This window comes from Atractosteus spatula, chromosome 3 (genome assembly GCF_055471065.1).
Source record: "Atractosteus spatula isolate fAtrSpa1 chromosome 3, fAtrSpa1.hap1, whole genome shotgun sequence".
Classification (NCBI taxonomy): domain Eukaryota; kingdom Metazoa; phylum Chordata; class Actinopteri; order Semionotiformes; family Lepisosteidae; genus Atractosteus; species Atractosteus spatula.
In genome coordinates this window covers 57,536,797-57,680,975 of record NC_142708.1, presented here as the reverse complement: position 1 = coordinate 57,680,975, position 144,179 = coordinate 57,536,797, and the positions used below count along the sequence as shown (strand labels likewise).

The 144,179-nt window shown below is 34.3% G+C and overlaps 1 protein-coding gene across 1 annotated transcript; it reads right to left on the bottom strand.

Annotated features, from left to right (window-relative positions):
- Window positions 1–46,241: 46,241 nt before the first annotated feature.
- hcn1 (hyperpolarization activated cyclic nucleotide-gated potassium channel 1) lies at window positions 46,242–137,585 on the bottom strand. Its single transcript, XM_088910734.1, has 8 exons — window positions 137,230–137,585; window positions 125,493–125,916; window positions 96,360–96,521; window positions 81,564–81,782; window positions 71,772–71,918; window positions 66,433–66,673; window positions 61,386–61,550; window positions 46,242–47,835 (listed from the first exon to the last, which is right to left on the bottom strand). The coding sequence occupies exons 1-8, from the start codon at window positions 137,583–137,585 to the stop codon at window positions 46,880–46,882; spliced, it is 2,670 nt and encodes an 889-aa protein (XP_088766860.1). The 3' UTR covers window positions 46,242–46,879.
- Between the last annotated feature and the right edge of the window lie 6,594 nt (window positions 137,586–144,179).

The following is a 144,179-nucleotide window of genomic DNA, read 5'->3' as shown; positions in this document are numbered from 1 at the left end:
GCTCCTTTTTAAACATTTCACATTCATTGTCTGTGAGGCCAATATTGCAAGAGAAAAAAAGCATAGAGAATGTTGTTTCTACAGTATGTGTGTTATTAATGAGTACTAATATCACTATGACTAGAAGCTTCAGGTACACATTTAAGGTATCAATGAAGCAGTCAAGATGGTAAGGCTATTTATAAGGATAAAATATATCATCTGTCCACCTGTAACCCATGCCTCATTTTCTGCCCTATTTACATTCCTTAACATCAAAATATTAAAGATATTTTTCTGTGAGCTTTGCAACTGACAAACAAGGGGAGACATCCTTAGACTTCCTTCTGGTGATATGTTACAATGGAAAACTGGAGGAGGCTCCTAAGATGTACAGTATCAGATGCTTAAGAAAGGGCCACATAACTTTCATTACCCTGCATCTGTCAGATATGTACTGTGTGGTAACAATGAAGAGTGTACCTGGAATGACAACAGACTCTTACTGGAGGCTGGATGTCTTTTCAGACTAGAAGACAACCGAAGACAAAAATGTCAGTCCCTTCTACCAGATCTGTCCCCACTCCACCTCCTTTTTCATGTCTTAAACAAAGAACAAGGAATGACAGTGAGGGTCTTTACTCAAGAGGAACATCATTAACCAAACTACTTTAACAGACTTAATTAAAAAGTTAAACAGTTTAAGGCACTCATTTTGAAGCATTTGACTATTTTGACATTTTACTGTGTCTACAGTAGTTTCTTGTTGTTTTTGTTGCTTTTCATAAACAGAAAATAATAGAAAGTGATTAATATTATGCTGTTTTATCTATGATATGAAGTATAAAATAATTTAAAAAATTGACATTTACAGCTTGCAATTAGTTCTTGTGCAAAGTGGTGTAATCAATATTTCCCACTCTTCACTGCTTCTGTTTCAACCCAAAGAACACTAGCTCTTAATAATTAATTATAAAGACTGAACCAGAAAATTGAAACAGGAAAGATTTATGTCTGAAAGCTTTATTTACTTCATTAGCTGTGGTACTGTAGGTACATGGAAGAATAAGGAAAAATAATTAAATAAAATCGAATTAGGTTAACATTAAATTTTATTTGCATACCAAAAACTGTTGATACTATTTATCTAATTATATTACTGACCAATACTCATATTTTATAATATAATATTGCAAAATCAGATCTTGGTACTGTACATACATTAAAGGGATTATACAGTAAATTTAAATTCTAATCCTCATGGATTAAAATGTCTTTTGGTTAAAATTCTGACATTTTTTTAATTACTGAGCTTAATCAAACTCTTTAATGAATATATATTTGTATAAATATAATTTTCTATAATATTTAATATATTTTAAAAAGACATGTTTCGGTCATTTCCATTTTGACATAGTAAATTTACCATAAGGGTTTTAAATTTTTAAATTCAATACTGTGGAAACTATTGAAGATAATATTTATTGTAGACAATTGCAGGGTTTTGCATGAAAGTAGCAAAAACTGAAACTATAAATACAAAATGGAAAGCAGTTTAATGGAAGAGACTATGTTCTATATTTAAGAAAATATATTGTCATTTTGGAATTAGTACAATGAAGATCAGGCTACATTGAAGTGCATTTAAAACCGAGAACTTTATCCACGCGACACAACCATGTTGTTGAAGGGTTCCCAAGGTTTTTGCTAAGGTTTACTACACTGACCATAGGGAATACCATTATGTAGTATAGTAAACGTTCTTTAGATATACAGTATTTACAGTATGATGGTGTTCCCACAACAAGATTTACTTGTTTTGTAACTAAAACATTGTGGAATCAAATTTTGGGAGGAGTACTGCTGATGTACCCTGGAGGAATTTAAACATGTTGTACAAATCAATTAAATTTACAAATAACAACAATAACATTCCTGTTTTTTACAGGAACAGGAGAGCAACAATTTATTTAACAAGTTGGCTATAGTTCTGTTTACTAAATTTGTTGTCAGCAGTATCAATGTAGCAAGGTATTTCTAAAACTAAGACTGAGTGAAGAATACTTAAGAATAGTAAAAAAAAGGCTGAATCAATTATTATGAATTCTATAAGCCTCGGTAATTAAGAGCTCAGCTGAAATGGAAACCAACAGATCCAATGGATCCAAGGATGAGGACTGAGAAAGACTGCCCTAATTCCTAACCCTAAGACAAATGCAATTCTTATGTGAATTGCACGTGCCGTGATGTATACATTCTCAAAGACATTGAACTGTAACAAATTTCACTTGTTTCCTTGAATGGGTGCATCAAAGATTGAATAATAACTCCAATGTACTACAGCTGGAGCATATACAGTAGATCATCAACTGAGGATGAAACATTCATTGCCCACCTGTGAGGACTCACGTGGAGAAATCTAGCTCACACATTTAATTAAAAAATTAATTTAATGCATGTGTAATTAGATGAAGTTGCTGAGTGCTGATCATGAGTTTATACTGTGTTTGTTTCCTTTTCAAAGTCTAAGATTTTTTTCACTTCAAAGTCTTAGGCTTTATCAGCGACTGTGAATATTTATTGTGTGGTGTGTGCATCTGAGTTTCAGGGATTATGCTTATTAGTTGAACATTCTTAAAACATCAGTGGCTGTTTGGTTAATGATTCACATAAGTAATCATGGAATGATCACATAAGCATGGAATAAACCTTTATCTGTTCCTTTGCAGCCTATGCATGCTGATGCAGCTACTGTACCTACTCAAACTAATATTTATGCAATATATTTGTAGTTCAGGGATGGGCACCTGCAGTCCATCACAATTACAAGTTCACTGATTTTATTTTCACCTGTGATCACATTTACTTAAATTCATGTTTGTGAGTCTTAGTTAACATGGACTAATTGAAAAATATACAAAGAAAGCTGGAGTCCTGCCCTTGAGGGGTGGCAATACCCATAATTGCTATAGGATTACTAAAACATATTGATAGAATGTGATGTGCTTGTCTGAGCTCTAAATCTGCTTTCTGTATTGGATATTTCAGACTGACATTATTTAAGGGCACCCTCTTAATGGAAAACAAGTCAGAAAATATGATTGTTTGCTGGATTTTAAGGACCAGAGTGACTGGTACAGTACCTTGTTGAGGGATGCAGTATTCACACATAGAACAGAATAGAACATAGAACATAACCTTCTGGCAACCTTCTGGAAATGGGTCCAGAAGTCTTGACTGCAGCCAATTGAAAGACTGACAAATAATGTAAAATGCAGTCCAGCTCTGGTCCTGGAGGGCTCATGTGTCTGAAGGTTTTCTGCGCCTTTTGAAGTGGCAGCATCTGAGCTGAAGAGGTGGAAGATGCTAGTAAAGTGCTCCAGCTGGTTCAGTAACAAGCTGATTAATGTCAATTCACTGAGATCTGGAATTGTAAACCTCCAGGAAAACAAGAGCTCCAAAGTCAGAGTTGGACCACCAAGGAATAGTGGAAAATCCTAGTGAAAATGAGACCCTGACCGAAAAAAAAAAAAAAACATTCATAGTCACATTTCCATGGTTTATTATGCCATGCATGTAATGTTGTAGTATCTCTATGAACTTGTCCATGCACTTCCTTGCCTTTTTTTTGCTGTAATTGCCTTTTATTGTAATTGTTTTTGTGTTACTGTTAAAAGGAATCAAAATGGGTTGACTGTTGCAGAACCGTGCCTTGGCTTTCTTTTTGTTCCAAAGTGCATAACCAAAGAAGAAAGGCTGAAAAAATGGAGATTTGAAAACATGCTTTTGGTTCCTTTCCTGCTTACAAACATTAACCAGTTTTTGCAGTCCTGTTTAGCCCACCTGAGCCCAGAGAGCCTCAAGTGCTCTTTCACAATTGTTTTTGGAAACAATACTGACTCTACTCAAACTGCTGTGGCATGATAAGATAAAAAGGATCCTGAGACAGGAGGTTAACAATCACAGACAGAGCCCTTAGTAAAACAGAATCCATATTTTGTTGCGATGATGACAAATTTCATCAAGCAAGATTACAGGATTCACAGCATGAATTAGTTACCGTACACTTCAAAATACAGATACTGTACATTAACTACAGTGTATTTACACTGTAATTACCCTGTAATAATGTGTTTCTTACACTTGTACATATTTCACAAATACATGTATTTACATATAAATTATATGACCTATATTGTAACTGCATTGTATGATTATTAACACTGTTTAGATGTATAGATTTGGAATTATTGCTTGTTACAATTTTCAATACATTTATCATGCATAACAATCCCATCCTATTGCAGTAATTGCAATATAACTACTTCTTCACAGCATGGCATTCGATATTGGTAAGTCATATATCTTGAGTAAAAATTACATAATTGCAATATCAATTACTATATGATTTATATTGAAATATATGTATTTTTAAAAGAATAAATGCCAGAAAATTGCAATCAAATTACAGTGTAAGTACACCTGGAATGTGTAAATGTACTGAATTTTGAAGTGTATCAAATAAATTGTCCATTCAATTATTTATAAAGCCTTTCTTTTCTAGGTTCATTATGAAGTCTTGAGACATTGTAAATACAACATATAAAGTATTAAAATATGATATTTATTATGCTAATGAGATCATTAAATTGTTGCATGATTCCAAAAACATATAAATAATAACTGCAATCCTAGAATGTTCGTGTATTTGTTATCTTTCAGTTTTAAAATCTGTAAGCCCATGTACTATAGAGTATGTCTTGCAGTTTTGTGATATGACACTTGAAAACTGGAATCTTTGATGAAAGAGAGTGAAGAAATGTTTAGCAGAGAAAGATGCATACAGGTTCTGCTTTCTAAGAATAAATATGAAACTGTGTATACAGATATAAACTTACTCTTGAAAGTTAAAACAGATGACTCTGAAAACTCAAAATTAGTGACTCAGTAAAATCACATTTTCTTTGAAGGTTTAAAGTAGTTTAAAGTCAATAGTGCATTTAAAGTAGATTTATAATCAAAACCTTTAAAACTCACCTTCATAACTGATCATTATAACAGTTTCATCCAAGTTTAATCCAAGTACACACTTGGATTAAAGTGTTAACAACGTGTTAAGAGAAAATAAGTTGTATTTAAAAGTAAGTTGCTGTGTTAAATTATATTAATTCGCTATACTCTATGCTTAGTGTGTAAGGTCAAAAACTGGTCATTTAGAAAATCATAAATACAGTACTAATGATTTCCACCGTAGACTAAATTATCATAAAAAAATAAATTATTATATTAACTTTCTCTATGGTGGAAATCATTAGTATCCAAGACAAAAAGATATTTTCAAACAAAATTTAAATTTAGTTTTCTCATCTAGTCTTTGAGATGTAGAACTCATAAATTAAACACACACATACAGTATAACATTTAGAAATCTCCATTAATGAGATGATTCAGAGAATTGGCCTTTTCTTGTATCGTACTGACAAAGTGAATAACATTTGTTAAACGTCTGTCCAGACGGACATCATCACAACAGTTTAAATCACAACAGTACAATTAAATTAACACTGTAAACAGGCAATATCTAATTCTGAGGCACAATATCTTTATTGTTCCAGGCCCTTGACATGTTATTTCTGAAAGCCATGGTTCTGGAATTTCTGCCTTCCTAATCGGGCAACATTCAAAGACACAGACATAGACGTTGTGAAATAGGTCATTAATAACCTGTTATTTACAAACACTCCTCAGCAATGACAGCTCTATTTACTCACTCTTACATAAGATGTGCAGTACTTGTTGCAGTTAGTACAACATAAATAACTTCAGTTTTTGTACCATTTAATGGATTAACCTGTCTAAATCAAAGTTGTCAATGAAACTTATTGAAGTGCAGACTATTTTTCACATTGCTGATTTTAAGCATGGAAGGACTGAAACATCCGTTCTCTTCAGAGCAGGATCTTTCCAGAGGAAATAAAGGAATTATTCTGCAATTGTGACATCAAAACACTGCAAATGAGTGCTTGATTAATTGATATGCTGACAGTATTGTCAGTATAACCACAAATCTTTCTCATTAAATGACTTTCAGTTTCACCTGCAATCTCTACTTTCTTCCGTCATTTTATTAGAAAAAACATTACCAAAGATGAAAAGCTTTCCCCTTCCAGAGTTAATTGGTAGCTCATTAACTGCAAAATTAATGATGTGTTAGGTATTTTACAGAACAAGAGAAAATGTGTTTAATTTTGTGCACAACAGAAGTACTTCTTGGCTTTCTTAATTCTATCATGACACACAGAGTTCTGTATAATATTATTACACAAGAAATTGTACTTAACAAAATACTGTAATATTTATTATTAAAATAGGACAATTTGTTATATCACTGCAACACATTACTTGAACAGAACTACAGTATTTACTATATTCTGTTTAGGTTTTAAAGCAAGTTTATTTGGAAAAATAAAACAATTATTAAAACAACAAGCACTCATGGACTAAGGTTTTATAATACCTTTCAATCAAGATCAAAATAAAATTACTCAATTTAGTTATCCATTTTCAATAATCCAGTACAGGGTTACTGTGAGTCAGAGCCTATCAATGGCTGTAAATGAAAATGTAAATGTCCATCACACATGCATATGAAGAACGACTCCTATTAACCTTTGACAGCATGTCTTTGGACTGGGAGGATACCAGAGCACCTGATGTTATTAATAATGCCAACACATTCATCCTGAAAGCTGCTAATAATTTAACTTTTAACAGTAGGGACTGAGCCCTGTTTTTCAATAGAAAAATAGATTGACAAAATCCACATCTTTGGCATTGAAATTCTAGTTGCTTGTAGAGGGAGTTATCAATTAGTTTAATCTTTAAATGGTTACTTACTTGTTTGTATTCTATCAAAGCCAGTTTTTGGTGTAATTCATTTTATACTTTGCAAGCAAACACTGGGTTTATTAAAAGATGGAAAATACTTCTCATTGTGTTTCATTCAATCATTTTAGGTTCATTTAATGATCAGAGTTTATTTAAGGGTGAGGCCATTACTGCTGACATGACCAAAAGTTTCAGTTTCAGTGGGCTTACAGATCATTCACAAATACTTAAAGGATCTTGCCTGTAACAATATTCCCTGTTCCATTTTTATTTTGTTCGATTCTGGACTTTATGCCCTCTATGAGGTGTTTGTTCTCCCTATGTTCATGTAGATTTTTCCTGGGTGCTCCAGGTTCTCCCTGCCTTCCAAAAATGATGCTGGCTTTGTTAATTGATTTCAACTCTTTTCAGGATTAAGAGGCTGAGCTATAATCTTTTAAACAGATCTTTTAAATAGGAAGTTTTGCATTTGATGCATTTACACACATTTGATATACTGTATCATAAATTAAAAGAATACTCTGCAATTAAAATATACTGATGGAAAAAAGAAATGCAACGCCTCCTCCTCCACACTCTGGCCCTCCCGTCTGCGTGGAACAGGCTGAAGAGTGACTCATCTGTGAAGAGGACCTGATGCCACTGTTGACGAGTCCATCACAGCCTCTGTCTGCCCCAAACCAGTCGGGTGTGATGTCTAGGAGATGTGAGCAGAGGGCCTCTGACAGATGTCTTGTTAAGAACAGGTTTTAAGCAAATAATGGAAATAAAGAGTTCATGGCTGAATTGAATTTATGTTTTCAAGTACATATCCTAGATATACAACCTACTCAATGATAACTAAAAGGGTTATGAAAAGAGTTGTTATGCAGCAATGGGGCTAAAGCAGTGAAATAAATACTGCCTGGGTATGCCTCATTCACACAACATAAATTCAATGTACAATGGAATCATTACAGGGGATGTCTGACACTATGAAGACCACAGTTCAAGATACAGCTACAGTAACTCTGACTCATTAAAGATCATTTAATCTGAGCAAATAAGTGTAACAATCTGAGCCATGTGGTATAAAATGGGCCATTAGCTATTATCCTATGCTTTAAATCAGCACCACAGCACAAAGAACAGAGTGAATGGCTGCTTGCTGTGTTTCCATAAACCTCATATTCTGTAACATAAAAAACTAAATAGTTTGATTTTTTATGTTATAGTCATACTGCATAAGAAGATGCTCTTTGGATCTGTTTTAATGCTATTGCTTTATGCTCTAAGATAGCTAGATCTTGTCATATACAGTATGTAGACCTAGTGTTTATTCCAGCCACATAGACGATCTCTCCAATTGCTGAAAGTAAGTGATAGTTACAGGTGCCTGAATACTTGAAGAATAAAATACTTTGGGTAGAAGCAAGTCCTTGTCTTTTATGCAGTTTTTCTGCTTTCTTAAGTGAAAACAATTAAGGACACAATTGAAAAAAAAACATACTTTCACCATTTTCTCTTCTGATAAGAAAAATAAATAACTTAAAAATAACACAAAGAAAAGACAGGTGTAGCCACTAAACAAACAGAAGAAAGTTGATGAATGTTTTGAATTTCTCCAGGACAGATTATAGTCATTTCATCTATTGGTATACAGTGATACTTTCAACAAGACCACAAGAATCTACTCATGTTGTAATTACTGTTGTCAAGCCACAGGAGAGGAAACATTTACAGTTTGTATAGGGAAGCTGTCTTGTCTCCAGTTCAACTGAGTTTAAATCCAAGTCAGACTGAAATTGATATAAACTTTCTGCAAGCTGCAAGAAAAAGAATGTAGTGTTAATACAGCAGGAAAAAATAAAGACCTGATATTCACAACTTCAGTTACTGTATTTACCAAAAGAGGTTTCCTTTCTTGAAGCACATGATAACGTATTTTCTAAAACTGCTTGGGGCAATTCAGAAACAGTCCTTCTTTGAAAAGCCTCATATTATTATTCCTATAGAATAGTAAGTCACATCATCTGTGACTCTGCCTTGCAGCACAATGATATTTAAGGTTGATTTCATCTTTGTAATAATAAAGATAAACCATCTCATTCATCCTTGAAATACACACCTTTTTAAAAGTCTTACACTTGTCATTAAGTTGCACATACTGTAAATGAATTGGTTGTTTCCTGGTATACCTGTATATAAATGCTAAAGGAAGAGAAGAGAAATAGAGGTTATAGGTTCTGTGCTGAATTCAGATCATCGTTCATGCAAGGAAGCTCATTCCTGTCTTGCCATATCTTGACATACAGTACAGTACATGACAGGGCATTAATCATCTGCCATGTTTTTTAAAGTGTTTCAAGGTCCATAAACTATACAGAGCTACCCTCTTAACAGCAGCATACCCACACATTATTTCGGTGCATACTGTATGTTAGCCTATGGTGTCCTATTCAGGTACAGTACATCTCTCTTCACTTCTCTTTAAGGATATAACAACATAAGAAAAATAAGGTTACAAATCAGGAAAGGCCATATGGATTTCTAACTCATTTGGTACCTGTCAGTTTACGTTTTGCCCCTTTGTGGGTCTTTCCACTAAATCTGATGGTCTAAAGCCAAGGTTTACTTTGCTGTTCCTCTCTTTGTTCTAACGTTTACTATTCAAGGATATTTAGTGCTTTGTAAAGAAATCAATCCAAAACCATGTCTCTGAGGTGGCAGACTGTTTAATTAGCACTAAATTGATAAAGACAGGAATACAATGGCACACAACATATGGTATGCAAAGTTGAAACTAAGTATAACTCATAAATTAGAGTAGGCAGAAACATATTGAACTTTGTAGAAGCACACCTCTGTATTTAACTTTATGTACAGTAAATGTTTTTTTCTGGGGTAATCAATTGTGAGTTTGTGCAGCTCCATTGATTTCCTAAATTGCTTCTGAGGCACTGATAGGATATCTGAATTTATGAATCTCTGGATTAATAGTTGGAAAAGACAAATAATTATAACAAATAAATATTTAGATCTGTCTGCATTATCACCCTTTGCTTGTATCATTCTTGACACCTGACACAGGATCTCAAGAGGTTCTGCATAAGGGAGCGCTCTCTCATTACAAAATACCTGCAGCAGTTATCTACCAGGAACATAATAAACCTAATATCAATACAGCTGTCATTTTTCAAAATAGAAAGGCTTGCCACAAGGTAAGTAGATGACAGATTCAAGATTGGGCTTTTTCAGGAAAGGAAAATATACAGTATACTGTAGACCAATATAGGCTGAATAAAAGGACACTAGATAAGAGAATAAAAAAACATCATTTTAATATACATTTAGAAAATTAATATTATTAACAAAAACATTTCATTGCCATTTTTAAAGAAAGAACTATATGGGGCTAAATTTAAGTGAGCATCCACCACTTTCTACCCTTAAACAATTCTCAATGTATTATTTTCTTTCTGAGTTTGTCATTTAAATGTATGATGCTAACAATATATCTTAAAACAGACAGGTTTACCAAGATGTAGTAGCTGCTAACACAATTTGCTGCTGTTTCAACTAGTTTCATGATGAAATGTCTGGCTTCATCACTGTTCGATTTATTTAAAGAGGTCTGAAGCTGGTGAACTTTGTAATGAAGTTTAAGTGAAGTTTTTCAGCATCAAACAAATCTAGAAAATCTCAAATAATACTTTCTAATGTACTGTATATGAATAATAGGAAAGTGTCAAGTAAACTGCATTTAACACTAAGCCCTCTGCTACAGCAATGCCTGTTGCATAAGTAATGTATGGTAGTTCCATTTCAAGGACATATTCCAGGACAGTCATTACCAATGGGAAAGTGTCTGACCTTTGCTGATTAAGTATGTAATTTTAGTCCAATTAGAACTTGCCATATCAACGTCGCCTTTCCCTCTTTATTTGAAGCTGGGATGACGTTTTAATTTGCAAAACTTTGAATTGCACCAAAGAAATGACAACCTGGTCACAGAGCTGGGCTCGCTTTTTGTCAGATTACTTCTGCTTTTAGATTTAACTTTGCTAAACCCTGCCCTAAATGTGAGAACTAGATTCTTCCCCTTTCTGTGTTTGCAATTCATCTACCTTTTAAGTAAAGTCCTATCCCACTGAGGATTCTTTTTCACCCTTGCACTAGAGCTCCGATGTCTCTCAGGCCCAACTTGACAATGGAAGCTTCAGGATTTTAGCTACTTTCGCTGGTTTTGACAACTCTTGGTAGTGACAACTCTCAGTAGTCCTCAACACCCTCAACCTCAGTGGATTTAAGAGTATTTCACCACATCACCACTGCTGTGTGAGACCTTCCTAGAGTGCTCTTGCTTAGTCTCTAAGGCTTGTTTCATCCTTAGTGGTTCCTAGGTTTCGGTAGCCTTGATTAACCTTGACAAGATTTTGGTACCCAAGTCCTTTACTCAAGAAGAGCAGCTTGAGCCCTCCTTTCCGCATATGGAGCATCAGATGGAACATTTCCATTTGAGAGTTTCCTAGGCTGCTGCTTTTATTGTGAGCCTCTTGCTTGTTAATTTTTAAAAATGGGGGATGTTTGCTTTTGTTGTAAGCATCTCACACTCAAAGAGGCTTCACTGGCTGCCACTTTTTTGTGATCAATTTGTGTTTGTAAACACAAACAATACAAAATAAACTACATGACACAATGGTTTAGAAAACCAAAATCCATTAACTCCTATGCCCCCTACCCTCAAAACACTTCTTAGGTGGTAACCCATTCCACCTCACTTCCTCACCTCTAGCCTGATTGGTCCTGAGGGAACATTTTAAGTGAACTGTTAAACCCTGGTGCTAATTGATGCCTTTAATTGACATGCGTACACATTTATGCACATCAATTAAATGTCGTGCATCAACATTTAGGCTTCTGTTTAGATATTACCTGCATATAGACACATTCATGTTAATAATGCACTATTTTTACCAAGGAAAATACTTTAGTTAAACAGACAGTACCATAAGATTAATAAGATGTTTTTTACCAATCCTGTACAAACACTCTAAATAAGATGTCTTCAAAGGAATACTGAATAGCATTCATTCATATCACTTCTGTTTGCTGTACAATATTGCTTTCAAAACCAGAGGTCAAATGCAGTATCCTGGAATGCTCCTGGCTATAATGAGTGTGTGCTGTACTGATATTTAATACAGATCAGTTCCTGGTTTCTTGGTGTCCATCCATCCATTATCAGTAAGCTGTTTATCCTGGCTTTATTTTTAATATGGACCTCTGCCTGTTGTTTTCTTTTTGGTAGCGTTTATCTGTTTTTTTTAGCTCTATTTCCAAAGTAATTCAAAATGACATGCAATTTAAATAAAGTCATGAAATAAATGCATTTTTGAAAGATCACAGAGAATTAGATTTCTCGAAAATGTCTAAATTATTCTCAGTTGGCAAAGCTGCACATCATGGCCACTAAAATGTAACCAGAACACTTCCTGTATTAAACAATCCCCATTTGAATAAATAAAACTATCAAAAAGCTAAAGCTGACACCATGTGTTGATAATGTAAATACTGTGTATATAATGGTAATGTAATTATTCTCAGTTAAAATCTAAACAATGTTGTACAGTACACCTTAAGCATCTTGACTGGTTGAACACCACACAGTGCCCATGAAGGCAGAACAAAATATTGTCTCATCTTTTTTCTCTTGAATGTTTTTCTGCAGTTAAAGTGTCTGCCCCTAATTTCTCATTTGGGGGAATATCCATTTTTGCTGGCAGTATACAGTGGCTTTAAATTATGTAACTGTTGACATTAAATGGCAGACAAAACCAACAAACCACAACACAATATTACTCTGTTCAGTATGTTCTCTTAGAAATTCTTTATCATGGAAAGTAATTACTGCTACATTGTTGTGCAAAGATATTCCAACATTGCTGCTATAAAATGAATGCATACTAATACATACAGACTCACGACTCTTGGAATTGTGATTTTATCATGCTAGGATGATCCATGTTTCTTTATAATTGCTACTGCTCTTACTGAATGAACTTTGACACAAGCAATCCACTTTGAAGAAATAACTTCTATATACTGTACATCTCCATTGATTTTTATACTTAATAAAACTAGGCATAGAATGCCTCTCTTGCATATAAAAGACATGGAGTCTGGAAGAATTACTTGGTTAGATGATGTATTGGCCATTTGACCACTTTCTAAGTTTCTAAGTTTGAAAGATGAATTGGGGATCTGATTTTCTAAGACACTCCTTCTGGGTATATTAAACCCACTGTTTAGAAAAGAAAGAATGCTTATTATAGTTGGCAGATGTATACATTGGTAGCAGCACATACAGTATATTGAAAAGAAAAAGAATGATCCAATGTGATGGGATGGCAGGTTTAGACAAGATGGCTGCTCTTGTCTGAACTACAATCTCCAGAAAGCTGTGGCAGTTGACCTGCTGCCCTCTGTCTCCTGACCAATTTGTGAAAGACAATTGTAAAATTGTAGTTAAAATGGTCCTAATTTGTAAATGAGGGAAAATAAGTAAACAATGTCCAATCAGCATTGTGTGATGAACATGTTATTAAAAAAGCTATTGATTTTAAAATTTGCATTCATGCCTGAAGAAATTATGAACGGAATTAAAGCTAACATTTCAATAGTCATTGAGTGCTGTGTGTGAAGTTTAATGCAAAAATATTCCTTACTGTAACTCATCGTGGCATGTGAGATTTGTGCCGTTTCCATGAGCTTGACAGTTCACAAAAAAGACACAGAAAACATCCTCTGAAGTTTTTTTGATGGACTGGCAATTTGCAGAAGTACTAATTTCAAATTTGAAAAACTGAAAAATGTGTAATTGCATTGGAACGTAAATTAAAACTTCTTCTGAGCTAGATTAAAAGTTTTTTTTCTTTTCTTTGTATACTAAATAGACATTACTAAAAATATGTTCTACAGAATCATAATTTATAACTAATAAGGAAGAACTTTATAATTATCTCCCAGTAGAAGGTATAATTACCTTATTATAATCTTATAATTCTGATTAACATAAGCAACATACATTTTTAAAGTATACTGATGCTTAGTGTGAAATATTCATTTTAAAAGAAGAAGCACAAACAAAATGTAGATTTCAAACTGTCCAAAAAACTAAAACTTAATTCCAAAAGAGTATTAAAGCAACTTTTTTTTTACAGATTGGGAAGAAATTTCTGAAATACTTATGGAGTTCAAATATTTGGGTTATGGTCACTTCAAATAGGTCAAAAGGTGTCTGGTTTCTCTCGTTTTATTCCTAAAGTGTTTTTAAAGTACTCAATTATATTTGTCTCCTATATAAACAGTGTATATGTACCTGTTATGAAGCATTTTTCAGGACCCTATGCAGATGGCAGAATCCGGACGGAAGTGAAACAGACACGGGGAGGAGACGAGGAACTGGGCTGGTAGACAAACAGGGGGGTGAGACGACGGTGCACTGGTGCTCGAGGGGGCGTGGTCCAGGCGAACAAGTCCAAGGCAGTCCAAAGAGAAATCCAGAGAGAATAACAAAAGTCCAGAGCCAGGTGATCCATCCAGGACAAAACAAGACAAAGTTAAAAACTGAAATGGGATCCGGTGCACAGAGAGGAAATAAAAATGGGAATAACGGGACCAGGCGCTCTGAGCCCCTGACTCAGCTGGGTCAGGACACCAATAGGAGGCCTATGCCCTCAAGCCGCGGGCGTAGGGCGACTTGGTGGTAGGCGGGCTTCCGGGTGTCCGTCTTCCAAGGCAGAGCCTGGAATAGAGTGAGCGTCTGGCTTTTAAGGAGGGGCTGAATTGGAGGCAGGTGCACATGATCAACTAAAATGTGAAAGAGCCGGAGCGCCCTTAAAAGGAGAGATTACAATCGTGACATCTCCTTGGTTTTTTCATGTTATGTGCAATTGATATCCCAATTATTGTTCCTGAATGTACATTAGACCACAGGTGTTTGTTTAGTTTGCTCTAGTTAAACATGAAGCAGAATCTACAATAAATAAATGGACACATACAGTATGTAACATTTTTCCTCTTTAGGATCTATCAATATATGAATCAAAAAGTCATTTCTTTCCTGTTACAAACTGTTACAAGACTAAGATTAATTGGAATATTGTGTAGCAATGATGGGCATATCTTCCATCACCATCTTTTCATTTTAATTATCTGTGCTGTTGGTCTGAATTAGGAGGTCAAAGATGATCTCTAGGAATGTATTGAATTTTACAGCAGTGTGCTAATGGTTTTGCCTTGTCTTTGTCTCATTCTTCATGAACAAAAGGGCGAAGGTATAATTGATGTCTTTCAACTCAAAAACTACATCATTATTAATGGCATAAAGAACATGTTGATTTGAAAGGCACTAGATCATGCTGATAAAAGCATGAGAAAACTGGAGACTTATGAGGTGAATTCAAGAAGAAAAGAATAGTGTGTCTTTACAAATTATAAGCAATCATCAATATTTAGCTTGTTTTAATGACAAATGAAGTTGCATGCCTCAGACTCAAGTATATGCTTTGTTTCTTGTCCAAAGAGCAACATCCATTTCAAACATTGTTCTTTATCCTATTTAAACAGATGTGTTGATTTTATTTTTTTTTTACTTTTCTTAAAATTTATGGTTGTTGAAGATTTCTACTGAGGATTTTCAACTTTCTTTTTAAAACCAATCTTCTGTTTAAGATTGCTGAAGCCAATCAAAGCAATCAATCAATAAACATTCTTCTAGTAAATTAGAAAGCATTTAGACAGCTGAAGAAGGAGTGTTAGAGCTTTCAGCCTTGATAGGTGTCTGAAAAAAATCTGATTAACTGTGCAATGCAGAAATTGACTACAAAGGCAGTGTAGGCAATGTTCAGCCTGGAAAGTGCAATAACTGTATGTATCTAGGCAAGAAATGAGCAGGAATTGACCTTCTTGCCAGTGTAAGTCACTCAAATTCTCTCACTCTCCAGAGGTTAAATGATTTTAGAAATGTGACTGCTGGAGGGTGGATATTGTTGTTGAGAAGGCCTCTGCAAGACAGAGAAAGACAACATAAGAAGATGATCACTTGTCAGGAGGAATGTTACTGGAAAGTGTTTTTATTTGTATGCTACACGTTGACTATAACTTTACAACCATTCGTTTCTCAATGTCATTGTGAATTACAGGTACAGTATGTGTATATTATTTCACAATGAACAGAAACAAAACCATCTAAAGAGATTTCTAATTTTGCTTTGTATATAAAGTCAGAGTTAGCACAAAGACATCTATCTCTTATTAGGACTCATCAGTGTTTTGAAATGACCAGGTTTAATTAATGTTCGCAGTCAAATAATTGAAGTGATTTGCTTGCTCTTAGAATTTGCCGTACAATAGGTTGTTTCTCATAAGATGCATGTGTAAGCCAGTTTCACAGTTGAAAGTATAATGATGTCATGTTGATGAGTCCTAAAATGAGTAGCTGTCTTACTTTCTTAATAAAGGAAGAGAAATTAAACATTTGCGTACACAGTTGCGCTTCTTAATGTTGCTTAAAACTCCAAAGCTCATTAAAGTTAGCATAACTCCACCTTAGAAATGTATCTGTGTGACTCCTTGCATTTACAGTTCTCGACACTCCTGGGGAGTTTTAAATGAGGTTAAACTCAAGTCTTGAACACTTCTGCTTGCCTACAGTACATGTAAAAACTGTATTACAATTCTAGTTTACCCACTTTTCGAATCCCTCTACCTGCCCAATCTTCTCTCTTGCAGCAGTTCTGTGGCTTATCCCCTCATAACTAATGAGAGGGAGGGACTTTTAGAGTTCTATGTACTCTAGGTGAGTTAGTCCTATTAAAAAAACTAATTCAAATCATACATGTACTCCATCCACCTTAACTAAAGTTTAACTAAACCTTCAAGTAAAGACTAATTACAGAAAACATGTTGTGCCTTTCTTAGGTTTATGTACAGAATATTGTGTATTTTGTGTGAATGAAATGACGCAGTGTTAGTGTTGCTGCTGTGCACTACTGAGGCCCTGGGCTCAATTCCAGACCTGGAATCTGGATCTGCATAGTGTCTGTACTGTATGTTCTCCCTATTTTTGTGTGGGTTGCCTTCTGGTGCTCCGGTTTTCTCCCACATACTGGTAGATCAATTTTCTTCTGGGAAAATTGACCCTGGAGGGAATGTTTGCATGTCTGTGTCCGTGTCTCTGTGTGTCCTGATATGGACTGGCACCCTCTCTAGGGATGAGGTGGTTAGAAATTGGATGGATGGAGATGTATTTTAATAATGCCATGAATTGTCTTATGCAAAGAGCCCAGCTCCCTGCAATGGTGATATGATGTGTGTTGTTCTTCTTTGTTCGGTGATGCAAAGTGATTTGTGTTGTTCTTCTTCAGCTGGAGAGACAATGATTAATTTATGACCAGATGTTTTGTTTGCATCTTCCTAAATGAAACATAAATTGTGTAAATAAATAGTGCAATATATGCTACATACTTTTAACAGATGCGCTTCTCACAACATGTGCTTTTTATTTAAAAAAGGAAAAGTCAATATACAATATTCAATATTTGTTAATATACAAATGGTTATCTTCTTAGGAATTTTGGTCCAAATGAAATTGCACGGATTTCATGAATAGTTCAACCACTAATGGTAAACTATTTTTCAAAAGCTTTCCTTGACAATTGATCCTTATTCTTTAGATCCGGATTCTTTTGAAAGCAGCAATATTACACACAGAAGAATAATATTTTGATTTTGGAAATGTATGTAGGTCAGTAGGTTAATAATTCTGTGTATAAGTATCCATTGTTACAGACATTGGTACCTATTCATAATCCAATCATGTGTGCTCCTGCTGTATTAAATGTAGGAGTGTTTACCATTAACATTCTTCCTCCAGCTTCTCTCAAAACAGAATTAATTTGGCTTATTAGTAATTAGGTCATGTGACCTTTTCTCTCAAAATACAAGGGAAATAACACCACTGTACTGTATGTCTATTTTCTGATGGTTTTGTACATACTGTACAGTACACATTCATAAAGACACAAGAAAAGACGTAAGTGTGGCTACCTTCTCTTTCAATACTGGAAACAAGAATGAATGCCTGTGGGGAAGCCCATTTCTCCAAACAGAATGCGTTGTTATTGTCCAGGGAGATTTTCACCTCAGCTGGAGTAACCTAGTTTTCTAGACGACACGACTCCTTTTGTAACTCTTCTTTGACTTCTTGTTTTCAGGCCTCCTTTCTATTCAACACATTTCAGTATGACCCCATTTCAAACAGAAACATAGCACCTATGGGGCTTTGTGTGAGAACCCATGAACCCATTCTGTTGACACCTCATTTATGATTCCCTGCCTGCTTATTTGTCGGAACCCAATGTGCTTTAAAGGGTATATTATACCATTGCTATTCAGTCTGTTCCTTTACACTACAGAGAGCTGCATTTTACTGGTTTAATCTTTATTTGACTCCATGAACTATTTTTATTTTATTTTAATAACACGCTATGCTCACTTTCATGTTTTATAGCTTTATGAAGTTATTACAATAACATAACATGCTCATACCATAAATCAAATGCATCTGGGAAGCACTAGGAAGCATTGACATTGTACACTGAATTTCAATTAAGGCCTATGTACAGGTATATTTGAACCTCTCTGGGCATCAGATTTGAACATGTTCCCCAAACCAAAAAATATAAATGGGAAAAAATCAAAACCATTGATCAAAGCTCTTGCAAGTGAATGAGAATCAATAATGCTTGCTTAGAAATTTTGATCCGACTTAATCAGTTTGGGGATACAATTACTAGGTGCTGCATCGCGCCATCCAGGCCCCAGAGAGTTTCCAGAAAAAAAATTCAGATAGGAGCAAAAAATCACTTGTCCTAAGCCTGACGGGCCCCAAAATCCATTGCTGAGCTTAAAAACTGTCTAAGTAGTGTGTGAATGCTAACCCTAACCCTACCTGGGCTGTAAACTGAGCATTTCCAAGATCTATATCTGAACCTCTCTGGGCATTGGTTTAGTTATGTTCCCTATACCTAAAAGTATGAATGGGAAACAATCAAACCATTGCTAAAACCTTTTGGAAATATATTAGTTTCAATAATGTTTGGTTTTATCTTTTGATCCGAGTGACTCAGTTTTAGGATACAATTACCATGCGGTACACCATGCCATCCAGGCCCCAGAGAGTTTCTGAAAAAAAAAACTCAGCAGAAAAAATCTCTCGTCTTAAATCTGACTTGGGCCCCAAAATCCAGCGCTAACCTTAAAAATTGCCTAAGTATTCTGTGAATGCTAACCCTAACCCTAGCTGGGGTGGCAACTGAGCATTTCCACGATCTATATCTGAACCTCTCTGGGCATTGGATTTTGACATGTTCCCTAAACCAACAAGTATGAGGGGGAAACAATCAAAACATTAGAACCATTGATCAAAGCTCTTGCAAGTGAATGAGATTTAATAATGCTTGGTTTCGACTTTTGATCCAGCCGACTCAGTTTTGGGATACAATTACTAGGAGCTGCACTGCGCCATCCAGGCCCCAGAGTTTCAAAAAAAAATTCAGATAGGAGCATAAAATCACTCGTCCTTAACCTGACTTGGGCCCCAAAATCCAGCGCTGACCTTAAAACTTGTGAAGTAGTTTGTCTATGTATTGCTTGAATGTTAACCCTAACCCTGTCTGTGGTGTCCACTGAGTTTTTCCACGATCTACAGTATATACAGCTTTACTGTGGTACTATAATAAAAACAGAGTTTAGTGCAGTAAAGTACTGTACTCATGGCAAAATATGGATAAGCTTCTAAGCATCCATCCATCCATTTTCTAACCGCTTTATCCAATACAGGGTAGCAGGGAATCCTTAGCCTATCCCAACAAACAAGTGGCGCAAGGCAGGATACACCTTGGACCAGATGCCAGTCCATCTGACATCATGCAAAGTGCAGGGAAATCTAATGTTAAGAAAAGTAATTTCCATAACACTGAGAATTGTTATTGGGATTCTTCAGTGTATACTGTACAGTATATTATACTCAACAGCATTTGCAGTCACAAGGCAAAACAAGAACGAAGTATCCTTCTTGGACTTTTAGGTGTGTCCTTCTAAAACAGAAGATTCTGAAAGAGAACAGATGTTTAGGGTGCAAAGTTAACAAGGTGACAGTGACAACTGACAAAGGCAACTTTCCACAGAGTATTACACTCTATGGCCAGAGATCAGTGTTACCTGCTGGCAGGTCCTCCAAAACAGAAGAGTTTTTCATCTCCTAAAGGATTTAATTACTTTTTTAAGAGAAGCCGCTAAGGATTGAGGAACCAAAGACAGATTTTGAAGGAAGCAAGTAGTGGTGAATCAATGAATTTATGAGGGGAACTACACACAAGAATGTTATTGTGTGGCCAATGCATAAATAAATCAAATTAATTTATTAAAGTAACATATAAAAATCAGGTTTTTGATTATTTGAAATATTATATATTACTCTTCCTGCCAATCAAGACATGTCCTAAGGTTATTGAAATAAAAAGAGGTGTGAGTAAACCATTTGGCTAGCTAGCTACAGTACATACAGTACAATACTTGTGAAAGTCTTAGTTATAAGCTTGTCTTATACTGTATAGACCACGCAATACATTACAGCATCTACAGAAATCTAGTTGTTTGTGTATCATTGGATAAAAAATATTATATGTTCTCCAGCACTTTTTAGAAAATATCAGACATACTAATGTTTTTCTTCCTATCTGTATGCAAAGACCAGCATTGAAAAATGTTTATGTAGTATGGCTCAAATCCCATATTTCAGGTAGAAAGACACTGTTGACCTTGAAAAAATGATTACAGTTTGGCTTGAAAATTATAGCTTTTGAGACAACATAAATTCTTAAAATCAACCTCTGTGGATGTCAGACTCCCAGATTTTTCACCACTCCCATTCCTTATGATGTAATGAAAACATCCTCTATAACAGATGCCTCACGCGTAGCATAACCTTGGTGAGTCACACGTCCAGAAAGGTCAAGCCTGAGTGGGTAATGCTATTTTCTTCTTATTTCAAGGAAGATAATACCCTTAATCTAGCAGTAGTAAAGCATGCACTAGTACAGCCAGGCTAAGTCAAACAATCTATCACGAAGGGGAGATGGTTTTCTGCTGCAGAGGGGGCAGGCAGTCAAGTGACCGCATGTGTCACACATGCAGGAGCTAGAGAGTGCATTTATGTAACTGTGAATGTAGTTACCTGCAGGTACTGTATCACAAGCCCACGAACAGTGACTGCTGAGTAGGAAAATCAATTTTTGAGGACAACAAGGCATAGCAAAGCTGATTTAAGACTTGGGGGTGTTAAGTGAAGATGATTGATGATGCTTGTCTCCTCACTCCCACGCTGGCATTAGATTGGTTTCCCCATGGTCTTTTACCCCTCCTACTGGAATTATGAGCTGGTTTCAATCCAGTTCCATCCTGCCTGGGACAAACATGATATTTGAACGTTGCCCCTCAATCAGGACTGAAACTGACAATAACAGGCAAAAGTTTAATATACAATATACAGTACTGTATGTCTGTAATGACAAATGCATTTGCAATTTACATCAGAAGCATCAAAAGCATCAGAAACAAAATTACTACATAGAAAACAAAGAAAAATAAACCTTGCACCTTTCTCCCGAAACAATTCCATTTCTATATTCCCATTTCTTATATTTATCCAACATTGTGTTCACTATTCTATTCCATACTGTAAACCTAATGAATCACCTTGCATAAATACATAAGACAGACAGATGCTATACACTATCTTACAAGGAATACCATCTAGGTCCAGGGTGGTTGCAGTCGCTATGGATTATGGGTTATAAATATCAACTAGTTCAACGAGACTTACGTAATGTGAAAAATTACTTCAGTGTATATACTGTGTATAATTCTGTGACATATTCAAAACATCTAGTCATTCTTAAGTAAGACTACTGTATTTTATCTGAGGAGTTATAGACAGAAGCAGCAAATAAACTTCAGTTTATGCAAGATGTCTTGCTGAATGTGGAACACAAAATTTTTTGCAAGTGTGCATATTGCAGATAAAACAAAATGACCAGCTTCTCTTCTATGATCTACTGTATGTCTATCTGTTATTATTTATGTCTATCTGTTAAGAATAAATGTATTTGGAGAGTTTGCACCCTTTTAAAATTACTAAGACCAGAGCAAGGAGCAGGGAAAAAACAGCGCACATTTTTGTCATCTGATTAGCATTTTTAATATTTAGGAGCCTTTAATACATATAATTTGTTTATGATGATTCTATTTAGTTTTGTTGCAAAGTAACTCAAATTCCACAGTTTTTCTCAAATGCTATTACACCTGACAATTGTAAATAAACTGCAGCTTGAATGAAACCAAGTGATTTGAATGCTCAGTCTGACACAACAGTAACTTCATTTGTAAGCATTTGCTTTCAAACTGAACTACTTTGTCCTCCTGGGGTTTGACAGTCTTGGGGATGCTTAAGAGCTAATTTTTCATGCATGCTCATGATTGATCAGACAGCATACCTGGGCAAATTTAGCTTAGGAATAAACACTCCTAGATATGCACAATCTGGGATTTCAACATGGTGGATGTCTAGGTTAAGCTAATCAAGCAAAAATCAAATTCATGCTTCCCTCATGAAATGAAGTGCATCATATTTTCACATTATGTTCCTAGAATGTAATTGTATGTACTGAAGCTAAGTTTATTTTCAAGATCTCAAAATATGCCAGTATTCCTTTTTATAATCTTATGTTAATTTCTCTTTCCCTTTTCCTCTTTGGAATAATATACAGTAGGCTTTCACACTCTAGCACCTAGTTCTAATTAGGATAATCTTCTCGTGTACCAGGGCTTGCAATCTTAAGATGACCTACTGTACCTGATTCTTCTGTTTTCCTTACATCTTCAATTTGCAATGCGAGGTTGTCTACATACTTTTTCCTTACAAGATCTGCAAGAGTTTTTTTAGTGTGATCACTATGCAGTTAATGTTACTGATACATTACCTATACAGTATACTGTATAATGCAGTGAACAACAAGAGAAATACTGTTTTAAGTATTGTTACACAGTACATCAGCATTACTGTTATTGTTAATCACATTCTGTACAAATGTACAAATTCTGTCTATAGCTCTGACAGATCAGCTATAGACCAGTACCTTTCATTTTGTTGAAAGATTAAAAAACACAGAATGAATGAAGATAAGCAAAGGTTCCACAATATAAACATTGCTGGAGAAAGCTACCTCACACTGGGTATTCCTCTCTACATCCTGTTCTGCTCTGAAAAGAAACAGCAGGGGAAACAGTTTTCACAGCGAGATGAACAATGTCAAAATGAGCTACAGAGGCAATTGAAAGGATAACCAAAGCCTACAGCAAGTATTCATATTCAAGAAGGGTAATTTTATTTTCTCTCATATGCAATTACTCCTCATTATCTTCACAAAACTAATTTAAATAATATTTATTTGTTCTCATTGCTGCAGCAGCACTTTGGGCGTGTACTCATTCTCACATTATCTCTGAAGGTTTGCAGAGAAAATTACATAAACCTGTTCAGAGAGTGCATGTATTTGCACTACAGTAAAACATTTTATAATATAGACCTATTACTAATACCCTTCTACAAATATGAGGAAAAGATGTAGTGAGGAAACCTTATTACATTTATAAGCACCTGTGCCTCTGTTTGTAAAGAATTGTAAAGAATTGTCGTAACAAAGCATAGACCAGGATCCTCTGCAGACGGCAGAATCCGGAAGGGAGTGAAACGGATATGGGGAAGAGATGACATTGAACTGGGCAGGTTGACGAACAGGGGGGCATGACGACAGTGCACTGTTGCTTGGGGGGGGACATGGTCCAGGCGAACAAGTCCAAGGGAGTCCAAAGAGAAATCCAGGATATAGTCCAAAAGTCCAAAGCCAGGTCATCCAAACAAGACAAGACAAGGGTTAAAAACTGGAACAGGAATAAAAACGGGATCATGAGGCCAGGTGCTCTGAGCCCCAGACTCAGCATGGTCGGGACAAGGATAGGAGGCCTATGCCCTCAAGCCGCGGGCGTAGGGTCACTTGGTGGTAGGCGGGACTCCGGGCGTCAGTCTTCCAATGCAGAGCCGGGAGTAGTGAGAGCGCCTGCCTTAAATAAGGCGGGGCAGGATTGGAGGCAGGTGCACATAATCAACTAAAATGTGAAAGAGCCGGACCGCCCTTAAGAGGAGGGATTAGAATCGTGACAATTTTGCCACATAATGATACAATGTCATCATTCTTAGTTGCAAAAGCTAAATTTGAAGGTATGTTATAGATTTGGTTTGAATTTAATTTGCCTGTTTATTCTTTATTTGTCAATGTCATGCTGTCCATAAGTCATACTATGGGTACATTGTCCTCAATCAGAGATGAGAATGTTACATTTAGATTGTTATGTTTCATCTACACACTTGACATGTTTTTTTAAAAAAAGCCTTTTAATACAATTATTATTTAAAGTACACTGATGTACAACAGTTTTAGAAATGTTAGAAACAGTTATGATATACCATAGTTAAAATAAGATTATAATACACTGTAGCTACAGTATGCTATCTGCATTAGCATTTTCTGGTACTAAAGCAATTTTGTTATTAGACAGCTGAGGTTGGGTGAGAACAAACACAGTTTTCCCTTTAGCACTTTTTAATTTTTATTGATCAGAATCTTCAATAAATCATTTGTATTTACAACAACCCAAAAGTAAATTTTGCATGAACATACCGTACAAATAATTGTGGTAGGTAATCAATAACATTTACCAATCAAATCTACTGTAATTGACTCCTTGTCAAGTATTCCTTACTATTAACACAATTTTCTCCCCTCTCCCCAGCCATAAAGCTAAAAGGCTATTTCTGAACAAAAAATTGAAGATCTATGCAATCAAGGCCTATTAGTCTAAAACAAAATGGCTAAAATATCTGTAATAGATCACTATAACTTTGTGTTTCTGTAAGAAAAAATGAAAAGTAAACCACGATCCAAAAAGCAAAGAATATACATGTATTTAAATATGCATTCTGTTTTTTTATTACTTCACTGAAACATGGTTGGTTACAAAATGTACCCAGTACAGTAAATGTTCTTTAACCTCTATATTTTTTCTTTTTCATTATTCATCGATTATTTTGTTTAATTGCAAATTAAATGTGTTTTTTTTAATAAATACATTTATTTAAATAAATAATAAATTTAATTAATCAAGTATAGAATCATGGAGGAACACTTAAGTTGTTTCACATTAAATATGTTTCAATTTTTCAATATGGAAGAAACTAAAAAAGGAATAATCTAATTAAGAAGGGTTTCTCCATTAAAGTAAGATATCTGTAATCAGACTGAAGTTCAACCACCAAGTGTGTCTCAAATTATTACAGTAGCTAAAAGGAAAATTTGTTTTCATGGAAACAAGTGTATTTATAATGCAAACATCCTAAGTGTTACATCAGGCAACATTCATGCTCTCCTGAACTGTACGGCATATAATAAGTGACTTTAATATTTTCTCAGTGTTTTTTTCCTTTTTAAAATACTCAAAGTACTAAAATGCATATTGGAATACTGTTTTATATCAAGTCATTATTCTTCTTTTAAAATGTAATGTCCTGCATTAGCAATGTTTTAGAGGAACTAAAGAATTGTTTGAATTAAATGCTACATTAATTCATTCATCATAGAAATTAAACCATAGTTTTGCATACTTATAAGTGTATACTGTAAGTTGGTGGATCAAACCAGAAAGCTTCTTTTTTAGGATGTAAATAATAACCTAAAATGCTATCCAGGAACTCTGTCGTTCATTTTTATTTTGGCAGATTGTGGCTGCATTTGAAAGCATGGCTTAATATATAGAAGACAAAATGAGAATTTTCATTGTAATACATTACTTAAACTTAACAAGCTTTTCAACCATGGATGAAAAAGATGTTTATAAAATGAATGTAGAACAGTACATAGTCCAAAAGGAACTTCAGTGATTAATATATCAGAGTTATATATTATTATTTGCTCCAGTTAAGATGATTTCCTACATCATTTACAAAATATACATGACAAAGGTTTTCATTTTTCTCCTAATATTTTTGTACAAGCTATGGTTTAATGTAAAGAAAAAAACTGTTTATTTAGCATAAGTAAATATAAATGTACATAATGTTCTGACTTGTAAATTGTCCTGTAAATTGTAAAGTGAATTCTCACATAGGATTTAATGAACAGAAGGATAATAGTAGAGGTTGAGGTAGAGGTAGACGAAGTAGAGGACTAAAGAAGGAAAGAAGGATTTTTATTTTTGCCTGCAAACTCTGTAGGAGAAGTAAACAAAATAGAAGAAATGTGATTCATAAAAAAAAACCCGGTCTTAGCTACTTTTGAGCTTGAACATACAATTTTGCATCAGCTCAGTGCTTTAATATTTGCTCATACATTCTAGAAAATTGTGGCTTTTAATGTTTCTGCTTTTATGCAAATTATTAATAAAAGTGACCAAACGTGTCATTGGACAAACAATTTTACTGCTCAAGCACTTAAACTGAATTTTAAATGCAGCAGAGGTTACTAATAATTTGCAGCTGCTGCATTAACTATGACAGAAAAAGAATGGCTCTCTACTATCAAACATGACTGGTCTGTCTTAAATAACTAACATCCAGCAAGGTCACCACATGAGATGATGGGGTGGTTGATGGATTATTATATAAAAAGGCTTTCCCTCAGCTGGTGCTTCATTCATATTGCTGAAGCACACTCTTCTATTGTAAATGAGCTGACAAGACAGCAGATAATTCTAGTACTCTGAAATGTTTCCAAATCAAGACGAGTGCTTCCTGTGATATGTCAGATCTCTGGCAAAACACATTACAATCCCATTTTTGATGCAGGAAGTTGCTATATATATTTTTTTGCAATTATTCACTTCATGGTATACATCTTCAGGATATTTTGCTACTTTTTTATACAGATGTTTTTCCTGCAGCCTACAGGAATCCATTGTGGAGTTTTGTCTTTAGAAGTAATCTACAGTGTATGTTGGCTTTGGCAGACTATAGTTTAAATGTGTAGGACATGTACAGTATAACACAGTAAACATTTTGTAAACATAAAGCATAAGTGTTATGCTTAACAGTAAAAGACTTGTTTCAGGAGTCATTAAGGGAAAAAAGCTATCACCAAGCTTAGAAGTAATTCTAAGTTTACACTGCTGTTGTTTTAATTACATTTGACGTACCCTGTGTAAGTTTGTTCTCCAATGTCAACATACTGTAGGGCACACAGCAATGATGTATATGATATACTGAAGGGCTCGGGCACTCCCCTACAAGAGGTTTACATTGGGGCATTTCCTTGTACCTATGTTGTGGTCACAAATCCATCACATTTACCCTTGAAAATAATAATAAAATAAACCCTGTGTTTGTATGGTTTCAGTTTCATGATCCAAAATGTACTTACTGTACATATCAGGATTCAGTCTAACTTGCACACACCTCACCACTTTTGTAAAGGTTCACATTATGGAACACAATTTGAGGTGAATTATACAGACACACAAAGCTTTGATTACAAATGCTACACTTCACTGGATCACTGACCTTGGCCTCCAGCTGACTCACACGAGAATCACGTTTTTTAAACAAAGCTGCCTCTACCTTGAAATATAATCACAAGGATTTAATGTGTTCTGGATATGCTCTATCTTTCTGTGAGGTGACTGTGTCATTAAACGTACAGTATGCTGACTTCCATTGAGCGATGCTAAAAAATGGACAAGGAAGAAAAAAGTATTCCCACTGCAGTTAACTTACAGTACTGTAGATGTTTGCAGTGCACTGCTCTATTGCTGCAGGTTTTTTTTATATTTTGAGAATTCATATTGATTTCAGGGCTTTCTTTTAGAAATTTGGTTCATGTACGAGTCAATACTGATGCCCAATAATCCAATTATGAAACTAAGCAGTTAAATTCTAGATGGCCATACTGTATATTCAAAACTATGGCACAGAATGATTTTGTGGACAGTTCAAATTGTGCACATACACAATAATTTTTTTTAGGCTGAAGTTTAAAAAAAGACATTCTGAAATTTAAATAATACTTTTTTTATTCACGGAAAAGAGCATTAAATAGTATATGAACATGAAAATGCAATGTAATCTATTATTCAATCAAAGAAAACTGTAGTCCACAAACCATACATCAATTTCCATACACAAAACAAACCGTAATGCCTCTTTTAATTTCTTGTCTACACATACAATTATTTAAATAAATGTAAAAAGAATAAGTGAGCATAGATTTTGTAATTTATCTTGATAAATAAACACTGACTTTTCAAAATAACCTAATCATAGAATTTTGCTGTCATACAAGGCTGTCATTGGGCCACAAAATACTTTGTTTATGGATGACTATTATCCTATTTCATTTCACTTCATAGTTTATGAGGTACCCTAGTTAGATCAGGGGGTACTCTGAGTTGTTCATAGGGAGTAATGTTACAACCTTGAAATCAGGTTGAAGCTCTGACCCAGGCAATGACATTCACAGTACTTCAGACAGGGGCAATATTTGCAAACAACCTGGACTAATACAGGCCAGAAGCTTTGTTTTTCAACTCAGTAATCATATGGATTAGTGTGCAGTTCACATATCCCTACTGTTCAAATTCGCATGCATAACATTATAAGCAGACAAACCATCAGGCGAAGCACTCTTAGAAAAATATGATCCCAAAGTCCTTATTAAAATTAAATTCAATATGGAATTGGAAATGCCCCTGGCATTATATTCCCCAATGTCAGCATCACCAGTGGCATTAGATTCCACCTGTTTTACCATGAGTGTAAACACAGACTGCTTTGAAACATACTGTACCTGTACATACAGTAAGCACTTAAAATAATTATTTTATGGAATGTTTGCCTTTGTGTGACAATATTTCAGTATGTGCTATTGCAAGGTTTGCTTTTTATTAATAGTACTTTTATGTTAATTTTTATGCTTTTAATTAAATGGACTGTTTTAAGATTAGATTACATTAACTGCAATTACTGTGTCAGCTTAATTCTTTTTTGACATCATTTACAACTTGTCAAAAGAGATCCATTGGTTACATTTACATATACACATTTTCATATAAACAAAAAATGCTTCCTGATTTTAAATATTATTAATGGGTGTAAACTGGTCTTCACTTGCATTACTGACATGCAAAGACACTTATTATCCCTTAAATGAATAGTAGTAGTACTTAAACAATACTCTTATATAAGAATTGAAATTGCTTCTTGCTTCAAAAGGAGATAGATATTACTTTTTCACAAATTTATACTGTATGATTACTGCTTATTAAGGAAAATTGTGGCTACTTGCTTACTGAGGGAGTGGGAAATTGTTTATTTACTTTCTCTCTTTGTAGCTGCTAATATTGTTACGTAGATTCTTTAAGGGCATGACCAGGTACAATTAATTAATTACAATTTGATTAAATTAATTTGTAAAATTAACTACATTTGTTTAAAACTAACCAGCCCTTGCTAAACAAGAGTTAAAAATGCAACACACTGGAAATCAGACGACACGTCTGAGTCTCATATTCCACATTAAATTTATTACACAGTTTTTCAGTGCGTTTAGAGCACAGCAGCTTGCACATTTATGAGAACGTGACACCACTTCTAGTTTTGATTTGTTATTCATGTTAAATTAAATTTGTGACTGTAAATTCTGGAAAATTGTCAGGGAAAATGTAATTTTGTTTAATTTATTACCTTGGTAGGTCATCCACAAATAATACAAAGTTGCCTGACAAAGTCAATCAGATTTTTTCAAGTTTGGTCTTGGTTTTCTACACAATAATTAGGCAATTTGTATTTGTTTTCAGCAATATTACTGTAGCATTTTAGTCTATTATTATATTCCACCTTGGAAGACACTTATGTGGAATATTATATTCCAAAACTGATTAACGGTTTTAATTTTGAACATCTGTAGTGTTCCCTCTTACAAAGTGCTTTGGGATCCTTTAAAAAATGCTGTAGAAATATTAGGACAAAGTTAAAATTTACAAGTTAAATATCAATAATCACACTTTGATGCTTGATACTAATTATTCATGAAATCCTGAAGGCTTACATCTGGTACTTTCAAGACTCACAAGTCAAATCCCAGCAGATTTCAAATGTGGGAATTCTCTAGTCAGACATTTCATCACCAGCTAAGGGATTTCAAATGCATTTTCTCCAATCCCAACTAAAGCCTACTCTTTTCTTTAATTCTCTTATTTCCAGTCTGTCTGTTTTGAACGATGAATCAATATTTAATTAAAGCCAGTGATGAAAACAAAACAACTGCGTGTCTGGTTCCATTCACAGAACCTGAAGCTAACATTAATTGCTCTAGGCGCTTATGTTCCTGCATCGCTGTCAATACGTAAATTATTTCTGCCATTGTATTTTCAGAATGTTGCTTATCAAGAGATCAGCTTTGATATGTTAAATCTCAGCCCTTCATAAAAAAAAAGATATTCTGAGTGGCCACAGTTTTAAAATAAAAAGTGGGTTTTTCAGAGGATCAAGTACAGTAGATATATTTAACAACTTTGATAAAGTTTGCACTGCAGAATACAACTACACATTAATCATGACAACAGGGACACATTGATCCTGTTTTAAACTTAAATTTAAATGTTTTAGTGCCTTTCTAATGAACAAAACAAGTATCAATGAATCCTGTTACATACAGTAGGGCATAATGAAAGTTCAGTAGGATTTAGCAGACCATTGGCTTGCCAGAGCTTATTTAATTCAGTTTATGCATCGTTGAACTAGAAAAGACACATCCTTGACAAGACACTAATCTTGCATGGGTTAACCCCCCAGGAATGCTGGTTTCTAGAACTGGTTAAAACAGGAAAACTGAAATGTCTAGATGTAATTGTGAAGCAGGGGCTTGATCCATTAGTCACAAGCACCAGACTGAGTGCCCCTCCATATCAGCCCTATTAAATACATTATAAATGTATGATAAGGTAGTTTAAGTGGGAATCTGCGTCACCAAGTACCAGCTGCAAAGGAACAGGTAAAGGTTAATTCGACTCTGAACATTACTAAAGATTTCCTCAGTGCGAAACAACCTTGTCTAGAGAGAAAGGTTGAAAGTGTGATCACTCTATCTCACATGTCCATCTACTGTATGTGCTTTTAAACTGTACTGATAGACCAAGATTCAGAAGGTCATATACTTGCTAGAACCTAAAATAAATTTAGCTCTGCTTTCTCATAATCACTGAGCTCCTAAGACTAATTGGTAATAGTAGGCCTTCTGAGAACAATTAAAATTCCCTGCATATTAAGTACCATTTTATGGAACACAGACACCTGAGAAGAAAAAAACAGGAATTGTAATCAAACACCCTAATGCAGAATAAGAGTCATATTTTAAAGGTGGGTATTAAGAGATACTGTAACTCAATATCCATGATACAGGTATGTGTTTTTATGCCTTTTGTGTATGTATGTGACCCTATGAAAAGGGTCAAAAGAATCCCATTTTTCTGCTGTCTCTCTATACTGTACAATATAGAACAATGTAGCATGAAAAAAATCTAGATGCAGACTGGATGAAAAATCCAATCTAAAACTATATTAATGGGGGTCAGGAGCAAGGAGGCACACAGGATTAAAAAACAGTATTTTATGCTATCTAATTACTCCAGTTGTTGACAATAATTAATTTTTAACTTCTTTATCAGGCACTATCTTTTGTGCCCTCTATAATAAGAAAGATTGCGGTGCCAAGGACAACATTACAGGTAACTTAACTGGGTAATCTCACCAATATATAATGAAAAATTAATACAATGTGTATAGTTTACAGTTTCCACATTTAATGTAATAGACATGTCTTGCTGCTCCATTATCAATAAAGAAACAGAGTTCTTGTATCTCTTACCCCCCATGGACATTTTGTACTAATCTTTCAATTTCAAAGACCTACAACAGACACTATGGAATATTATCATTTACTTGACAATATTTTTTTAAGATACAGAAAGTTATAAAACCTTTATAATATATGATGTATTCAGAGGACAGAAATTGGATCAAAACATATTTTTCATGTATTTTTTATGATTATGTTTAATTCAAATTTGGATGGGAGAACAGTTCATGACAGAAGGAGTAAAGAGGGGATTTGGTTTGGTAAGGTGTTATTTCCTGCATAAGAAAGGATTTTTTTCACTGAAACTAAACTCACTGAAACTAAGCAAGTATGAGCCTGGATAGGATATTTGGATAGGAGACCTCCTGGGAAAAACTAAGGTTGCTGCTGGAGGAGGTGTTAGTGGGGCCAGTAAGTCTGTGTACTGTAGGTCCTAACGCCTCACTATAATAGTGATGGGGACACTATACTGAAAAAATGGTGCTGTCCTTTGATTGAGAAGTAAAAGATTGAGAAGTAAAACAAAGGTCCTGACTCTCTGTGATCATTAAAATTTCTCAAAAAGAGCAGCAGTGTTAACCTGACATCCTGACCAAATTTCCCATTGGCCTTTACCAATTGTGTCCTTCTAATAATCTCCATCTATTAATTGGCTTTGTGGGTGTTTTCCTCCTCTGATAGCTGATGTGGAGTAAACGTTCTGATGCACTATGTCCGTCGCCACATCATCCAGGTGGTATTTGGTGATGGTAGAGGGGAGTTCCCATTTCCTGTAAATTGCTTTGAGTGTAGTGTCCAGAAAAACAATATACTGTAAATGCTAAATGTAAAAAGTATTATTATTATTAATAATAATAATTGATTCAGTATATGGAATTTGCATTGTTGTATTTTTGTTTTGCTATCCATCTTGTGCATGATGAATCTTGCAAGGATAATATCTGCAATTCAGAATTGCTGACTGAGTTTCATAGAGCATGTGTGATGGTAATGTTTGAACTACATAAGGACACTAATGTTTTGCTTTACTACATGAAACATCGAGAATTAAACAAGGATATAATATCTAAATCTAATTATTTTCTTTATACAGTGTTTGTCTTGCCTTTAAATGTTTATTTATTATTTAAGTTTATAGTTTATCAATTGGATTCAACTAGTGAGACCCAAACATTCTTTGCGCAAAATTTCTAATGTTGTTATTATTGTCAATTTGCTCTCGAATTTGTTCTGAATCCCTACTTCCTTAGTGTAGATGTTTACTTTCAAGCCTTTCCAGGTGATCTGAAGAAAACGTTTTAAAAATGTTTTTATTTTTGCTTAAATCTGAAGTATTTTGTTGTGTTGCTGCCCTGCGATGACCTGCCAACCGGTCCAAGGGAGTAATCCCTTCTTGCGCCCTCTGGTGGCAAGAACAGCTCTAGTTTCCCTCTAAACCCTTAACAGGAGTAAGATGTTTTCTAATTAAAAGGATGACTGCATTGTTTAAATAAAAAAAAAATCTTAATCACACAAAAATGAAAGATGAAAGGCATGATATCCACTTTTTAATATCTGTAAACAAGTACTCTCTGACATTTGATTATTTACAAAAAAAAACATTATCAGAGACCAATTTAGATTGCTAGGTTTTTGTGCATGTTCATATGACAGTGATAGTGTATTGAACACGGCTTCTCATTTTGTCTGTTAGCCTTTTCGCAACCAAAATTGCAGAATGTACCTTTTTCTTTCATATGACAAATAATATTCATTATCCCCTTTAGCCCTGGTGGCAACCTGTCAGACTTGCAATATTAAACAGCACCAGGCACCTGTAAAGGAGAAGAGGCCATGGGCCAACAGAAGTAATGGACTCCTTGTAATTTGGCTTCAGCCCTGAATTAATAATTTAATTTATTCAATCACCCGTAAGTATCTCCTTCTGAATTATTTTGTGGAAACAGATATTGTTTCTGTTATTGCTTTAGCCGTATTAAAGAATATTTCTTTACCTTCCAGTAAGATATTGCACAAAACAGTAATTTATGTTTTGTTCCAGAGATCCTGTATTAACCAGGTACAATAAGACCTCTAATTAAAAAAGTTCACTTCTAAAAATTTGTGAAATTGAAATTGAATTGATGAGGCGATAGAGGTGATAGCTGGATTTTGAAGTGATGAACGGAAATACACATTTGTCATGATATGCACCTGAGAAATACATCCAGCTCAGAAGTGTTAAATACAAGTTATATTAAAACAACAATTAAATAAATTAAGGTGGATTTCTATATAGTGTATATGAAAAAATGCTCCATATGGTGATCAAATATTAATTGCATTTTTGAGGAAAATACCCTTGAGAGATGTAAACTGGGAGATGTGTCATGTTTTCAGCTTTATATTTGCTTTAATTAGATTTTTAGAAAGTTCACAGTCTAGTGTTAAAAGTAAACTGCTTTGTTTAGTGTAGAAATACTGTACACTAAGTGTACAGAATGTTTTGGAAGACAGAGCTTTTGTAAATTATTGTATTAAATATTACTGGCTACTCACTGTAGCAGATCATTTTGTGAGGCCAACACATGCAACAAATATGCTTAATTTTTCTATTGAAGGACAGCATTAAAACTGATTCTCCCTATTGAATGGTCCAGATAAAGAACCAGTGGCTTTGTGAGGGTAGTAGTATTAGTGTACATTATGTCTTTTCTCTTCCCTGCACTGACATTTATGTCATTTATTTTGAGTTTATGTGACATGTCTCAGAGTAATTGAAGTAGTACTATATATGTGATCTGATTTAGTGTCTGTGAAACCTCTTTGAGAGTCAGTGCACAAGCACCTAAATAACTCGATTTACAGATCCTCTAACTTAATTGAGAGTACATGCACTAGAAATGTGATGCTTATTTGTGCGTTTTCACTAGAAATAGCACCTTGAATTTTAACTTTTCTATGCTACTGTAGTATGAAAATTCATAAAATTGTAAAGGAATGTTTTAAACCACATTTTATTGAAAAAAGTGCCAAAATTATGTGTACTTTACAATCATCACATGAGATATTTTTCTGATTTTGTGTCTGTATTTTTTTACATTGTGCAATACAAACTTAACCCAAGTGTAAATGTTTCAGTAAATATGGTTAATATTTTGTTTGATGGAATTCCCCACTGTACAATAGTGTTCTATATTTCGCCTGTAGCCCTTGTTTTTCCCTTTTTTTGTAAAAATTAATCATAATCAATTCTCCTAAATGTCTCTTTCTCTACATTTTCATATCTTCTATTTTTACCATTCCTTTAATTTTCATTTCATCTTCCCATCTGTCCAGTTGCCTCTGCTGGATTAATCATTTCTCTTGGTATCCTGTATAGAACTTTCCTTGTTTCCTTGTGCATTTAAAACAATGATTATTTCCACTATACATACTGTACCTGTACTGTATAGTAGGATACCCCTTCCTGTACCACAAACAATAAGTGCCGCAGCCACCTGGTTTATGCACTGTAGCAGTGGCTCTGCACAGCAGATCAAGGGAGAAGGGAGAAACTCCTTTGCAAATTGAATTAAAGGAGACCAGATTGTGCAAGCCTGGAGTGGAGTTTAGACCAGGACCTCAGTTAAACATCTCATCTAACAGATACAGTAGGACCTACAGTACAGTACATCAGCAGTTTTGCCAAAAGGCATTGATTTGGAAATTTTGATCTAAAGGGCAGTGTGTCACTTACAAACTGTACCAACATCCACTGACAGCAGCAGCCTGCTTTCCTTAGAGGTCACTAATACCAGTACTGACCAGGCCAGGTCTTGCTTAGCTGCTGAGATGCTGAGACAAGAGGGCTGCATCTGTCTGATGGTGATAAAGCTACTGATCCATTCTTTTTATCCTGTATTCATTACCTTTTTCACTTCTTTATTTTTCCTGTAATGTCCCACATTTCTCTTTTATCTTTGAAGTCTTCATTGCTGTACCATCATAATACTGTACAGTATGCAGTATATAAATATAGCACAAATTACATTCAGTTTAGAAAAAAGACAGAGTTTGCAACTTTGCCTGAAGTACTTTCTAATTTTAAGCATTGTTCTATCATCAGTGTTTCATTAACTCAAGTTATGAAAGGACATATCATGTCAATCCTAATATTCCTTTAACTTGTCTCTTTGCTGATACTGTACGTACAGTTATCAGTTACAGTTACAGTTACAGAGTAAAAATCCAATAGAGAGTACTCTTGCCAAGTATCACCCTCTCCTTTATATAATGGAATTACGTCACAGATAAATATCATTATCAGTATAGACGCATGTCTGGGCTGAATTAGGAGCTGTCAGTATCCTGTGTTAAAAATAACCACAGGAAGAATCCCCTTTAACTACATTCAGTGTTCTTGTCCAGTGTGCTGCTCAAACGAAAAGGTCTCTGAATGGATGTAATCTACAGCAATGCAACTTGGAAAGACAATAGGAAATGAAAACTTTGGTGCAGTGAAGGCAAAACTGACTTTGCAATTTAAATAAACTGCATTTTGTTATAAACTCACAAATTATGGCTTTAGCTGGCTTCTTGCACATATTTACATTCATTTCATTTCTAAAGGAGGCTCTGAGGAATAACAAATCATGTCAGTTACAAACAATCCTTTAAATGAATTACACTGCAATAATTCGGCATGTCCTGCAGCTCCCAAGGCAGATGAGGGGATTAAAGAATTAATATAAATTAGAGGGTGCATGACTTGGTTTTCTTGAATGGCTCAATGAAATGTATTCATTTGATGATTAGACTTCATGCAGCCTGAAAATGAAGAATAAATCTGTTTAATTATATGGTATTGAAAAGTTACCATCACTTAAAGACAAAGAGTTTCAACAGTTATGGAAAGCTCCCGGTAAATTCCCAGTAAACATCTGTATTTCTTACTTTGCACCAACTGATAGCTGCTGTGAGTAAATATTATTTACTTTGTTTTGTGTTATTATTAATACTGATAACAGTACAATTATTATACAGTTGCAATTCAAAAAGAAGGGCATCACTGGAAATAGCCTAACGAATAATGAATGTTGTTTGATGTAAAAATCTATTTAAAAGGGTCATCCACAGACTTACTTCACTACAATATCACTTGACTACAATATCAGTATAGAATTTTTTCCTTGATGTGGGCCATACCATGAAGATAATTTAAATTTATAATTGTTCATTTTTCCCACTGTTGCTCTGCACTGTTTGTTAACAGAAGTAAAATCCTATGTGTTTGAAGAAGGTAAACTTTTGGAGAGCTGAATAGTTCATTTTTAGTTCTGTTCTGTTTCAGCTCCTTTTACAGTTTTGACAATGATTATTTTAGTTTCAAACTTCTTTGTTATTAGACTTTTCTTCTGCATACCTGTGTAACTTCACTTGGATGAGTACTGTGGAGCTATTTTTAGAGAAAATAAAACCAGACACTGTGATCAAGCTCAAGAAACTCTTAAATGGTATCACTGGCATTCCTTAGGTATGAAGCTTTGTCATTTACTTCAATTATGTACAGTGTCTGCTAAATATAGCCCACTAATGCACAGTAAATCACTTTAACTTAGACAGTTAAATGGAACATAATTTACAGTATGCAAGGTGGTCTGTTTTAAAGTTTAATGTTTTAATAACAGTAATCACAGCTACTGGGTGGCACAGTCATCCAGACTTAAATTCCAGACTTTGTGCACCTTCTGTGCAGAGCTGGCACATTTTCCTGACATTCATGTGAGAGCTTCCTCTGGGTGCACTACTTTCCTCCGGGCTTCCAGTCACATACTGGCTAGGTTAATCAACATCTTTAACTTGTCCGTGTATGTGTGTGACCTGCAATAAAATTGATGTCCTGTCAGGGGTGATCTTCTGCCTTGTGCTGTATGTTTCCCGGATTGGCTCAGTATTACCATGATCCCTGCCAGGAATAAGTGCCATTTTCTCATAAAGGATGAATGGATTATACAGTAGGTACAGTACCATTTCTTCTGTTGCTAACATTTTTACATTACAGATTACCTTCCCTTCTAAGGCCAAGTATAACATATTTCAAGGATGTTTTTATACTGTAAGTGAATGCACATTTTATCCAGATACTAAATTAGTCAAGATATGTTACATTAAAATTGAACTGTACCCCACTAAGACCTCACCTACAGTAAAATATGGTGCATACGTTTGGTCACCACGCTACAAAAATATATTGCTGCTTTGAAATTTATTTCCAAACATACTGTAGGAAGAGCAGCTACATTCTTCTTGTTTGTAACCTTTCGTATTGTCTCATGTATTTGAGGTTTAATTTTGTTTCAGTGCCAAGGCGATGGGATGTGCAATATTGTTATTTAAAACTATTGGGAAAACTATATTTGTAATTATTCATCAATAAAAAAGAAATCAGTACAGCAGTGCTGGTTTCACTAAAAGCTGTGTCTCCGGTGCTGTCAGTTGACCATATTTGAATGCATTCTTTGTGATGTATTCAGAGTCAGTTCACCTGAAAGGGGCACATAAACAAATCCTTCTTATACTTAAATGGTTCTGAATCTGCATAATAAAATTTGGATTCAAAGTACACATAACAACCTACAGGTTTCCCTCAAGGCCAATAACATACACATGTACAGTAAATGGTCAAAGGTAGAAAGAAAGTGGAAATTAAATGAAAATGCCTTTAAAATACAGTATATTTAGAAAATAGAGAAATGCATGATTACTGTGCAGTTCATCTAAACTTCCATTTTAAGATTCATATTCAGTAGATTTGAATATCTATAAGTGACTGATCTGAGGGGGCTTAAAGACCTGTACCAGTACATGTGCAAATGATAACTATCATTTCAGCAAAGAACTGACCAGATATACTGTAAATCCTCTGGATAACAGTTTTAACAACATTGTAACCTGATCTCTTGCTGGATCTCAGAAGTTAGTGTAAATAGTATGTTTGACCAGTACTGTAGGTGGTTTCCAAACCAACATCCCAGAGACACTGTGCTATAGCTGGTGCCACACCTTGAATGAGACATCAAAGATTAAATATAATTAAAGACAGATATTTAAAGGCATTGCAATGTTTATTAGAGTAGGGGTGTTAACAGTGCCCTGGATAATTTTCACTTCTGGCTTGCTCAGTCTGGCCTTCCATAACCTCCCCCTTCACTCCTTTGTTCAACTCACTTCTCATTTCTCCACCTGGAAAGCATAAAGTGCTTTAGGGATCCTCTGGGCTGAAATGAGCTATACAGATGCAAGAAATTAAGTGTTATTGTTTGTAAAGATTAAGCTGGTTTAACAAAGATCTAGTTTCATGTCATGTGGTCATCTACCTTGTTCCCAAAAGTTTGTTGCTCCAGGGTTTCAAAATCCTGGTCCTGGGAATCCACACACCTGCTGGTTGTAGTTCTTTCTGAGCTCTCAAATAATCAAACCCTTAACAGACCGACAGTAATAGTAGCTTCTGTTTGGACTCCTTAATTATGTTCACTTACTAAACATGCTGGAGGTTTTTTTTTTTAATAACCACAGTTATTTAAATCAATCTCCAACATTTAAGTACAAAAAAATAATCTAACCAAGCAACTTGTTGGTACAATAAAGGATGAATTTAAGAGAAGAGCTTAGCTGCAAGGAAAATCAGCAGGTACTGTACATGGGTCCTCAGGGCCAGAATTGAGAATCCTTGCATCACACCCAGACAAAGGTGTACATACAGTATACACACGGGTGTAAAGCATTCACTAGACTCAAGGACAAATCAGGTGCCGTCAATCAATTATCTAACTCATGTAAGAGGAACTAGCTTGCAGAAACAGAAAATGAAGCAGTGAAAAGCAAAGTTAAAATCAATACATAAGAAATGTGCAAGGCAAAATAAAGAAGTGAATGAATTTCAGACTGAATTTTAATCTTTACATATTTAATTTCAGAGTTAGTATATAAATATGAAAATATTTAACAAACAGTAGTCAAATTCAGCAATATAGCAAAGAAAAACTCCCCACTCTTTAAATCAGAGCTATTCCGTCACTCCACTGCAGGATTTCAGAGCAACAAGAGCTTTTAGTGTTATAATGAACCTGCTAATTATATGTTTTTAGACAAAATATTTATTTCAAACTGGAGTTTACATGCAGGATTCCAAACGATTTACATACAGTATACTGTATGACTGACACTGAAAGTGGTTTCAAATGAGAAGTGGCTGTGATTGAATGGGAGCTGCTGTAACTTATTCTGTATGCAGGAAAGTGTACAATACAGAGAAAAAGAATGGTTCATCTTACCTAAAATAAACACCCTGGTCTAATTACTTTTTGGAGATTTAAGACAAAAAAATCAAACATGCCTGATGTTTCAAAAATCACAGAGAGAACTATACTGTACAGTATGTACCAATGACAATATATTGGAAAACAACAATATACTGTAACTGAGTATTCATTATATTTAAGAAAAGAAAATAGCAGCAACAGTAACAATAAGCTGGTGTACCAGTATCCACATCATTTGCTTTCCACATGGCTGACTTGCCTGCTGTGATACCTTCATTAAACTAAAATAGAACAATAGTTCAAGAGGAGGGCATGAACTTGGCAGGTGACCATTCTGACTCTCTAGTCACAGTGGAGCTTCTCCAAGGTACTGTATGGAAAGACTCAAACATATACGGCATTAGTGTTAGCCCTAGTGTATCTATCAAGTTGAAGGACTTCTTCAGGAGTCATATCTGCCACTATAATTTGAAATGCCTTTACTTGTGTGTCAGGATTCTCAAATGATTTAATATGATCCCAAAATTTTGAAAACATTTTGAAAAAACATTCTGAGGGACAATTATGAATGACTAATAAACATTCCCTTGTTATTTTAAAGTTGAAACACGCTTTATTTGCTCAAGTAACCAAACCATGTCAGGATGTGACCTTGACATGATTGTTGTTTCAGCAGTTTGAGCAAACATTGAAGAATTCAGAAATCACTTTATTACAGAACCACCACTTACAATATGTACACAGATCAATACTCTATTGTTGGTGTTTATTTATTGAAAATGTTCATTTTACTTAATGACTGTATCATTAGAATGGCTAAATTTGTGCCAGGAGTCACAAGGTCATATAACACGATATAGTTTGATCATTTTAAAAATGTATTTTTAGAAATGACATTTTAATTGGTTGAAATTGGTCCTTCAGAGTGTACATTTTTGGGGAAGTGTCTAATCATGAGATCCTAACAAGTCAAAAATATTGTAACACATACCACCAACATTATAGGTTTTGCGAGCCGGCTTGCCAGCGTGGTGACGTCACTGCCCTTCCATGTGAATAGCAGGTACCTCAGCCGCCAGGCTGGGGGCAATCTCCCTTTAGCTCAGCTGGCTGGTTCCCTGTTGAGTGATGCTGGAGACCCAGGTTCAAGTCCCTAGTGGTGGGGGGCCGACCTGAGGCGGCAGAGACGAGGGCACATACCCACGTGAACCTGAAAGCGCTACAATATATAACAAACAGAACAACAAACAAAATATCTATATGTTTGACTAATTCAGTGCCTATTTACTGTATGATCTGACACATACAGTATATTTATCAACAACCCAAACAACATTGAATTAGCCTCTTGAAACATTTATTGTGCAAATATGATTTTTAATGCAATACTGAATGAGATACTAATGAAAAAGAAGAAATCATAAAATATTGAGCAAATTAATCTTAAATATTTTGAAATAAGTTGGAGAATTTTGTTAAAACAAAATTAAACTGCAATCTAGTTTCTAAATATTTAAGATGACTTCTTAATTTTAAGAAATGCCAGTACTTCACAATGCTTTCTTTACTTTGAGATGTCTCTAGTTTACTTCCATTTTTATTTGATGAGGCATCAAAATTACTAATGCATATTAATCTAAATGAATTGGATGCCGTTTAGAGATACTTTAGAGAGTCTTACACGTATTTCACAAGGAGTGATGACAGCCAAGACTTAGTTGCATTTGTGGAGGTATATTGAGGATTCAAGTACAGTGAGATTGACTTAACTCTGAAGCTAGAGGCTGGGGCCCTCATGCAGAGTGAGAAGTTAACCAATAGGGAGCTGCAAAGGTAGACATGAGATGAAATAGGGTTGCATGAGATGAAAAGAGAAGAATTTGCATATGATACTGTATAACCTTTGTAATATGACATTGGGAATGATTATTATTTAGAACAAATGGGGCAAAAGTGACCTACAGTAGTTGTCATCACTCCCAAACTTCAGTTAAGAACTCCATTTGAAGTAGCTGCTTGGAGAAGCATTTAGGGCTCTTGAGTGGAAGATCATAGGTTCAAGCCCAATGTACAGTAGATTGCTGTTTTTGTACACTTGAGCAAGGTACTTAATTCAGATTGTTCCAGCAAATGTCCTGTTATATAAATGGGTCTCCAGGTCACCATTGTACATGAGAATTTCTTCTGAATTGCCCTACCTGATAAAGTAATATAAATTAATAAAGAGTTCTGGAAATGAACAGAACGTCCATCACAACAACATTTACTTTAAGGACAGTAAGGTACTTTACATTTCAAAGTTAAAAGTACCAATTTAGTACATTATCTTACTTACTTACAAACTTGCTCTTCCAGTCCTCTATTATTTTGTCTTTTGTCAAAAGTTTTGTGGTGCAAGATACTGTGGAATCATGATCTTGTATAGCAGATTACTACACTTTTACATTCATGATGTCATCTTTATCACAGATGACAGTATTATCACCTTATGGTGTCATATTTAATAACACTAGTTGTGCTTCCATAATTTCAAACAACTTCCCATCTCTTTTAAAATTCATGAAAGAAATGTGCTCCTAAATTCATACAGTATATCTTTAAAAAAAACACCCTTCGGTAGTAGTTGACAATATTTCTTTTATTTTTTTCTAGATTTTTAAAGATTTATTATTTAGAAACCAAAAAAAGAAAAAAAAGAGACAAACACTGTTTGTCAGCATGTAGTTTAAGAAAGAATACATGTATCTTTCCTTCTGTTGTACCAGGTATCCAACTACCAATTCATTAACCAAACCTTGTTTTACAAGAACGATCGTAAGTATAATATGACAGTGGAATTAATAAGCATATGTAGCTTTAAAATGACTGTGTCCTTTCCAATACATACATATTACTAAACATTAATTATTTTTATTTTCTGGTAATTTGTAGCTGTATTGTAAAAGTCTTAAACCAAAGTTTTGCTTTGTTGTCTAAGCATTGCCTTTGTTCTTTCTATATACATTTGAAAATTAAAAAAATATATAAATACAATGTGCTGGTTTATTGAATGTTTTCATACTATTCCTTTCCCTCAATTATATTCACTTAATGCCCATATCAGAATGCTTGTTATGTGGTCATAATAGTGAGAAAAACAAAGCAGTGGGAAACTTTCTTCTGAAAAGGCAAATATCAAAAAGAGCATATGGATGTCACTGCCATATGGATATACAGTAGGTTGCACAGTACAGTATACTGTTTCTAATACACTACAACATAAAATCAGAAAGAGCTTTCTGTTGCACATTTGATCCACGTAGGGTCAGAAACATTTTATACTATAAGATACAGCGTTCTTAATAGCATTACAACCTTGAAAATCCAGATAATAGATCTGCTTCATATCAGAAAGTGCAATTTTAAATAAATAAAATTATTCTGAATAGTTTGCTTTGGCCAGTTTCATTCCACACAACATTATATTCAATCAAACATAAGTGGCTAATTTTATTTAGAAAAGGTGCTCTAAATTACTAAGATGTCTCATCTTCCTGATAATATCACCATTCTAAGGAAATCTTCTTACACTGCCTAATAATTTCCAATGCAATATCAGAAGTAAGAAAGTCTTTTACAGATAGAGCCACACTCTGCATCCAAAGATTCAACCATAGAAATCAGTTTTAACATCATGGTTCATTTGGCTTTCTTCAACACAGTCATGATCTTCTCTTCCAAACATTGAACAAAACTTACATCCATATTATATATGCATATATATATGCATACATACATATACATATAGCAACAAAGAATGAAACATGGCTATAGTTTAGGCACAAATACTTAAGAATGTCCTTTATGAAAATTAGATGCTGCAGACACACATACGTAAAGTCTAGGCAGACAATGAACAAAATGTAATCTCACAATACACTTAATATTAATAGTATTTTAAATAGTATTTTCATTTAAGTATTTAAAACAAATAACATTTACGGGCTGCTTGTGACAATGCATGCTTTAGGTAGGACTGTCTGACAGAATATGCAGATGAAATCTGAAGTTTCAATAATAGATAACCAGAAAAAAGAGACAGAAACCTTAATGCAAACCAGCTTAATTTGTTCCTGAGACTATGATTTGAGTAGCAGTTTCAGTTAGTGTGCATAATGCATTTTTTTAAAAAAAGAGCGACAGTATTGCTAGGCATCTGAAATATACAGATAGATCTATAATTCCCAATTGGTCCTTTTCTTTCATTCTCCAGATGTCAAAATTTAGCATTTCAACTTTTGTACATCCAAACCGTGGAATACAATTTTGGTGCATCATGTTTTGACATCCCAGTTTAGAAGGCTTTTGTAAATGCTTTCAAACAACAAAAATATAGCATACAAGATAAACTGTTACATGCATTATTGAAAACATAACTTCTATTGGTATTGTTTTTACAACTGCTAACAGCAATATTATTAACAGTAAATGCTGAATCGATATAGTGAACTGAATTAATGCCCTTTAAATGCCTGAATATTCAGGATGACAAATATTGAGCAGAACACATTGTGCTATAACTGATAAACCAAAAACCAACCTAAAGAAAAAAAAAACTTGTATCTTATTATCTCGCATAATGTATGATTTCTTGACAGTGGTAGAGACACAATTACTTTCTCTTACTGTTTTTGTTATTGTTGTTTTCCATAGAATTGTCTTAGTCTTTCAGATAACATTATCATACTACCTTTCTGAAGCTGAGTGAAAATAAATATGAACTTGAAATATAATCTCTTGTGTTTGTCTTCCAAGAAAAGTATCCATTACAAAGCACTTTACATTAAAAGCTGTCATACATAATTTTATTTCAAATGAAATAATATCTTTTAACAGTGTATTAAATACCATACCTGTATAACAAGAAAACAGCTTAAAAATGTTAATACTGGTTCAAAATATCTAGGCTGCACTACATCAAAGAAAACCATGCCAGGACATCCATGTGTTTGTGTATCTCTGAATACTGCAAGACACATGATCAATATGCATGGCTTTTTGGCAGCCTGAGGGCACAGAAGGCAACATTTGTACTGGCTCAATAAGTGGCTAATTCCACTTCACATTCCTTTTTATTGTAGAGCTCCTATTTATTGCAGACTTTTCTTTGTAGTATATGCATTTATTGTAGTTGCAATGCAATTTATTTTGTTTTATTTTAAACTAAGGGACACAGATGTCCAGTTCTATGGACGCAACAGAACTTTAAAGACAGTAATTCTGATGGAAGTACTGTATGAATGAATGTTTCTGGTGTTTTAGCCTCCCTTAATGTTGCCTTGTAATATTATCTGTTTCCGTTTGTATGCAGCCTCTTTTTCCAATGGGACAATAGTAACCTACTGCTCTCACAACAATTTAAACAAGATAAAAACACATAAAGTGCTCTATACTTTAAACTAATGTTCTTGAGCCTTTACTTGCTGGGAAATTGATTTTTCCTTTGAACTATTATGTATCACCCATTGCCAGATACCAAAAATAGAAGTAGCCAGATTTTCTCAGTATAATTCTTTTTTTCTTGACCTGTGTCGTCTCTTTCAGGATGCCAACAATTGCATTAAGGTTTACTAATCCCTGATTATGTCTGAGTGTTTTGGTGTTAATCCTCTACCCATATTTTTAATATCCTATTTATTTAAAACTTTACATATATACATATATGTGTCTTTTATAGATGATACCATGTTCTTGATTAAAATAAGACATTGCCATGACTGAGAATGCACCACACAGTATCAGGAAATACTAGACCTACAAAATTATTTACAACACACATATAGTTCATTTTTATATCACAGTCTATTGCATAATGGTGATATTTTTCAGTTTATAAATATTATAAATGTACACATATTTATTAAGCAACATTAATGTCCATCTTTTTCTGAAATTCATATTGGAAAAAGAGTATCATCCATCTTACTCTCAGACGAACGTCATCCTTTTCTAGAAAAAAGCAGCAAATATATCCTTTATTCCCTTTGGACCCATAACACTGCCATGGTCTTAATTAACCAGTATTCAAGGACTGTACTTCTATAGAAGTATTGCAGAAAGTCATTGAACGTCTAACAATTTAATCTACTTTAATAGTTTCAACAAAAGTTTTCAGATTTGAAAAGTAAGCTTTAGTAGGTATACACAGTTTTCATTTTCATTTTTTTTTATTTTCCACAGTGATGGCATTGATGCTGCACTTGAGGAATTGTCTTTTTTTGTTTTCTGATCCATGAAAAAGAAAGATAATTTCCAGTCAAGGGCTAGGGTTCATGATGCATTCCAGTTATAAAACAAAAGACAACCAAAACAGAAAATATTCTTCATATACTTCAGAAAACATAATAAAGGAAGACTAGTGTTTACAATGAAGTTTTTAATAGTAGTCGGCTCCAAGTATTTTAGCTGGATGTACCTATATGTACTGTAGTTGTATCATATACATTCTTGAGTTGAAGGAGAACGTGACTAAAATATAATACAAGGGCAGTCTGTACAGGTGATCTATCAGTTGTTTTTTTCAAATAACTTTGAGAAAACAAAAATACTCTCCATTTTTTTCTTTTACTTAAAGTGTCCTGTCTCAATAAAAATAAATTAAAGTTTTAAAAAAAAAGTCAGAGGGAATCATAAATTTGATGCAAAACGTAACTTGTCTTGGTCTGTCTCTGTACTACTTAAGACTGTTGATTCTCTTCTGGAGCCCAGAGAATCCCTGTGCTGGGATGCAGGGGGGGCACGGACAGGAGGCAAAGCCCCCGAAGACATCTGTCGAAAGAGAGTCACTCTCTGTGGGACAGTGGTTCGGATGCCACTCTGCAGGCCTGTCCCTTGCACTGCTGACACTGGCGGGGGGATGGAGGCCAAGGACTCTCCTGAAGTCGGGTGCGGTTTGGAGAGCAGGGAGGTCTCATGGGGCAGTGAAGGCTGGGAGGCAGAGAGAGGCCTCACTTCTCGGCTCAGGCTGCCGGAGTGCAGCGCCTGGGTGCTCTTGTGTATGTCGCTTCTCTGCGGTGAAGGTACTTGTTGTTGCTGCTGCTGCTGCGTTGGAGGCGGAGGCAGCGACTGCTGGATAAGAGACAGCTGCGACGCTGTCGGGGAACCATATTGGAAAGTTCGGCCTGCCAGAGGACTTTGAACTGGTGGGCTGCATACGGCAGTAGTGAAGGAGCAAGGTGACATGATGGCACCTTGCTGCTGCTGCAGGGGTGTTTGGGGGCTGGGTGAAGAAGAATTCAGGTTGCCATGTGACATACTTGGCACAGCATAGGCAGGTTGTGGAGGACCCGACAGGACCCTTGGTACCATTGTGGAAGGTGTACTGTAGGTTAATGGTGCAGACTGCTGGAATTGGGAGTTGCTGAGGGCAGCGGTGTATGGGAGCTGACCGGGAGAGTTAATGATGGAGTTTCCAGAGATCGGGGTGGAATTCATCCCTGTGACCGATGGCTTGCGATCCACCATCATCACCATCTCCCTGTCCTGCCTGATAATCTGCTTCAGGATCTCGTTCTCCTGTGTGTTGAAGACGCCAGCATTCAGGTCTTTCTGGAACTTCTGAAGCAGAAGGGAGTTCTTCTTCCCTGTTGAAAATTAAAACAGGAAAAGACTGTTTTAGGTGAAAGCTACCAGAGAGAAAATCAGTCAAGTGATTTGAAAAGGGAATACAAAGGGGAAAGGATGGGAATACCCATGTAAAAACTAGAAACAGTAATGATCAAAGCCTTAGATACTGTATATACATATGTACAGTATATGCATATACAGTATTTGGAAATATACCTACCATTGGAAGCATCTAAAATGTATTAAATAGTATCCTGAAAACGAATAAGCAACAATCAAATGTATTTTCAATTGCAGAAATAAAATCTCTGTTTCTATAATGATACATATGCACATAGAAATACACAGTCTTAAGATTCCTTAACATTTTAAAATGGAGAAGGCTTTAAGTGGTCCCCTAATAACTTTGAGACAGGATAGAGTTTTAAACAATGCCTTATAATTGAATGAACTGAATGAATACAATACTTTAAATCCTTGCTAATTTGTCTAAACAGGATGATAACACAATGCACTAATCTTCTATGACATGCCAAACTTTAAATGCATCTTGAGTATCTTTTAATTAATATAATTAGTGCCACTATAATTTGCACTTATACAGGCTAAACCAGGGGTGGGCAGAAGTTTTTTTACTTATACTTTCCAAGTCCCAACTCAGTGATACCTACAAAATAACAGCAGTCAAACTCCTTATAATTGAATCTAGAGGACTTGCAGCCCACAAAAAAGAGATGGCAATATACAGTAACTATACCGTGTTAATCCTCCAAAAATCAGAAAAGACACAACAAGTCATCCATAGGACAAAAAAGCCTTACAGTATATAGCTACAGTTAATTATTTTTTCTCTATTGTGTCACCTGCAGCAGTTGAAAGGATAAACATCTGCTGCCTTAGCCAATGTAAAAACACTTGATCTGCTGGTGTTACTGTATGTCACAGTAGACAGAAGATGAAAGTAACATGAAGTCACTCAGCCTATAAAGAGGGCTTTAATCCTAGCCTCCTAATAGTCTTTTTAGGATTAGTTTTAAGGAGTATCACCATTACCAGGGATATGCACAGCAGGTCCTAATAAAAAAGTGAGTCAGCATAAACCCTAGTCCTTTTTTATAGAAAGACAGTAATGTTTGTTATGCAGCAGTTTGAAGTAGTGGTTAGAAAAAGCAGTGTAAAAGTATCTTTCTACAGTAGGCACATTAATCATTTCTATAAATCAAACTGCAAATATGGATGTGATGGTTAATTTAAGAGTCGAAAACTGTAAACAGCATACACAAAGGGTGTTGAAGTAACATTAAATTTTCGGACCCTCCTACTTTCATGTTGAATACATGGGTGTTTAATATGGATCCCACATCATTTAACTGCAAACAAGAAAATATCTTTATGTTACTACTCTGATCTGTTAGGCAAAGTTGGGTAATTTAATTGTTAGCTTAGCACCTTTCTAAGAAGGAATTAGATGTTCTGAGAACACAACAGCTGTCATTGTGCCAGGGATAATCTATTGAAATTCAATCCACAAACAGGAAACTACAGTACAAAAATTCAAGTTAGGAAAATGCTGGAGTAAAAACCAATTACTATGGCAAAATGGCAACAGGCAAGTGGGCAAAATGTACTGTATGACATCTTATGTCCTCCTAAGAAGACTAGATTCATAGTTTAATCTGTGTTATTGCCAACACTGTCCTGAAGTATGCTTACATTAAACATGTAAATCTGATATAGCTTGGTTTAGCCCTTTTTCTAATGAGTTTGAGTCTGGATTTATGTACAATAAAGGAAAACAAGTTAGCCCAAATTGCATCTTATCTAACTACGCCATGTTATGTCACATTTTTAGGACTGACCTATTTTACTAACTTGACCTTTTTAACTAACAGTACATTGCAGGGTTATAGCTGTACTGTATATGTTACTTAAGTGACTGATTTTGTACATGGGAAATATTTCTAGCAGACCTCTTAATACAATTAGACAAACATACTACATAAAGGAAAATCCTTGGGATAATGACTGTTAAAAATGCTTTTGCCTTTGCCTGTTTCAATGAGGAATCTTGCAGTTTTCTAGGTCTTCTCCTGCAGTGTCCTGCAATACTACATGCAGACATGACAGATGGCTAATTCAAAATCTTGCAACTGTTATGCTCCATGTCACAGGGATTGAAGAACAGCAATGTAATAAAAATAAATAAAAATGAGGTCTTAATAATATGCAGCATGATAACACCTTAACAGAGGCAATGTTTAGTGGTATAATGGTACTGTACAGCAACATTTTCATGACTGTTGTTCCAAAAGAAAGAACAGATACATACTGTACAGTACATTTTCATAATGATACATATAATTTGTAACAGACAAATTCATAGCATGTCTTTGTGTAATATTTGGGCTAGGGCCATCATAAATACTTTATATACCTGTTATGTCTTCTGGTAAAGTGGTAATAAAGTATAACAAATGCTATTAAGACTATTATGTAGTTTTTATAAATTGGTTATATGATTACTTAAGACTGCTTATAAATTAAGTGGTATAAATATGCATACATGTATACGCATTGGTGATTTGATTGGTTCTAATTATGTGGCAAACTTCATTATAGTTTTAATTGTTATTATTGTGAAACATTAAAATTTTGGTTCAATAATGATTGAATGTCCTTCCATAGCAACAACACAGAGCATTACAAGGGACCCAAATTTTTTTTTTCTTTACTCACAAACTGAGTGAGACTTGGGGTTTAGCTGGATAGTACTAAACAGCTGCGGCGACTTGCAACATTCATTTGAGTTATTCAGCTTTCATCTTACAAGTGATGCTTGTTAAGAACATTACAAAAGAAAATAATTTTACACTTAACCGCTTTGTTGTCACCCTACACCTATGTAATGGAAATTCAGTTTAAGGCCTACAGTACATATACAGTAGCATTTGGTTAATCAGAAAATCACTTGTCCATACAATGCAAATCATGATGTAATTATGTGCTTATTCATAATTATTTTATTTATTAATATAATTCTGATCCTTTTATGATCCTTTTGCATTAAATGCAGTTTAAACTTGCATAGGGATTAGAATTGTCAAGCAAAAGTATCAAGCAAATTAGAAAATAAAATTGCCATTGATGTGGGCACTTTCATGTTTAAGCATTTTTTTTAATATAATGTGCATTGCAGAATTTTGAGTTCTTTGAACTTTTTCGTACATCTGTTACACATTACAGTGGTCTAGAGGTAGATGACACTTTCTTATTAAAGGAGACTTGTTAGCTGATTGAGTGTGCGAATGCAACAACCTACTGCATGCAGTGAAGTCCTATAGTACTTGCAGTATAGTTTACTGAAGGATATGACACATAGCAGACAAAATTGAAAATAAACTTTGAAAACACAGGAGCTATGAAGCACATTACTTTTACCTTGATCTTATTGTTAATGTGATTTGTCACAGCAAGGTACTGCAATCCAACACATTTCAGCATGAAGCATGCAATTTCTCACAGAGCATCTTTATTCCCCCCTGAGCTGACTCTCATGCTGCAAGACTCTTATGGTGCCATATAATGGTACCAGGTGGGAAGAATAATTGACTCCAGGCTCTTTGAAGTTTTAATCCTATAATCTCTCAAAAACAATTTAGTTTACTAACCTTTAGTTTCTAACTTAATCAGAGTAAAATAAAATCTAATTTCGCCAAAACACAGTTTCATAAAACAAATACTCTTCCTGTAATACTGTTTTACAGTATTTTTATTTCATAACATACAGTATGTGACATACAGTATTAAACACTGATGTGAAGGGGCAACAGATGATATATTGTGATATACAAGGTATTGCTGTCCCACAAAATCAAGAAAAGTCTGGGGACTTATTTCTTATTGTTTGTTCAGTTCCAGCCAATGATCTTGAGCTACAGTGCCCTCTATACTGTATGTATTGGGACAGTGAAGTCAAAATAGAAATTGTTGCTGAATATTCAAGCAATTTGGATTTGAGATGACAAGATGAATGAGGCAAAAGTACAGAACGTCACCTTTTATTTCTGGGTATTTCTGTGCATATGCTTTAATGTTTTAGAAAAATACTATTTTTGTGTTCTAGCCCCCCATTTTAGGAGAGAGTAATTATTGGGACACATTAAAGTAAATTAAAGTAGTTTAAAACTTACTAATTGGTTGCAAATGCTTTGTACCCAATAACTGCATTAAGTCTGCAACCCATTCACTTCACCAAACACTTGATTTGTTCTTTAGAAATACTTTGCCAAGCCTTTACTGCAGCCATTTTCAGTTGTTTGTTTTGGAAGGGTTTCTGACTTAATTCTCCTTTTCTGCAAATGCAATACATACTCAGTTGGATATATGTCCAAGCTTTGTCTTGCTGCATGATAAAGTGACAGAACATGAGTCTGCAGACATTTTCTTGTATATACTGTAGGCAGACAAGATGTTTCAGAACACTTCAGAAATCATTCTGCTGCTACAATAATTAGTTACATCATTAATAAAGATGAGTGAGGCAGTTTCAGTGCCCAAGCCATGACACTACAGTTCCTCCACCATGTTTCACAGATATGGTACGCCTTGGATCACCTGCAGTTCACTCCCTCCTACACACTTTCACCTTGCCATCACTTTGTTAGAGGTTTATATTTTATCTCATCTGTCCATAACACTTTGTTCTAGAACCCTACTGGCTCATCTCTGTACTTTTTAGAAAAGTGTCATCTGGCCTTTCTATTTTTGGTGCCAATTAGAGGTTTACATCTCACAGTGTCGCCTTTATATTTCTACTGTCAAAAGCTTTGGAGAACAGTAGATTGTGATACCTTCACCTGGCTCTGATCATTTTTCTGTCATCAACTACAGATGTTGTCCTCAACCTAACCGGTTGTTGCCGTTGCTCATTTCTGTTTTATGGTTCTGTTTGAATTCTTTTCTTTCAGAATCCGAATTGCTTGCTTCTCTATCATAGATGGTTCTCTAGTCATCAGGTTGGTTTAGGCCTACTGACTCCAAAGGTAGACACCAAAGGGAAGAGCAAAGGCTAAATCCACACTACTCTTTTATGTCTGCATAATCAATGCAACAGGAAACTCCTGACTAATAAGAAACATCTGGCAGCCAATTGTCCTATTACTTATGCTCACCTGAAATGAGGAGATTGAACACAAAAGTGCTATTATTCTACAATGGTACATCATGTAAGCACAGAGATACTCAAAAATAAAAGGTAACATCCTGTAATTTTGTCTCTTATTCATCTTTTCATCTCAAATCTAATTTGCTTGTGTATACAACCAAAATAGTATTTTTGACTTCACTGTCCGAATACTTACTGTATGGAGAACACTATATGCTGTTGTAGTGTGGCACTGAGTAATGTGCATTTTGAAGTGTACTGGGCAGCCCCTAGTATTTTGTCTTGTGTTAAAGAGACTTGCAATTAAAAGATCAGTCTGTAAGGAGTCACGAGTGAAAGTACATTGACACCCAGACCACAAAAATCAAGCCATTAAAATAACACAGCGCTTTTACAGCAATTTTAACGATATCTCCATAAAGTTCAACTTTTAATCTTGCTTTTAAAACAACTCAGTGCCCACTAGAAGAGCTGTTAAAAAGCTGAAGGGCACCTTGCAATGCAAATTTAATTCCCCACTGCTCACTCAGTCTTTGCCCCATTCTCTTGATCATATATCCTTGCTTACCTTTGTACTTTGAAAAAAGCTTGTTGTGCTATATGTCAGGCTATGACTTATTAATGAATATTTGTCTTAGCTGCCTCTTGTTGCTCACTCAGCAAACAGAACACTGACTTATTTCATAACATCCCCACCTTGAAACCAACAAGTGAACAGCATCCTACAGCAGTGCTTACTGTATTTGTTCTGTCACAGGTCATATTTATTATTTTGAAAAAATGACATTTTTTAAAATCATATTTGAACTGAGTCACAATCCCTGCTTTGTGTTGACCAGCAGTTTTTTTTTTCTTACATTTCAAACTGTATTTCCTTACTTATATAAAAACATTTTCTGTTCAGCATAAGTACCACATTGCTAATCTAGTAAAAGGCTTATTACCTAACAGTTTATTTCTAATCACTACCAACATAAAAAGGTGAAAACATGAAAAATAATAAAGTATTCTGTCAGAGACAGTGAAATACAAAAACGTATAATCTATTTCCATGTCAATATACTGTACCACACTCTACCACTGTACCACTGTACCACACTGAAATTTTCAATATATATTTAACTACTGAGTTAAATGCAGACAAACAGTATTTCTCATAAAAGTAGAAACAAAAAAATGTAGAAAGACTTTTAATGTACTTATTCTCCTTACTTCCTATAAATCTGGAGTACGAAGCTCAAGAAATTTGTGGATGCATTTATTTGCATTTTCTGGGATCTCAGGCACCTACAGGTATATGGTCTACAAGTGAACAATTTGGATTGGTCCTAAAGTAGCTAAATGAATAAAAAAGTGTTAATTCGTGGAAAATTAATGTGATGTTTTTATTAGACACTTACAATTACATTTTTACCTTTCAAAGGTAATACAAATATTGGTGTATACAGTTGTAATGCTGTGTTTTTTTCTACATGGAATAAAATTAGCAAACGCACAACATAGCTGTTTTTTATTTTCAGTTGTAATATACTATAATGTAATAACACTTGCAAGCTCTAATTTAAATTCCAAAATTCTAATTCAATTTCAGACAAGGCGTTCGCTTACTGTTTGAGCTCCTAGCCAAGGTTTCACTAAAAAGTCAACATTTTCCATCAAGTGTATGTCCAACCCTTGCAGCAATGACCAAGTTGCACACACCTCCAGTTTAAGCTTAAGCTCTTCTAGGTTTTGAGTTGTTGTGTAGAGCAAGACCCCAATGATGAATAACAGCAGTGTTACTAATTTTTAGTTTGATCTTGTCAGATTTCAGAAACTACTGTCCATAAAGGCTGGGTGGCACTGGTCAGTAGTGGGTTGGGACACCAAGTTGCTGCTGTACAGTAAGTAATGGTTCTGCACCTGTAGTGGCACTCTTCCCTCTGTGCTAATAATTTTACACTAATGTCCCAGTAAGGTGAAAGATGACACGGTGCTGTAGGAGATACTGTCCTTTGAATGCAAGGTTCTGACTACTTGGCCATTAAAGTTCCTATGGCACTGTTTGTAATAGTGGGGATAGAACCCCAATGGCCTGCTTAAGTTCTGCTCTAGCCTTGTATATTTCAGCCTATATTAATTTCGCCATTAGTTCAATTAACAAAGCAGTTTCTAATTTCTTCACCTGACCTGCTGTGTAGTGGTGTTGTTGACGAATAATGGCTGCTACTGTACATATCAAATGTCATCTGCGTGGGAGCTGTACCTCAGTAGTTGATGAAGTCTGTCCCATCACATACCTAGGATTGCAGTCCTTTAGGAAGAAAACTTCTATATAAATACAATTATTATTTTTCTAAGGTTGGATTTTGTGATTTACAGTATACCAGTGGAGACAACAGTTTTCTGAGATATTGATGTTTTAATTACTGAATAAAGTTCATAACCTAATGGCTCTTTAAACTTGATTATTATTACAGTATGATTCAGAGCCACAATTAAAAGATACCACAATTTGTTGCTCATTTGTACTCAGTGCTGGCACTAATCCTAAAAAAGGGATTTTTCTTGTAATACACTGAAATCTTCAAAACATAATGCAAAGATGTGTCATCCTGATTAAATCACACACTTTGTGGAAGTCATACATGATTGAGGTTGCTTGCCGGCTTCTTGTAAGATTCTGAAATATCTTGCAAAAGCCCGTCTATCAAAGTCTAGGACTTGATCCCAATTCAATCTTTGATTTCAGTTCCCGGTAATTGTAGCATAGGAAAGATAGCTTTTCACATTTAACACCTTATACATCTCTAATCACAGTGCAAAAGTTAGCTTCAAGGTTATTAGGAACATCAGCTGAATGAACAGCTTGCAAATCCATTAAATTAAGTGATTTATGATCTCTGAAAGTGCTCTACCCAGTTCCTCACAGGTGTTTTAGCTCATTAATTAACATATAATGTTTAGTTCAGCAAAAGTGTGTTAAAAACATGTTATTTTAGCTGTATGGTGTCTTTTACTAAAAGGTAAGGGAAGAGAAACAGAGGCAGACTATGTTTGAGTAACAAAACAGTAAAAGGCCTTAACCTCTTGCCTCCATTGAAGTAAAATAAGTCTAAATCTGAAAGTTTCTTTTTAAATTGTAGATATTTATTCATCAAAAGTGGAGGAAGTACACAGTAGACTGAGTGTGTTTTTCTGAAACATATTATATTTTTTTTTCATTATATCCATAAATATGAATAAAATACGACTGAGAGATTAAAACCTGCAATTGACTTTCTAGGCTTCACTTTTCCATCTGTTTAAACAAGTATGATGTACACCTGAGGTTAAGGTGACTTTTGATCCAATGAGAAAGCAAGATTTTTTTTTAGACAGTTCTACTTTGTATTAATGTGTGAACACTTCATCTAAAATGCTTGTGATGATTTTTAAAATATTAAACTAATTTAAAAACCTCATTGCTCAACACGGCAAAAAACAAACAAGATGGAAGTGACATTTGCCAGTTCTTGCAAACAGATGTACAGGTAAGTGTTAAATCTCCCATCCTGGAGTAAGAAATGTGGAATTTAAATTTAGATGTCTAACAAGTAAAAGATTCGCAGCGGATTATGTAGACAGTTCTACTTTGTATTAATGTGTGAACACTTCATCTAAAATGCTTGTGATGATTTTTAAAATATTAAACTAATTTAAAAACCTCATTGCTCAACACGGCAAAAAACAAACAAGATGGAAGTGACATTTGCCAGTTCTTGCAAACAGATGTACAGGTAAGTGTTAAATCTCCCATCCTGGAGTAAGAAATGTGGAATTTAAATTTAGATGTCTAACAAGTAAAAGATTCGCAGCGGATTATGTAAAAAATAATTTTCTTTTCTTCCTAATCTAGGTTTAGTCAGAAATTAAGATAAAACTACAAAAAGCAGTAAATATAAAAACTTCCTTTCTAAAGTAAACACAAATAAGTTTAAAATCATCAATGACTCATTGTATTCAGAAAAGAAGTTACTGGGGGGAGCCAATGTTAAAGTTGTATCCACTTCTCAACCTACATTGCCATTCACTAAGTTTTGCCTTCCAGATGTTCCCCATTAAAGGGCATTGCTATTGGTGATTATCCTGATGGTTGGTATCTCTCCCACTAATAGGTATAAACTGTGACTATGATCAATAAAAAGGAGGGCAGGAGAACGTTAAAAGCTTTTAATAATATATGAGTCTGTGCCTTTGATTTCTTATTCATCACTTCCTTCTAAAGGTGACACTTCATTGCTATCATATCATATGGTCACATCAGATCACTTAAAACAAGACTTCTCCAATCAATGCTTTTGTGACTTTCTGAATGAGCAAAACTGTATGGTCATGCACCATTTTATTAGCACAATTGCTATCAAATCTTGCATTTCAGAATCCCCTGTCAGAGAAAACACATACAGTACTTGGAATAATATCATGGAGCATTTCTGATGGCATAAGCTACTTTCAGGATCATTTTTCATATCTTTTTCAATATTATTATTTAATATCACATGGTTATTTTGCTTTTGCTTAACTGTTGCAAGAAAATTTGGTAAATTGAGAGAAAAATGATGGGGGCATTTAAAGCGTTTATCCTCATTGACATGCTTCTTTCACGTGGCAATCATTCATAAATACAGTATAGGCAAATGCAGTATGCAAGAGATGGGGTGACTCTACTTCAGAGAGCTGGTCAACATTCAACAAATGATGTGTTGATAGTTTAAGAAATTGCTTAAGTTAAAGCAGTTGTTTTTTGGGGGAAGAATCACGTCTCAAAATGTTTTAGACATTATGCTCCTCTGTGAATATTGTAATTTGAATAAGATGTTTACCTGCTGCCTACTGTCCTCCCAGGACACCCTTGAAAACGAGATGTGCTCATCTCAAGAGGCATTCCTGGTCAAATAATTTTTAAATAGAGATAAATAAATTGTGCAACATATTATTTGTATCAATACAGTGTACGTTCTTCACATTTTTAACCAGACAAGCACTAAACCAAATGCAGTCAATATACAGTACAACTGGCACTGACCATGGCATATATTTATTTCTCCCTTGTATGAGACAAACCAAACCCCTTTATTTATTTTTTTCCATTCATGAAGAAAATGAATTAATTTATCCATAACACTTTTTTGAAAAGTGTTATTTCCAAGTTATTTTCTGTTAAAATGATCATATGTGGAATATCGTAATAGCAACAGGTATGTGTAAATGAGTATGTCAATTTCTAAAAAGGGCAAATGTAAACCATGAACTTGCTTGTCAAAGGGCATAGGTGATGGAACCTTATTCTACTACGCCATAGTTGTATCTTCCTGGAGATTTACAAGGCATGTGACAAAAAATGATATGTCCTACTCACAGAACTGACTTTTTAAAAAATTTAATAGTTGCATATCTCGTACATGTCCGTGAACACATTTGACTGTGCTGCTTTGTTTTCTTATATTTGTACTTTTAAACTGCATCATATTCTTGCCTGTCCATGCAGAACTGAGATTGTTGGCTGAATATCATAGTTGCAATAGAGAAAAATCGATTAGATACCACCATTTTCCTAAAATAAAAACGAAGACTATCACGAAGAAAAAACAAACCTCATATTAACAAAATTGCAGCAACAAATAAAAATACTTTTCAAGTTTAGAGTTGCACTGTTCACTGCAGGAAGAACGTCGTTCATAATGTTCCAAAGCCACATCCTTCTCAGGTTCTTACCTAGCTAAAGATAAAAGAGGCTTACCTAACGACTGCTGAATCATTTGAAGTATCATGTGCTTTCCAAGGCAGCAGGTGACAGAAAGTGTGGTGATCACTCTTCAGATCAAACAGGGAAAGCTAAGGGATTCTACTGTATGGGTTCATAGGCTGAAGCAAAGTTTGAGAAACAAGAGCCTTCTCTTCAGTGTAAAGAAATAAGCCTTTGTTTCTAAAAGTAGGAAAATATAACTGCTGATGTCAGAGTGCTGTAATGAATACTACTGCTCATGTTACTACATATACTTCCTCAAAAAAAGGACTCAATCCTGAAACATCACACAATTTTATGACTACAAAATTAAGGAGCCCATATCTGGTGTGATTCCAATGTTCCATCCATTTACTGTAATCTAAAAAAAACAATTTTAGTATGATGACTATATTGTTATTTTAGTCCTTTGTTTGGAGTGAAGTGAGGCTAATAAAATAGATACTGTCGTGCTGTATTAAAGAATTATGCCTTTCTATATCTAGGAAACTACAAGCATAAAGAATATTACAAGCATTTTACACTAGGTGTTGCCACCTGTGGCCTTGTTATTCCAGGGTGCATTGAAAAAGGACAGCTTTTAAAAGTTGCTCCTAATGTAACTGAAAGGTAAATCAAGTATTTAATCTTTGTTAAACTGATATTGTTGCAATAAATTTGAGAATGCATATCATCACAGAGTCTTTACTTAAAATTCAATAACAACCTTATACTGTATTTAATGTCTATAGATCTTTACTGCACTTTTTTCATTAACCCACATTTTTACTATTCATCTTATTTTATTAAAAATGTTAATAGTTAAAAACTCTCATTAATTAAGCAATAAAAATCACTAATCCAAATCAGAAAGAGTTACCAAATCAAATAATTAGTATTATCTGTCTGATCAAAGTTGTTATGTCTAAATATGAGGTGGGTTCCAACTGTCTGAACAAGAGACTTTTTGTGCCAAATCTTTATGCTTTTGAGTCCTTTGCCTATCAACTGTGAAGGTGGTGTCATTGAGTGAATTGTTTTTTGTTTTTTGTAGCTGATGCCAAACTTTCTGAGTGTTATTTTTCATGGTGGCAGAAACAATTAACTTTACTTGTGAAAAGCAAGGAACTCTCAAAGAACTTGAGGAAATTGTAATATAGATTTTGACAGAAAATAGTACTGAAACCTTGGTTCATCTTCAATATTCAGCAGGCCTAGCCTAGCCTGTTCAACAGGCTCAGAAATTCACTTTTTTCACCTCAAGAGTGAAAGTAAATTTCAAATTTAGAAGTGCAATTTACAGTACCACTGGCTTAAATGTACTGTACATGTAAAAATTAGTTTGCTCAATGTTATAATGACAAGATAAAACATTTACTCCTATGTCTCGAATGGGATGACATTTATGTTGAAAAGTAAAACACAGGGCAATGCTGTCCTACATACAATGCTTCTCCATTCATACTAAAACAGTCTAGACTTCGGGGGCAAAATATGCACGTTTATTTTTAAGTGCAACAGGAAATGTAAATTCGGGGTAAGTACAGAAAAGTAAATTAAATCAACACTTAAAATGCTAAAGTATTTGCCTGTGTCTAATATACTGTCATGACTGTTAGTGATGGTGTAGAAACATTTCAGCCAGGGTTTAAAAATCAATTCACATATCCATGACTTCCAGTTTAGGAGAAACTTTGAAAACAGTTTCTTGGAATTACAGTATATGGCCAGGTGGAAACCCTATAGCACATCTTAGAGCTACTGTATATGCCATTACAGAGAAATTTCACAGCAGGTAATCAGTCTTCTTGTTAAACTGATGTTGTGTTAATTCAGACATACTAAGATTAGCTTCAGTTCTATGCAGCTGGTGGACAAAACAGAATTAACATTTAAAACCGAAAATAACTGTGTAGTTAAATCTCGACAGCTACACCCTGCCACTCCTTTGCTTTGAAAACACACTAAGGGATGTGATTACCAGCAAGGCCTGAATATTTCATCTTGATGTTCTCTGTTTAATATATGAAAGTCCATTTAAAAAAAAAAAACATTGTGGTATGAATTGTAATAGCTGAAATATCCTTAGTAGGTTTCCTTTAGGACCAAATGCCCTGGTTGTTTATATACATGTGCCCCTTTTGTCTCCAAAAGCCTAATAATGGTTTTTCATGCTCTTAGGTTATCATCTACAGATGGGAGACTACAGATTTCTAAAAAGACATCAAACAAAATCCTGAAAAGCACTTGGTGTCAGGGAGAACCACAAATTACAATGGGAGAGATCCTCACTGCAGGAATTAAGTGAAATGAGGCATTGTTCCCTTTATCTCATTACTTTGTCATGAGATCCAAGATATTGTCTCAAATGGGGTTGCTGCTCATACCCAGGTGTGCAGGCGAATGAAGCTGAGGCACATGCAAATGAGTTACACTTTGATGAACTCCATGAAGTCAGTCAGGATGAACATGAAACCAAAGTCAACCTGATTTCCTCTTTGGAGAGCAGCATGCACTGTATTTTTTATTTTATCTTTTTTTATTGCTCCAGATGAAGCAGAATGCATAGAGCATGCAGCACAGTTCAGGACAGGTGCCATAAAATAAAGCAATGATAAATACCTTTAAAGGCAAATAAATAACACAAGATTACTTACCAATACGATCAAGCCTATCAATGGCCACTGTTTCAAAAGCCCTTCTCATCATTGGGTATTCCTCAAGAACCTCATTAAAGTGGTCCACAGATAAAGAATATAAGCGGCAGTAGGTGTCTGCTCTCACGCTGGCTGTACGGCGCCCCTTGGTAAGCAGGCAGATCTCTGTTCAGGAAAACATAAAAAAGGAGGATGGTGAGGAGAAGGAAGAACTGAAAGCCTTATGAATATAGTGGGCACAGCCCCAAACCTACTGTATATGGGATACTGGTGTTTCTCTAGATGCCCACCTATTAAAATATACCTAATACAGTTTTTTATGAAAACTTTACTGCTGTAAACAAGGGTGGATTGGTAACGTCTCAATTTATTTTGCTTCATATGTCATACTTCACACTGTACCTTCCAAGAACTGGGACGTACAAGGCTATAGGAGCCTGGGATAGTGAATTAAATCCTAAAATGTTGAAAGACCCTTGAATACAATTATATTTAATTTAATTTATACATAGACATAGGCTGTTTCTTGTTCTAGTGATTTTCCTTTTAAACTGTAAATTACTAAAAGTATTAATAGTAAAAACAACCGAAAGAACTGACTTTACCCTTTGTTTATACAGTACAGTTTGCATACTGTATATATTAGATATACTGTACAGTAGGGAGATATGGCCAACCTAAATCTGATGCATTATTGAATCAGAAGCTCAATATACTGGAAACTGAGCTTAAATGAAATGCCTACACATCAGTTTAAGGAATAATATCTGGATTAAAAAAAAAATGAGCCAGAGCTGACTACATTCTCTAGACAAGATATAGAGGACAGAGCATGTCATTCAAATGCACTTAGAGGTTGCAGATACACTTAAATGATGGATCCCTTTACAAAAATAACCTGCATATGACCATTGTGTTCATAAGGGCTGTTACTGCTTCTAGATAGAACCATGTCAAGACCTAAGGCAACCTGCTGCTAATGGAAAATGAGTATCTGAGTTTCCTTTATGACCAGAACATGATCTATCGATTTCATTTTTTATAATAAACATAGAAAATGTTTTAGGAAAACATTTTGTTTTCTTTGCTACTGTCTAATCAAATATTCTGAGGTTTAGGTTAACTGGTATAGCTAATATAACAAAAGAGCTCTTCACAGCTCATGCATTATGAGAACATTAAAAAAAACTTTTCACTGTACAGTATTTTACAGTGTAAATGTATGTACAATGTACAGTAACTGTATTTTATTGTCATCATTATTACTGCAGCACAAATGCTTTTTAAAGTTCTTAATACCAACATTTAAACAAAAAAACAATCCGATCATTGTAGCTTTTCATGGTGCACTTGTTTTTATGACATTTTTACCATAGCTTTCCACCTCATTTTACATGGATAAGCCCTAACTTTCATTTGCTGTCCTATGCTTTTACCATGGACTTACTAAGCATTACTAGACTATACTATGATATACAATGACTAACTTAAACACTTGGCTTGTTCCAAAATGTTTATGCTTTCAAATAGATAAGTTAAGTTGTTGTTTTTTTTCTGATTGACATATTGCAATTCCAAAACGGTTGCACATTTAAATTGCATACTGATGCTGCTGTGTCCCTCATCTCTTTGCCACATTCAATTAAAATTAGAAACTACAAAGTACAATAAATTCTGTAGTACCCAATGATAACCAAGTCAATCCAGTTTCATGCAAAGCTTTGAAGTTCTAGCACATATTAACAGATCATAATAGCAAAAAGAGGTGTCTGAGGGAACACTGTGTTAATTAAATATTGAGTAATGGGAGAAACTGAAAGAGTGAAGTATGCAGCAAAATGTCTTTAAAATGTCAGTATAATGTCTTTAAGAAACTAATGTACTGTAATAATGACATCTCAAACAATACGCAAATGTCAAATTAGTGAAGCACTTCTCCCACTAGATGTAAACATCTACTGGAGGCTATTATGATCAGTGTTTTTGTGTTACAATTTAAAAGCTGTGACTATAACTGGATCAAGATGAAACACACCTGCTTATCATTGCAAAATATAAAATAATTTAACTTTGAATCAAACGTAGCTGGCAGATGATAGACACACCAGTGCCTAATTATGCAGTTATAAAGTGTTATTACCTTTGAAATCAAATATGCCAGTCTATAAAACATTTCAAAGGACACAATCTTAAATGCTGTACATAATTGGCATAGCCCTCATACATCCATAAACAAAGAATGTTTTCAGCAAACACAAGTATTATACTGTACCAATGAGAACATTGGAAAAACATGGAAAGGCATAATAAAATCAAGGCATATTACTGTGATATGTTGGAAAAATACTCCTACTGTATAAATAAACAAGCTTAAAAACTATACAAAGTTTTCTTATGTGTCATGCTTGCTGCACTGTTTGTACTTGTTCATTTTCCTGTGGGTCTTTTCTCTGTCTGTGTGTGAGAGAAAGGGCACTGGTGGGCGTAGCCGCTGTGGCGTGATGGCAGCACGTGAAGTGGTTGGTACACAGCTGTTCACGCAGCACCCATGGGGGAGAGAGGTGGGGTGAGTGCAGGCTCTCCTGGGTGAGCTCATAGATCTTTAGCGAATGGGTCTTTCCTTTGCATGGGAAGCTCTTTCACCCCAGATTCATGCCTCTGGTACAGTACATGACATATTGTAAATAGGAGACTCCTGCCACTCTTGGGAAGTCCAGCTGCTGCAGGGTTGGAGTTTGTGCACGTGTGACTCTGTAAGCTGTGGTATCCCCAAAGAGGTGGCCTTCTCTGAGCTGGTTTTATCTCAGGCTTGTGTCTTAAGTGCTTTTGTCCCAAGAGCTTCCTGAAAATATAGGTTTTATTACAGTGTAATAAATGTTCAGAAGGGTATGGCGGAGTCATTGCTTCTCTTGTCTCTTGTTATTCTGAACCTGATCAGAGTAGACTGCCCTTGGAATTCACTGAATGTGGGTGGGTGAAAAGTCTCATTAAACTCAAGGGCATATAATATACTGTAACAGCAGAGGATATAAAATACCACTGTAAAACTCAAAGACGATTAAGAACAAAAACAGTCATAGGCTTTTGAAGGACAACTGCTATAAATGATGGAAGTGTCATGCAAAATGAAAAATATGCTGTACAATATTGACAAGGAAGAGGTATTATGTCATTAACTTAATAGAATTCATGATTTCTTGTTTCAAGATGTGACTGTATTACATTAAAATATGAAATAATCGATGAATAAGACTTCTAAGAATATATTTTTACATAAATGAAACCTTTAATCAACCCCTCTCTTGAATACAGCCATTATCATGCATCTATTTTTTAATCAAAATCAAAGATATAAAAAATTAATCATCTGAACATTTAATTGTCACTTGGCACATTCTGTTCCCATTTCTGTGCTGGGTTTTTCTCTGTTAAGTACTCTGGGACAGGATCTGCTTACAGACTGAGACAGCAGCTTGCAGATTTGTGTCTGGGAGTGACTTGGTGTAAAAGGAGAGTGCAGCTTTATTCACTACCAGCTGCTACCAAGTCAAAGCTGATCTCCTAATGCCTTACTCATGCGAAGGGTAAAAATATCACAGACCATATGGGGAGCTGATTGCAGCAGGTTGGTTGGCATCATTATATAGCAGTGCAGCTACCCTGCTCATGCCTCAAATAGGCTTTGTTTAATTTCAATTCAATTTCCTTTTGGTGTCATTGAGGACAGAGTCATAAAATGAGAAACAAAAATGCTAAACACATTGCAGAACAAAATAGTGATTGTGTTTCATGGGGAAAGATTTCCTTTTTGAAAGCATCAGATTGTGGATTTCCTAACACAATAGGCTACTTGCTTTTGAAGGTCTGTTCACCAGCTTTTTACATGACTAATTTTAAAAGGTCATGTACGCTTCAGAGTGCAATTATTTTCAGGTGGTCTTGGCCTAGCCCTTGGTCCACATGCAGTATAATCACTTGTGTATCCACCAGTATCTAATTTGATTGCTTCAGTTAGTGAGCATGAAGAGTGCCGCTGAAGGCATTGAAACCAAGATTCTCTACGAAACCTAATTAAGTTCTGAATAGGTTCTCCACTGTAACTCTGCAGGAAATACACAGTAGAAGTCAAAAGGCAGGCTTTCATGGTTTAACGCTAGGTTTGTAGTCATTTATGTTAACCCACATCAATAAGTGAATACTTTTTAATTATTGTCACTAATACTCTACAGTATGTAAGTACCTGTATAATGAACTAAAATGTATGAATGAATGGCAATTAACTGTAGAATGTACAAGCCCTTTTTTACAATGGTGGTTGTTGATTTGCTCCTAGTTTTCTAAAGGGAGGTCAACACACGAAGGCTTACATTTCTGAGAGACATTATTAGGGTTAAAAAAGAAACTCCAGCAAAGGTTGTGCTGTGTTTTATTTGGTATCTATAAAGGAGGAGCAAATTTAACACTGAAGGAAAAATACTCTCAAAGTACTCCTTAAAGATAACATGGTGTTATCCTGTTCTACTTTATGTCCTCAATCAGTAGCTCATATGAAGTGCAGGAGGTGTCACAACAGAGCAAATGCAATGTGTTTTTTAGAAAACAGAATTGTGACAGCCACAGGTATACAAAGTCTACATCAAATTAATTTCTGCAATGTTGATGCTATCCCCCTGATATTTCCTCAGAAGGGTATAGAAGTGGATTATGTATGCAACTCAAAACAAGAATATTCCATATTGTTTCTAAGCTAAAAGGCTTGTTTCTTCAATATATTTATTTCTAACTATTCAGCTTAATCTATATTCTGACTTCAAGACTTGTCCTTTATCATGTTACTGACAACACAGAGTGCAACATTTTCAATTATGTGTATTAAAGAATTAAAATAAGGTGAAAGCTTCAAATAAATATGACTTTCTAATCATAACCAAAAGGGTGACCAAAATAATTGAAACACCTATTTTTTGCTTACAATGCAAGCATAAATTATTTTTTTCATGACCTGATTCATTTACATTTTTTGTTGAAGCACAAATATTTCACAAACCTCCAAAATATGAGCCATCTGTGAGCTTCATCTCTTTGTTCAATTTTGTGATCACACTGGCCACTCCATGTTGAATGAAATACATCTTTTTTCCAACAGTGCCTTCTCGTATGATGTAATCATTGGGCTGGAACACCTCAAACTTCAACTTACTGAGCATGCCCGTCACAAAGTTGGGATCTGCATTCGCAAACAAGGGCATAGTTGCCACTAGTTTCCGGCAGTTAAAGTTAACTATTTCCTGGAAAGATAAAAGAAAACAGATTAGAGTATTCCACTTTCATATGAATGTCTGCATTAATCCTTCTTGTTGCACAAGCCTTAATAAACAGATTAAGAGATGGCCTTTACAATCCCTAGTATAATCTTGAATGTGGATTTTAAATCAATGTGAACCAGGTCTAAAACCAATTCTCTAAAAAAGATATTTACGAATGCCAGCTTACTTAGATACTGTATTCAACTATACACAAACATTGCAGTGGTTGACTATTAATGCAATATGAAGAGTAAAAAGAAATATGTTTTTGGACCTACCAGAAAATACCCTGCCATCCTACAGTAAGTACTGGATTGAATTAATACAGTATGTTGAAAAGGTTGATGTGTTTTGTAATTCACAGATTTGAAATGACACATGGGAGTGCTAATCCATTTATTTGTGAAATATGACACATATTATCTGGAGCTCTTGCCATTAGAATTGAAATAAGTATATTTTTTATATTAGTAAGCAAAGGAAAAGAAAAAAATTAGAATCTAAATGCAAAGAAAATTTAGGTTCTTTCCTAACACTTCTATAGAATTTTTATGAGGAAGAGACAATAAGGCAAAACATGGTAAGTGTCAATTAAAATCAGATACTGATGTCACCTTACTTTCTGTTCCTCATTCCTCAAACAAAATTCATTCTAATTTCAAGTTTTTTTTAATTTGTATGTTAGATAATAATTCTTCTGAGAACAGATACAATCAAGGCAAAGATTTTTTGCTTGATCTACAGATAATTGGACTTGATGAAACACCTCAGATCTCAAGAAGTGGTAATTTTTTAATACTGTGAGAACCACCAACAGCCACTTAGGGTATCACAAGTGGGAGCAAATTATTCATTTGTTAGTAATGCTTTTGACATATTGACTTAGTGAGAAACCATAAATAAACTCCTTACAGTTACTTTAATAATATTTCATTTTGAATATTTTCTTCCAAAATCAAAGGGAAAAATCAGCACAAAATAACCAGGAGACATTTTGAACAAGGTAGGTAAGTCCAATGCTTTGATGCAGACCATGCACTTCAAGAATAACTGTTATACAGTACCATTTATGATTTTATCATTAATTTAATTTTACTAAAGCATTCAGAATTTAAGTGCAGTGCACTTTTAGAATACATTTTTTGTTCAAAAATACTAAGATTTGCTTGCATTATGCAACTAGTCTGGTGTAAAGTATCTTGTGAATAAAGTGGAGGGAATGAGAGGAGACAAGCAATGCAAGACTTATTTCTTTTGATTAAAAAGAAGGAGAAGTTCATTCATTGGTGTGCACCTGTTCATGGCTAAATATTACACTGGAATGACAGCTGGTTCTTCTTCACTTTAGTGATGGTAATTTATTTTCAATTTTTACAGAGCTGCATTCAGAAATCACAGAATAATGACGGAATTTGCGCTGTAGTATTGTGGTTAGCACAGCTGCCTTGCAGGGCTGGAGCCCTGGGTTCCTGCTGCCTTCCTTGAGTAAAGTTAGCATGTTCTCCACCTGTGCAGTTTATGTCTGACTACACTAATTTGGCTCATTTCCAGGAAGGTGGCACTTGTTAAGACCATTACTGCTTCTGTGAGTAAACCAGAACAAAATAAATAAAGGAAATAAATAACCTTCTTACATTTTTAGCCATTCTGGTGTTCTTAAATACTATCATGACCTTGATAAGAAATGTATATTGTGAACTAGAGTAAGGGGATTATTCATAAACCTGCCATCTGTTTTCCATTGTGGAAAATTGTGTTGTTTTAGTCTTTAGTCTTTAGTCCTTTTGTGTTTTGTAACACAACATCTCACCTGTATATGCAAAAAACAAAATGTTAAAGTTGTAAATCCTGTGGTACATAGGTATAATCATGCAGCCTTGAAATACATTTTACTCATCCACTTTTTTATCAAATGATGTAAAATCACCAGTTGTGACAAGTGATCTTATCAAATGTTATTTTTTTTTCCTTTTATATAATTACCACTTCAAATAATTTGCCTTTTCTTTCATTTCAATTTTTTAGAATAATATGTTTTTGAATGGAGACATTTTTCCTTTCTCTCATCTTAATGAGAATCATCACCAAATTCCACAAGCCAATGTGTAGCACAAACTTTGCATAATGACTGTAACTGGTTGTTTGGAACTTGCTGGTAATTTTTTATCACTTACTGTACATTCTAAATAGCCAGTACAGCTTGGACATCTTGTTATTTAACTTGATGCTTTTTTTGATGAGGTGAAACGCTTTTACAGTGTTTTAATCATAGAACCTGAACACGTTTTGTTAATTTTGGTCATTTGTTTGGAAATCAGTATATTGAAGGCTTTGTCTAAGAACCACCTCCATCCAAATACAGCTTTGCATAACATTTGTAACTACTGTAGTTACATTTTAAAGACCAATGACATTTCTCAAAATCATGTTTAGGTCACAAATCTCTTGGAAAAATTTAATACTGTCCAATCATTCTATTTCTAATGATTTATGGACTTCTTTTCACCCTTCTATTTTAATGCATATACCAGTAAAAAAAATACCATTTTTAAAAGACAGCATATTTTTATGATTGATGATCGATGATTTTAAAGATTTTATGTGTTAAAAAACAAAAATATTGGGATCAATAAAGTAGTTTAATATAGTCTAACACATTTTAGTCATTAGTTTTATATTTTGGGTTTGCTCAAAATTCTAGAGATGTAGTTTCTTCTAATTACATGAATGTAGTGTAAAGTTTACTAAATGGTGGGAACTTTCTTCTTTAAAGGAATAAGAGTGCTTCCAGGATTCCAGGTTGTTAGCATGGGCAAAGGCAACTGTAGCAACAGTAGCAGGGGTTTTGACCCCAATCATATGCTACGAATAATAAATTAGATACCAGCATTCAGCTCAGAACTCCTCAGGGGAACAATCTTTGGGCTTTATCTATTTAAAGCCTTCCGTTTATCACATGACCATTTTAAAAATAGACTGTGTGCTGCAAAATTTCAGGGGTGATAAGATGAAATACTGTATTAACTGTTTTCTCACCTTGCCAGCATCATCAATGCATCAGTAACCACACAGAATGCTTACTGTTCTCACATGGTAATGATGATCTGAATTGACTTAATGGGGCTACAGGCAAAGCGGAGGCAATTAATGTCATTTTTTTCAGCAAACACTTTTTTCTTTTTTACTGTATATGATGATATATTGAGAGCACTGTGTTTTTTGGGTAAAGTTAGTAAACCAAAATACAAATGTTTAGAATATTAATGAAATCAAAGGATATTATACATTTTTGCTATTCTATGCTCATCATAGAATATGGTGCCAATGCAAATAAGCAAATTTTACCTTGCTTGTTCTACAGTTCTACTTTCAAATGGCTTTAATTAAACACATGAAACAAATTAATATCTTTTTGTGGTTTCACATAAGAAATGAAATCTCACTTCATTTATTTTTATTTAATCCCTTCAAAGAACACATTTTCATGCACATTTCATTTAGTGTTGGCGCTTGAGAACTATGTGGTATGTTTTTTATAAATAAGCAATGACATTTGACATTTGAACATTATCTAAGGCTGCTAATGAATTACAGTCTGCATTCTTTGCTTTATTACAAATGTTGCTGAGCTTTTTTAGACTATTTTGTGGAATCGCAAACTGGCAGTCATCCATCGCTGGCAACTTTCTAATTATCTACTGTAAGTCCAAGCACCTTGTCAGTTATTAAGGTACTAACCTTTGATTTGCTTTTCATAACTTTAAGCAGAAATTGTGAAAATATCTTCTAGGTTTGTGGAATATATATACTCTACTACACTAAATAATAAGACATCTGGGTCCCTTTCCTGCCAGTAGAAAGTGTAGTCCAGTTCCCGGAGGCTGCCATCTGAAGGGAGCCTAGTCTCCTGTAGGGCAGCAATATCAATATTCAGCCTCTTGAGTTCTAGGTTGATGATGGCTGTCTTTCTAGAGTCATCGATTGACCTGGGTCATTGGAGAGGCCTGATGTTCCAGGACTGGTGATCTTTTAGTTCTTCTGTGTTTGCTTGGTGCAGTGTTTTCAGTCTGCTTGTCAAGTTGATTCTCTAAGCTCCATGCACCCAATGAAGCAGGCAGACTGCGGCGGGTCAGCACCTTACTAGCTCGGGGCTGCCCAGCTTGAGGTGGGCAGTAGCTGACTAGTGGGATACGTTGATCCCTCCCACTGTCGAAGGCAACCCGTAGTGCCCTTAACTATGCCAATCGCTGTGGGCTTATCACTCGTAACTGCTGACTCCCGTGTTGTTCTGTTGCTGTACTCAGTGGCACTGGAGTGACCTCTCCAGGGTGCAAGCCTGGGCAAAGTGTATGGAGACCCTGGGCTGCCCAATCGTCAGAGTCCCCCTCTCGGCCTCGTCAGTGTGGTCCAAAGGAGTGCAAAGCGTGACGCTTGGCACTAACTTGGCTGCAGGAGCTGCCAGAAAGATGAGTAGTAGTTGAACCGACCGTCTTCAGGGCTCCACTCCGGATTCTCTGTCTGGGTTCACTCCCTTAGGCTTTACCTTTCCCAAGGCCCTCACAAGGCCGTGGGGCTATTTACCCATAGCTGGGGGTTTGGTTCATGGACACCAGGGCATAACCACACGCCGGTGGGCCATGCATGCCGCACGTCTGGGGGCCAAACAACCTCCGAGTCCCTGCAGACTAGCCTGGGGCCTTGCGGTACCCAGTTACCATCTGTCGCCACAAGGATGCACTACACAGGGCTTGCTGTGGAGAGGCTATGTACTGGCAGGAGAGACGTATGCACTCGGCTCTCTTTTCGCGGTTCTGCGAGCAGCATTGCTAGCCAGTGGTGTGGCTGAAAGCGAGAGGTGACAAGCACACAGACACTTCGCCAACACTCTAGACGCATCACACAACCATTGACAAACTAAGACATACCTGTACAGTACTGATGTGTTTTATCAGAGATGTTTTATATCATATAGTAATTGCTTATACAATATATTGATTTTTCTGAGCAGTTTTACACTTTAATTCATTTACTAACAAGGATCTCAAGTGTTCTAAAAAGGAAGTCTGAAATGCCTTCTCACCTCTTTGAGTGGGTCGTTTAACTCACTGAGAATATTTTCCTCATCAAAGATCTTGCCCTGATAGCGGTGCTCATAGTAATCATGGATCTTCTGTCGCATGTCCGCAGGCAGCTTATGAAAGGACATGTATTGCTCCACTTGCTTATACTGCAAGGATACAAAATAAGAAGAAATGAATAAGATTGAAATGTACATTCTGTAGCTTAGCTGCAGACAGCAGAATCAGCAGCAACAATGTTATTAATCAGATATAAACTGCCATTTTGCCACATGTATCTTTAAAAAGGCATCCTTCATTAAACCAACATACATTTCATTTTTTGATTTTTCTAACACAACTGCAATCATCAAACAATACAAAAGTGTAGTATTACAATACAGTCAGTTAGCTACAAAAAGGACACAACGTGTCTTGCAGTTTAACAAAACAGTACAACAGCGAGTCGAACCTGACTAATGATATTTCAACAGAAATTTCTGTCATCACTCCTGAAAATGGCATATATGAAAACATAAACAACAACAGTTTGTAGCAAAAACTACCGCAATTTTAGCAAAATTAATAAAGCAAGCAAATAACATGTATGCTAACATTGAAGGGAAGGGTGTTAACTCATTCAATTCATCCACTACTAAGTATGCCGTGTTCTTGTTTTAAATGCACTCCCAGATAATTTCCACTGGTGTCCCCAGTTTGTGTTTCGCTGTTCAATCTGAAGAAATTTGCAGCAATATATTTTCTATATAATTTCTATGCATTATAAAGAGTAGAGTTCCATGTGGTACTCTAATTATATAACCTCCATTTGAATATTCTCCCCTTATCAAGACCCTCTGTTTTCATTTCAGTTAAGCTTTAGTTTAAAACTATAGCCAGGGTAATTGGTTATAACTGGGTAATAAGTTATGATTGTTTCTATTGTTTTAATTAAACATCTGTCATGCAGATATGATGGCCTGCACAATATGGAAACCTATGGAAAACTACATTCATATACTGTATAAATACTTAATGAAAATTCCAAGAAAAGTCTACCAAGAAATTGTAGAAGACTTTGCCATAGTATAAACAGTTCTCAAAAGAACGGATGCATTTACTTATAAGACTCTATAGGATTTATTTTCAGCATTCAAATGTTATTTGAAAAACAGCCAGTTGAAATTAGAGGATGATTTATAATGGCATATAATTTTCCATTCACTCATCCATTTCGAATGATTGCTTAGTCCGAAACAGGGGAGCAGTGACCTGGATCCTCACCCAGCAGACAATAGGTGTAAGGCAGGAGACACCCTGGAAAGCACACCAGTTGGGTACTGTATATGAGTGAAACAATGTTAAATATCTGTATTGTGTAAGATTCATATGAATGCAGCAATTAATTAACAGGAATGTAGCATTTACTTATTTGTTGGAAAGTGATTGCTCACACAGTACAGTACTGTATGTTCTTTCAGGGAATCAGTTGGTCTTGCACAGGAAGCAGTATGACAGCATGCTTCTGTGAGGAATGAGCAGGTGGCAGGTGAGGATGTAGGTAAATCTAGATGTCCCATGGGAAGCATTGCACTGCCTTCATAATGTTACAAAGTGCAGATTCAGCAGACTTTTCAGTGGAGTCTGTTCCCGTATAATTAAGGACTTACTAACACTAACAATGGCATGGCAATGAAATAATACATCACTAGAATGAGAAACCCAGCCTTAAGTCAGCCATTTGAAATTATGTAAGTTAAATGTGATGGAGCTATAATTTAGTTCAAGGTGCTGGGTAATTAATGTAATGTTCCAAAAAATAGGGTGTCTCAGAGTATTAGTCAATTTGGCATGGATTAAATAACTGCCTTTTAAAGCCATAGTATAAGAGCTGCTCCGGAAGAAACCTTGCTGATGGAGAACAGAACATTATATCATTTAGGGGTGTTGGGAGGCCATCTATTTATTTAACAAAAATATGTAATCAAAATAAAACTAAATAATTAAGTATGAGACCAGCAAAATGAAGTACTCGAACATGTCCCTCAAACTAACTGCTAGCAGACGTTAATTCCATCATAAAAGCAAAAAGCAAAGATGAAAAAAACACAAAATTTTGCTCTCTGCAACTAAAGAAGGCTCTGCAGCCAAAGCCTTATGCTTTTTTTTTTATTTGTTGCATCGCAGCTTGTATGTTAACACAGTTCACCACTCCAACATCATCAAATTAAGATATGTAACTTTTTTGTATATTCCATTGAATATAAAGACTATTTCATTATAAAGAAAATAAAGAAAGGGGAACTATCCCTCAAACTACCTGTTGGGCTTTTATGTGTTTATTTATTTATGAGTCTCATTTCAGACTGTAGAGCATTGAACCACACATTTTATGAAAGTGAGCTACTAGAACAAAAGGCATTTCCAAAGCATTCAAGAAAGGAAGTGGTCCAAAAAGCAACTCATCTATCAAAGCCAGAGAGTGAGACTACGTTTACAAATTGGCACAGGTATATAACACTTGTATGAATGGCAATTGGCAGAACTTTACCCAAGTAAATAAATACCACCTCTTCAGACTGCAGCCTGTAATCAGAAACTCAAAGACAGACCACTATCTTAAGTAACCTACAGATGACACAGAAAGCAACATGAAAATCAAATTGATCAAACAAGAGCCGTAGCAAATATTGTTTCTCGTGGATTTCTAGTTGCTGCTGCAAAGTGATAAGACAAGGGTTTTTTGAGAAAAATCGATTAAACATCGGGCGCAAAATGGCGTTGAAATAATTTTTTTACAACATTTCAACTTTCAAATGGAGATCAGTCACAGTAGTGGCATTTTGCCCTGATCCCCCAGATGGGTTTGGCATCAGATTTATAAACACGTTGATCAAATATTAAAACAGCCTTGCTAATCCTTTTTCATCTACTGTGGCAGTTTTATAAAACATGCATGTGCTGTACTCCAGATGCCTTCTGTCATAGCATGTTTCACAAAATGATAAGTCTGTACGGCATATACTGTATATGTCTGCACATACTCTATGTTGAACACACCCAAGTATCAGACTGAATACATACCGTACAGTACATACCGTGTGTATGATACTGATGCTATACTGTATATATAAAATTACAGAGTACAGTTGTATTTTAGTTCCAGGAATTATAGAATATATTGCTCAATGTCTCTAAGGTAAAAACATTTCTTCAAAGGTGCCCCTCACAAAACTGTAAAACTACTTTAAATAAATTAGACATCTTGTGAAATTCTCAACATACAGTACAACACCTTTCAAAGTGTTTGCATGTTCTTAACTTGTTCTGCATCCATAAAACATATCTTCAGCAGGCTACAATGTTTGTTCCACACCCCAACCCTTATAGAACTGCTGCTTTGGTTTCTTTCTATGATGCCTTTCTATTTACAATGGCCACAGCCTTCTTCTTAAAATACAGCTAGAGTTGTTTATGTATAAATTAAATCCTTTGAAAATGAGCAGTCATCTTCACATACTGTACTAATCTGACTGAAAATAATGAAATAACTATGCTGCCCACACAACTGTCATTGCTAGCCACAGTGCACTACAAAAAAGTACAATACCTTTAAATGATTAAACATACAGTAAATAAGAACCTCTATGGGCTGGCATTCAAACCAAGGTGTTGTCTTCCCTTGAAATCTATGCTTCCAGGATAGAATTCAAGTTGGTGTAGCTCTAACAAGAAATATGCAGTCGTCTGTTACTGAATGGATATACAGTACTGTATAGTGTATATCTACCTATACAGTATATACTGTAATGTTTACACAATGCTTTATTACTCTGGTTTTACGCATTGCTAGGAGATATGCAATCTCCCATTTAAAAGGAAAAAAAAAACACCAAGCACAGGAGCATACCTCCTTTAAACTGGTCATCACATGAGGTTTCTGTTGCAGAATATGTAGACTAACAGTATAATGGGTTATGTACTGTACATGTACTCTAGTTCTTACGTTTTCAAGTACAACATACTGTGCATCTCGTTACTTTGTAATGCTTACACAGACTACACAGTATAAACAATCTTTAATTTAATGTGGTTTTACTTTTTGTTAACTCAATATGATCATGTAAAAGGCTGCTTATTTGAGGCTGCAGTGACTCATTTTACTGCGGGGGTTCTAAATTTTGCTGACTTTTGTTAGTTCAGCAGAACATTTGGAGAAACATTTTGATCTTGATATGATGTACAGTATAGTACCAGATTTCTGCCTTTGCCTCCTTCAGCTTTTTCACTCTCTAGAGAAGTCACTTACGAAAGGTTGTTAGGATGTTTATAACAATTTTATCAGCAAATCTTAATATTTAATGAATTGTCAATATTTTTATTAATGTGTATTGATAATACTGTTAGGATCAATGATTCATTGATATTTATATTGATATTTTAATTAACGAGTTATTTATTAAATGTTTATTAAGTTTATAAACAATCAACTTCAATAATATTTTGTTATTACCTAATCACAAATATACCTCTTATAAGGGTTTTTCTTATTAACAGCATTTCGCTGTTTTTGGCTTCGTTTTCTCTTTTTCAGTATTTCAGTATTGCCCTCTTTTCACACTGATAGCAATTTTATTCATTGTTTTTGTTCTCTTATATTTTCTATTTATAGCAGTATTTTACAAATGTAGACGTTATATTCTTCAGGGATTTATGCAGGTTTTCCATTAATGTACAGTATGCTGTTTTGCACTGCAAGGTGCTGTAAGAAGACAAATATCATCACCCTTTGAATCTGGAAACCTGCAATATGTCTATATTGAAAATGTATGTTTTAAAGCATATATTTGACACGGACATTATTCTTGAAATAGCAAAAAGTTTCCATACATTCAAATATAAAAAATATGTATTGGATATCTGTAAAATATCAGATTTTGTGATAAAATGATAAACACCCATACAGAACCCTACAGTATCTATTCTAGAATGAACAATTCATATAAATATTTATTGATCGGACATATTATATTCCTTTAACAACATACTGTGTATGTAATTTTTAAACTCATAGGGGTTTATTTAAACTCATTGCATTTTAAATGGAAATATATTATACAGGTATGCAAAATATTTCTGAAGAATGTAAGTCATAAACATTGTATATTATTGTATATTGTATATTATCAAAACATAAATACATGTGCATTTAAAATTGTATTTCTGAAATACAATTCTCACGTATGTGAAACATACTTTCAATACATGTATTACTGTTCAGTATCAGTCCCCCACAACAGCACTTCAGACAAAATTTCTAATATATCACTAATATATTAGTACTATAGTATATTGTACCTTGCAAGCCTTCAGGGTGAAAAGCTTCTGCCTAAAACACATTTATCTACCACCTAGTAAACTTCTGATTATTTTTCCATACTGAAAGTTTGAACATGAAGCCTAGTGTCAGTGAATATTCACTAATTAGCTACACCAGACTCTGTTCTCCTCATGCACACATAAAGCATACTGTACATACAGTATTAGCTAGTTACTCAGTTTTATTTATTTATCAATGTTTAGACAAAACACACCATTTTATCCATCCATTTTATAGCTGCTTCTTTCAAAACAGGAGCTATACCCTACCCCAGCAAGGAATAGGGTGCAATTCAAGATACACCCTGGATTGGATACCATAGAAAAAAAATATTTAAAGTTTATTATACAGAAATCTAATAATCAAATGAATATCTTTTGCACACATTATGAGGTTTGCATTATACTGTATACAGTATATACTGTAGATGTTTATTTTTTGTTATACGAGCTTCTGTAATTAATGCATGTTACTTGAATAACAAAAAATCTAAATTCCCCATATACAGTACTTAGGGCATTCCTCCCATATAAAACAGGATACAAAATTCTGCCTATAGACCAATTTCGTTTTCCCCTCACTTTTAGACACTTCTTTTTTGACCTTTCGTATTTTCCTACAAAAAAGTTGACAATATATTCAAGTTATAGCGGTACCTGTAGCCATGTTCAATGATTGTTTTTTATCAAATTTAAATCTTAGGGCTGCATTAATCAGTTTTGCACCTAAGAGAAAATATTAATCGTAACAATTAAGAATATTAAAGTCAGTAAATGTCTATTTTAGCTCCAGGTTTTAATATTGTTATTAATGCATATACAGTATTTATAAAAATGTTTTCTGATGGTAAGAGGTAAATGTGACACAGTTAAAGAACAGTTAAGCTAGCCAAATTCATTCACATTTTTCTATTTGCCAGATTACCATAGGGGCCCTTCCCATAAACTTACTGCATCTCCGTAGACACAAAGATGTGTTAGTATGAATTATTACTAATGTATGAGGTTGACACTTTAATCCAAAGCAATTTACACTTGAACCCATTTATAGATGTATCTATAAATGAGCTGTGTATTTTACTGGAGCAATTTGGGTGAATTCTTGTTCAAATGTGCAATAGTAATTTCTCACCTGCGATGTGAACCCTTAACCTTCCGATTACTAAACCAGAATCCCTAACCACTGCTCACAATGGAACAACTACACACAATGGAACAGAGGTGCTACCTGCTATTGTTGATTAACAAATTCTACAGTTCCATGTCAACCAAAAGAAAGAGACAGATGAAAAAGGGGACTGCTTTAATGTTACCTAGCTTTACTGTATGTGTTCCATGCAAACTATTAAATATTGTATACGCATTTGTTTTTATAGCCTCTAAAACAGCAGTGACTTCATTTAATTGAATCATTCACATTTTCTCTCACAGTCCAAAGTCATGCATTAGGGATTAACAGGAAGTGCTAACTTGTATCCTGTATGCATCTGTACAGTATGAGTGCAGTATGAGTGCATCACACAGTTTCTGACAAGTGTATCCTGACATTAAATTGCTTGCATGTTTACCGTTCGGTAAGGTGAGTGAGCAGAACTCAGGATTTAAAAAATGATTGATAAATTATCTTGGTTGGGAGTTGGAGTTGAGAAAAGTAGAGTCATTTTCTTGGTTACAGCATAAGTGTTTTGTTGAAGGAGGATCATATTCAGCTAGCTGTTTTTGTGTTATGAGGTAGGTGTGTGCTATTTCTTGTTGACTTGCTTTCCCCTTACCGCACCATTTCAACGTTTATCTCATGACTTTTAGTTTTGTTTGTAAATATTTGGCAATTTTTTTCACTGTAAATAAAGCCCCATATTATATATTTACTGCTGAACTGGAGTTCAACCTGTTTGTATTTTCCCACCCCTACCACCACACTACCAAAATAGTTGTCATGGACATGTAGCAATTGTCAGGTTAGCGAATTATTGAAGTGGATGGATGGATTTTTTAATATTTTCTTTATGCTAGTTCAAGAGATTGAAATATTTAATAGTAACAGATGGTAAGACATGACATTAAAAACCTCTGATGATTTGTTTAAATCTAAAATAAATTGGATCATAGTTTGTCAAAAAATTAATGCTTATTTTCTAGCTTAGGGAGTGAAAACATTCTATTGCATTTGCAATATAACACTGAATAGCTGCACAAAATTTGAACAAAATGGGAATTAAATGGGCAAAAAATCAAATAAAACAAATAAAATACTTTAATAAATCCTGATGAAATCCTGATGTCTACCATTTTGAAGAGAAATTGAAAGAAACAAAATGTAAAAAAATACTTCCACATACAGTAATGAGGTTTTGTGTTTGTTAAGCAATGCCTGGTCTGGTGCAAACATTAGATCTAGTGTGTGTGTGGGGATTGGTTTTCCATTTTATTATTAAGAACATAAACTGATTAGCTACAGCTCAGCAAAAGTTATCAGCCTCAGGGTTTGGATCAGGGATGTGGAGCCCACGACACGCAAGTTGGCTAGCTAGATTAGAGCCAGTCAAACTGATCATACAGTAGCTGTTCAATGTCTTTCTTCCTGAGTGATCAAATGACATTTATAGCTGGCAGCAGCATCCTATTCAGCAGACTACAGGGACATTTATTACAAAAACTACTGCAAACCCTTCTTTTGCACATTACTCTAAGCAAAGTTCTTCAGAAAACCCTGCACTTTGGCTGCCTCATCGCTATTTTGATTATTTCAGTTAATAAGAAAGCAGTTTTCCAATAGAGCTTTCGTCCATTAAGGAACAATAGCAGAATATATGTGCTCTATACTCAGTATGATAAATACATATTATTTTATATTGTTGATAAGAAGCCCACAAAGAATTCTGTCTGCGTAAATTATAGCACAATTATAGAACTAGCTATTCTTTTGAGTTTCTTCTTCCTTTATTAAGACATTAGCAAAGCTTAGTAAATTACATTCTTCCATCTTTTAGAAATGAAAGAATTGAGGATTTACAGTATATAATATTTAGTACATTACAAAGTACATCATTAGCAATTTGTTATCATTACACAGAAAATACCTTCTTAAAATATGGGTTTCAACAATAACATAAATCAATACAAAATGGTACAACTGGTAGAGATTAGACCCAAAACCAAAACAGAATGCTCCCAAATGGCCCAAATGACTTAATAAAAACAGAGCTAAGGATTCACACCCACGGATATCATTGTTATGATCAAAATCTGCATGAAACTTTAGTATAGCTGTCTGTTGAGCTACTGTATAGTGAATGCAGTTGGCAAAAATAACAAATAATGCTTCAAGACATAGGTAGGAGAAGACATTGTCAAATGTGTTAAGATTCCACATCAGAATCAGACTTCACTGAAAAGCCAAAAGCCAGGTTGATTAAGGAACTGGCACATGAATTACAGTATCTTTATGCCTGTATAAGTATGAGTTCTTTGCACTGATGATGACGCTTACATATAGCTACAATGAATTTGCCTTTTCCAACATTTGGCTATCTTGATAATGGGAATTTAAATAAAACATATTTTGCTAGTTGTACTGGCTTTACTATGAAAGTGTGTAGACTTGAATATAGACTACGTTTTAAACATATAGTTTGTTAATACTTTAATCTGTAACGCAAATGGAAACTATTCAAAATAATCAGTTTGTGCTGGATAGAAATGTACTTGAAACATCCTGAAAGAAAATCTAGCTATAAATAATTGTCATAGCAGTATAATTTTCAGAAACCAACATAAGTAAATACTCAGTGGAGTTAGAAGTAATTTAGACACTAAATACAAATCCCTAATGAATTCTCAATGCACACAACATAATAGACTTGGCCTTAAAAACTATAATTTGATTTTATTGCTTTTTGTTACCAACCCATTATTATATTCCATAAAAAGTAAAATTGAAAGGTTTAGTCCTGGGGGATAGCTATCTATCTTTAATTTCTCACTTTACCTTTGTGAGGAAACACACACGTGCAGGACTGAAATCATATGACCAGTCTTGCCATGAACAGTGTGCCAGTCCATCTCAGATCAATGAAAGAAAGATACAACATAGGACAGCCAATCAAATCTACTGTGGCTAGCTTGTCTTTGGAGATGAAAGGAAACCAGGGCACCAGGAGAAAACCCACATGCACATGCAAACTCCACAAAGTACAGTAAGTGCCCCAAGTTTATGTGGAAACAAACTAAAGATCAGTGAAGTAGTGGGATAACATAGCATGTCATGTGTGAAATTCTTTTTTTTTGCTCATTAGAAAAATCAAATTTAGGTAATTAAACAAGAACGGAAAAAACAGTCGTGCATTTGCAGGCTCTATCATGGACAGACAAGAGCTGCGTGAGGCTCACAACATATTGTTAGAACAGATCCCAGATGGAAAAAAGAGTGTGTTTACCTTTTCTTGGTACTGCCGGCGTGAAGAGTCCAGTGACTGGATAAGGGCGGTGGCATGACCCACAAACATGGCATAGCAGGTGGCACCCACAATCATGCTCAGCATGGTAATCCAGAGGTCAGACATGCTGACTGGTGCGCGGGCACCATACCCGATGCACAGCATGTGGCTCATGGCTTTGAAGAGTGCATATGAATACTGCTTACCCCAGGAGTCATTCTGAAAGCGAGAAAGGGGGAGAATGATATTGCGCAAGGTTTAAGGCAATTTATTTGATGGATCACTGGATTTTAAGAGAACATCCTGCTCACATCCCCTTCATGCATGAGAGGAAAGATACACCAGTTTATAATCAGAAACTTTTGAGCAATTCTTTTCTAGTACAGAAACTTGATGGCTGTAAGCATTGCTAATCAACATCTATTATTTCCATTTCTTTTAAACTGCTGAATTTTCTGTTCAGCCTTGGGACATTTCAGAATAGAAGAGAAAAGAAAAGCCTTGCCTAGATTTGGCATGCACAATGAAGATACATCACCAAATGTTACATAAAATTACTTGAAAATGCAGAAAAGTATAAACAAGTTAATTACATATACTGTATATGCTGTTCTTTCCTCCCAACAATCTGTTGCAGTCACTTTTCCCAAGTAAGCCTTACTGCCAGCTGATGGATTGTTTGTATTTACAGCTGTGAATGTGACAGCCAAATATACAGAGTGTCTTTAAATTCACTTAACACTTCCTGTTGGGAAGACCTTACAAATGATAAAATGTATTTTAGTAAAGTTATGTCTGGATGAGCACATGATAATGAAGCACATATTTCAAAGAATTTAATTTTATCCCCAGCGGATGCCGTTAAAACTGTGTGAATCCTGCCATGTACAAGTATATCATTTTTTTAAGTAAGCTAACACAGTTGGCAAATAGTTTAGCCAGCCTGCGAAGATGGAAGAAAACAGAGATGAACTCCAATTTCTCACAACAAGAAGGACTTTTTTATCCAATAGCTACTGTATGCTCGCTTCTGAAGTGTTTATCTAAGCCAGGGGTGTCCAGTCCTGAATACATAAATCCTGGAGATTTTTTATTCAAACATGGCTCTTAATGTCCTATATCAGTTTATTGTTGGTTTAATTAAAAAAATAATAATATCCCCCTGATTTTTGGTTGGTGATGATTTTAAAGAGACACGGCTAACTATTAGGCACTGGGAGTTTGCAATGTGTCAAAATGGCTCTGCACATGGGTGCATTGGAGAAGTGTTTCAATTCGTAATTCCACATTGGAAGTGGTTTTACACTTTAACACTTTCTATAAAATCTGGCACTTCATATCCAAAACAGAAACATAAATGACTGTATACCAAGACTGTCCTTGACGATATTAGTAAACAGATCAGTAGTGACAACAGGCAAAGTCATCATCACTCAGGCTTATGTCATTGTCTCTTCCTGATAAAAAGACACACACCATGACTAATTAAGCATCTTGGGCAGTAACACCTTATGTGGTAAGTAGTCTTCTACTGTACGTCTAGCTGATTATCACTCCATTAACCATTTGTTCTTGAGATAAAGAGTTTCACAGATCTGAAACTAAAGTTCCACATGCTTGACCTGTGCAATAATGAGGTTCATTTCATGAATTAAGGCAGATTACAGAGGCCACTAACAGGGGACATAAATAATTCAGTGTGTGGGAACAAGTGGAGGTTCCTTCACACTCTAAACTAATGCTGTATGTGAGCACAACATGCAAGGATGACAAATTTTCCATTTTGTTCCTACACTGTTCCTTTTCCAAATGATGACTATGGAAGTTTAATTTGGTGAAAGACATCACTACATAAGACATCAAATCTTCAAAAACTTGTCACTGCAGTGCCTAAAATAGCTGGTCAAGGAGAGAGGATCCTTAACCCTGTTGCTCTGACACCATGATTAGTTATCTTTTTCTTGGTAGTTTCCTGATATTGTCCACACTAACCACACTCCACACTTCTCTCACAACAATGAAAATTGCTTGTCTTCTTTATAAAAGGGTATTTGACTTCACAAGGAGGTATGTACAGGCAATTTAAATTAACATTAAAATGCAAAATTACTTCATCCATTTTATCCCTTGTACTGTACACATGTATACTACACTTAAAACACAATACATAATAATACAGTATACATAATAATACAGCATATGATCTTAAAGGGAAACTATTCCCAGGTACAATGATGTATCTAAAAGTTTCACAAGCTTTATTAGAGAGAAAGTAAAGTTCTAGAGAAGGTATCATAAGGTAGTATCACTTTGTGGAAAATAGGCAAATTCTATAAATGTATTGAGTATGACCCAGTAAGAATGCATGCTTCATTCTGCTATTGTAATGCTATTTTGTAACAATGTTTAAAATGGCAATCGCATTACAATTCACCACTTAGAATATACATCAGCTGGGGGCATATCCCCATTTTCAATTCAATCTGCAATGTAATTCTCCGTGTTAAATAAGTTATTAAAGAATAAATATTATATACAAATTTATTGGTACACTTTGATTTTCTAATTTCCTTGAATTGCTTACAGTGCTGCAGAACATGGTTATTCAGTTTGCTCAATCACAGTAAGTACTGTAGCTCCATTGCGTTAAATAAAATGAGATCAACTTTGGAAAAATATAATCAATTACAAAATAGAACTTTGCAGTATGTTGTTTATCTCTTTTTTGAAGTATTTAAAAAAACCTTAAGCTGTTTTTCAGTTTGTACATGCTTACTAAAGCAATAAAAACCTCATCTGACCATCCATTTTTTACCAGTATGGTGAAGTAAGATTACTTCCTCCAAGGGCAATACAGATCTTTGACTTGACTGATGCTCAGGCCCCTGGGAAGGAACATTAAAAATCTAGAATTCACTTATGAACATTCATCCTAGAAAATAATTTGTGGAGCTCTCACCCATAAAAATGTAAATGGGATTGGCTATAGGAATCAGTGCTCATTAATATTTCAGGCATCAATAAGTTTCTTTTTTTGTAAATGAAGAGCTTTTACAGGTATATTATTTCTAAAAAAAAACTCTCAACTCACCAAGCAAAACGGTTTACAAGCATCTGCTATACTGTGAGGCACCACAAAACATTGTTCAAAGGTTAGAAAGAAAGAGCTAACCATGCTTGAATTAATGTCTTATATTTACTCAAGGGGACAAAAAACAATTTGTTATGGAATTTCTACCTTTCAGTTTTCCACACCGAGGGAATTCATTGTTATTCAATGAGTCAAAGGACATTACGCAGGATGAAGTCATTTCACAGGATATGCTTTTTGAAGGTGGCTGGAATGCTGTTTTGTGTCTCGAGGCAACCATGATACTAATGGTAGCAACGTTATCTTATCAAATGATTAAGTAGATGAGGTTCACCAGAGGTTAAAGCTAGTTTCATGCTATTAATCATGTAGATAATATATCCTACATTATACTATTCAGCAGTATGCACAGTACATTGCAAATGCTTTGAGAAAAAGCTAAAATGTTTAATATTTTTTCTGCACTGCATTTATATACATGTAGTCTATATTACTGTTTAGATGTGAATAAAAATAAATGGATAGTTGATTCTAAAAATCAGCATGAACTATTTCTTCTCAGTAATATAAGGGACAAAACAGGATTATAAAAATTGGCTATAAAAATTGACCAGATCCGTTTGCATGTTTGTCTGAAGTATACTGTATGTTTGGTTTAGTATATAGCTGGCTATTGTTGGAATTGTGTTTTTTACACATTGGCTTGTATGCATACTTCCTTGGTTTACATGAATTTGCCTAATGCTTTTATCAAAACAACTTACAGTACATACAGTATAAAGACATTGTTACATTGTTGTTATTACAACAGTACTTCAGACTGGGTTTAAGTCCAAGGCCAAAACACCTGCTCCTAGTATACTGGGCAAAGATGCTGTTTTTTGTGAATATTACATTAAGGTGTTTGTTCATACTATATTGGTATACATAAATACAGACCTACTGTAGTTTTCTAACATGTAATTGGTTTCTAAACATAGAGCATTTCTACAGTATGTATACTGTATCACATATGTTTATGTGTACAACAAAGCAACAAACTGATAACTCAACATTTAGTGAAAATCAGTTTTCTCACCACTAACTGTACAGTATGTATTAACCAATCCATTCAACGACCAAATCAAACAAACCTGTATACATAAAACATTAGCTTTCAAAACAAATAAATAGCATGTGCTAAAGATGTAAATTATGACTAGTTTGGCCCTTCATACCGTATCATTGGAATTTGAAAACACTCTTAAAACTGGATTTTTCTTTTGTTGGGAGTGTGGTACAGTATATTAAAGTTTTGAGCCTGATAGAAAGAGAAAAAAGAGAAAAAAAACAAGGCACAAGTGCTACTCATTCCAGAGTCATGTTCTGAAATGGTTTTCCTTGACACATTGAAATAAGTAGTAGATGCGTTTTGGAAAACAATGGCTGGGGAGTCACTTTCATTTTCATTTGGAGCCTGATGCTTGCTCATCAAATATGTTACTATGGCAGTCTAGAAAAAAAAACTTTGGAATGATGTTTGATTTGCCTCACGTCACAGAGTTAAACATTTCATTTCTTATAAAGTCAGTACTTAATTATTGAGAGATACAGAATTGTGAAAAATACAAAAGGCTGCTTATGTGGTTGGTTTTTGGAATTCCCTGACAATATAAAATAAATTCACAAAAAAAATGTTTTTTATAAAAACAATATTTCCAAAATATTTTTTGGGGAAGTAGGCAAAGAGCAAAACTAGCATATAACACAGTATAACATGTAAAACTTCGGTGTGGCATCAGAAACATAAAAACATAACTAGCACAACAACTGGCAAACATTAATAAATGCTTGTCTCAGTATTAGCGTTATCCTACAGTATATAAGAAAATGTTTTAAATAACGCAAATATTTAAAGAAAACCAAAAGTAACAAGGCCCAAATAACATTGTTGTAGGAAAACATAGCAGCAGGAGCACCATTAAACTAGTGATTAATTAGTTGTTTGTATAAAAACTTTACTTCATAACTCAACAAAGGCAGATATATGTGACACAGAATTCTTTAGGAGAAAAACATTGAGGATTTCTTTTGGAAATCTGCTGAGGGAGGCTTCCCTTTTTGATGGTGTTAACTTCAATCCTCTTAACTCAGAAAAGAGAACCTCCCTCAAAAGAGTAGATAAGTTGAAAGCAAATTATTTCCCTGAGGATACTGTTTATATAAATTACAAAACAGCAAATACATGCTTCAGAATAGACATTCACATAAAGTAATTTGTTTATTTTGGAAAGTAAAGAAAATAAAATCTTATATTATTATAGTTCAATAAAGTCCATATACACTGAATATTTCATTTTTGTTGAAAATCTGCTGTCCCCTCAGGTGTATTCTGTGGCTTATAGGAGACAATATTGTCATCAGGTATCCCTGGGACACTGGTTTTCTAATAAAAGCCTCAAGTTTAGTTCACATCTATAATATAATATCTCTCAGCACTCCTTAAAAATACAATCCTGCTTTTTTATATTTTTTAAATATTCTTTAGAATATATTTTGTAGTTTGCCTATAAATGGATGTACTGTAATATCTCATGATACTGGATGTAGTACCGTATGAACAATAAAACAAAAAAAACAAAACATTTTCTTGTAAAAATATGCTAATACTGAATTTTACATAATCTTTTTATCATTGGATTATATATGTATATTTTAAGCTCGGTGTGTAAATTCTAAACATTAAATTATTAGATAAAAATAACAATGTGCCTTTTTACATTATGGTAATCAACACTAACCCAGTCAGAGAGAAGGTGAACTAGCCAACCTGCTGAGTCATGGCTTTTCAGTTTAAATCTGTTGTATTGCTGTCAGCATATTAATGTCTAGCCTCGGGTCTGTATGAATAGATTTTACCACAACAAGCACAATTCTTATCAAAGACACACAGAATGGGGTAATGTTGTGTACACTGTGTCTTATGTAAGTTCTCCAATCAGTGTTAAAGGTGCAGCACAGCTAATATAGTCCTCATTAAGACATGAGTTTAAGAAAACCATATAAAAATATAGAAAGGATGTGTGAGTAATTTCTAAAACTATTCGTCAACAGAATTCCAAGCAGCCTTACAAAACAGTAGTTTCTATGGTTTAACTGTATATCAATAAAAAAACAGTTTTTGACTTTGATTAGGAGGACACGATGTATACAGTAGGTTGCTCTGCCTTTGTGCTTGGTGATACAGAACACAAATATCAAGATGTAGAGATTTAGTCTATAAGCCAAAATAATTTCTGTTTGTCTGTTTATAAAACAGTTCTCTGGTTCAGCTTTCAGAGTTAAATTTAATCTATGTAGTAACTAATTGTATGGCAGGTGCTTTATTGAACCTAAATGTAAAAGAACACAAATGCATATAAAAAAATTAAATATGAAACATAATCTTATATTCACAAATATGGCAAATTCAGATAACTTGCATTCAAGTATGAAGTTTCATAAAACCCCAAGTTTTATGATGGGATTTGACATTAAATGATACAGTATATGTAATTTGCCGTCATAATTATAAATTAATTATTAAATTGAATTTATTAATACATTTTTAAAAAAAAATAGCTTAATTCTTTCTAACAGGTGTCAGAACTAAATACGATTTTATTTGAAGAGTCAGTTGCTCACAACAATAATTATTTGAATTAATATTAATCTTCAATAGATTCCTAAGGATACTATTTGGATATTTAATTACTTATGTATTATTATGTATTAATTGTAAAAGATTGCATTCACAAACTAAATGTGAACATGCTGAAGAACTGTCTGCATTTTCATCTAAAGTATACTGTCTTTTACAAACTGCAGCTCTATTTTTGTAACTAAATAAATTCTTTCTACTGTTTTCCTTATGGAAGACCTTTTTCTGGTATCACAGGAATTGCTATTTATTCAGGGTTAAATGCTTTATAATTGTTTAATTAATAATTATTAATTGATAATAAATCATATTTATTATTTGAGTACTTACATTCCATATGTTTTAATTCCTGTTTTTTTACCCTTTTGAAATTTATACACTGGGGTTCTTTGTCTTGTTGGTACCTGGAACTTAGGGGCGATTTTGTTTGTCAGCTTTTCTGAGAATATCAGTCCTTCTGTCACAACCAGCTTTGCCTTCACGGCAGTCTAGCTCTCTCCTGGAAACTGTCCGGAAGCACCCCATTGCTCAGCAACACATCAACAAGTCTGCTGCGTTCTGATTAGAGCTCCTGATGGCACGCAAGAATAGGAATGTTTCTTTACATGCTGCAGGAATAGATTTTGTTGAAATTTTAAAATTAAATGTAGACACAGCCTACACTCATTTGGAGCCCTTCTTATGTTCTGTGTCCTTATGTTCATAGGAGACCAGCAAAGTTAGACCAGTGCCAGTCAAAGGTCTCAATTAAAAACTGTGTTGCAATTTTACTCTGTGATCTGCAAGGAGGAGAAAAGGGGAGGTACTGTAGGTAGTTATGGGATACAGTTATCCCATAGCAGAGCTTTCAGAAGTTTACATTTGCAGGAGATCAAATCTTATTTAATTACACATGCATTACTGTATTTAAATTAAATAAATACAGAGCATCCCATTACACTTTTCACATACTGTAAATGCTACAAATACAGATATGATCAGGAAATTACAATTTGTTGTGGGAATTACTTTGTTATTTTTCATTGAACATACTACAAATTAGCAATTGAAAATCACAGGTTAGTAGAGAGTTTAGCCACCATTACTAGTAATAGAAGCTGTACAGTACATCTGTGACACATGCTTTGCATCTGGATGCAGATGCTGTCTTTTGGGATTCTGTCCCATTCCTCTGCTAGAGCCTGAACAAGCATGTGCCTGTTCGCCGGTCTTTGACCCCTAGATGAAACACATCATCTATAAATGCCACCGATGTTTTATGGAGCTGATGTCTGGAGAGTAAGATATCCACAATATTACTATCACATTCTCATCTCTAAAGAAGTTACTGTTACATGGGCAGTAGGAGGACATGCAGGGTCCTACTGAATAGCTGTCAAATTAGGATGAGCATTCAGGAAGGGCAGCAAGTTGGGTTCAAGGAGTTCTGTAGCGAAAAGACACTCCTGCCCAGACAAACACACCTGGCTCTCCAGATAGATTTTGGCAAGATACCTTGACTCCCAGATCATGGCCTATTGTCGACGGACTGTGTCTGGCTGTATGGTCTTTTTTTTTTCACCAGCCTTCACATTCAGCAGGTTAATTTACTTTGACTCTCTCAATAATCAGATGATCTAGTGTTCGTAAAACAGGCAAAATTACACTCAAGTTAATCTTGGTCAGTCGTGAATGATCAATTATTCAAAACGACTTCGAAATATTTTATCAATATCTAAAATCCATATACTGTAGTAAGTCCATATAGTTGTTTTGTTTTTTACAATCAGCAAAGAAATGTATGTTTATGTACTTAACTGTGAATCTTTATTTAATCTTTATAAAACATTATTTTGTCTTTTGATGTATAATGTTTTAAAAAATCAAAGGTGCCTATGAGGTGGGACTCCACTGAAAATAATACATAAGTGGAACAAATATTACTACAGTATATAACATGAGGTATGATGTTATTCAAGACAATAATCCAGGGCAAGCACAATTTCATAAAAATACATTGTAGACCATCTTCTTTGACACAACAAATTAAACAAAGAAAGATTTATGTCCGTAATAATGTAATGTAATAGTCTGTCCATAGCAAAGGATAAGAGCTAAATGTCTGCATGATATATTTTTTAATAACTGTTTCATACTGTATTTATGCTTGTAATCTAAAGGATAATTAAAGCAACCATTTTAAAATGATCACACATATATACAAGCATAAAACTGAAAAGATACCATCAATCAGATAGGGGATGCCCATATTTCTCTATACCAATGCCCGTATGAGGGCAGAAAACCTTCCACTGCAGATGATGTTCAGTCTTCTTCTGAAGATTCACTTGAAGATTTCACTTGAAGATTCATCACTATGCATTGTCCTCATTATCATTAATAAAATTTAACGTAAAAAACACAATGTTTCAAAGATTCAAAAACTTCAGCACTCTATTTATGTTCGAACCTGATTCTTAATTCACATTTACTGACTATTGAGTAAACTTTTACCTTTTACCTACAGTACATGGTGAAGCAGTTTTTAATGTATTAATGTATTTAATGGTATTTTAGTTCAGTTTGTACTGCTGCAGTATGTCTAAATATGTTAAACCACAAAGTGTTAAGGGTGTGTACTACTCAATGCTGAATCATTCACCATTGCCATTGTTAATGAAAACAAGTATGTAGTGATCCCAAGTATCATGAATTTAATAATTGTAGGGTGTGTACTACTCAATGCTGAATCATTCACCATTGCCATTGTTAATGAAAACAAGTATGTAGTGATCCCAAGTATCATGAATTTAATAATTTATACATTCCATAATGAATTTAATAATAATAATAAAATTGAACACTTTGGTTACAGTGTTTTTCACATATTTATATACAAGCAAGACAGGATTAACTTATTTAGAGTGACAGAATCTTATTGCACTTTCTAATCATTCAGTGTTTAGAAACTGTGAGTTATTGGACTGTCATTCACAGGAAGTGTATTTCCATTATTTAGAGTAATAACTCAACATGGAAGATGCTTAAGTGAAACTAAACATCCTTGTTGAAAGAATAACATAAATTCACACTGCTTTCAAAGACATTCACAAAAAATCCAAAGAAAAAAATTAGAATGTTTAATTGTACTTTCTGAGATTGCTTAAAAAAACAAAAACAGACATACTGCACATGCATGGCTTAAATAGCTTTGTTACTGTAGTTTAGTCATTAATACCCATTAATGGGTTGGGTATTAACTCCTCTGTTATATGTAGAAATCTTTTAAAATTTATTTTTAATTTAACTGTGCCTTTTGAAGTCCATGTAAATAATATCTGATGTAGATCATGCTTTCATTTAATCATAAAGTGTCTACTACAGTCCTTCCTAAGCTATAATACTGTACTGTATGTACTGTACAGTCTTCTGCCGCTGGGTTTCATACAGGTCTAGCTTCTGTTAGCACACAGCCAATTTGAAGATTCTGTTGCAAATATTTAAGGCTTTAAAGGAAAGGGTGCCTGCCAGTATAAAGGGTTTATTCCATCACTAAATTCCTGTAATGTACCTGAGCTCTGTGGGCCTTCATTGTGCAACTAAGATTGATACTTTTTGTGCTGTCATAGCACACATCTGAAATTCACTTTCTATATTACTTCCAAATAAACAATGTGTTTTTAATGTGTGTTAAAAACAATGTGTGTTTAATGTATGTTATTAAGACTATTGTATAACTTATTGAGGCATATGTTTGCAAATACACAGTTGCTAAAAGTTATGAAAAATATTTTACTTTTTTTTTTACCAGCAGCGTGGTGCTATGGCAGTAAGTGCTGCTGCCTCACTGGTTCTGTTCAAGGATGGAACATCTTCTGTGAGGAGTCTGCATGCTCTCTCTCTTGGATTTTCTGTGAGTGCTTCAGTTTGAAAAATCAGAGTATCTAAATTGACCCTGTTTGTGTGCACTCTGTCCACTCTTTAGGCACTGGTGTCCTGTCCAGGGTGCATCACCTGCACTGCTACTGTACATACAGTACATGTCTATGTTTCTGTGACACTTATGTTAATTTATCATAGAACAATTTTTTGTACATTAAAACCACTTTTACTATTTTGTTTTAATACAGATCAATTGCAAATGATGTTTGTTAGTACTGCACCTATTTTAGTTCGTCACTAAGTGTGTGTTGACTGAAAAACAAGGTTCTTAATGAAATGTTCATGTACATTATAATAATAAGAACAATGTTTTTTCTATATTTAGTAGATAAACAATTGAGAAAAAAATTGAAAGGACGAAGATTATTTTTACTTAATTTTGTGTAATTATGTATACAGTACAGCATTTTCTTTATAATGTATTACAAAACCTAACAAAAAAGACCTGTCTCCCTTAGCTCCATTTATTGAGCTGCAGTGACCTCCTATTTTGTGTGCTTATTGAACATCCCGAAGGCGAATACGTAACTAGCCCTGCCAAGTTAAGACAGATCTCAGGCATTTATAGCATTATAGGTAAATAATGGACTCTAAGAACAAAGTGTGACTGATGCTGCATTTCACTCCTAATGAGAATAAAACTGACATACAATTGATTTCTCCGGCAATAGAGACCACCCAAGACGATGAGTTTTCTGATATCAAAGTTTTACTGCAGAGAGCTGTGATTCACCCATTTCTAATTTTACCTTCAAAGCAAGTACAAAACACAGATAGATGAAATTACTGTCAGGGTTGATGGAAAGGTAGAAGTATTTGTAATCTGTGGAACCAAGTCATTGTGAGAATGTTGAAAAACTGAATAGTCAATTACTCCAAGGGTCCTAAAGAAATCCAGGAATCTGAAAAGTACTTTAGAACAGATACTAAAGATGTGTTTTACAGAATTATATACTAAGCAAGTAAAGCATGTAAAATATGTAATACACTCAATCATCATTATCTACAGTATAGGTCTATCTATCCACCTGTCTGGTATAACAAATTCTTCAACAGAAAGAATAATATAATGACATAGAACAGGGGCTATAAACTAGCAAGAATATGGAAACCTTGTGTTCTACCTAAAATGAAACCACTGATCCCTCGAAACTGAAAGCCTAGACAAAAAAAATGTTGTTGTGTACACAATTTTTTTTAAATCCAGAAGAGCTATAAACAAAATACCTTTTTTGCTATTTGTGCTTATACAAATTTTAAAAAAAACAAAAAGCAGAGTAACATTAATCTCAGCCTTGCTCCTTTTGGGCAAACACTAGCAATGGTCTTTACCATTACTTTTTTTTGTATTGTGGCTGCTCTGGAAGGTTTTTGCAAGTGCAATTACATTAGACAAAGAAAAAAATAAACAAGTGATCTAATGTGTATATGGTATTGTACTGGTAAGAGGAAAGTAATATAATGATTCCACCTGCCAGGAACATGGAATCACAAACAGCTGTTACCTCAGGGTCACTCCTTTATTTGCTAGCAGGTTTGACTCCGTGACAGGGTAACAACAGACATTACAATATATAACTATCCCTCATTAAATTAATATTTTCTTATGTTACTAAAAGCCATACTAAGATCAAGAGTTCTCGGATGATAAACAAGAATCTGTTTTAGATGCTTGAACCAGAAAAAAAAAACTAATGTACCTTTGGAATACTCTAATATGTGCTTCCTTATAAAGGTCATCCAACCTTTTAATCAATCAACCAGCATGAAGTTTAAAATTCTAATCTCATAAAATACAAGAAAGCCAAGAAAGAAATTGCTACAGAGATTACATTAAATTGGGCATCAACCTTTTACTGTCACAAAAATATGGGCATCTTGCTTTCTTTGTAAAACAAATCTCTTTCATTAGAAAAGCTTTCAGATTTTTAAAGTATAATCCTCAGCTGAACCTAAAGCTTGCAATATTAAACTGTTACTGTACTTAATACTGAAGATTCAGTATTTCAGAAGAAAAATATGTCAGATTACTATTAACCAACAGCTCAAAGCCTTAGAGTGTTATAAAATGTTGAGTTATAGAATCAATTAATACTAAAACCACTATACTGCATTGTGTTGTTTTTTTTGTCTATGCAATCATACCATATTTATCTTGAAGAACTTTGCCCTGTCTTTAAGGGAACAAAAGCTGATTTTTTTTAAGACTGCATTTTATTGGTGTTTTACGTTTATTCTGTGCCTATGTCAAGTTTGGTTGCAATGCCACTCTAGAGCAAATGCCATTTAAAGGCTTTGCTGATAACAAAACCTAGACTGATCTTATTCTTTCTAAAGCCTATGGGCTAAACCTATGGTTATTCTTATGGCTCACTGAATTTTAAAGCTCTTGAACAAGATAAATAACATTTAACTATGATGCCAGATGACAAACTTTAATAAAAAATGGACAATACTGTGTATTAAATATTGATCAATAGTACAGTATATCAAATACTGTCAATTCATAAGTGAACTGGTTTACTACAATTTGGTGTTATTCATGACTAATTCACTGGTATTTTGCTTATAGAATGCATACTGTATCTTATTCTGTTTTCTAGTTTTTTGAATGAACAGTTCCAACTTTTGTATAACCTTCCAAGTTCCAGGCTTAACAGTTAACACGATAATAAAATACACAGTGAGCATTAACATAAAAAAAATCAATTTTACTCAAATTCATATTCAGCACCACATGTTGGAGAATGGGTCTTTTTTTTCTTGGAAAACAGATGAGGTCTGAGGAGGATTAAAAGATGGAATGTACAGTAGTAATAAAAATATCCTAGTCAGCATTACTTTGGCCTACCATCTTTGTGAAACCTAGTCCAACACTTATAGTGACAAAATAATGTATAATGTGGTTGAGCCTAATAATGTAGTCCTAGATGTAGCCATCAGTAGCTATGCAACTTTTTATGCAGTACTACAGGAAGTACTGTGTACAATATGTTTCTATAACTATGGGTCAGAAATGAGTTTCACCGCCTGATAGTAATGGAGACAAAACATATTGATTTGTATTGGGGACTTCCTCACGACATTAACACTACTTTTCCTGGTACCAAGGGATCTTTTTAGACGTTGTTCATATAGAGATGTCTACTGTTGTTCATGTGACCAGCCTAGCTGCTGGTTCTATCAAAGCACTGTTAATTTCACCATCATATTCCACTAGTGGGTTTGACTCTCAGGGGTCCTCTATGAGTTAGAAACATACAGTACATGGTTGTGGTTGTTGGGTGAGATGCTATTGTACTTCATGGAGGAGGAATTGGAATATATTAGACACTTTGTTGTTATGTATCACCATCGAAATTTTATTTCATTACACCTAAATGTCAGAGGTACCCAACTCTGGTCCACAAAATCCTGTCCATAAGAAAAAATGATTAAACCTACTACTGTAACCAACAACTGTCTACAAATTCCAAATAAGTTCTTGGGGAAGCTTTCCCACACCTTTGGACTTATTTAGCTTAGAAGGAAGGTTAAAGCATTCATAACTAATTATTGTGTTTACTACATAAGAGCTTTTGGTACTAAACTTGATCCCACATCCGTGTACCCTACTTACTGTCTATTATGAAGAATGTTTATTTCGGACCAAAGGACCCCCAAAATGAAGTCAATCATGGCAGACATACAGTACTAACTGTGCAGCAAATCACTATGCCACTATCATTCTTGGTTGTAGTCTGACCTGCAAGACCAAATATTGTATTGCTTGTGAAATTCACTTTTCTTATTTTGTGAGAAAATTGAATGTGATCTCCAGCTATGTTTTGAAGTAAAAATGAAACTTTAACAAGAGTTCAACTGCTGTATATGTGTCTTGATTTTATGGAAATACTTGTGTGTGGCAAACGAGGTCCCAGTTTGACATATTAAACTACTGTATCTGTTCTCTATCTACATTTGTGATATGACACAGCAGAATCATGCCATTGGAAATTGAAAACTACATATATATACAGTACAAAGGATGCACAACACTTGGATACAACCATAGAATGTAAAGGAAAAAAATAAACAAACACCATGAAAAATTTACAATACTTACAACCATACCGTTTAGCGACACCCAGCAATCTGGAGGGAAATCCTGGAGAAGTGGCACCAGAAACTGGAGACAACCGTCCCAGTGGCAAAGAAGAAGCATCATTCCAATGAGATTAAATATTCTTACCACTGCACTTGCGAGATCATATGTCATGTGGAAGATCTGGAAAGAAAAGCAACACAAACTGATTTATTCCAGACAATTGGCATCAACTAGTGCCTGGTTTGGCTGTAAAGTCCCCTGTAAAATTGCCCCAAAAGAAAGAAACAAGAGAAAACAATGTTCCAATTACAGTAAGATGATTGAGGTTTATTAGAGAATGGATAAGTAATTTGTCAGTATAATTAAGATTAGAAACATCTTTAGGTTGTATTTAAAGTTGACAATCTAATTAAGCTGCAATAAATAATATTGTCTGTCAAATCCAAAACTGGGCATGGGTTCCAAATCACTAGAAAACAGCATAATGTCTAAATTTCTAAGACAGGTGCACTGAACACTAATGCCACAAGGGCTTTGGATTTGTCAAAACTATGGTCTCATAAGCTTTAATTTCACACTAGGTTTATTTTTAGTATTTTTTGGATGCACAAGCTGTTGCAAAAATAATGAAAACAAGATGAATTACACAAAAAGAAGATTCTTTAATAGTCCTTTTTCCCTAAAATTGTCAAACTCTGTCTTTAAAATAAATTTTAATTGTAACTGTACAGCACAAAAGCGATGGCAAGATTGATGATCCAAATATTAAAGCTTTAAGATCACCTGAATAGAGAAATCACTAAAAAAATTATTAACTCAAATATGAACTGTTTTCAAAGCAGAATTTTATTTATAGTAAATAGGTTTTTAAAAATACTTGCTGGTTTTCTAACTGTATGAATCAACTAGAGGTTAATCTAGGGTTTGAGCATCAGAAAATAATTCTGTAGTCACTTGACCATTCAGTACGTACAGTATACTGCATTTATAGTGTCATATCATATTGTATAATACAGTATCAAATCATAGCCTGCTGTAATATCTATGAATGATCATAACCTTAAATTATTATTTATTTTTCAGTTTTCTTTTAAATATAATCAACATTATTTTATTTATAAACATTATTTAAATTTCTGAAAATCATATCAGTCTCACTTATTCTTCAATTAGAATGTAATACTGATCACTTGGCTGGATCGATGTAGTTCAAAACAGGTAAAGATCTAAGAATTATGTTTCATACACAGCATACTGTATGTGAAATCTGTTAGGCATACAGTATATTGCTCAAAATTAAGTCTCAAGCATAAAATGCTCAGTATGTAATGCTGACTTAAGTACAAAGCCCAGTGGTTTATTAACTCCAAACTCGTATGTACAGTAGTTAGACTTTCCATTCCAGAAAAAAAAAATGGTTTCTCTTGTAATATAAGGGAATGAGGCAAGAGAAAGTACTGCACAGTTTTTGTTAACTTAGTTTTTTTGCTGACACTGAGTTCCTTGAGGTTCTCAAGATGTGTATATTTATCTTACAGCTGTGATGGTGCCCTAGGCTAGCAGTCATACAGTACAATTCCCTTCCCCATCACTTAGTGGAGCTGTAATCAAGGTTTTTATTGCTCTGTGGAAAATATATTTTCCCCCAAGTTACTCATTTTCCTGTGAGTCATACAGTACATACAGCAGAAGAGCTGCAGATACCGAGACTTGAAAAGCAGACAGATTCTCAAGTAATGCACAACACTACAATTTAATTTTTACTTAGAAAAAAACAAGTATTTTGACACAATATGTTTTTACAAGTTAAAGCTTGGTTCAAGCATATATGGTGTCAGGAGATAAATAACAATGCAGCAGTATTTACATATTTTTAGACTTGATTTGTTTGATATATTTAGGATTACTTTGGGCACAACAGATGCCTGTTCTTCCTAGATCTTTTTGGTTGTTGTTAGTTTTATAACATCCTCTTTCGTCACGATAATTGCTGTGCTTATCATTGTCAGCCATTTAGGTACAGTTTACAGTATCTCAATAGCTGTATCTTATTTAAAACATTAAAACCCTTAATAGTGTATAAGAAAATTTATATTATGTGAAAAAACTAATTTTCACATGCTAAGAAAACAGATATTTTAAAGTATCTAAATATGCATTACTTGAAGAGATACAGCCTATTTATTATGATTAAGAACATAATAAAATTTTCAAACAATATGACTCCTTTCAGTTAACAAATATTAGGTTCTTATCTAAGTATTTCATCTAATTGTTTTGTGAAACAAGTTTGTTCCAAAAGCAAAATGATGTATTGTACCATGTAACACCACAAATTCTTTGTACTTCACATTATGTTTTCCAGGAAATGTTTTCATTGATTTTTCTATTTATAAAGTATTCAAGGTTGAACACTAAAAAAAGGGCTTGACCTAAGTACTGTAGGAAATGTGAAAAGGAAAAAGCCATCATGTACTGTACCATTTCTTATTTTCCAGCAAACTGTATTCAGCACATTCTTGTTTGGGCTGTGATTTTATTACATGTGTGAATGGCAACTAGCACATCAATAAGTATTTTCATGTGGACAACTTACACTAGTGTATATAATAAACTAAATATATCACAGAAACAACAATAGACAATTGTATGGCAGATGTTTGAAAACAGTACCTGGTTTCTTTCTAAAATCTTATTCCCATGAGTTAAATATTTAAATACTGTACACCCACAATTGGTTTAATTGATCGTAGAAATGTGGACAGTGTTTTGAAAAGGTCAAGGACCTAACAAGATAGCTATACAATGATGAGACATTCTTATTGCATTCTATTTATTAATCTTACCTTTATAAATCTCAAAGTATTCACAACCTTTCTGGAAGTCTTTAGAATGCACAGGGTAATGTTCAAAAACATGTAAAACCACAACTACAGTAGCTATGAATCAGTCACAATATTGAAACAGCACATTCTTACTTTGAAGCAACAATTAGATGCCACAATAAAAAAGCACATCTTCTCAAAAGCTTTCTATTGTACACCTATTACTTACCAATGTCTTTCCGGCAAAAATAGAAGGCAAAGAAAATAATTGTGCAATTTAAACACTTTGTTGAAACAGTAAGAATGAAGCAACATAATTTGAAATATCAAAGAGAAGCATACGATGTACAGGTTTAAAGACAATTTATATTTTTTATTTTATTTGATCATGTACTTGGAAAATACTATACCCTTCAGTTCTATTAGAATCTGCAATTATTCTGTTGTTTCATTCACCATAATTTAGAATTGCCAATTGTCAATCATCTCTGTTGACCACTGATTTAAACCTGTGTGGGAGGAATGCAAATTCTTCAGAACTTGCACTGTCATGCCATCTGCATTGGTTTATATCACAAACCCTGCAGTGTCAATATCCAAGATAAGGTGTCAGTGGGAGGATAGATGTACAGTAGCTTTGTGCGATAACACTGCACACTTATACAGGTAGCTGCCAAACAAGGCTCTGTGGTCATTGATAGGTAGCATTATGAGCACGCCCTGGCCAACTCAAAGACATTCCACCCCAGCACTGATCAGTCAACTGTGAGCCACCTGGGGAATTCTGAGGAATCCTGGTTACAGAGGGCTTATTACATAGTCCACACTGGAACCAGGTACAGTATGCCTGTACTCTGAATGGTACCTTAGCTACTGTAGTTTAGATACTTGAGAGCCCCCAGAGCTGTTTAAGAAAATGAATGTTTGAATTACAACAAAATATACCAGTAAAGCAAATTTTAGCTGTAGCAATAGCAATAGTTACTGTATAACCTATATAAAAATGCCATTAAATTGTGATTTTTAAATTAACTTAAGTAGGGATTAGTGTGTGGAAATAAAACAAAATGGTGAGAATCAATTGTGTTTTTTTCAGCCACATCTGTAAAATACGCTGTTAGTTTAAAAATAAATACTCCATGAGCAATACACATGACAATCATGACATTAATATCTTGATAAGCCTGATTGTAATTTTGTCATTTTAGTGCTGTACAATACAAATCTTAAAGGTGAAGACATGCTAATTCAGATACTACTGCACATAAACTGTATGTGCAAATATATGATTACATTAGATTAGATATATTTACTTTAAAATATATTTTAAAATAGATATGGCTCTATTTTTAAACTTCATCACATGTACAATAACAATGCACAGTTAATACCTTTCATCAGGTTTTTTCATCATTTAAAAACCAATGGAAAAAACAGTGTTTTTGGAAAACTGAAATTAGAAAAGTGCATTCATCCACAATGAAAAATATATTGATTATTAATAAGAAACAACATAAATAGATAATTTTGTTTAATTATTAATATTGGCTCCCCTCCACAATAAGAGGAATTAGCTAAGGAGGTTTTTTTCAGGCCAGAGACATAGAGGAGATAAGGAATGCAATGAGTGCTGGGATAGAAATGAAATAATTTTTAAAAATATCTAATTTAATTAATTAATTTACTAAAATTAGTACTAGCCATGGCAGTAGTTTTAGTAGTGGTTCCACTTTGTACTAATATCATTAAACAACATTTTAATTTATATTTAATATGTTAAGAGATTGTTAAAAAATAAGAAAATGTCATAGTACACATACAGTACTTACATTTTTTTTGTTTTTTTTGTTTTGACTTGTCAATTATGCCCAATTACAGTTTATCCAGAGCTTGAGGTAATTCTTCTCTATTTTTAAGGCAATAGGATTGCTCTCTCCATAAACTGCTTAATATTCCAAGGCTGTACTCCTATACACTTGTATTATTGTCCAATGGTTTTGTGTTGTGTGAAGCAACAAGATAAATTAATTTTATGCTTAAAAAATTTACAAAATGGTATGTTTTTTAAAAAAAACACAATTTGCTCTTAATTATGACAATCCTAATCTGCTAAAAGTAAATTAAAACGTTTTCAGGTGAGGATTACAATGATCAAAACACTTAAATTTAAGGTTTTGTCCTTTGTGGTTACATACTATAAATGTGTTGTTGTATACAGTAGTAAATTTACTGTATTACAATCTATTGTGTTAATTCTAGTAAGTATAATAGTGACTTTCAATGCCCTCCATTGAAATATTCTTCCATTTCAGTGATTAGTCTTCTTTGTCCACCAAAGCAAAGCATCTCTATCATATCATTCATGGTTCAGAGGAACAACAGCCAAGTATATACAGTAGTTATCCTATTTACTTCTATAATGTTATGGACACGAATGATTAGTAGCTCATGCAATATCACTACGCTTGGGAGAGTTTTTCTATAGCAGTAAAGGCTGAACTAGAAGTCATAAGACAGTTCCACCTCCTAAATACTGTGATATAACAAGAGATAATTAATATTGGTGATCATAATTTACAGTGACTGCATGTTCTAAGCCTAGAGCTTATACACACAAGTACAGTATACCCTCACCATGAACAAGCAGTTTTGTGATGATGGATGGAATGATTGTAAAAGCAAGAGGAACAAAATAAGATTGAAATTACTAAGATATCTCCTTCTCCTAATTTTTCAATTTCACTAGCTATACCAATTATCTAGTTTCTGGTACACAAAGTAAATTAGTCAGATGTACACATGATACCAAAGTAGGAGGATTGTCAAACACCGTGCAAGAGGCAAACGCATGGCAGATGATACTTAATGTAGACAAGTGTACAGTTTTGCATGCAGGTAGCAAAAATGTAAACGATAGATACAAAGTGAATCACTGAGACAGAGCAGACTACTTATGAACTTACTGTACAGTAAGTGTTGATGTACTGTAAATACTGTACATCTTCCAGATAATGCAGGGAAGCAATTTAAAAGACAAACAACATGCTAGAACACACATTTCTAAGAACTTAAATCCATAGATCTTATGTTTAAAAAACACAGAGATAAAACATTTTATTGAACAGACGTTTGGTTGAACGTCAAGTTCTAATCTAGCTCTTCCGCATCCCCGTGCATAAAATCTCCCTGGCTGAACATGACTCTGTGACCATCTACTCTAATACCCCTCTCTCCACCCCATCATCACCACAGCAGCAGCCTCCCTGGCTCCTACTGTACCTCATACAGTAAGGAGGGATGTGACATAATTGACCTCCAACCATCATTGTCTCTCAGCCAAGCGAGTAACAGCCAAATACTGTATATAACCTGAAGCCTACTGTACGTGGCAATCTGAACTTTGTTTTAAAACCGGTAATCTACTTTTGTCATTTTAATTTAAAATCTGACTGTTTATTTAGTTTTGCAAAAAGTATTGCAAGAAAAATTCCTGACAAAAATAGCCTTCTTGAGAATGTCACAATGCAAAACAGAGGAAATGAAGTCAAAAGACAACAAACCTTTTACAAATGGTTCTAAAAAATAAAACACATGAAAGAGAATGAGAAAATAAAGAGGTATAAATTCACAAAAAATGTTGTAATTTCTGCATTTCAGGAGTATCCTTTACAACTGCATTCAGATTTCAGTATCTTTTAACATTCCTTATCAAAGGTAGAATGTTTAGAAATGTATTGTGAGCAGTCCATTTGCAAAGCACATTTCAGTTGCTAATTTCCAAATTTGTTCTCCTGGGAGCATACATTAAGTCAAAACAGCTCTCGAGTATAGGCTTTCTGATTGACCTACAGTACCATCTCCTTGTCCTGATCATGTTTGATCGGAGTGCAGTGACTTCATCTGTAAGTCTTTTTGTAAGTCTCTTGCTGTGTTTTTGGAATCCAAATACTCTGCCACTTCTATTTTGCATGCTTCTCTTACCAGATCTTAATCTCTAGTATGCCTATAGAGTTTACCTGGCAAATATCCTGGCTGTTGAAAATTGATTAACCTTGCATAATCTGCCTTATAAAAATCATTGTGATATTTTATAGGTACTTGATGCTGTATATGAAAGGTGGTACTAGGATAAAGCTTTTAGGTAACTATGAAAAAAAAGGTTAAACATACAATCAGAGAAAAGATCTTGATACAGATGTATACAGAGTTTTATTGAACTCTGTAGGCACAGAGATAGTGAAGTAGTGAAGATCACCATTACTGATTATATAAATCAGTGGTAACATAAGTGCGGACTACACATGAAATTAGACAGATACACCAACGGGAAATCTGTCCTTGGAACCAGACACAGAACCTGACTGCCTACTTAGCAAAACATCACTGACTTCCAGTTTTACACTCTGGAAGATTAGAGCCTATAGTGCTGTTCCTATGAAACCTGTCAAATTAAGCTAAATACATTTTAATTGTATAATTAAATACAATTTAATTAATTTGATTAAATTAATGTCAAATCCTGAAATGTCCTATAAGTTCATCTTATTGTTATAGATGGTTCAATGGTTTTTGAGAGTAGAACAAATGAAGAAACGAGTAATGAAAAAACAAAAACTAAGTACACCATCCATACCAACTTTTTACTGCTCATACTGTATATACTGTATATCAAGGTAGCCTAAACACAATTTTTGTTCTTGTTCTTAATTTCCCTGATAGCAATTAAATAAGGTCTCAATAAATCAGAATCAAACCAGATTTCTGCATAACCTTATACAAGAGGCAAGGAGGAGGAAAAAGCACTCTGAGGACTGATAGATTAAAGTCAGTTCCTTTCCTTACTCCCACAGCAAAAAAGAGACATACTGTACTGTACTGTATGCTCTTGCTTTTATGTGTTACTGAATGCACACTGGAGAACTCCTAAGGGATGACCATTGAATCACTGAGTTTGCCACTCTTTGTAATTACGAGGCAGAGCTAGGAGTAAATGCATGAGTTGCTGGGCTGGACACCCAAAAGCTGCACTTCAGTCCAATGTTTTATTCACTTTGCGAACTGCACATCATTGCAGTCTTAGACTTCATTGCTTATAGAATGTAGGAAATAGAGTCCATCGCTACACAAAGACTTTAGATTATTTTTTAATTTAGAAATTAAAAAATGTGATTCTAATAATAGAGTAGTTAGAGTAGTAATTATGCATTATACTGATCGTACTTTTTGGGTTTCCTTTAAGCATTATGAGAAAGGTTTGCAGACTCTGGGTTTCTTGTCACTGACCTACAGTTAAGGTTATTTGGGATTAATACTGGATGTAATTACAAGGATTAAACCAACCACACTCTTTCCTTGCACTGTGATGCAGACATGAAACTGATATTAGGAAAACCATGGCTGCTTTTGTTTTTTCTTTCTTGTGGGTATTTTTTCAAAATGTTCCTTATTGAAATTAGCTGTAAATAAACAACATTTCAGCTTTACTTCTGAAATCAACAGTCTTTGATGTCTGTTTGGAGAGTCTACAATGACAAAGCATTGTTTCATTTCTTGTGAGTGTCACCAACTGAAATATATATTTAAAAAAATCCTTAAGTAAACTATCAAAAATAAATATCCTAATTTATTTTTTTTATGTCAATCACATCTATTGGTTACTCACAAAAATATCTGAACTATCCCAACACTGCACACCACACACCTGTGCACCAAAACACCTGTACTGAGCTTGAAAATTGCAAATTACTTTTCATCACCATTTTATATAAGTGCTCCACAGTGTTTCTGTGATGGCAAAATGTGTCTTTGGGATTTGTGGTCACTGATGCTGAACTGCGACATAGGAAATTGTCAAGCCTTTTTTTTCCAAAAGCAGAAAGAAGCAGAAAAACATGTGAGGGCACTTACCACAGAGGCAGAGCATTGGGTGGATGTGAATAGAGAGATAAGTGATCTATATTGACTGATAAGATCAATTCTGTGTCCCCTGCAAGTAGTGCGGTGTTGCATTACCTTTGATGATTTTGTTGCCTTTACTGACAGATGGTCACCATTGATCAAACTGAAGAGGTGTGACATAAAACAGTAATAATTTGATGAGGATATCTACTGGATTACTGCTGTGTTTAAATCACTCACACTTCTTTTTTCTCAGCTTGTCAAACAGTGTGCAGTAGGAACCCAACATTTTCCACCATACGTGGTGCAAGGTGCAAGGCTTATTTTTGTACTGAGACTAAAATGTTTTTTTCACTGATACAGCTCACTACAGAAACACAGAAGTGGCCCAACCAAGATCTGTGTTTGTGTTTTCCTTCTTGGATTACAATAACTGTATAATTGTAACTTGTTTGTAATCAGTTTTTCAGTATTGTGAAATGCACTGTACAATATAATATCAAAGGCTTAGTTGCACCCTTTTCTAAAGATTGCATTTATTAAACATTTTTGTTATTGCGATTTGTGTCACGTCTTTTTAATTTGCTCCGATACAGTACATGTTTTATTAACTTTTTTCCCCAACTTTCCAGAAAGCTGTGTAGATGAGGTGGTACAGTATGAGGTGATTTGGTTTGATTTGCTGTTGTGAGTTTATTGGTGGGTCTGATTTCAGTTAAGTGGTCATACTTTATGGATGAAATTTGTTTTATTTGGGTGAGCTTGGGAGTAGAAAGTGTGTTAGGATGGAAGCGAAAGACCACTGTAATGGTACAGGCAGATGTTATTGGGACTGTTTTTGGCTTGGGCAAGGGCCATGTCAGTGCAGTCTTTGCAGTCCATGAACACAAACCATGCCAGACAAGCCCCTATCATAAAATGCAAAACAATACAGTACATATCTAGCAGTGTACAAATACATGGCCCCTCTGTTCATTTGAAGACCATCCAGATAACATCATGATTGTCCAACAACCTCGTTTATTTATCTATTGTAGGATGTGCAACAGATGTTTCACTTACATTGGTGAAACAGGAGGAAGACTAGTTTCAAGGAACGCATCAGAGGAGCAAACAACAAAGATAATTTCAAGCCAGTAGTTCTGCATTACCTGTCTTGACCTTGCTTCTACTGACCTTTTTGTCTGTATCCTTTCACAAGGATTCTAGATTTCAGCATTCTTAATCCAAATATACATCAGAATCCAAAATTGTACCTTAAACCAGAATCACACCTTCTACCAGCTCTCAATGATTGACTTGTTTCTCCTCATCCTGCAGTTACAAATTTCAGCTTTTCACACTTACACTGCAATCTATCTCCCAGAGTTCCATATTTTTTGGATGCTCTTTCTCATTTCCTGCTCTCTCTTTCTCTAAGTAACCTAAGAGTGAAAGACTTTAAGAAACCCAAAGTTATGCAAAAAAACATATTATGCCTGAGTACATTAAGAAAAACAAAAATAAGATACTTTCTTATTGTAATATTGCATAATTAATAACCAAGCCATTGCTGAAAAAAAATGGAAAAGTCTGGTGTATTGCAGTTCCATGAAGAATACTGTCACATGCAATTTAATAAGTACAAGTACAGTGTATAACAAATAACTGAAAAGCTTTAAGTACATTCATTCTTCCAAAATATTTTACACTTAACCAAAAGCACAACACTATGATCCTCTTAAAGTCTAATGCATAATGTTCATTTTTGGTTTCCTTAAACCATTCCATCAACCAAGCCTCACCTTTAAGAAAGGTACTATACAGTACATGCTCATAAGTCTTTTTTGCATTATCATGAAATAATCAACACCCTTACCTTAACAGAACCACGATGCTATTAAGACTTTTTATATCTAGTCTCCATACATGTACAGAAGCTGTTGCCATGATACAATCCAGTAATCAGTAGGTTTAGGGATGACTGAATCTCCTAAATCCATTAATATTAATGGCTTCAAACATCATGATTGACTCAGAAGAGACTGAGACAAAATTAACACATTAAGCACCTACTAAAAATAACATCTCTCATTGACAACAAGGAAGGACAATTATGTGCATCTTACTGTGTAATCAATGATTTTAAAGTTAAAGTTGCTCAACTTTTGGTATCCCAAAGACACAAAAATCTTTGATGAACTTAGATGTTTCTAAATTTTAAATTTTAACTATAATAATTACAAAATACTTGCATGCCTGTATATCAAACCATTTTACTCTCTTTACAAAAAACTAAAGTACAGCAAACAAAAATGAGCATTAAAGACGGAAAAATACTCATAATGAAGTCACCATTTAATTCAGCATTATTAATTGTTTTGAAATGGAGAGACAAAGGGTATTTTTTTGCTTCTTTACTAGTGTGTTTCAAAATGAAAGTCAGAACTGTTATTTTTTTGTTTTACAATCAAGCAATGCATTTGTGGTCATGAAATTATTATGAGTAAATGTTGTTTAATATTGTATATTGTTGAGATATTTCATGAATGCTGTACATTTGATCATATTAGAACAAAAACATTTTATGTTCAACTCAGTAATTTCAGGAGACAATAGATATTGAGACACATTCATGTTAAATAATTTTTTAAGTCACATTATTTTTTTCATTCAATAATTTTAATTGCTAAGCTACACTAGTAGTGTGGACCAAACTACCCAGCCATGTTGTTGTCCTTGTAACCTATTGGTAGCAAATTGGCCAAAATGTTTTGAATGGCCCTTTCTCATGTACTGTATAACCTTTCTTATGTTATAAACCCCTCACTATAAGTAGGCCTTGTGATATGATGTGAACATATTCAGGTTAAGAGATCAGTGCTACTTGATTACAAGGCATGATAAGAATGGTTTTAAATCAGTGATTTAAGTGTTCATCACAATTTATACAGCGACTGAATAAGCAAATACATTCAGAACACTGGGATAAAACACATGAGCACATGCTAAACGGAAAGGTACTGACTAACTTTGTTTTGAAAAGACTCACTACACATCTCATTCTTGCAGTTCAAGCTGCAGTTAACACCTTGTTTCTCCAAACAAACCTATAATTGTTCCTACAGTAATGTAGTTAAGATATCCAAATAAGTTTGAAGTTTGAATAAATGTAGGTTCCTAATCGATGAAATTCCATGATTCAAAACCCTCTGCATTATCAAGCATGTACTGTATGGGTTGTGTCAAGTCTAAAAGCCTCCTAAAGTGTTCTGTTAATGAATTTGCTGATACAGAATGCAGTTTGTAGTAAATAGAAAGAGTAACTCACTTGATAAGGAAAATAAAGTAAAGATTGCTTAATGATAGCTAATTGCTTTTCTTATTGTGTAGGCTGAACCATCTTGATGCTGAATGCCTTAAATACAGGCAAAGAGACAAGTAAAAAACTGCCATAAGCAGGCATTCTAAATAGAGTGCAATCTACATTACAAATCATTTTGTAATATAGTAATGATATACAGTATAAACAATTACATTTTCATTTAGAATTAATGTCACTGAAGGAAAAAAACTCCATTTGGATTTATTATATAACATCCCTAAGTTAAATTCAATTCATTTACAAAATAAACTATAAAATGGAATGGTTTGGAACCTGTTATGAAACCATCATTCAGTAAATGTCCAAACTTCATTTCAAAGTTCTCTGCATAATTCTGCTAAGCATGCCTGTACACTAATTTCCAAGCCATTCATTTTTTCACATTATAGAATGGATGATATTAAACGATTTGAGAAAGCAAGTGTTAATTCACGAGGAATAACAGCACTCAGGAGTTTAGTGTATAGTATATTTGACTTATTTGACTAAAGGTATAGTGTGATTTTAATCTGCTTGGCTGAGGGCCATTATACTGTACATGGACAGTATTAGCTTTCGTGAAATCACTTTGAAAGTGATTATCATTTAAAACAACTGAGATGACCCCGTTGTTGTCATTCCTCCTGAACTTTAGTTAAGAACTTCCAGAGTCTTGTCTCATAGACATACACCAGAAACGCGTGCTTTGTAAGTTAGAGCTGATTGTGTAACTTGCATCTTGAATACTTGCAAGATGAATACATCTTCAATGTCCCAAAATAGAAAATAGTTGTATAACTGCACTTGTATGACAAGAGAAAAAAAATCCTTTGTTTTCTTGAAAGGGCTCAAACTAATACTGTATGTATGAGTCCTCCTACAGCTAGTCCATTTTAACATTTTAATATAATGTAGGCAATGAAAATTTGAACAGTGGATTTTTCTTCTGTCTCATTGTCATTCCCCTGTGTAATTCTAAAGTCTAGTAGTCTATTGAATTTACATGCTTAAGATCACACCTGACTTTATTTTTTGTATTTTTGGAAAATATTACATCTATCTTACAACAGCAGCAACTAAACAAGGCAATGGCCTTTCAAATTACATGTAAAAGGCTCTTTGTAGATATTTGGATAGATGATCATGAAGAAAGAATTCCAGTAACAAATAATAGTGAATCTAATCTAGTCCCAAAAACAGGTACAGTACAGTATACTGTAGCTTTTTTGGTTTCACATTGTTCTGTACTTTTACTGTTACTCACAAAATCACCTACTTTCATATGGCGACTCATTTGTTTATGTTTTAAAACCATTACAGATGGTAGCCTATTGAAAAAATGTGGACTTTAGGAAAAAAATCAAAATCTTCATGAATCACAAAATGAACAATTGACGATGTTTCATTGTAACTGGATTGTTTAGTGAATAACACCACCTTGTGTCTGGTTAATATTACTTCCTTAATTAAGGAGACCCCCTGTTCTTAAATTGTTCTACACTTACCCTTAAAAAATCCTTTTAGCATTTTATTACATTAGTTCATTAGCAGTATAGTTCTTTCATTTCATGTGCTACAGTTTGAGAATGTTTACCATGTTTCTTTACTTTAACACAATTGCTCATGTCATCATACTGTACTGTATGTATTCTGCTTTTTTCTGCTTTTGTGTTTTTTTTTATATTTTAGGAGATAAAAATAAAATTAAATAAACACAAAGGATTTAGAAATAATTCCGAAAAGCTTTTTTCATTGGAGAGGAACAAAATAGATATTAAGAAATATTTTTCGCTTCCTCTGCAGGTGGCTCAAAAGCATATTCCTGCTCCTGATTTGTGTTCCTAGCCTTATTGCCTGAGTTTCAGAGGAAAGTGATAGGGGCCCGAATCTCCAAGGAACTTAAATAAGCTGCATGGCTGAATGGCTACATCACTGACTGTGAACCTGAAGTGAACGTGAAGGCATGCATTTAAGAAACACCAACAAACTGGAAAGCATCTATTTATCTAGTCTATAACTTGAGAGGCCCTTCATCTTTCTTATTGATGCTTGACTGAAATGCTAGACACTGGAAGAGCCTCTGCATTGATGTGTGTGTTTGTACACAAAAGAATCAATCTTCTCTTCCTAATAGACAGCACAAGGAATGCGAGTTTCTGAAAGCCAAGCAGTTGGCTAAGAATGAATTACCACTGGTGGACAGGCTTTTCATCTAGGCAACCCATAAAACATAAAATGGCATGGGTTTTCTTGGAAACTTTATAAAAACACAACTTTTTGCAATATGCAATTTAACTGGAAAATTATGTATGGGGTGAAATTCAGGTTATAGTCTCTGTAGCATGTTCACTGTATCTCCATTTTCTATATTTCCATAAATGTTTTTGAAACGTTTATCATGAAATTTAAAATATGTACAGTAAAAGCAATCAATGTCTTAACTAGAGCAGGAGAGTAAAACTAAAACACATACAGTAGCTCAATAAATGTTGTGTTTTAAAGAAGATGCTTGAATTGTGGCTTGCATTCCAAAACTTTTACTGCAATTTCATTGTGAATCATAGAAATCAGCATGGGTTTTTAATCTCCACTAGCACTGTCACCCTGCTTCCCTCTATTACTCATTCTTCAGTCGAACCCAATCAATCTCTTCTCATTCATTCGGGTATGATGAATCACGTCAAGTAATTGAAATAATAGTAATAAAACAAATAATTAAAAATAATCAAGTAATGCCACTTTTTATAAAAATAATTATTTTACTAAAATAGACCTATAGCATTTAATTTTAATTTGTTATAAGAAAGTAAATTGTAATCTACTTGATGTAATTTTGTTGTGATTCTCACAAATAATTTGTCTTTGCGCTGCTGTACTTCTTCATCTGCTGATTTAATGGTCAGCGAGGAGTACCAATACACTCATGATAATTATCAATTATCAGTTCAAATGTACAGTACAAGAAAATGTAAAGACAAAAATTACCAGAGGTTCTTGTGACATGTTTGTGTTTCCCTTAGACAGCACAAATTCAAAACTTCATGCAAATAATAGATAATGCAAACTCTAAAAGTTGCTTTGAGCTCTGCACTTCTTTGCTGCTACCTCACTTTGTTCATTTGAATGGTGATTCACTCACTGTGGTTGAATGCTTACGCATGGTAGGAGGTTATATTGACCTTGTCATCCTGAGAGCTTTAGAAGCCTTATTTAGATGGCTTACACACAGACTTAAAAAGTTTGCCTGACGTTACAAGGCTTGTGCATTTCATCCAGCTTAAGTGTGCATTGCATAGCTCCTGCCCACTGCCACCTTCTCTGTAGGCCACCTTGCACAGCCCATAACAAACCAAAAATATTTTTCAAGGATTATTTGTTATTAAAAGCCTACAGTACATACTGCATGTATTTACTTCTCATGTAAAGTGAATTACATAAATGTTAACTCAATTAAAGCTGAGAAATTATTTTATTTACTTTTTGCAGTACCATTGCTACTATTTCCACTTTGAAAATTGTCTAAAAACATTATTGTATATTTTATTTTATATCTTAAACTGCATAAATCTCACACTATGTTTTCTTACAGTTGTTGGTGTTTGGTTCACGTTTTGAAGAAATAGTTGGAAACACTGTGCATGACCTCAGAGGGTGAATCCTTGCTTTGAGGGCTTTTCAACTTACTGCAGCCTGCACTAGAAAATCCAAACTGTAAATCTAAATTATCACATAACCAACAGCTGCAGTGGTGAATTGCAGACTTGAAAAGGGTGATTAAGCAGGAAGTCACTAATTCATTGCAAAAAGAGACTTGATTTTCTTTTCAGAAAAAAAAAGACCTGCTGCAAATTAGACTTCAGTGCAAAATCCTTGATAAATCCGGCCCTGTGGGTTTACATGGGTTTATTCCAAAAAGCAAATAGCTTAGTGGAAGAGAAGAAAAAAGAACCTGGGAAGAGGAGAAGATTGCATCAACTGAAAAGGCAGTCAGCTTAGGTGAAAGATTAAATGCCATGTGAGCAAAGCGAGCTTGGTGGGTTATGGTGAAAACCCTTATCTGACCTGCTGTGATGGTTGAAACATGTGAGTGACTCAAAACCAGAAACTTTATAGTTTAACATACATTACAATATAACATAATAATTACTTATTTTTACATTAGCCATGACTATAAATGCACATGTTTCAAGCACAAGAGCTTGCAGGCATTGGATATGCAAGATAAACAACTAAACCAAAATCTGAGTAAAATTTTAAAATGCACATTTTAATTATAGCGCACATTCTACATTGTGGATATTTTACGTTACCACCTGTAGATCTTTCTTAACTCGACTTTGTTTAATGCGGTTAATTCTACATAAGAACAGATAATAAATTGAAACTAGTAGGATCTATTTAATAATTAAAAGACCTCAATAAAAAACTACAGTCCAATAACTCACTCTAAAAGGTGAGTGATTTTTTACCGTAATATGTTCTCTCCTCAAAAAAAAAGATGGAACATAGAGTAGTAAGGTGGTTTATACTTATAGCCTTTAATTACAGTGAATAAATTTATTGAAAAAGCTAAGTGTATTTTAAAATTACAGTACATATCTCTTTGCAGTTCAGAAATATCAGGTGAAAGTAAATGTTATGCAAAATTATACAATTCAATAACGTCACTTACCAGCAGCATATCTATTTTACATAACAAGATCTATACTATCCATGGATCTTTCAGCTACCTTTTATTCTGAAAATTATTAATACACAGTAACTTATTTAAGAAAATAGCATGCTTCTTAAATATAAGACATTTCTCTTTAATATACTGTTCTGTAATATTAATATATTTAGTTTTCAAGTACAATTTACTTAAAATTTCCATCATGAACAATGAATGAGCTTTTTGTGTGTGACCACATAATAACTCTAGATTATAAATGGTTAAGTGGGGCAAGTAAATGTTTAAGTAAGGGTAAAACATTATTATGTGTTACCCTTCATGATTAGATAATGGAATCAAAGAGTTCTATTTTAGCTAGAATATCGATGAAACAATTAAGAACCATGTATTGATTCACTTTCTTTTGTACAGTACATCTCATCTCATCATGAGAATCATCTGATCTCAAATACATATTCTCAACTCTCTTTTTACAAAAAGAACTGAACTGTAATTTAAATGACAAATATAAACTCTGATAGCTAGAACACAATTTTGAGCAAGATTGTGTTGCTTCTTTGTCTGTGCTGTGATTCTTTTATGACCTTTGCATCAGTCAGTTTCATTAATAAATTATCACTATTGAGTAGCATTAAAAAGGAAGACGGGAATGAAAACAAAGTCATTCTGCATTCAGTGTACTGTATATGCATTATGAATGTACAGTTTTGCATTCCAAGTCTTAAAGATAACCTTCCATTTAAATCTAAACAGAGCCAGCAAGGCTATCAACAAAGGGAAGACACAATAAGATCTTTCTAAATTTGACCTTGATGCAACATTAGTTTTGAATTTCAAGGTAAATCATTACAGCTGTGTTTCATGCAGTAGAAATAAGTGAAAAAATAAGAGCAGTATAATATGAATCCAAGGAGGAGTTGTTAGTCACAGTACACAACAGGTAACTCGTAATTAGTGTATTCTGCATAGTACAATATGTTCATATGACTCTTTGAGATGTACTGTATGAGAAAATCACAAAAGCCTGTCATCTAGTGAAATTGACCGGAAATTGAGGCACAGAGACCACCCTAATGCTACAGTTTGTATTTCATTGTATTAAAAAAAGTTTGTGAAATTAACTAATTAACTTTCTCTCACCAGTGTGAGAAATCTTCAGGCTGATGCAAAGTTAAATCCTTAGGGGGGATAATGACATGCTGCACTATAAACTTCTTCAGAAGCCATACCATCACAAGGCCAAGTCATTTTAAAAATAAGGCCAGATTAGTCTAATCTCTTCTTATCTCACCAGAATAGCTTATTCCTTGTTTAAGTCTTGTAATTATATTCTGACAATTAAAAAGTTACCATTACTGTATGTATGGTGTTAATGCACACACAACAGTAATTTAATACAGGAGTAATGTAAGCGCTAAAAGTTCAAATAAGTTCACTAAAATTCAAATTGTATTATGACTCAGTTAATTTTGTGATCCATGACTTCAACAAAAGTTGTAATAAAGACACTTTTTTATGTCTCTCAGTGTCAGCTGTAACAATGTGTTGCTATGTGGTTGATTCAATAGGCATATGTATCTACAGTACATCTACTGTCTGCACTAAAAATACCCTACAAATGCTTGAATGTTCATGAGAAATGTTGAGCACATCAATAGTGTAAGTTTAAACTCATTTGAATAAAGCCGAAAAATAGAAGTAGGCTTAAAGGGCATTGAAGTGGCTGAAAAAAAGTATGCTGTAAAGTATGTTCTAAATATTCCTCAAGAATAAGAGAGTGCCGACTGTGTAAGCTTTGGGCATTGCTCAAATACATAGAGATTCAAATACAAAGCATCAGGTACTAGTGCTTTCTCTTCACAAAAAGTGCTACATTCCCAGAATGAGATACAAATTATATCCATTTTTAAAATGAGCTTGTACTGTATATCAAGCATTATGCCAGATCTAAAAATTACCTCTGGAAATATCGAGCTAAACCCTTGCACATGAGAGTTAAGCATAGTACCATTAACTTTTGCTTAAAAGTTAAAATTGACTTCATACTGTATGTAACCATATTTTATCTTCTTTCTTCCTTTCTCCTTACACATATTTCTCCTTTCACCTGAAAATAGTCCAGTATTTAGAAATATACAGTAGTTAATGCACATTGCGAAACACATTTTCACACAGGCTGTTACTGCAGTCATTATAATATCAGGCACTTACAGCATAGAGTATGTTGAAAAACATCTAAGAAAAAAATAGTAATTACAGATTAGTTAATAATTATATTTGTATAATTAAAATCATAATAGCTGTGGCTCAGGGTGAGATTGTACATGTTCATGCATGCCTTATAATGTAAATACCCTTCAAGCTGGTCTTCACAAAGTTTTAATGTTTCAGACCATAAAGCAATCACAATATTTGAGCAGTTTACTGTCTTTTTCAAATATAGTTCTATGCACATACAGTTCAGTATATCTAGTATGCTACTACTACAGTATGTTTCTGCAGTATATTAAGCAGCCTTGATTAGAAAACACACTAAAACACAGACATACTGTATTAAGTATAGAATATACAGTTTCTTTTATTGAAGTGCTCTTATATTTCTACATCAATCCATTTTCTACCTTCGTTATCTAGTACAAGGTAATAGAGGCGCCGGAGTCTATCCCAGCAAGCAAGGTGTGCAAGGCGGGATACATCCTGGATGGGACACCAGTCCATAGCAGGGCACACACAGACACAAACACACACACTTACACCTAGAGACAAGTAACCTACCCTATACCAGTATGTCTTTGGACTGCGGGAAGAAACCAGAACGCCTGAAGGAAACTCTTGTGAAAATGGGGAGAACATACAAACCCGACAAAGACAGCAGCCTGTGAATTGAACCCAGGGCCTCAGGGCTATGAGGAAGCAACACTCACCTCTGCGCTCAATGTGCTGCCCTATTTTTTACATTTTAAAACTACAAGGGATTCATCTCCATTCATCCCATCACATGTTACTACAATAGATGGACACTGTATCTTTTAAAATGATGCTGATAGCAGAATTCTTTTGCAGGTTGATAGAAGGTTTATGACTTTGGAAACAAAATGCTAAAACATACAGTAAGTGACTGTGCACCTGGTCCATTGAAAACTTGTTTGTCATCACTAAGTTGGCAATGATTAACACAAGAGGCTACTTAAAAAAATTCCCCACCTGCGTGTAGCAGAAATACCTACGCAAGCAGTATAACATTTGTCCTTTAGTTACGTTCCATTTCTTTTTTGAAGTCTGTGACAAATGACCATGAAAACAAAAAAACGCATACAGTAGGCAATCTGCATCTTCCTACCTATTTAACATTTTTGCTAACAAAATTTGATGATAGATGTAAAATTAACTATAACAATATGTAGTACAAACTTCAGAACAATTTTCTTATTGCCATCTCACCTTTAACTTAAAACTGTACGAATATACAGTGGCTTAGCTAACAGGGTTACAAGCCAACAGAGATACAGGTAGTATTACCAATACTAGTAGCCCTCAGAAAGTGACACCCAGCCTGCAATTCTCTCATTATAATCTGAGAACACGTATTGCAATTATGTGCTGGAAGGATACATCAATGTCCTGAGCACTAAAAGCTGTGATAGGGAATTGAATAAAAATCCTCTGGTCCCAAGGTGGATGTTCAATCAGTACAGTTAAAAAATACAAGCATTAACAAGCCAAATGGCAGACACACTGATATACCCAGCTGACTGAGAACTCACTGCAGAAGCTTTGCAGAAATTAGACAAATGAAAGCAATACCCTCATTCTGGGCCTCATGAATAAAGGTTTGTAGCATATTTTTGCTTTACAGACTAAATGGTATCCTGTCGGCTACAAACAATACGAATAGGCATTTTTTTTAATTTTATATAGCAAAAATGCCTTTCAATATATCATCTTAATGTTCATGAATTTCTTTTTTAAATGTATTAATGTTACCAGGAAATTAAAGCAGCTGTCTTTACAACTTACAGTATTAAATCATTTGCAAGTCATCATTAGAATGTTAGCTGCAAAAGCACTTTTTAGAAACAATAGGACTCAGATTAGATTAAATCCAATGTTAGCTTCTAAAAGAGGTATTAAAGGGTAATAATCTCTGTTTCTAAAAATATGGTTTTATATCTCTCTACTTGCTGCCAAAAGTACCTCTTTTGTATGTTTCATTTTTTATCAGATAGTCCAATTTTGATCATTAAGGTCTATTCTCTATCATAATATGATCAAAATATTATCAGAAACAGTTTTAAAAATGCTGAATCCGACTTGATTTTTCTACATACTGTACGGGAAAGCAATACAGAGGAAAACAATACAATACATTATAATTATACAATATACAATACAATTAGCTGAGGAGAATGATACCTTGTCCAAAACCCCACCTTAAATGAAAGAGCCAGAGAGTGGCTGCAATGGCGAAGATGGGGCGATGGCATCGTGAAAGTGAAATGCGCACCAGCGCGTCAGAAAGCAGCGGGTTGTTTATATGTACAGTAGGTGGAAGCAGAGACCAGATTAGAATTTTACCTCCTCCTGAACTTGTTTAAAACTCTATTAAAACTGGCTTCTGTGGAACATCATGTGATCATGCTACTGTGTATACTGCTGTGGAAAAGTCCAGACGTGTACAGTAAATGTTATTTTTCTTCTTTCCAGTAACAGAGGAATTTGAACAGAAGTACAGTATAAGCTGTTTAAAAAAATAACCCAACATTATCAAACAGAAAAATGACAGCAATCTGCAGAAACCATTTGATTTGAATGAAATGAACCGTGTTACTTGGCAGTTCTGGTTTACATAAATTGGCTGCTGAACAGCCTCATACTGTATACATACTGTATGGAAAGGTTAGAGTGAAGATTTACATAATTTTTCTCTATACTGAGGGCTTTTGAAGGTACAGTAAGAATGATTCAGTTATGCATCTGTGATTAATTAATTTCATTTTCCTTTTTGTAAAGGTGGTTTGCAATGTTTGGAGAGAAAATTAATTGTGAAGAGAAAGCTTGACAAATGCAGAAATATCAATACAATGATTATTAATAGGTAAGATGGTGTTAGAGGCCCATTAACCCAGTACACATAATGACTTGCCTGTTAAGTTGTTCAACCAGTAATGCTACTTGCCTGGCACAAGTTGAGCTCTGCCATCACAGGTTCGAGCCTGAGTCACTAGCTGACTGTGACTGGGATTCATACAGTATGCAGCAGCACACAATTGTCGCCAAAGTTAGGGTGGGATTATTTGGCCAGGGCTCCGCCGGCTCTCAGTGACACAGTGCACAGTGCACTTGCACGGATATAATGTTGTTGGTGATGGACCTCTCATCCACATGATGTAGTACAATAATAATTTGCTTAGCCTTTATTGTGTCAAAAAACAAATGGCTCAAAGGTGTGCTAGTAAGAGGAGTCTGTTACCTTCCTCATTCTCTCCTAGGGTCTGTATCTTTCACACTTTGGCTATTCCTAATTGGATAAGTATAAATAAGAAATAATGACTTTGAGATTAAGCTTCCGTTTATATGGAATTTGTTATATTTATATTGAAATTATAATTATGATATTATGTATAATATGGAAGATTTATTACTCTATGTTACTTTCCTGAAAGTAAAGAAATTACATTACTTGATGTCTGATGTGTTCAAAATATAATATATAAAGGTAATTTACTTTTATGCTCCTTTCAGTTCCATATTCATTTTTATTTTTCTTGAGGCAGCACATAATCAGTATGCATTGTCTATCATGGTAAAAATAGCATTTTTATAGAACAGTATTTTCAACATTTTCAATTTTGAAAGCAGATTGCAGTATACATAGAATTTAGGACATTAAGTGTTCTTGGCTAAGAAATTCCTTGGCTAAAAGTGTAATGGCACATGAACAAATTAGACATCTGTTAACTAGAACATTGGGCTGCTTGAAAATGAGGAAATCTACATCAACCGGCTTAGGTCAGGATGACACTTAACCACATCACTATTGTCCAATGACTGGAAAACTACTCCTTACTGACAAGTTTCTGTATTGAATGTTCTATACAGATGATGATCTGTGACTGGATTGGAATGAGCATACAGCAAGGACATTCAACAGTGCACCTTAGCTGTACAGTGCTAGCATAACCAGTCCAATTATTATTTTAAGATAATATAAAACTAAGAAATTATCTTTAAATTTACCATTGAAGAAGATGGATCAGACAAGGATATTTTCTGACCTACAGTAAAACCAGTGTCTCAGATACATTACCAGAGAAACTGTATGTGTTCAAGCATGCCCTCATCAAGAACAACAGCAATGACAAGATACAATCCATGATTGTATATACAAATAATATAATCATCTTTTTACTCCAGTGGAAAAATAAAATGCCTAGGAAAAGTTTGTGAACCTCTAATTTTGGGAATTACAGTTTCTTAATGTGGTACCCTTCTTAGCAAAAAATGATCTTCTATTAAATAACCAAAAGAGTTTATATTGACCAGTTCAATTTGTTTTGAGATGCAATAATACAGTATACAGCATTTGGAAAATAATTTTAATAGAATAATCTAGAATTGGTCTATATAAAATTAGGGAAACTTTAGTTTCACAATTTACCACACAATTTAGAGGGTAATTAGGATCAGGTGGTTAAATGATTGGCAACAAGTAGACAGTGACTGAGGTTTGGCAGTCCTCTCCAACAGTATGTAATGGTCAGACATTTTGTGAGTTTGGTCTTTTCACCATACAGGTTAGTGATAACATCATGTCTCGATCAAAAGAGATTTCAGGGAACATAAGATAAAGATTAGTTGTATAGCTACATATAGTCATATATGTAGTGGGTGACAAAACAGCTGATAAACATTTGAATCTCCATCCATCCATTGTCTACAAATGGAAAATATTCAAGACCATGGTGAAACAGCTGGTTGTCCTGCAAGTGCTCTCCAAGACCAGGCTGGAAATGGTCCAGAAAGTCACAGATTTTCCCAGAGTAACATCTAAGGATCTGCAGACCTCTGTCACTAAAGATAATTTCAGTGCTCATGACTCAACCTTTAGAGTTAACGGGAATTATTTTTATGGAAGGATAGTGAGAAAATGTTGTGCTCTAAAAGGAACATTGAAACCCATCTTCAGTTCACCAAAGAGCAAAAGTTGAATTTTTTGGCTACAAAGTGAAATGTTTTGTGTGGTAAAAACCAAGCACTGCCTTACAATAGAAGAATCCCCTCCTGACTATCAAGCATGGTGATACAGTAGGTTGATCATAGTTTGGGTTTGATTTATAGCCTTAGGGTCTAGATAACTTGCCATTATTGAGAGAATTCCCTGAATTCAGTATTGTTTCAGCAAATTCAGGAGAACACCAGGCTATATAGTACATCCATCAGCTGAGCCAAAAGTATCATGTAGTAAGACATTGGCACTAAACATACAAGACGATCCACAATAGAATGTGTACAGAAACTTAGCATTTTGGTTTAGCCAATTTTGGACCGAAACCCCATTAAATATTATGATAGGACCTGAAGCAAGTTGTTCATGTAAGGGAACACTGTCACTGACTGGAAGAAGTAAAGAACATCAATGTATGGAAGTACGGAAGTAAGGGTCCAAAATTCCTGATAAACAGCTACAGGAAATATCTAAATATCTGAATTAATTGCTTCACAAGGAGGTGCCACCAATTACTGAATAAAAGCTTTTATATACTTATACATTAGGCAGTTTTTAATATTGTATTATAATGTATGTATTTATGTACAGTATATGTATTTAAGAAGGTTATGTTAATCTTTTAATAATACTTTCATGAAAATGCAGTTATGTTGTAGGTCTAAAATATAGATGAATATGGACCAATCTAGGGGTTTGATTTATTAGTAGTGTATGCGCATATTCCAATCAATAGCAGTAACTGGTATTTAAATAAATATTAATAAAAAGAAAAAGGCATGCAATCTTCCTGTCATGGATCAACTTAGCGACTATTTCTCTCTTCTCCCGAATCACTGAATCACTGGTGTGTGTAGAGAACACATTTTGGACACATTTCATTCTTTAGAAAACTAGTTTATTGCCCTAGGGTGCACAGAGGAGAACAGAAAGTTAATTTTTTTGTGCAAAAACATTATCACTGGGTAATTTGTTATGCAAAAAAGCGCAGTGAACATCGTTAGGGAGATGGATTATTAATTGGAAGGGCACTGAGTGAAATTACATTTGAATCTCAGGGAGAGGGGGATGTTTATGAATTCAGGATGATCCTATGTATTACTTTCAGTCAATTCACAAAAAGTAGACTTTTCCAGACTTCTCCATTTGGTTAGCTCTCATCTAATGAACCAATTGGAGTTACTGTGCCATGTCATTTTAAGGACAAAAATAAACGTCACCTTCATAATGTGATGAATATATCACATTGAAAACCAGGCAATTTGACTCCCTAAGTTATATGAAATATGATATAAATATACAGTACAGTAACATGATAGGAGTAACTTGATAGGAGTTAAAAATGCAGAAGCATGCAATATTCAAATATTTATGTCTCAAAATAAGCATATCTTTGGATGTCTAATCAAAATGTAGCTTCATTTGAAAACTTTTGAGAATAGTATTGATCTATATCCTTTGTCTATGAAATATACATCTAGTCGCCATCCTTATGCTTCCCTAATTTCCCACATACTGTATGTTAAACATCACACAAAATGTGGTTAGATGTGTTTGCAATCAAAAACGTATTTTGTATTTTATTGTATTTTTTATACTTTACTTACAATAGCTCCAAATACTTCAAGCAGATTTTCTTGGATCAAAACTATCCTGTTCTCTAACTGATTTGTTTTCTCATCATGAGAAATGTCTCCACTGTTCTGCTGAACCAGCAGCTAGCTTAGTCTGAGTCTTCCAAAAGACAAGACAGATGCCATGGTATCATTTACAATTCAGTAAAGAACCAAAACTAACACCAAAGGAAAAGGTCATTCATACAGTCTCAAAATACACTGAACTGTCGAAGGAATGTCATATTAGTTAAATTATCAGTGGAAGAAAAACACTTGGAAGGCTGACTCATGCTTTTTGTATTGATTTTGTACATTTTATTTACCTTCTGATTCTGTAAGGTACTGTAGAAGGTAATTTTAAAACAAAAATCCCTTAGTATTATATATCCATTGAGGCCCATAATACACTTACAGCTGTTGGGATATTTCTTCATGTATTTGCTTTATTTTATGATTCAAACAGGATTCAAACAAGATATGATTTTTCCAGGTCAGTAGAACAGAGCAGTAATTTCTTCACAAATACACACAAACAGGATATCCACCTGTCTACTGCTGATGAAGTACATGCAAAGGTGGTTGCAAAAGGTCCAGTTCATTAGTTGATTTTGTGCAGTATAGTGGCCAAAATACTAAAATGGAGAGTAGGCTACAACTAATTTCTAATGTCAGCAATTGTCTCTTTTGAAGGTCAGCAAAGTGGAAAAACAAAACAAAAGAAAAATCAAGAAGTCTTTGTAACTCACAGATTAAATTCATTTAGAAGTAATCATTATTAAAATACATTATGACATCTTTGACTTCCAAATGACTGAACTGCAATGCAGCAAATGAAGAATTAAAGTACAAAAATGGATTTTGTACATCATTAGATTACTTGAATATTCACAATGTTTGTGTAGATGCAATAGATTTTAAATAGCACTTCAGTGTTAAAAAATGCTTAGGCATCAGTAATGATGACCATGTACTGTATACTCTAGTCCTGAGGGATACGTGTGGTCACATGCTTTTTAATGTACACTGAATATCTTTAGCTCTGTCCATCTCTCTAGCTGCATCACTTTGTAGTTGTTCTGGAGAACTGTCTTTTTCTGTGTAAAAAATTGATCAACAATTTTGCCAATCAACAGCAAAGTATAAGTAAATACTTCAGCTTTATTAGAGATTAAGAACTACTTTACAGTTTCTTTGGATTTTGGTGTAAGTCATAAAGCTTCTCAAAGTGCTTAAAAGAAGAAAGGTATATTAATCAATTGCAAATAACATTTTTAATTCAATTGCTTTGCATTTATTGTACTGTATATCCAATGTGCACCGGGCTTATTTAATCATTAATACCGCCTCAAATTAAGATGTGCTAATTGTAAAATTAGCCTACACTATTGTTTGGGTGATGGTCTGACTGCTATTTATTTAAACTTAAACTGTGAAAAATGTTTTATGACAATTGTACTACATGAATATTCCATCAACATTGTACTGCATAATAATTAAAACTGAGAACTAAGCTATTTGTGAATGAGGTATTTAGCTACAGAGACAAACATACTGGTATTTACACATTACTACAGTTGGGAGGGGGCAATGCATTTGTCCGCCTGAGCCCACTACTGAGTTAATCAGGCCCTCGGTGTGGAAGAATAATAAAGAAGAAATTAACAGTTGTAACGCATTGTATATTTGTATATGCATTGTATATTTACTATATCCATCTCTTTCAGCTTTTGCGTGTTTTAGTCATGTACACATGCACTCCAAGAATAAACAGAAACACAAGCTTTTATGCATAAGAAACATCATACTTTATCATTTTAAATTAATGATAATCCCACTTCTTGAGGTATATAAGAATGGCACCTTTAGTTCAGTTTACAATTCCCTCTCCTGCTTACTACAGTATATGTACTGTAATTATCAAATTAATATTTTTTCTTTGTTTTGCATTATTTACAGTATATGTCTCTTCATTATACCTTACAATGCCACTCTGCATTTTCCATTACATGATGTTAAATTAGTTTCTTTATAGAATTTGAAAATAGCACCTACAGTAAATGAAGACGAAAGCACAAAATGTTCTTTGCCATCACAAAAGGGGGTTATGATTTATATTTAAAAAATCTGTATGTCATGGAGCACTGCTTGTGATTTACTGTATTTCTAACCTTAAATGTAAAGAAGTCTCAGGGGTCATTACAATCTAGAGAGTGGCAAGTGAGCGAAGAATTCCTCTTGGACACAATCATCAACAGTGTGTCAACCTGGTAAACTGCTTCACAGTGATATGTGATATGGATCATGGAATGACATCTGTTTTGACAAAGACAAGTAGGAACACTGAACCGTACAAAACCATCTTTCCGTTGAGTGCTAGGCTTTCCAAACTCTGGAAAACTAGTATAGTGAAATATTCAAATTCTGCTCATCAAGAACAAATACTGTAATTATTTCATTAGTGCTACAGTACAATATTGAAAAAATGTAAGTCAACAGAGACAAAGTGATCTTCACTCATCATGCTTGTAAGTCATTGTAAAAGATAAAGAATTATAATACGTCTAATGTTAACAGGACTGTGCATATTGTATCTTAGTGAGAGCAAACCAAGACAAAGAACTTACAGTATACTGATTTACTTACATTTACTTCAGAATGTTAGCAATTTATCTTTAAATACTTTGGGAAAACGTTTCAAAATAAAATAGACAACAGCAAATGACTACTATTGTTGCAAGAACTTCGTTATCATGTTTAAATTATTTGAGTTTTTAGACCATTAAATAATTTAACATACAGTACACCATGATCTCAGCTAAGCAAGGTTGTAATGTCTGTCAAGATACTCAAGATAACAAAGACAGTTTTTTAGAGGTCAAGAGTGGTAAAAATTGGTTATTGTAAGTACAGATGCAGCCATTCAAAGTGCGATGTACAGACACGTACCGGAGGTAATTGGCTATGGCATCGTGCATCGTGACGCGCGATGACACAAAATACCGCGGTGCGTGATTGGTTGACCGACAGGGGCACTCGTGGTCCGTTGGTCTGTTGTAGAAAGACTTACTGTAAACGTCTTTACTGTGCCCGTTGTAGATATTGAATTTTACCACTGAAGGGAAATCTTAGTAGCTGAGCATAAAAAGAATAGGAGCATACTGTAACGCGTGTGAAGGCCATAAACGATATTAATTTTGGAACATAAACATACAGTATATAGCTGGTCTTGGTACTTTAAAGAAAAAAATACACACCAGTATTCCATTTCTCCCTAAACATTGTAAGCTTCGAAGTCTTTAACTAACGTGATACCGGAGTCAACAAGCATACTTTTAGAATTTGATTAAAAGGGAATATAATATGGAATCCTATAATTTAGAGTAATTATATTGCAAAAGTAGGAGTTTCAAGTATTTAGTTCTTGAAATGTTACAAGATGTTATATTATCCACTGTCTGAAGCTATGCAACAAAAAGTGAGGTGGAACATCTTATTGCAGATTTTATGTTCATAAACATGCATATACTGTACAGTACAGTATACTGTATACAGTATAAAGATAAGGCTCTTACCTCTTCCCATTGGTGTATGTATCTAATGAGTCGTGAAAGTCTTAAGAGGCGCAACAGGCTGAGGATTTTTGTAAACCTCACAATCCGAAGTGCTCTGGCGGTCTTATAAACCTCTGAATCGAATCCCTTCTCCACGATTAGAAAGATATAATCCACTGGTATGGATGAAAGGAAGTCCACAACAAACCAGCTTTTCAAGTAGTTCATCTTTATCACTTTGGGGTCCAGGATGATTTCCGAACTCTCCTCATTGACTATCCCAGTTCTGAAGTTCATAACAAGGTCCACTAGGAAGATGGTATCTGAGGCTACATTGAAAACCAGCCATGGAGTTGTTGTCTGCTCGGTAAAGAATGTTATTCCAACAGGAATGATAATTAGATTCCCCACCATCATGATGAGCATAATCAAATCCCAGTAGAACCTATAACACAAAAACAGACAGAAAGATATTAATAATAATGGATAAACAAAGACTCTTTTTAAATGCCACACAGAGTCACAAAGACATACAGGGTAGCTCAAAAAACATGAGAATTACTATAAAATTAAATTAGAAGTTCCCACATTCTCTGAAACATAATCAGATAACTTATTTTGCCGTTTTTTAATATTTCATGTGCATTGTGTTTTTTTTTCTTTTAAGCATAACACTCAACTTTTACAGTATGTCTATCACTGCTTAATTCAGCTATTTTCTTTCAACAATAGGAGATACTTATATGATGTAAACAGGCCAGATGGATTTTGCCATTTTGCTCTAGTAAGTAATGGTTTCATTTCAATATCATGACATATTTTCATAGATACCAGGTTATTTCTTTTTTTTATTTATTTATTTTCTTTTTATTATGTTATGTAAATATATTATGTGGATTGCTAATCAATGTGCAAAACATGTTGACACATGATTCCACAAAGTCTGCATGATTAACTGAGTTTGGAATCGACCTAGGTCTATCAAATCTCTGATCCATTTGCCAGTTAACCAAGTACATGGTAATGGCTTATTGTTTAGAGGAGGCCTCTTCCTTCTGCCAGAAGGAACCTGGTATTAATGAATGGCTTTGAAGTTTGAAAATGGTAATGATTCGAAGGCATAATTTAATCGTTGTTTATTTCCTTTAATATTTTACTATGTTCTTTCAAATTCTCTTTTCAACGTCATGAACTAACACTGGAGATCCAAGGCTTCTTGGTTGCTCTTGCCTGGAAATCCTTTTAGGGAACTATATTTTCTTCACCATATAGAAAACAGAACCATACAGTATTCCAGTTACACTCAGTTTAAGATCAAAGTGTATAGTAGTTTACTATAGTAGTATGTAGTATGTAGTATAGTAGTAGTACTGTCACTGCTTGCAAATTGTAGTTCATACAGAAATTCAATATACACAACATACATAAGATATGAAGGGGCATATACTGTACTTTAGAAAATATCCTTTATTGGGATTTTTTTTTATTTTATTTATTTTTTATTTTAATTTTGACATCACTCAATATGTTGACTGCCTGTATTGAAATTGTATACTAATTTCTTTTTCAAAACAGGACATCAAAATGTCAAATACAAAAAGGTACAATGAACAGAAACTCATATGATTTCTTGTTATCTATTTTTAGATAAAATAAAATATTTCATATTTTCCTTTGCATCAAAACAGTGAATTTTAGCTGAAAAACTTAAATGTTAAAATGGTTTATATTGTCACATATTTTTCAAGTTAAATCAATCTTACACTTTAATTATTTCTTTTTCCTCATGAGCGACAGTGTTTCAAATCATTACACTCTCACAAAGATTGAAATTCCAATTAATTAACAACAGACATTTCCAGTAAATGTAAGGTAAAGCAGGGTGCTTGGTATGTTAGATAAACTTTCTATCTTTCTTCTCTGGAAAAGAGCACAACAAAATAAAGGATGCCAAGCAATTTACTCCTTCTTACATGTCAGAATTACAGTATTTTCAATTTATCAGGTATACATCCTTACAGATTGGGAAATACAGTTTCATATAACACACAAGTCAAAGGTGTCTAAAAGTACTGTACAGTATCTAATAGTACTTTTAGTAACACACTGTTTTATTAACAATGAGTTAGTGCCCCCTGTACTATTTAGGAGAAGCTACATTGTTGAAAGCTCACGACTTCTATACTATTGAAGCTCATAACAGAATGAAGAGTGTGAAAACAAGTGCCAAAGACAGAAAGTTAGAAGAGGAAGACTGAGCAAAAGAATCAGAAAGTGAGAGAGACAGGAAAAACTGGCAAAATATGTACATGTAGTTTGTTATTTGATTAAAAGAGAGGTAATGGAAATATGTTTTGCAACTTGGAAATAGGTTCGCGGTTCTCAATTCTTGAGAGGGGACAAGAAGAAAAAATAAAGATAGGGCCAAAAAAAGCTATAGTAGTCTTTTGATGTATTTTCCTTTCACTGATATTTCTCTGCTGCTTTTGTTTAGCTTACTCCTGTATGTGGTACATCAGAGCCTCCAAAGGCAACAGCCCTATCCCCTTATCCCAACAGAAAAAAAGTAGGTACTGTATGACTACTGCCTCCATAACCAGAGCTAGATGGGGAGATCATCAGGCTAGGGCCAGAACCAGGGTGGGTGGAGTTTCCTGAGATCTGCAAGCTGCAGAGTCAGAAGGAGAAAATATGAGAACTCTCAGGAGGAGACAGGAGGGAGTTGTCCTGCCCACAGCCAAAAAAAAGGCTAAGACCCAGATGCTTACACAGAAGAGAATACAAGCTGATACTGTACACCTGTCAAGGCTGAGGAGGAAGGCATTGAAGGGGGGTTCGATGTTGTGGGGCAGAAATATAAATGGCTACCACATCACCACAGACTTATTGGAAAACACCTCAGAGAAGCCAAGACAGAGACAGAAAGAATCTACAGACCCCACCTTCCTCCCCTGTCAGTAGACCGCATATGTGTGATAAAAAATGGCAGCTCAAGAGTTTAAATGGGAAGGTAAATGTAACCCTTTGATGGTGCTGCAGTAAGATTGGATCAGTCTAAGCCTAGAAAAGAGTGTGGCGGAAGACACTGAGAATAGTACTGGACTGTCAATGTGACGCAGGCTAAAGATAGATGAAACAGAAACACAAACAGAAGACAGAAACAATTTGGCTTAAGTGAGAGGAATCTTGAGACATTAGCAGGAAGCTGTAAGACTGAGAAAAAAAAATCATTGGTTGAAAGAAATAGGAAAACAGTAAACAGTTAGACTGATGTGAATTTTAATATCCAAATATCAAGGTCCAGTTTGTATGACTGTAGTCAGAAAAGGTTGAGAATATTTATGTTATAACTACTGTATATAATCCTTATACAGCATGTACTGTCAAACATGAACACAGTGGCATTCTAAAAATTAATCTCATATACACTCAAAAGTGGCACTATCCTATGGTCAAGTACAGTAAGTTGACATATTGGATGGGTACATAATGCATCTAACTTAACTATGCTCATCAGAAACCTTTGAATATAGAAGCCTTAGATTAATAAATTTACTGTATAGTAGCTTTTAATTTGCTTAATTGCTTTTCTTTTCCCTTTTTGATGCTATAAAATTGTGAAAACCCTTCCCAGCCACACCCCCTAAAACTAGTTTTATATTTTATTTTTATATACATTACTTTCAATGTGCTTTATCTTCATGAATCTGGATTTCTTGGTACCATGTACTGTATAGAATCAGTTTTTTTTAAATAAATGGTTTAGGATAGATTATCTATTATTTAAAATATTTTCTTGATTAATTAAAGGGGAACTGCAGTACCAATTTCTCAGACCATTAATTTTCTCGGTTATGAAATCTTGGTAACAAAATTAATTAATTGACGGTTTAGAAAAAATTTAGAAATCTTGAATTAAGCTCAAAATTCTGAAATTTGTGAACGTACTGTACAGTAAGTCAACATGTTGTCGCAAACCCTTGCTATTATCTCAGACGAGGGCTAGAGTTCCCTTGAATTGTGACGTGATGCACCCCTTCCTGCTCACTAGTCACCGTAATGACTAATGTAATGCGATGTACAAGTACATACAAGCTGTAACATTTATTCAACTGAGTAAGTAAAGGTTGTGCAGCAGACATTTCACTGCAGAAATGTTCCAATGTGATCTGTATGCAGAGTTAAGTAGTATGGGTCGGCAGAACTGTCTCAAAATTGGAACAATATTTCTATTGGATTAAAAGTGATGTATTCATAAGCCTGCTCGTTTACAATGTCATGGGGCAGCTTCACGTCACCGGATGTTTTGTTGTCAAGTTCTGAATCGCAGAATATGGCACTGTGCATACCTGGAAATTTCGTCTATTTTGTGATGTAAATTGGAGGTTCACAGGTCACTGTGTACATTACTTTCATTGTGGTTTGAAATGCACTCATCAATGCTGATTCTTTTTAACCATTAAATATATTTTAAAAAAAGTGTTGCAGTGCCCCTTTAAGGCACAGGAGAAAAAAGGAGAGAGTAGGTACGAAGGGGTGAGGAGCAGTGGAGAAAGGACATATTCAAGGAGAACAGGAGGAGAGTGTGAAAAGCCACAATCTATGAATGAATAGCAAGGATTTAGAAAGAGGTGAGTCATTAAGAGAAGGGGGAAGGTGTTATCCAAGTTTCAGGATAATTCTGATTTCAGATTTCCTTTATTATTCATGTTTTGCACTGTTTTCTTCTTTCACTGGCACTGTGCATGATCAAGTCCCAGCAGGGGCAGAGAGACCTTCACTCCACGCACAACCTCCGAGCCAACAAGATAAAAAGGTTGATTTTCCTTTTACATCTGATTGAAAATTGCTAGAAATATTTTGCTATGAAATGTCATGTACAGTAGTGCATTTGCACTTCAAAGAACTCTATCACATATTAGCCAAGATTGTAGCTTTGTGTTACATTTGTGGTTGATTATGGTTTTGTCATAGCAGAAGCAGTGTTTCCATGTCCTTCCTGCAAAAACAGATTTAATTCAATCATTTCCATTTACAAATATGTCAAAGGATTGTGAAGAAAAAGCCTAGTGTATCTTTAATAAATCCCTGAACCAAATATAACAAACAATACAGTATACTGTCAATATAAAAGTCCACATTTTATGCAAAAAGGTTATTTATAATTTTTGTTTTATTCTAGAAGTTTGTCAAATATAATAAACGTTTATTCAACTGAGTAACACAAAAGATTTGCAATCATTCAGCATACACATTAAAACCTATAATGTAAAAACCTAACAACCTTCTGGGAAGTGTCTACTAATGATTACAGCCATGGGCTTCCAGGGTTGGCCAGAGTGGGTTTGTCTTGAGTTACAAAAGTGACCCTTGCTATATGGCCTGTGATGCCTGTAAGACCTCCAATCATCATAAACACTCCTGCGTGCACTGTGGGACCCACAGTGTCTAAGGTGAATCACATTGCTGACTCAAGATGGACTAAAAACATAAGAATGGTTACAAAAGAGAAGAGGCTCACTCTAGGGCTAGAGGGCTGTAGTGGTGAACAGAGTTGATTACCAGCTGACAATTCTAAATTAGAGAGCAATAAAAAGAAAATAACAGTGATTCCCCATTGAAAGCAGCACTTTAATTTCTAAGATTTGCTACTTAATATTGTTCAAATGGAAATGCCTGCCTTTGTTAACAGATAAATGACTGGAACAATCCAAAAAATGTGCTCATCTTTAGAACTAAATATGATTATTACTGTATATGCAACTACTGTATATTTTAAAGATGTCAAAATTACCAATGACTTAAAAAAATGACATAAAAATTAAAAGGCAATAATCTGAATTGTACTGTACATATATACCATATTAAAAATTATTTAAAATAGTTTAGTATTCTGTCTGTTCAGTGTCAAAAGTCAAGAAATGTATTGTGCATACAATTCACAATACATATTTCAAATACAATATAGTATATATTTCTTTTTCAACAGTTTCTATAATTCATTAACTGTTTGAGTAAAACTAAGGAATTTATTCTCTTACTTAAGAACTAGAATGTAATAAAGAATATGAAAAATATAGTTATTTTAGGTTTATATCTTTAAGTGCTTATACAGTAAGTACAGTATGTATGCAATTCTGTACTTATCATGTAGATATGTACAAATAGCGTAGATGCATATACTGTACTTTATATAGTATACAGTATATGAAGTAAGTAATAGTAATTGTAAAATTACTATACATTTAGTAAAACTAAGACTACTGCAATTCTTAGTTATTACATTACACTTTCAAAATTCTAAAAACAATAGATAAGAATCCCAAATTTTGCACTATACAAATCAATGGTAGTTTGAACTCTAAACAGCATTTCACAGTGAGCACTCTGACAGCACAGAAATATTTCCTTCAGCATCAGCCCTGTTAGTTACAGGTTAAGGGTGAAAGGAAAAAAGTGTTTGTATGGGAGCTGTAGCTAGAGTGAACTTTTCTAAATGCCCAAAGCACTGATAACATTTTTACAGCCATGCACTAAAATAGATGCTTACGAGAATCCTATCACAAGCTACACTGTTCACTGCCTCACATGCATAAAAAGAGTTACTCTTCTTATATATATGATAATATATTGACACACACAATGAGAACTGCATATAGACACACACAAACGTACAGATAAGAACTAGTGTACAGAATTACTATAATTGCTCTTGCAAGGCCCTGACTTGTTAAATATCTAGAGATTGTGTTACAGATAATTGTCTCCCTTTCAATTATAAGCAAGACCATATTACTAGCTACCTCACAAGTTAAAGATAATACCCACATATGTTCCTTTCTCTCAGGAAAGTATTTGAACTGCTGAGGATTGTGTTACAAGGGGAAACCTGTTTAGGATTTTTTTCTAACCGAATACTTGTGTTTCTGTAAATCTATCCTGGTCTACTATTAAAACCATGACAAACATAGAAAAGAACAACAGAATTCCCAGCAATATTTCAGCTAAAATGATTGGTTTGAACTTTTTCAAAAGAAGTGTAAATTTTTATTGTTGATGTACTGTACATGATTGTTTTGTGTGCTTAGACAAATTAGATAATTATATTTAAAATAATACGCTTATCTTTCAACAGATGCAGCCGGTATACTAGGAATTCCAAACATGAACATCCACAAAGAAAATAAATGGTAACAAAGAACAACTTTCTGATTCAAAGAAATACGGTAATTCCTCAAAATACAATTTAACATAAGATGCAAGCACATTGTGTAACATCTACTGTACAGTACATCATGGAATGAGTTACTTGAATATCTATAAACAAAAGTTACACCCACTTCACAAACAACAATTTTCTAAAATTACTGAATGAAACATAAGAAACTTATGTATGAAACATTTCTGACTAAATGTCAACAATAAATATTACTAATTGGACACAATTTCCTTTTATGTTAAGAGGATTTATGTTAAGCGATCACATTTTAAAGGCTTTAGCCTTCACAATCAAGATGTACTGTATCATGAAGTTTTATAGGTGAATGTGTACATTTAATTATTTATGCTGCATATGGCTGAAAATTTAAATTTGTGCAGGAAATATAAAAATGTAAAACATTCCAAACTCAGCAAGTCTCTGAAAAACAGCACAAGTGAAAAAAAGAGAGAACACACTATACTGCACTGATCTAAGCAAACACTGGGTAACCTTACATTGTGCCTTGCAAAAGATGAAACAGAATTTGAATGTAACCGAGTCACCGAACAGTATCATAAACAGCAAAAGTAAAATCTTTTATGTTTGCATCTAATATAATCAGTAAGATTGTGATGTGAAATAAAATATATCACCAGTATACATAAATACCTGTGTTGCCTTTAGCTAACATTTTCAGAAAAGTTCCAAAACATTTTTTTGTTCTGAGAACTGCAGGCACAGTATACACTGTCATTTACAGGAACATTCTAAATGTGTATGCATATCTGTATGTCCCTTCAATGTATTGATTGATAAAGTGCAACAAAGTAAATTCTGCAAAATAAATAAAAATGAGCATGTTGTTTATTTGGTTAACAAAAAGTCTGATCAATATCATACAGTATATAAAAAAACAGTGTTTGTCTATCAAAAATATGATTAGAAGTACTATTTATAAATAGGCAATGTTCACATTTAATCAAACATTCACAATTAGTATGCTACAGTATTTCATCAGTCATGTTTTGTATTATGTAGCCTTAAGAAGGCACTTTCTTTAGTCTTCTAATATCTTCAAGTCCTTCAGATCATTTCTCATCATTCCTGTCTGCAGAACCATACCAACTCAATGAGGATGTGTTGCTTACAATGGTGTACTTCTACAGTATCTGCAGTTCATACTCCACATATTCTGTTGGACATATGTAGAGAGATTGTGATGATTAAGGAAGACATATGATTTAGTCATATGTTTCTGTGAGTACTCTGAATCCTATTCCAGCAGGAATGCCCACTTGAGACCACACTTGAGCTACTTGCTACTGATGAAGACACCAGTGTTTTGGACAAGCTTTACTGGTATGCTTTAGAATCTTGCTGTCCTTTAATTCAAACAAGCGCCAGTGGGTGCAAAATACCCCCAGTCTATAACAATATAACAGATCTATCTAAAGGATATATGAACTTTTGAGAATCAGTTTCACCTTTTTCTCTTCAAACGTGCCATGGGTATGTGTGTGTGCTCAAAAAGTTCAATCTGCCAATTCCAATCTGTCTCATTCTGGAACATTGAAACCCAATGTTACTAATGTTGAATTGTAGTCTTGGAGATATTGTGTCACATTTATATCATGCCCTATAGAATTATATAACATTCCATAATCGTTTATGTATAATATACAATTATACAATGTGTCCCATAGGTTTTTGAAGATAAGCAATTATTTACCTTCGGTTTTACTTAGCTTCCCATATCAATTTTATTATCACTATTGGAACCTTCTCAGCACTTCAGAGTAATGGCTTGTCAGCTTGTTCTGGTTACATGTTAAGCAATGTCAAAAATGTGTACTCTTCTGATAAAATAAAATACAGAAATGGAAGAATATTTTTCCTAACAAGAATGTACCATACCATTCAAAAACTAAATATGAAGTTAAATTAAAAGGGATATCTGTTACACAAAAGGTGCTAACACCTTTCTGTAGCCTACAATGATACGCTTTATTTTAATTAGTGATTTTCAAGTACAATATGTCAAAACAGTGTATAAGAGAATGAATGTATTAAAAACCTAATCATTTAAGTGTATATTTGTTCCAATACAAACCAGAACATTTAAACTTGTGATTTAAAGCAAGTAAATAAGTACTTTATAAATTAATTTGAAACGTTATTGATATCATGTTAGTTATCCATATACTGTATAAATACATCTCTCATAGAGACATTATAGCATAAAGTTTCTTGAGATATGCAGTATACTACATTTATACCTCTTGTTAATATCAGATATGTAAAGGTCATGCTAATTGTTATGTAATTTAAATTTTAAAAAATGCTAAGGCGTGGTGTAATCTCATTCAGACTCATGTTGTCTAATCCCAGCTCACCTTCAAGTTTAATCTTAGTGCTAGAGAGTTCATGGGGACACTTTTAATAAGAAAGCACATTTGGAGGAGACACTAACGTACTATTATCACTCGAAAATCAGAGAAAAGATCATGAACATAAAAGTTACAAAACAAGGAAAACCTCCAAATGCATATCAATATTTCAATCCAACATAATAAAACCATCATAGTTCAAACTAATGAGATGATACCACATTTACCTTTGACTTTCACTCTCCCTAAACCTCAATTACACATATATTCCATGTGTCAGTCTCTGAAAACTCTTAATCTGAAGGTAAATTAGGAGGCTAAAGTGCTCAGGAAGTGTGACCGTTCTACAGTAGTTTACTGTCAGCACCAAGGACAGCACCAATAATAATTATGGGAAACTACCGCAGATCCATTTATACTAGGAATGCGACTTTTTAGTAGTGTCAAGCGATTGCAAAATCTTCAGGAACGTTATCACTCTGGCTTAAAAAGTATAAAACGTAGGAAAGTAGGAAAACGTATAGAAAAGTGTGAAACATGAAAAACTGGCACACAGCTACTGTACTGTAGTTTTACTTATTGAAACTAATCAGGACATTAAATATTGTGATGGATGGGAATATATTCAAGAAAATAATGAAACGTTTACTCCACAGTTTAGTACTGTTTTGCTTTCTCTTGTTTTGTCGTTCCAAGTACAGCAGTCTTGTATCACTGTTCTTGGTGTCCGTAGCGGTATAACACCTTGATAAAACACACCAAATAAAGAGCAGGAAACAAATAGCACATACAGTATCTTTAAACATATCAGTGTATTATGTATATGCCAATGTCTTGCAGATAATTATGAAACAATAATGCTGCTTCTTCAGGCAATATACTGTATAACTTCGGGTTTCCCAAGCGGATAAAAGAGGTCTCAGCTGCAATTCCAGAACTTCTCTACGTGAACTTGTTTAAACACTATTTTGCAACGTTGTTTTATTTCGTTGTAAAAACACAAGTAATTGTTATACGTATTTAGAGGCGTCCAGATACATGTGATCATCTTCCATCAAAAAGCAACAAATACTGTACATACAGTATGCAGACATCTACTACAGTATATGTAACATGTCAATGAACCACAGGCGTCGCAACCTACAGCCGCAATGCAATGTCAGATCTTAATGGTGCTGAACTCAGTAACGACTTTCCTGTAGAAACTTCAGTGCGGTACCACTCAGATAATATTAAAATTATACATGTTAGGGTCAAATTATAAATCCAAGTCAAAATAAGAGATTGCTTTTATGTCACATCAAAAACTGTAATATTCAATGTCATCACATAAATCAAATGTTCACAATGCATAGAAAGAAGTATAATATATTTAACAGATTTAATCAATAACAGAGATGTATTTTCTTTTTCCTTCTGTTACTATTCTAAAGGAATATTCTTCGTAATTAACGTTGTTTCGTTATAATATATTTTGCTGCAGTAGATAGACATTTTCCCGCATGCATTTAAAAAAACGGAACAACAGATGAACGTGAAAGAATACATCTCGATATGTTTAATCCTTAATAAACAGGTGTCCTGGCTGTTTTGTAATGTAAATATTCAATAAATAATAGTGATTTTTATAAAGAGAAAATGTGCAGTCTCCGATGTTAAATACAAATGTGTGATAAAGAAAGATACCAAACCAGCTACAGAAAGATACATAATATAAATCTCGACGAATTCCCCCCAAAAAGGTTGTTTTAGAGATCATTCTTCATTTACTGTACCTTTACTCACGCATGTCGATTATTAGATGTGAAACATGCGATGATGATAGTAATAATTGATTTGAATATTAATAGTAATTTTTAGTGTTCACATCCATCCGAAATGGTGCTCAGTTATTTATTTGTTTATTTAATTTATCAAGATGACATTCACCATTTTGGTCCACAAGGGCACTGGAATTTTAAACTTCAGTTGTGAATTAGCATGATGCAGCCTCGGCTAAAAGAAACTGGTATGTTTTTTTTTCTTTCTTTCGGCACAGAAACAATTCAACATAATAGACACTGGCAATCCGGATTGTGAAAACACTGAGCACATGAGAATAATGACAATGTGGTCTGCTGCAGACTAGAGTACGAGTGGAGGCGTGAGAAGGTGACTTTCGACTGCTTACCTAAAATCGCTGTAGGGATGAATTATCCAGTATCCTGCAGTTTGGACCCGTTCTTGTTCTTTTTCCACTGCTTTCTGACTGCCGAACATTCGAAGGGAGAACTTATTAACCCCGGGCTGAAGCATGGCCCCGATTTGCCGCTGCATAAAGCCAGATTGTCTAGATGACCCATCCAAATCTTCGAACCCGACCACGGCTTCTTCACGATCCATCTTAAAGCCCACTGAGTTGCCATGGTCTTTCATGTTCTGGCTTCCCATATTGTTCTTCTGTATCGAGTCTTGCCTCTGAAACACATTATTTCCGTCCGATTTCTCTTCTTTGTTGCTTGAAAAAGAATTGGATTTGTCTGCCATGTTTTCAAAACGGACTGTCTCCTGGCTTTGAAGACAGGCTCCACGCAAAACTCAAGAGGACCCGCTGCAAGCTCTCCTCTTGTTTCATTTGATGCCCTTCAACTGATCGGCTTCACTGCCTCCTGCGCAAATGCTGCAAACTGAGGCTGAGTTCTGGTGAACTCGCCAGATCAGGTTTCTTGGGCTACCGCCATCTACTGTTAGGAATTACAACTCAACCAGCTTCGTTAAATTGCCGTTTGAATAGCAGTGAGGCGCTAACTGGCAAACATTTTATTTCCATGAAGTATCCCATAATCGTTCTCACATAATTACTCGTCGCCTCATATTAATATAATTAATGAGCCCGAGCTGTTGTTTTAAAGACAGTGTACGTCACTGGTTTAGATTTTAGAACAGCTGCATTTTCTTTCTTCTCTGCACTTTGCACACTGCAAAGTTTCCATTAAATACTGAAAAATTATATAGCATTTGACGGTTTACCCAGATTAACCAATATAACTATTTTCAAATATTTGTTTTTATTCTGATTTATATTTTGTAGACTATCATGAAATGTGAGTAGCGTGAAATTATAACACCAACTAACAAAAACTCAATTATTATTGTTGTGTTTGCCTAACCTCATCAGTATTTGAGGTCGCCGTAGTGGCCATGATTGTTTAAACCTTTTAAAATAGTTCATTTTCTTTTTCTGAAGCCCCGGGAAACGAGTCGAGTGTATCATGATAGAGACGTGCCTCAAAGATACAGAATCAAACGAACAAAGCAATCCCGCATGGTTTACAACTTGGAGAACATGAACAGTTCAATACCCTTTTATTTGCCTTTTTGTACGATTCTTATGTTTTTGTTTCTTTCAACTTGTGAAATGCGCAAGTTTAAACGTGTCTTACTTGCATTTTTCATTTAGGTTTCACAGGTGAAGGAAAGAATAAGTTCAAAGAAGAGGAGTAAAACAAATTAATAAAGAGGTTCACGTTTGAGAACTAAACCTCAGTTCAGCCAGTAATTGTTTTACTTGTGTGTACAGTATAGTTTATACAGTACATAGCGCTGCAAATGGGGATTTAATTCTATTAAAATGAATAAATAAATCATAAGTAAATGCAATGAAAGACTGGAACGTGATAAATTAAAAAAAAATTAAGTGCGGATCTTCCTGGGTCAATTTGTTATGTAATTGTTTATTTTGTTATCCATGAATACAGCATGGATCATGCAGATAATGTCACAAATTCTTCTGTAGGGTCTTTGATGATATCATTCACAAAAAATGTAAGTCACTTCATTGATTAAGGGCTTGGATTTCACAACGAAGGTTTTTAAATGTGAAATGACATAAAGGACAGGGCAGTACGTTACAGATCCCCATGACTAGTTAAATAATAATAATAATAATAATAATATTGTCTTTATTATTATAATTGTTTTACAATTTCACAAAAAATGAAAGCATTACAAATGTTACACCACATCTAACTAAACAGGGAGTGCACAAAACATTGTTTTACAGTATATTCATTTCCAGAAATAAATAATGGTTGTTTATGTAATAGTAATATTACTAAATTACATTTGTTTCATATTTAACAAATGATTTGCAGCAGTTTTTTTATAACAGCATCCAGACATGAATCTAAAAATACCAGTTTCAGTATAATACTACAGTCTACATTACCGTACAGTATGTGCTCTGATGCTGAAAACACAGAAGAGAGAAGGCTTTGAATCTTCTGTTTGCTGTCAGCACTCTGGTCAGGACGGACAAAAAGAAAACAACTGCTGATGGAGAGAAAAGGGGTGAAGAGCATGCACAAAGAACAAGCTGAATATTAATGTAAAGTGGAGGATCCTGATTATTAATAACTCCCATGAGAACTGAGTGGAAAATAATAAGAGAAACTGAACTTTCTACTTTTTCTTGTTAATTTTTAAAATGTCCGATCCATATGCCACACTGAATACCTCAGTAGTTCAATATTTTAAGCATTACAACAGTTGCAGGTTTTCTAGAATGAGTGTGACATACTGTATACTGTACTGTATATGACAGTATATAGTTTATTGTTTCAATCAGTCATGAATTTCTGTTTTGTAGTAAAAGAAAATCATTTGAATAGTTATGTGTTTGCTTCTGTCTGTGTTGCTTCTAATTTGATTGGGGACTATGTTAGAATCGTGTCTCTGTAGAACTGGAAATAAAAGCTTTTATTTATTCTGGATCTCATGATAGTTTTCATTTCTATGGTCGCTTCTGAAAGTATTTTGGTAACTTTGGTATTTGGTATTTTGTAACTGAATTTACACTGTATATACTTGTTTACCTTTGTTTTCCTTAGTCATACCCATTCATGTCTTGTTCTTAATTCCTTGACTTTCTCCTTCATTCATCTCTGGCCACCTCATTATCTCTGACACAAGCACTCTCACACCCTTACTGTTTTGTATCTGCTGTCTCCCAGGAACTGTGCATGTCAAAACCTTCAGCTACATAGGATGTTTAGCTTTACAAATACAGTATCTACATCTAACAGAGGCACGGTGCAATATACGTTTTTTGTATGTGATACATCACAATAAAGGTGTGATTATATTAGCAACCTACAGTATAACCAGCTACAGGTACTGTAGCTGTATTATGGATAAATTGAGAATTGTATTGTATTGTTATATTAATCAATGATAACTTCATTTTAAACCAGATAGTAGCATTAGCATTTTTCCTCTTACTCTATAGACGTTTGTCCCATTGTAGTCCTAAATTTACCTTTATTTCAGTAAATATGAAATAATATTTATTCTACTTGGGTTCCAAATTGGATAGACAGGATAAACCTTGCTTTATAAATGCTGAAAGTGTTTGTTTTCTTCAACCAACTATTATTTGGCATAATGTTACAGTTCAAGTAGAATGCTGCTGTTTTCACCTACAGTATTTAATAACTTACTGTATGTTCCCCAGCTAAAGATTGTAAATTCCTAAATAATTTTTGCATACTGTACCTTAAAGTTATCTGCATAGCAATATTTGCAATTTGTTATTTTAGAAAAAAGCAATGCTTTGATATGTTTCTGTTTGTAAGTGAAGTTGTGTTTTTTACTTTAAGCTTTATCTGATGTGCCCGGCGTTTCTTTCAAGGAGATGTGAGTGAATACATTGAAAACTAGCTTTTTTAAGAACATACAACATAATGAATCACCTATTCTTCCAAAAAATAAATACATTATACAGTATTTTTATCATACTATCCGTATATGAGGATCATGGCACAAGCATCAAAAAAGCCTGAATAACACTTAGATATTCTTACCTCATTTTGGAATAATGCCAATAATCAAATTAATTACTAATAGTGCAGTACGTTTTATGAGTTGCATAAATATCTGATATGTCTTCATCACAAATAAATATATAACATAATCCATTAAACCTGAAGGCATGGAGTTACAATAGATGATGTTGTGATGGAAAATGTCCTTACTATTCACACTTTGATGAAATTATGGGGGACCACTATTGCATATATAAGAACTTTTGAGTTAAAAGTTCCTCATTTCTCCATAAGATCCTCCCCCCAGATAAAATACATGAACTTACAATTTCCATTCACACATACAGATGGGACCTAATGTATTCTTTGTTTCATATTCCACTATAATCTATTGGTAGAGCTTGACTGCACATAGTGCATTGTTATATCTAAAAAAGATAAGATAATAGCATTATCTTCTGAACTGAAATCTGTGCACTTTCCAAATTTGTTCTTCAGCCTTGCTATTGCTTAGTTTCAACATTTAAGTGATTATACTAGCAGATCTCTTTTCTCGTGTGATCTGGTTTCTAACACAAAGTATAGCTTATTTTAATCTTCAGTATTGCTACGCTGAAACATACAATTGGTATTCAGTAACTCATTCTTCATTCATCATTTAATATAATTGAATTTCAGCCCACCTTTTTGTGGGCCATTCTTTCAGCTGGACCCCATTTCACTGATAAAAGCATTCTTTTTCGGTATGCTTAGGTGTGCTGTCTCTCCTTACACTTTCTCAAGGATAACAGCTAATGGCATTATGTTGTGTCAGATAGTTTTGAGAAGGAAGGATTAGCTGATCAGCATATTATATGTCTGCCAGTGTATGAATTTTTAGACTATAGTAACATTAACTCATTACAAACCATACAGTAAGTAGCCAGTAAACACAATGGTGTGTTAACAAAGGAAAGAAAATAGAATCTCGCAAAGGAACTTTAATATTTCAGAGAAACCCCTTTAATACTATAAGGAATAGTTAGGATAATAATATCTATTTTTCTAAATGATAGGCTTTTAGGATAGTGAATTTGTTATATTCTTGTCCTGATCTTTGAGCCCCAGACTCAGGACATCTCCAAAAAGCTGCTAAAAGTTTAGTTACCTTAGCTAATAAACTGCTCAAAAAACAGACAAATCAAATAGTCTTCTAATACTGTACAGTATGGGCAGTCTTGTGTTCTGATAAAGTGACAGATTTGTCCTAAAATTACAGTAATCTATAATATTTTTGGGATGTTTATAAAAAAATTCCATTACAAATGTAAACTTTCTTCCAGTTAGTTCAGTTTCAAGCTATAATCTTGAACTATTTTAAAAAGGGAAAGAAAAGTTTAACTAGTCCATACACTGAAGGTTATTTGCAAACTGCAAGCATCATGTTTTATTTTCTTATGTCAGTGGTTCAAATTGTAAATTGAAATTGAATTACCACTTCTCAGCTGATATATATGAGTTGCTCCCTTATCTTAAATAGAATTTTAAATGCTCTTCTCCAGTGTTACAGAAAGCTGGTCTAACAAGGATGTAATACAGTGTTTATCTTATATTCTTAAGGTTGAAAATAAAAAAAAATTAAAGTATAGACTTAAATGAGTTAAATCAATTTCGGTTCGCAAACTCTTCACAACTCTCAGAGAGGATTGACTCATTTGATTTCCTGTATTTTTCCATTTTAATTCTTACTTAATGAAAACATTTTTTAGTAATTTGCTGAAAATAGAGTTGTTATCCTTGTGTTTCGGTTGATATTTAGGCATTGTAAGAACAAGGTTTCTTTATTGCAGACTTCAAATTTGCATAAAATTATTAAGGCATCTTTAAAATACTGGGATAGTTACAAACTTTTCTTCTGAAGAGTTTTAAATTTTATTTACGGAGATTTCAGATGAGTTCAAGGGTAATTCATATGGCATGGCATAGCTTGCAAGCAATATAACAAATGAAAACATTGTACTGTAGTTTTTGCAAAGGCTGCGGGTGAAGAAAGCTCCTTTCCTTAGGACTTTACCTTTAACTTCAGCCTCAATCACAATGGTAATTTGTAAGGAAAGCAGCATCACCCTTACCCAATATTACAATTTTTTTGCATTGAACAATATTAACAATATAACAATATATGTCCCAGCAATGAGACAATTCTAAAGTACAACATGCTGGACACAAGAACAGCTTTTCATTTTCTATTGCAGCTTTTAATATTCTTTAAGGATATAAAAGAAGAAGTCAAACTACCTGTACAACAACAGTAGCCTCAATGACATAAAAAGTTTTAAAGTCCTTCGATTAGATTAGCATAAGCTTCAACTATAAGTCTACAGCATGACTAAAAACTAATGATAAATAACTAGCGAAAAGCAGCATGGTTGAGCACAGTAGTGAGGCCATCTGGTACTCCCACTCCAGTACAGCAAAATTATAAAAGGTATTCTAAACCACCTGTGGCTGTGAAATCTGAATCAGGTGATGAGATAAGATGAGCAAGGTTCTCACTGTTGACAACTGATTACTGGGACCTTATTATACTGCCACACATAGCTTAGCATTTTCTGTAGCTTCTGTTAGGAGTAACATTAACCTTTGTCATTCACATTTTATGTGTCATAAGCCTACAGTTTTGGGCCTTTTTTTCATACATGGATATATGTTTCAAATTTCAGATTAAACCATTTCTATGTTTTTGTTTTTTTTGTCATTAGAATGACTTTCTTGGTTAAAAATGCAAATTCAAAGGGATTTGTAGCCATGACCAATTAATTAAACTGTTTCCAAAGAAATAAAAATTAGCAGAAATATTTACAGACATTTATAATAAAGACATACATTATTATGAGACATTAACAAAAAATAGGGACAGGAGATCACATACTGTACAGTAGTGTGTTGGCATTTATTGTGTTTATATATATACTGATCAAGAAAATATACATTTTATGCTCATGTCATTCTATTTGTTGATTTGTGCAGTATATACTGTATGTATTTTTTTGAAAAGTAACATATAAGGATATTGGATATTAATTAATTTTTTTGGCATAATTTAGATTAATTGATCCATCAGGTCTGATTGTAATACACTTAACTGACTTTGATTGTTACATAAACACTAAATCATTTTATTAAACAAATAAATTAGTCACAGACCTGTGATAGACTAGTGTCCCATCCAGGGTGTATCCTACCTTGTACCCAATTGACACATTTTACTTAGTTTAAAACAAAATATGAGTTCTGTATGTCAGAATCATGATACATGTTCTCTAACTCAAAATGCACT

Bases quoted from the DNA above. Each gene is read 5' to 3' on its own strand.
- hcn1 (XM_088910734.1), bottom strand. From the start codon at position 137,585: ATGGCAGACAAATCCAATTCTTTTTCAAGCAACAAAGAAGAGAAATCG. The intron at 125,917-137,229 runs GTAAGCAGTCGA...TTTGTGTTATAG, and splicing joins CATCCCTACAGCGATTTTAG to GTTCTACTGGGATTTGATTA. The intron at 81,783-96,359 runs GTAAGTATTGTA...TCTCGCTTTCAG, and splicing joins TGTCGCTAAACGGTATGGTT to AATGACTCCTGGGGTAAGCA.